This window comes from Fringilla coelebs, assembly GCF_963513975.1.
Source record: "Fringilla coelebs genome assembly, chromosome: 5".
Classification (NCBI taxonomy): domain Eukaryota; kingdom Metazoa; phylum Chordata; class Aves; order Passeriformes; family Fringillidae; genus Fringilla; species Fringilla coelebs.
In genome coordinates this window covers 13,614,393-13,748,466 of record NC_140033.1, presented here as the reverse complement: position 1 = coordinate 13,748,466, position 134,074 = coordinate 13,614,393, and the positions used below count along the sequence as shown (strand labels likewise).

Here is a 134,074-nt window from a genome sequence, read left to right as displayed (position 1 = left end):
TGAAGCATTATGGAGAGAATCTAGTATGTTTTAAATCTGGAAATACCATGCTGCTTTCACCACTCTGGCAACAAGGTGCTCTCTTCACTCACCAGAATCAAATACTCATGGTTTTTTACCCAAACCAGGAACTAGAAGTTTTCTTGGTTTTCTGACTCCCAGAGAATCACTCAGAACACACATACTACATACTTGGAGGTGAGGCATGTGTACATGATGAAGCTTTGCTCTAGCTGACTCAGGAACACCATGGAGGACCCCTGCAGAAGTGCACTGGTTCCCTTAGATTAGGCATTTAACTTGCTAGCTCACAACACAACCAACTTTTTTTTTTTTTTAACTAAGGACAGTCCTAGTGCTATTTCATGGAGCATAGGAGAGGAGTGACATGAATACTGGAATTGGATGCAATATAGGTGCATTAGAATTGACTCACAGAATAATTTAGCCTGGAAGGGACCTCTGGAGGTCACCCAGTCAAATATCCTGCTCAAAGCAGGCTTTATTAAATCAGGTTGCTCAGGGATTCATCTAGTTGATTCTCAACACCTCTGCACAAACTTAGCAGCTCTGCTAAGAGGAAGAATTTTGAGATTCAGGGTTAACACAGCTATGGAGCATCCTGACTGAATTGTGATCTAAGCTGGCATCTCTAGATGTTTCTGCACAACCCTCTGTGGTTGTCCCACTGAAAGCTGACAGTAGTTCAGAAAGTTCTGTCCCTTGCTTTTGTGTTTTGTGTAGCATGAGCATGTTCATTGAACATGCTGAGCATGAGCAGCCAGTTTAACACCAGGGCAGGCACTGCCTATGCCTGCTGCATTCACACCTCAGGCTATGGTACCTACGTGGCCTGGAGAATTCTGCTGACACAATGGACCTGGAAAAGATGCATCAGTAAAGCCTACTGATTGGAACAGAACCACACCTACATATCAGATACTGATTTGAGGAATCACAAGAAATACTCAGTTTATGGCCAATCTATTTTAAAGTGCTTCTAGGACCTTGTAATGGTTTAAAGTGGATGTGGCCACACAGTACCATTTGGGAGCACAACCTGTAGTACCAAGGAAGCTGATATTCCTTTGTCCCAGAAAATGTGTGCCTAGACTTCACATTAGTAAAAAAAGTGTATGGAAAATCTCATTCTCAAATGACCTAGTTATGCTGATAATAATGTAAATATATTTATATTGTCAAAAAATTCTATCTTGTCCCTTTACCTACCAGCTCTTTGCCTATCCCTTCATATGCATTTCCTGAGTTCACAAAGAAGCTTTTGATGTGACTGGACACCTCACAAAGATGAGGTCTGTGTGCACAGGCAGAAATCAGGCTTGTACAATGTGATGTCTTGTACAGTGATCTTCTACTGATTACCAGAACACTGTAAAACTGCTGCTAGCTTTATTCCCTCCTTTTAGTTGTAATGTGTAACTTACCCTATTATAACTCTGTTTCTTTAAGTCTTGAAAAAACTATAGAAACATCTGAGACAAGCTTCAAAGTCTTTCAGATACATTTCTAAATTTGTTTAGTATCTACTTTGAGGGATAGGACTGATGCCATCCTATGCTCTTGATAGACAAGCCTTCTCCAGAACCCATAGGTCACAATTTTATCCCTTATTTTCTTTCTTTTCTTCTTAGGCTGGGTTTTGGTGGGGAAAGGGGGGGGATTTGGTTTTGGTGTTGCTTGAGGTGTTTTTTGTTCCTATAAATATATTTCTCAGCTTCTTTGTTTTGATCCTCTTTCTGACAATGTACACAGATCTAATTTAAGCAAGGATTCAAAGTCCATAAACATAAACCAGACATTATTTATGATGTAAACACTATAGAGAGCTACAGGGGACACGTATGGGAAAGGCATCAGGAATGCACACCTGCTTGCAATGCTATCCTATCCCCAACTTCACTGGAAATGCAATGGGTAATTGTTTCAGGTACTAAGTGAGTACTCATGGAGTAGTTCATTTCTGCTTTCCCTCTAAATATGTCTCCAGGGCTTTCAAGCAGTTCCTGTTAAGTCTCATGGCTCAAGCCTGTTGTGAGGAGACTGTAAAGGTGACCATGGAGACGAGGGGAGAGGCAAGCAAGCATGAAGGTAGGGGAGTGTGGAGAGCAGCTCATATGGGTGGAGTAAGGCTGAGCAGAAAGGGCTCTGGCTCTTTCTTCTTCCTTGAGTCACTTCCAGTAAGTCTCATTACTTTCCTTAGAGCCCCCATTTCTTATATTCCTCCAAGTGGATTTCTGTTGTTCTCTGATTCCACCTGCCAGGATGTGAGGCATGAAGTGAAAGGGCAGCCAGAATTAAAAGAGAGCCTAGAAGAAGTTGAAAATCAAGTAGAGAAAAGCATACAAGCTGGTTAGGAACAGGTGAATTAGGAAAAGGTGAGCAAGGCAGAAATTCACTGGCCAGTCTAGCAACAGAAGCACTTACACTGCAATGAGGTCAGGAATGAGCTTCCTGGGAATATAAAGCAACTAGATGAAGAGAGGTCAAGGCAACACAAGCAAGAAAACAACTAGGGAGTTTTCAGGCAAAATAGAGGGAAGATTCATTTTGGAACAAATGAAGAGGACAAAAAAAAAAAGGTTTTGTAATTCTCTGGTTTTCAAGATGATTTGCAACTTTATTTGGGTGCCTTGGAGCAAAATAAAATGCACTTCTGAAAAAAAAGTCTTCTGGATAATCAGGTACAGTGGAGAATATGAGGAAGATGCAACATCTTTCAAGAGATTAAAGAATCCTGGTTCCAAGGAAAACATCAACAGATGGGAATATGACAGAATGCACTGGTCTGTGCTGAAAACAAGTCCTCCCATTACTCCAGCAGTTCTACACCCAAGAGATGAAAGCATTTGCCAGAGAAGAAGGAATCCTGAGAGTCTGTCTTTTGCAACAAAGAATCTGAGCATTTCTTTTAAGACCACTGGGAATATAAAAGGCATTAAGGTAGCAGAGATTGTTCTGATCCGTCCCATTCCCTCTCCTTCATCTAGACAAGTGTGGTCTGAGGCAGACAGAGGATTACAAGGACATGAATTCAAGAAAGCTCCAGAAGTACTTGAATGCTCCCAATGTAAAGATCAAGTGACAACAGCAAAGCCACACAGAAACTCCAGAACTGACAGAAGTTTTAGTCCAACTCCAAACCTCAATCATGACAAGACACCATGACTGCAAAAAACAGATTGTTGTTAAATATTTTGCTCTTTAAGAAGTTCTTGTGCTGCTTAAAAATATTACATTTTCTTCTGCCTTAAGAAAACATGGAAGTTAGTGATAACAAGTTTTAATATTCATTCACCCAAGCAAAATAGATGTTAGCAGCAAGTATTCTGTGTTTTGTGATTTGAGATGAATAATGTGTTGTGAATATTTGATGCCTGCAAGAAATTTTGTCACTTGTCCATACCAAATATGTTTAACACTTGAATTTTAATCATATCTTCCAAACTAAGTTCTAGTGCCATTAAAGATACAGTGAAAAATGTGCTGAGGCCAATGAAGTCTTCTTTCTGCATTTACTGGTTATTGGATGAGGGCCTGAACCCATGCAGCAATACTTTGTACCTCCTGATACAGCATTTACTGCCTATTACACATTTGTTATTGTAATTGCTGGGCCACCTGAGCTGTTTGGTAAATATACAAACTGGGCTGTGAATAGCAAAAGATGCAAGTGCAACAAGAAAGAATGCTCTGGGAAAATATGGGTACACAAACTCTAAGGTTTCTATGTACACAGTGTGATGCACTTCAGTTAGTCAAGTATTTTATTATATCATCAAGAATTACTTAAATGGGCCTTTGCATCATGAAACATGAAATATCTTCCCTGTTTTATCAGCAAAAGGCTTTTGATGATTTTTGCAAAAGCAACCTTCCATTTTAGCACACATTAAATAATTTCTATTGACTTTGAAGAAACGCCCCACAGAAGAGTGTGCAGCTAACAGAAGAGGCCATGGCTGGGCACAGGGCTCAGGTGGGGGACATTCACATGGAGATAGATGGGTTTTTACACATAAGTTCCTCCATCCTTTGAACAAAAGCAGTGAGAATAATTCACTACTTCCTAACAGTGTGAAATTTTGTTTGTTCTTTGGTTTCAAGAACTTTGAGATCTTCGGCTGGGCTCTGTGGCTCTCCAGGGGACCAGAACAGGGTCATGGTATGTAAGGAGTGTTTCACTCTCCACTTTTGTTTCAGAGTACTTAATCATTGGAAAATCATTATAATGATTGTGGTCTCTCAAAAATCAATGACAAGGCTCGTTTTGAAAGGAGCAATTTCAGTAGATCTGGACCTTGATAAAGTGGCACAAAGGCAAAAAAATCCTCATCACCCAAAGGAGATAGTCAATATTCATTGCTGGCCCTTTTCCTTGTTGTTCTCTGCTGACTAGAAAAAACCTTTAGAAATATCACACAGGGATAGGGTTAAATTCATCTGGGTACAGACACAGAATTACTATTTTACAGTTGCTGAGTTTAGATTATGCTGATTTTATACGAGAACAAACATGAGTGGAAAAAATAATCCACTTACAACTGACATGAGGCAACATTATATCTGAGTAATGACTTGACTGAATCTGCCACCACATTAATACACAAAAGGCAGCAGGAAACCAGTGCAATATTCCAGATGTATATATTTCTTGCCTGTGGACTTGAGCATCGACATCATGGAACAGCCTGAGACCATAAGAGCTTTCTTAATGAAACAGAAGATCCCACACAGTAAACCTAGTGTCCAATAAATGTTTTGACAGAGAGCTATGAAGCTGTAAAGGTAGGTGGATGAATGCACAGAGATTTTAAAAAGCCCTGCAGCCCAGATTGAGTTTAGTCACATAAAACCTGGCTGTTATAATATGAGCTACATGGGTGATAACAAGGAAACAAGGTCAGGATGTGTCCCTTTGCTGTGTGTGGCTCCCCTGACCATTGCAGGAGCTGAGGGAATATTGCCATCTAGTGCCACACAGAAATCCAGCTGTCTAAACAGAAAAGAGCCATTTAATTCATGCATGCAACAGTTACAAAGCATCCTAAAAGGATATGGGATACACATGCCCAGGACACCATTTTGGTCAGTGTCTTTGCCAGGTTTGTTATTAGAAATGGTACATTTTCTCCTTTAAAAAAAATGACTGTGTTGTGGGAGCTGAGTCACAACACTTTGGAGGAAAGATCCTGTTTAGTTGTTTCGAGGTTGTGAAAAAAGTGCAAAATATTCTCATAGCAGTTTAGCAAGTAGCTGTCAGAATTATGGAATGTTGTTGAGAATGGGATTTTTCTTGCCTGCCTTAAATTTGAGATTTTTCTTGCCTGCCTAAAACACAGAGCTGTATATGTTATTGCTTTATGGTCACCTTAGGCTTGTTTTGGAAACAAGGAGGCACTACTAGGGCACAACTGGTGGGACCAGCTTTAGCAGCTGCATTTAGGATGGGAAGTGATGTACTTTTGAAACATCTGTTTCTCTGTAGAGACAACAAGGGGGGGTTTGGGAATGATGGTTCTGATGTTCAGAGCCTTTGAACCTTCAGTGCCTGACTCTCTGGACCGTTTTTTAACCAGATAGGCAATAATTTTGAGGACCTGTTGGTGGAAAAATAAACACCACTTTTAGACTTCTAAAGCCCATGCTCTCAGTAGTGTGATTCTCATTCAGGTTGTGAGGACACATGTGCTCCACAGAAGCTCCTGCTGGCCTGTTCCAGGGTGCACTTGCTGCTGGGCAGGCACAATGGGACACAATTCCCATTCTCCTCTGTGTGCAGCAGCTTTATGAAGTTGCTCCTGTTGTCGTGCCAGAAAGGGCCCATAGGGGTGACAGAGCAGTTCAGCTCCCTTCAGCCAAAACCCTGCTGTGCCTGAGATGAGGGGTTTTTAATCAGCACATATGCTTGAGATACTTTTAATGAGGCCATCCACTCCTTTATCTATGCTACCAAATACATGCCAGTTATAACAATTTTCAGTCATTGCCCATCTGGAGCAGATTCAAACCAGTGGTTGATTTTCAAAAGCGATTTGAAAATCAAAATCAGTTAAGTACTCAAATCTTCCAAAGCTGCAAATAATGTCCAGATCTTCAAGCCAGCTATATCATGTTTGTAAATGTTGACTTAAAATTACTTAAATGTCCCACCAGTACCTCTGAGTTAATTGCCATGTTATTGCTTGTGGCTGTGGCTTTCCCACTATTTCTGCCCCCTAGCCATGTAAAGGAAAGGATTAAATTACAAAGAGAATCAGAGTCAATAATATAAAAGAATATTGTTTTTCAACCTAAGAAAGTTTTAGACACCCACTACTCCTTTTCTTTTAAATAACATGAGTGCCAATTAAGCAAAAGGCTGCTAAGTTAATTTTATATATATAAGTATATATGCTTATATTTTAAAAATCTGTTATTTCAAATCATCAGATATAAAAACCTACATCAAATATATATTTCTACACTGATTTTAAATACACTGCAAAAAATGTGTATCTGAAATTCCTCCAAATGAGGAATTGTTTAGATAATAAAATGTCCCACAATAATAGTACTGTATAAAGTTACTGATGTCAAACTCTGCCAGGATTTTTAGGGTTATTTTCTCTGCTTTTGTTCATTTGGCAAAGTCTTTAAACTGGGTATTAGAAAAGAAATAAAATATGTGCACTCTCCTGAGTGTCCATAATGTCAATTAAAATTCCATCTAAAAAGGAACCTGAAAAGCAGGGTTGTAGATTTATAAACACATGTTAAAGCACCTAGAATTATGACTTTCCAAAGCCCTCACTCTTATCCTCTCATTTCCCCATAACTAAGTTTGGCTAAAAATCTAAGCTAACACCTTCCAGAAATAAATAGCAAGAAACTGGCAGAAAATTCTGGAACTCTCCCATACCTCTTAGTCCTTGGGGACACAGACTGACCTTTCAGATGCAACACAAACCCAGCTGATTTCCTCAGGCTTTTGCCTGACTCAGACATTTGGGTGTTGTAGGCAGGCAGGAAAGGATTACTGACATTCGCTATATCCTAACTGCTGTACTTAAGAGGCTGCATAGTGCTGGATCCAGCACAGAGAGAAAGCTCTCACGGACTTCACTGGGATCTGGATCAGTTTTTTAAAGTTTGAAAGAGCTGGGGAAGAGTCAGGAAAGAAGAATGGCAGATTTTACCTGCTGGTACAAGCTGCCAGAACTATACTGACATTTGCACCAGCTGAGCCTTTACACCAGGACATGCAGTGTTACACATCTGTAATATAAAATAGAGTCACAAATTGTTTTCCTGTGCTAAGGAGCAGCAGTGGGATGACTTGCCAAATCTAAGAATCAAGAGGTGAACACCCCAAAATGTCCACACACCCAGCAGTCCAGTTGGATGAAGCCTTAACAGAGAGAAGGTGATGACCATTTAAGCTGAACATCAGCACCTATGGATCTTTAGTTTCAATCAGCATTAAAGGCAAGTGGCAGGGCTTGCCTTTTCTGCTTTGCTGATATTTGCAAACATCTGAGACTGTTTCCTTGCACAAAACATTTTTCTGGGCATGGACATTTTTCTTGATGAAACCAGACTAAGCTGCACTGTCCACTCAGTTGTGTCACATCAACCTGGGCTATCTCAGGCTAGTGCACCTGCACAAGTGCTGGCGTTGATGCACAGGGAACTGGATCCATGAATTGAGGCTGGCTAAGAACTGAGCAAGTGGATGATATGTACAGGAAAAAATGGCCAGGAAAGAGGGGTCTGGGCAAAAAAATTCCTGTGGAATACAGCCTGAAACACACCCTTTGTTTATGTCCAGAGATGTGCAGTAATGATGCTACAGTTTGTGGGAAACACCAAGAATGGGTTTTTTAAGGGCCTCGAAGCCCCTAATGTTGTTGTTGCTGTTTGTGACTACAGAAATTTAGCCTTGTTTCTATTAAAAAAAAAGTGCTAAACGTGATACTGTTAGCTTTTTTCTGTTGAATTAAATTCTCTGTGAAATAGCAGAGGGACAGTCACCATGTCCCAGCTAAATGGTTTGTTTGTAGCAAATTATTTTCTATTCTTAAGGAAAAAGAATTTAATCAAGTGTCAGAAACAAACTACATCTTGACAGATTAACAGGATTGCTGCTGTTAAAATAAATTTGTTGCCAGATTTGTTTACAAAACTTATTTTTTCAGGGATGGGTGAACTTCCTGCCATTTGCCAATCTTTTGAATAAATATTGTGGAGGATTTGTAAAATGAGAATTAATTAAAACTTTTCCTGTGAGTGCAAACCAGACATTTTGCTCAGTGTAAATAAATTGCTTGAAAGCTAAAGGGAACACTTTGAAGGAGGTGGGTGGAGAGGCAAGGAAATTTGAGCACTGTCTTTCCTTTTCCAAACAAATTATGGGGTGTAACAAATATGACTAATACAGGAATTGTAATTTATATATCAGATCTGATATATACATTTTAAACTTTCTTTGCAGTTCTGAATTGACCTCAAGACATTTCACTTCAGCTTTCAAGCTCCTCAGAGATTTGTTTATTTTTCTACAAATCTTTTTGGTTTGGCTGCTTCTATATGAGACGTGGCAGAGCTACTCATTTCTGGATGTGGAGCTTTTAGATACTGGCTCCTATATATGATTTGTGTTGCTCTAAGAAGGCCTTTCAATGTTAGCCTGGGTGGTATCACCCAATCAGACAAAGAGACAAGCTTACTGTCATCATCCATTCATTTTGCTGGGAAAGAAATCAGATCATGAAATGCATATCCTAGCCAGGGAGAAAACAAGGACAAGTATTTGCATTCCACTTTTTCATTCAGTGCAAGTTGGCTTTATTGGTGGGATTTTGGGTGTTTTACTGTTTTTATCAGTGATCATGACAAAAATATTCTTCATCTATGAAACAGCAGACAGCACTTGTCCTCTTTCATGGATGATGTCATGGAAGTGTCACTAAAGATCCTTAGAATGATTTTTCAGTGACTCCTTTGGAAAGGAAATCCAAAGATAGATTTCAAACAAAAGACAAATATTCCTCCCATTTAGACTAAGATTTTTCACTTTTTATTTTTCCCCCCTGGCCCTAATGTCCCTAACCTGAGAAATTAGTCCTGGACAAAAGCCTTCAGTGCAACAATTTGGAATACATTGTTTCTGACAAAGCCAGGGGCAGATGTCAGCCTGGCAAAGGATAGTCTGCAAACGGCAGCACCAGCTCGAGGGACACCAGCACTATCCAGGTTAATTAAGTACACAGGCCATCAGTAAGTCCTACAAATAAATTACAAAACAGTTCATGGATTTCACAGAAGACACAAGATTTTACACCATGCAGTATTCAGGCAAACAGTCAATCTTTGATTCTTGAGGGGTCAAATCAGAAGGATTGATTCTTCCCAGTTACTTTTCCCTAAGATTTCCAGCTTTTAAAATTATCATGCCTGGTGTTAAAGGTTTGATTGGTTAGAACTACCACACACTGCTGCTGTACTAATTAAATTAAACTCCACTGGGTCCATCCTTCCAAAGCCTTGTGCATTTGAGCAGTGTTTCCCACGGTCATATGTAGGAAGCTGCATGTTGGCAGGAGGGATAAGCATCTCTGCTTTAGAGACAGCCTCAAGCTTTTGCTTAAAGAGGCTAACACTGCCACTAACAACTAGGAAATCCTGGCAGATAGTCCACATGAATATCTCTTTCTATATTTGCACAGTGTCAAGCACACTATCAGCCCTGAATAAATAATAATCATAGAAACCTGGAGTCAGCCAGGAAATAGCTGTGAATGAGACATTCATATTTTAAAACCTGAAATGGCAATATTATCTTGTTATGACTCTGGGAAAACTATTCTTTTCCTTTTCCCCTCTTGTTGTTTTGCTTTCTTTTTCCTAAAAAAGAAGAAATACTAATACTACTGCTAAAGATACTAAAAAAATTTTATTTGGCCTGTATTACAGAATGAAACATCTGAAGTGTTCTGCCTGATAAATACATAAAATCCCTTTAAAGAGCAACATGGAGAACAGTGCTGATTTTAATTCCAAAGAATTTATTTCTAAGTGAAAAAAAGAATTAGAGATGGAATACAACTGCAACTACAAACTGGGATACAACAATGATTACATGGGAGAAAAAGGAAGAGTCGCTGAAAAACAGTTTCACAAGGCAATATTGCTTTTGATAATATCTTGGCAAAGTAGAAATTTTTTCTAAATTTAATTGAAGGTCCCTGTTTAAAAGCATTTCTATTAGTCATAAATCTTTAAAACAATGAGCAAAATTCACGAGGAATTCAGTCTCCATCTCTATAGAAATAATAATGAAGGGCAACTCCCTGTAGTAAAACTAGTTGAAAGTGGTAATTCTTATTTAACTCAGAATCTCGACAAACATTCAGAGTTACTCCTTCACAAAAGAATCATTTCTTTCTCCTTTTCTGTTCAGATGTAGGACTCCTATGCAGATTAAGCATGTTTCAAGACTGTATTTTTATGGTTACAGATGAGAAGAACAGATTCTTACTTTAAAATGTGGTGTTATAATTGATGATGGGGATACACGCACAAATTCTTTTTCATATATTGGTCACCTCTAACAGAAATCCAAAAAGATCTGAGATCTGAGGGCTGTCTCAGTATAATCAAATTGCAATTAAGTTAGTCCAGAAGCATTTGTCAGAAGATATAATGGCAAGGACTATAAAGGAGAAGAATAAACTGAAAACACAGAATGCCAAAAATCACCATCTGCTGAGATGATGGGAGCATCATGCTCAAAGCTGTTAAGGTGTTACTAGAGCTGTTGTCTGTTACAACATTAAACAGTTAATTGCAGTTCATGGGTTTTAAGTAAAAGGACTGGGGACTGCTTTTTACCATAGCAACCACAAAAAAGAAATCTCTTCCAGCATGTGTGCAACAAACGCCAACATAAAAGCAAAGAAAATAAATATATTTGGAATTCAGCATTTAAACTACAATTATTTGGAGAAATTCCTCTTTCCAAATTTACATTCAGAACATCCTGGAGAGAATTAGATGCTCATTCCAAATTTACCAAATGGCTTTCCTGAGGGACAAGAAGATGTATTACATTCTGTATCTTTTCCCACTAACAACTGTTAGGATGACTCCTGCTAGTTAGGTAAACAGAGTAGGGAAGTGAAAGAATGCAAAAGAAAGGAAAACTTTATCATCTCATTAATGTGTGACCACATGTGCTGCAGGCAGGGCATGGGTACAAATGCATAGGTCAAGATCAGATCACTTACCTTCTGCCACTCCATCCTTTTCTGCTCTGTCCTGAGGTCAGCCTACTTGTGATCTTCGGGCATGAGAAACATGTTATGGTGACAACACTTCTGATTGTTTAATCCCAGGTCAGGTCAGGCCAAGTTTGAGAGAAGGACAGGAGAAAAGGAAAGTGACAGTCACATCATTATCATGTCTTAAATGCTAATACATAGTATTAGCATTTGGAATACACAGTATTAGCAATGGAACTTCTTACCATGGATCTTTTCAAAATAAAAAGCCAATGAGTTCAACCATCTTTCCAGACATGGTTTCATTTGGATAGAATACTTATTTTGAGGCATGATTTTTCTGAAGCCTTTGCAAAATCCAGACAGCTGTAGAAGAAAGGCAGCCCAGCAAATTACCTGGAGCAGTGACCTAAAAGGTGAGCCAGGCAGGTGAAAAGCAGCTAGAAAGAGAGAGGTCCTGCTGGTTGCTATCCCTAGAGGATGTCCTGAGGGCAGAAGACAATAAGAAAAATTGTATTTCACTAGCCCTGAACTAACTAAAGGTTTGAATATGGAAATGTTTTTAAAACATCTATTGTAGCTACTGAAAACAATTATGTCTGTGGCATCTGCCAATTCTCATAATTATCTGCTGTTGTTTCAAAAACGTGTATGGGAAATTTTGCAAAATCTAGGACCAATAATCCCATAGCTGACACATCATGCTCTTAGACTCTTACACCACAAATGTAGTGTGAGATCAGAACAGAACAGTTGGCTACATTAAGATCAGATTGACAAAGACAGACTGAGGGGGTTTTGTCAGCTGATGTAAAAATTTCCATAGGCAAAATCATAAAGCCCTGAATAAATGGAGGAATTCACCCACATATGGGCACTTTCAGAACCCAGAGATGTCCTTCAAGTTTTCCCTCTACAAATCCAGAAGACACAGGTTCATGACTCTATGCACCTGTAAGTTCTCCCTACAAGACCAATTCTAACCCCTCCAATGCAGACTTGTCTCTCAATATCAATCCCTATTGTACTGCTATTATACATTGTGCTTATCAAGGCACTCAAGTTGTTAGGTCTTGTCACCACTAAAACTCACTCTGTTTCCATGCAACCTCTAACACTATTTTTTTGTAAGAGCATGAAGCAAGTTTTGCTCCGCTGGTTACAAAAAAACTTTAGAAATATTCAGAAGTGCCCAACTCTACTGTGACATGAACACATAATTCAATAAAATGCCACTGCTTATGCTACTAATAGATTTCAGTGAGTTGTATTAATTGTGCTAATTATGATGATGTATGAGGGCACAGAAAAAGGGCTCCACTTCTCCTGTAAACAGAAGAGTAGACACCTCTTCTTATAGAGAAATGACAGTCAATATATGCTTAGACAAATATTCTACTGCTAAATTTTTCAGCCTATTATACATAAAGCATTCTCATTTTGCCAGTTTTCCTGTTACCACAGGCCACAACTATAATATTTTGAAGTCACCAGTAGCTGCAGTGCCAATACTCCCCTTAGTGCAGAAGATAAACCAGGCATTGCATTATCAGATTAGTACAGAATCCTTGAATGTCAATATGAATGCAAGTAAAATTTTAAGGGCTCAGATTTAGTATACACAGAAAAATATTCCAATTCCATAGAGGGAGGAAGAGGAGCTCGTGCTTAATGGTTTGTATTTCGGCATTTTCAAATAATCTGTTATGGTGGTTATATATGATTTGGCAGAATTAAACACAGACAGGGAATCCACAGATGCCTGCTGTATCCTAAAGAAAAAGCACTTTTTTATCTGTCAATTAAAAGATTTGGGAAACAACAGCCAGTTCTGTTAATCTTGGATCAAATGAGTATCTGAAGTTGAATTACAAGATTCTCAAATGCTAATTTTGTAATTATTTTCAGTTAATTTTTTCCCTAAACCTCTACTGTTCACTTTTCATGAGTCTTGTAACTTTTGCATATACCAGATGTCACATGCTGAGTATCTACAAAACAAGATTTGATTAAATGCACAGATCTGTGCCACTGGATGTTATTAGCCAGTTAAAATGTTTGATGGCCATAGATGTACAAAGATTCTCTTAATCTGAGCCTGCCAAGTTGCAGTCCTAGCTCATAGGCATTTCAGAAGTATGCACCCTTCATAAGTAACATGGGATATTTTTAATGATGTCTGAACTTTTGTCTTTACCAGTATGGTTTCCATTTAAACCCAAAGTATTATTAGTGGCATGCTTGTACTTTGATGCCTTAAAGGAAACAGCGCCTCAGGAACACTCATCAAACCACAGATTTCCAAAAAATAGAAAAGGACAACATATTTTTATCATTAAGAGAAGGATTTAATTAAAAATTCACTCGATCTGTGAGACCATAACTGAGATCCATCCATATCAGGTCTTTGCAACCACATTGCCTTTGTAAAATGTCAGGTGAAGTCTGATGACAGAAGTTCAGGGTGGCCCATGAGAGGTTTACACCTGTAAGTCAATGCTTAAACATCACACATAATTTTTACTTTGGGTGCATTTTGTTGTCAAGCACATCACTAACTACACCCCAGTCCTGCTAAGGCCTTTGAGATGCATTTTGACTGAGCACGGAACTTGCAGCGCGTATCAGCAGATACTACATTTGACTCTTCCTGGTTGTAATGGGAATCTTATTAGGACAAATCTCCTTGCAAAATTAGCACAACAATGGAAAGAGCTACAAGAGAATTCCCTCTATAATAGATGAGACACAATTGATTTCTGGCACTCCACTTCCAGCCTCAGCCAGAAATACAAGATGAACAGGCTTGCTTTCTTCTGTGATTTCAACACGTCTGCTTCCTGTACGAGCTGGAAGTAGGACATACCATAACAACTGTCAAAACATTTCAGAACCTCGAGCAAGGTGTGATTGGAGCCAGCTTCTAGAAGCAGAGAGGACTTGGGGAGCCATGTGAGTAGGCTGGACCCTCTGCTCTCCACTGATCCAAGGACCAAATGTGACCTTACCAAAGGTGCAGCAGTGTGACTCTCACTCAAACCTCTTTTCTGGCTGGTCTCAAACTTTCACAGCCAGGCTGAAGGACACTCGAGTGACTCCCAAACACTGAGGGCCATCCCTCCCAGGCTGAAATCTTCTGGCAGCCCGTGGGTCCTCCCCTCAGCCCACTCACACACGGTGCCTGGCCCTGCCAGAGCTGAGTCCCTGTTTACAGCGGGGATCAGTGAGCTGCTGAGAGAGGGGGACACACAGGGCACCAGCACTTGTGGAAAATGATGGGAGGAGAGGCAGATCCCTGCACTGAGGCCAAGGGGCTCCAGCCAGGGCCAGGGGAAGGCTGGGAAGGACTGCTGGCCTTCCAGGGAGAGGCAGAGAAGAGCTGGCTGCTGAGAGGAGGGGAGAAGGACAGGGGACATGCCCCAAGACAGGAGGAATTGCTTAGAGAGTAAAAGAAGTCGACTCCAAACAGCTTTGTGATGGAAGAGGCAGCTCACTGGTGGGAGGAGGAGAGGTGACTCAGGACTGGTGACTTGTGAGACGTGTCCTCCACTGAGGGAGACATGGGAAAGGAGAGGAAAGTCTCCTAACTGCAAAGTAGGGGATAAAATCAAGGCACTGTATATTAAAAGACATGGTCGCCTCTGGTGAGGCAGCAGGCTCCAAGTGGGAGGGTGGTGAGAGATGAGCTGAGAGTGAAAAACAGGTCCCAAACTGGGGTATCAGTGCAGGAGATGCAAACACACCATGCAGGGTTAGGGTAAAGTGACAGAAAAGTGGGAACAAAACTCAGAAAAGGGAAGTGTTTGGGAGAAGGAAGGATACAAACAGGACAAATATGGCATCTGTGTTGAGAAGGAACAGGAGAAAATTGGCTACAATGCAATGAGGGAAAGGAAGGAAGCTGCTGTTGTGTGGTGCCAACACACACAAATGTAGCTAGTGAATGGAAAGTTATAATATACATTATTCATCAGGGCAAACTTAATTTTTAATGAAAGAATATTTCTAGGCCTAGCTCACAAGAAATGTGTGAAGATCTTTGGGGACTCATGTTTTGTGGTTCTGGTTATTCACACGGGCATTGTGGGAGAGCAAAGTACAGGAAAGCAGCACGCTATTCGAAAGCAGACTTCATACTGAGGCAAGGTAACTTTCTCCACCCCCAAGAGGTTTTATATCTCAAAATTGAAAGAATCTTTCAAAAATGCAGGGAATTCCTACAAATTTCTTCCTTTCTATCCCAACTGGACAGTTAAGAGCCTTCCTCTAAAATCTGGATATGACCTTTGAGAATATTATTGTTACTATTATTTACCAAAAAATCTCTTTTAATTAAAAAAAAAAAGTAATAACAAACAAAACTGATGAATATTTATAAGTATAATACAAGTGATTTGCTGCACCAGTGCTAGATATGCTTAATAATTTTAAGAAGCAGTACAAGACATGCAGTGACGATGTTTTCAAACAATTTGTCTGTGATCTTTCCTGAGTATCTGTCAATACAAGCAAACTGAATTTTAGCCTGCCAAGTACTCTTTGACCTGTCATTCATGTCTTCCAATTTCCAAAACATTTGCATTAGTTGTCACTCTTCTTCAGTGAATGCAGTCCTCTGACCTCGTCTAACCCTGTTTCTTGCCACAAGAGCAGCTGAAGTGTTAGACCAGGGACTCTGGGCAATGTGTTTTAAGAAGGGAGTTTGAGATCCATGTTTCATACAGGTTATACTACAGCACTGAGAGAGGATGTTCAGGTGTTTGGTAGAGGTCAGGACACTGGAAGTATTTTCCAGAGAGAAAATCCTGGCAAGCGACATGGGTCAGAAACTGAATTCTTAGAGGCTCCTGGCTGAAACCTGAAACAGTTGCAGAAAAAAAAAGAAATTGTTTTGCTTCTCTGAAGCAATTGGCAAATCCTTGTGTTCATTGAGGATACATGCCTGCACTGCACAAAGGGTACCACTGCCAGCTTTGGTATCAGAAACACTCCAGCAACAGTAATAAAGTAGAGAAGAAAACTAATCCTCTGGAAAAAGACAGTACAGTAATAGGTTAGTGCATTTAGATGACAACCAACACACGAGAAAAATTGTTTAGGCACTGGAGCAAAAGGAAGTGCAATTTTTTTCACAGTGCTTGCATAACTCTCTTGGGTTTGAAATGTGCAGCAACTGTTGATTTCCATTGCTAGTTCATAGCCTTATTTTTAGTGTAATTTCTTCTTTAAACTTTCTAGAGTTCAATGTAGAAAGTTACCTAATTGCGTATTACCTGTTCATAAACCTGTGTGGTGCACCTCTCTTTAGATTTCCCATTTCATCTGATTAGAGCTGCTGTAGTGTTTCAAGCATTGCTTTGTTTTGTGTGAAGCAATTTGCAATCCTTTTTTGAGAAACATGTTTTTGTTGGGATACAAGAGTATCTAACTTTGAATTTCTTTTTCAGTTCTCCATTTTTTCTGTTTCTTTTTTAAGTGCTAGTTTCTTTGGCTAAGATGGAACTGAAAGCATAATTCAGGCTTTTTTTCTTGTGTTATTTCAAAGGACATTAAAAATAGATTTTTCTGCTATAAATGTCTATTTAATACAGTTTTCTAGCTGAAGTCTGCTATGGTGGTACTCACATAGTGTTTGAGACACCTTCTGAAATTACAAAGAGATCAGAAATAGTACAGGGACCACATTTTTGGCCAGAGTGGCTCTAGGGAGACTGGCTCATAGTGGCGTCTACATTTGGCTTGCTAACTCCTGAGTTGTTTTAATGGGCATCCTGTACACACCTTTTTGCAGAAACCTGGATATAGGACTTTTTTTAAAGTATCCAATTTATTTAATGAATTCAGCAACTCTAATTATCACATAGCATACTACAATGTTACATTGTATTAAAAAAAAGTTTCAGAATCCGTTTTAATGGAGAAATGCAGGACTATCCATTTGGTGGATTTTGTACCTTCGCAATACAAACTTCTCTGCTAACCTGAGGTGTTGCTGTAGCATTAAATAGAAACTTCATTTATCCACTGTGGAAAGAGAGACTGCAAATAGATGACAGCAAATAGATAATCTGAAGGTTTATAATTAGCATGAGTGTAAAAGTCCACCACAGAAATAGCTTGCACACAAGTAAACATACAAGCTAGTTTGGCACTCCTCAAAATGCTGAAGGATTACAATTTCTGCACCGCTGTGACTGACAGCCAGCTACTTTGCTGGTGCTTTTCTTATGCAAACTCCATCACTGACTATCTGTAAGAAAATCTTGTGATTCATTTACTGCTCCATTTCCACCAAAGTAGATACCTGGGTTCATAAAACTGTCTGCTATGTAATAATTTCTGCAATATAAGACAAAACCACCATTGTGGTAAATCCATTGCACAACAGGATCCTGGGAAGTATTTATGAATCTCCTGCCAAACTGCTTAAATCATGACTTTGTTACAAGCATCAGATGTTTATAATCTTGCTATGATATTGAGGCCTTATACAGCTGGTTTTTTATAACACTTTTGCAGCCAGTTTAAAGCCATCTGCTGCATGTATTGCCAGGTACACCTGATTTTGTTGTTGCTGTTGTGACTACACATGCACCCTCAGCACTCTCATGGTATTTTCTCAGTGTGTGACAGTACAGTTGAAGTTAAATCGTGTCATTGTTTATTTGTACATGGTAACTACATATGATGCTCCTGATAGCAACATGTGAGAATTGCTGTTTTAGTCTGTCATGTCTTCACATTCAGATCCTGAAAATTATATCAAAATGTTGGATTGGTCTCCAAATAAGCCAAAGATCTGATATACAGCTGATATAATCTGATATGCAGCTTTGGATCTCTTCTAATGTCATAACTTTTACTGTGCTTTTATAAAGCCCAAGTCTTTAAATATAATTAAAAGAAGTAGGTATAGGAACATATGATTTTTATCTTTTGGTTACTTGGAAAAAGCTTGCATTTAGAGATCATCTTATTAAAAGACCAATGATAAATGTATTAAAAAGATTAGAGTTGAGGTTTTATCTGTATTTTGTCATTTATTAATTAAAGGCCATAATTTGCATATCGTTTACTTTTTTAATACCATGTTATGATTGGATCACTCTAGTATTTAGAAACTGCAACCAAAATCAAGGCTGCATTACCTTGAATTCTGAAAAATCACAAAGAAAAAGGAAGCTTCTGCTTGGCAATTGAAATTAAAGAATCCTCAGGGACCAGGGAGGGAAAGAAGGACCTTTCCTGACTGACTTAATTATTTTTCTGTGGCAGAGTGAGTTGTTCAAGGTCATAGAAGAATTAAATTTCTGTACTGGTGAGCAGGTGGGAAAAAAAACAGAGGCTGTTTAATCTGCACTTTCATGTGCAGGTTTTTCCACTAATTTCCTAAGGAACAAAGTCTTCTGGTACCATGTTTGTGACTTTCCCTCACTTTTGTCCCTCTCCATCCATAAATTTTGGCCCAATTGATTAATAAAAACAAATCTGAAAGAGGAATGAAAGTCTTAAATACGTTTGTCTTTCTATGAATTTGTGGAAGCAGATGCCAGGAGAAGGGAAGAAGAAACCATTTGCATGGTCTGTCTACAGTAAAGCTGCAGCTCGAGCTCACATTCACAAGACAGCACTACATATATTCCTAACAATGGGAAAACTCATAGGATGTCAGATCAGCTCTCTTCTTATTTTGCTATAAGGCTCTGGAGCACAATCATAGCTGTCCATGCAACATACACTGGTTTATTAGACACCAATGTGGAGTGAAATAGGAGGTGTTCTTGGGGAGAAGTCCCGGTGCAGAAGTGAGGATACTTTTCTGCAGCTTCAGGACTTGTGCCCTACAAGACAAGGATGACAAACCGAAGGCTGGTTTGCTCAGGGATGGTGTTATTTCTTGGTGCAGATCATAGAGGCAGCATAGATGTAATCAACGCAGAACTCACACTCTTTAAACAAAAGATGCTGATCACAGGAAAGCTGGGTATATGTGTAGATGTGTCATTTAGGGACACGTTTCAGTGATGGAATTAGGGTTAATGGTTGGACTCAATCCTAAAGGTCTTTTCCAACCTAAATGATCCTATGATTCTGATTGTGGAATCATTTGTTTGATGATGACGTTGTCCTTGAATACAGGAGGGAGGAGAAATTCCTTGGGGATGGCTTTGGAAACCTTTCTCTTAAACTGTAAGCCGCTGGATTGTTTCTTTTTAGGAAGGAATTGGTACATTACGCTAATTCTCCTTCATATGGTCTGTTTCTGTTAAGAACCTAGACTGTCTGTAGTGTGTCATGGTAAGCAGCATGTAGATCAGTGCCATGTGTTAAAGCTGGAAAGTTTCTTCACTTTTTTTTTTCCTTGGTTTGAGGCAGCTTGTATTAAATACTTTACCCCTCCCCTTTTTACTCAGTTGTATGATTAGGAATTGCTTTACTACTTGTGCATCCCATGGTAGTGTTTAATATTAGTTGGACACTTGGCCATCCATATTTCCCTGAAATCTAAGGCTGGTTTTCATCTATGGGGATTTCCTGGGTGCTCACATGCTTTTCTTTTGCGCCTTCTCTCCAGATCCACATCTAGGGTAATCACACCACTGTTATGGTATAAGCTGTGCAGTTTAACTTCTCTAATTATGAGACTATTTGGCCACTGTCAAGACATTTGCTCAATTATCTTGCAGTGGATTTGAACACAAGTGTCAAACATGGTTGACTATTAAGTTCAAATCATTTATCATTCCTTCTGAGGAATTCCATTTTGCTATTCCTGACCAAAGAGTTTCTCAGTACAGTGGGCAGTTTTCAACCTCAACATAAGCAATTTATTTCTATTCTTTTTTCCTTCCTCATTGATGTGGAAGGAATTATGTGCCCTTATAATTAAAATAATCAAACATATTCACTACCAGCTGAATTTTGTTAGACTAAGTAAAACTCTCCTCAAATGATAGAATCTTAATTCCTCTGATCTTGTAACCATAACCATGTCCACACTTTTTTTTTTTTTTTTTGGTAGGAAGATTAATTTAAACTGGTGGATAGAACTGCACATAATATTCCTAAATATATCTTGCCAGGGTTTTGTATGACATCACACTACAGGTATTACATCACAACTACCCTTCCTGCTTCTGGCAATTCCCCATGTAGTCTATGAAAGGCCATGCATCCTATGTCTGCTTCATGATGGTTGCTAACAAGCCTGCTGTGATTGCCTGGTTTTATTTGAAGGTTATTTTGGTGAGCTTTCTGCTTCTTTGATAATGTTACTCAAGTTTCTTGTAGCTAATGTTTACTTGACTGGAGGCACACTGGCTAGGCCATACAGAATGAAAGCTTTCAGTTTCACCTCTGGGCATTAGGGATGGGAGTTGTATATTCCAGCTGCTTTTGGAAGAGGTGGAGTGTGTTGACAGTGTACATAAGGCAAAGAGTGTCTGTCCTTTGCCCCAAATGTTTATCCATTTTAGCACAATAAAGAGCTTAGTCTTAATGAAGTTGTGGGAAATTTATTTAAATCCATTCTAGACTGCAGCACCATATACCTTCAGCAACTCCTGTCCTGCCCCTCTGGCCACAGCTCCAACTTTTGAGCAGGCCTGAAATGTTTTGGTGGGTTTCATGTTTGTTTGGTTTTGGTTTTGTTTTGGTTTTTTGCCGTTTGTTTGTTGGTTTCGTGTCTTTTTCGAGTCCACATTAACTCCATGTCCTGCTTCAGTCTTGCCTCACAATGGTTTGAACTAGCAAAAAATGAACCAGTGTCTGGGAAAACACGCAGGACAAGGATGGGATCATGCAAATGTCACATCACCACTGTGATAAGCGTCTGTTGAACCATTAACTTCAGTCATCACCACTCCTAAGGGCGCTGCAAAGCTCTATGAAAGCCACTACGTGAGGGATACGTGAGGCCGCTTAAATAAAACCAAGTCCTTCACTAGGAGCGTTTATATTTGGCTGAAGAGGTATAAACTGAAGCAACAGGCTTATGCTGAAACTCCTAATCCAGAGAAGGTATACTGACTATAAAAATGTTCACGGATATTTTCTAGTCTTACCTCAATGGTGAAATAAGCAAAAATGACACTATCCTAAATGAAAAGCATTTACGTTCCCATAGGTTACGTAGAGCGAGATGAAAACCTCGGTATTGTTTGAGAGTAACCGGACCTGCGAGTTCAGAGCTGCCGTACCGTAGCCTAGAACACCAAGACGAGAAAAATCCCATTTGCAAACAGACGAAGCCTACTAGAGATCAGGCAGTATTTGGATAACAAAATGGCTGTGGTTGCGGCGATAGGTGATCCACAGGAGCGCGGCTGGAAGCAGGGCAGCGAGGGAGCCCCAGCGCCGCACTCCGGGTCCGGTCCGCGGCCGCGCTGGAGCGCGGAGGGGCCGTGCCGCAGCTACCGAGAGCCCGTCCCAGGGACTTACTGCGGCCGCTGCGAGACGCGGGGCGCGCGGCCCCGAGGCGCACACGGCCGGCGGCTGCGCCCTCCCGGCGGGGCTGCTGGGCCGCCGGCCGCGCTCCGCTCCGCCGGGCCGGGCCGGTGCCGGAGGGGCAGCGCGGGGGCCGCGCGGGTCCGGCGCCCCTCGGGGCGGGCGCGGGCCCGGTGCCGGCGGCGCGGGGCGCAGGCGCGGGGGACGCGGGCATGCGCGCTGTGCGGCGGGGAGCCCGATCTGATAGGGAGCAGGGGCTGACACTACCCCCGTGTGGGCGGCGGAACGTCCCGAGGATGACGTGCGGCGTTCTCGAATCCCGTGTCTCGCTCGCTCGCTCGCCGCCGCCGCCGCCGAAGGAAACGGGAAAAGCAACAAGGAGGCAGGAGCAGGCGCGGCGCCATGGCGGCCCTGGAGCGGCCCGTGCCCAGTCCCGAGGCGTTCCTGGGCCAGCCCTGGGCCGCCTGGGTGCGGGAGGCCGCCCCCCCGCACGCGCACGGCGCCGCCCCCCCGCACAGTAAGGGCAGGGACCGGCCGCGGTCCGGCTCCGCACGCCGCTCCCCCCGGAGCGGGGCCGGGGTCCGGCCGGGCCGCCCCCCCTCCCCTCCCCTCCCTCCTCCCGCCGGGGCCGGGAGGTGCCGCCCCCCCGGGCGCTCAGCTGACGCTCGGCCGAGCCCCCGTGCCATGTGTGCGGGAGGCGCACGCCGCGCCGCGCCTGCCGTGCCGCTGCCCCGCGGCGCTGGGCCGGCGCCGCGGTGGGGGAAGGGGGCGAGGGGGAGGATGCGCGGAGGGGCCGGAGGATGCCGCGGGCGGGGAGGGGGGGGCGAGGGTGCTGCCGCGGGGGGCCCGGCGGTTCCGCTCCCTGGCAGATGCTCCGACCATTGTGCTTTTGCTGTTGCAAATAGAAACACTGCTCACCTCCTCACCTCTCCTCCTCCCCTCGCCAAACAATAAATGCACACCTCAGGGCCCTCGGCGCTTCCTGACTCTGCTTCTCTTCTGCAGGTGTAGATCTGGAAGAGACTGGAAAGGAGGGTGGAAAAAGCAGGGAGGTTATGAGGCTTAATAAAGAAGGTAAGTGGATAGTGCCGGCACACCTCTCTACCTGTCTGTGTATTGGTGGTTGTGAATGACTGTGGTTTGGCCTTGACAGGGTGGTCTGATAGCATATGGATTTCTCTGCCGTGAAGAACGTTTCAGGGTTGGATACATGCAGATGACTGTCACTGTGTCAACTTCTTTTGAAGTAAGGGTATAACAGGTGTATACACGCAACTGACAGACGTGGTAAAAGATAAGACAGTTTTGAGGCAAAAGACAGCTACACATCAGTGGCCATATTGGATTTTTTTGTGGACCCTGTCCCTTGGTGCAACATTCCAGTTGCTCATGTGAAGATAAGCATATAAACTTTAAACATTATATTATTATTAGCAACTTAGTGGAGATGTTTTCCCTTGCAGCGAGAAAGGGTTTGTTGCCATCTTTGAGTTCTTTCACTTTAGCTCAAATCACATTTTATTCTTCGTTTGCACTGCTGAGTGTGACCTACAGTCAACTGAGCAGCCAGCATCAAATATTATCTTAGGTTACACTAACCCATGCATATTATGCAAAACCAAATAAAATTAGTCATTTGGGCCATAACTTCTTCTGGTACCGTCAGTGTGAACAGGCAGACTCCAGGTTACTGGTATTTGCCAGTACGCCAGGCCTGTCACAGCTCTGTCAGCTGTGAGAGAAGAAACATTTTGTTTGCGATGTGTGTCATTAGCATCATGTTGAGGCAACACCTAATGCAACTAGTGAAATAGTTCAGGATGCTTTTTCAAGTAGCTTTGGTTTTGTTTCTGTTTCGTTAAGAAAGCACTTTACGTACACAACCTCTCTGTCTTGGGAAATACTTCTTGGGAAGTCAGTTCATAATGAACGATCCCATCATAGTGAAACTTTGGTGTGACTTACTCATGCTGAGAGAAATCTCACTATTACCTGTAATGTCATAAAATATATTCTGAAATGATGTTAAGTTTCTCATTACATTACAGTTGTCATTACATGTGCGTTCGATTTTGAGCATCTTGGCAGCTCAGAGGAATCTTATGTTTTCTAAACAAGCTCTTGAAAAAAGAATGAATTAATGAGTAATGTAGATTTGTGCAATAAACTATAAAATTGCATGGAGTATGCATTAAAGTTATTTAAAATGCCATAAAACTTCCTTTTTGAAAGACCTTTACAGAGATACAGAGATGCCAAGCTTGATTGTGTTCCTATCTTGGTTCTTACGTGCCTGAACCTCTCTATTTTGTTTGCCCAAAGATAAGTTAGCAGCAGAACTGGGATTTTCATGTAGTTATTTATAGGTAAAAGGTTCAAGGCTCTGTACATATATCAGTAATGTTGATTCAAAAATAATTGAACAAAAATTTTGCTACTTCAGCTGTGCCTTCATAAGCAGCTTAATTTGTTGAGACAAAATGTTTTGTGCACAGAAGTCCTTGAACACAAATTCCTGTTATAAGCATGGGATATAAAGATTGGAGCATCTCTACTCCTTAGTTATACATAATATGCAAATTGTTTCCTAGAAAGATTCAGTGTAAATTATCAGTTCTAGTCTTGTTTGGTTTTTGGCGGGGGGGGGGGGGGGGGGGGGGTCAGAGACTCCATCAAAGGAACTCTATTTAAACTCACTAACCAGAAAAATTACTTTCAAACAAAGCGTAATGTCATTGCTGACATTATGATCATGACAGGTGTGAAGCACTTACTGGCTTTTATAGTACTTATGTCATAATACCGTGCAAAAAAACCCCAAAATTGACTGTTATATTTAGAAAATAAAAAGCCTTAGGGATGTTATTGCTTTCAAGTAGTAACTTGTGTTAGATCACTTAGAACTTCCATGAAGTTTGAATAAATTAGTATGTATCGAAATATTTCTACTGTATTCACTTAGGCTGTTAATACAGGTGTTTTCACCACACCCATCTGTGTGCCTGAACACCCACTGTAAATCTTACTTGGGCCTCACAGTCTTTATTAGTAAAGATGGGGGAAGATGTCAAGAGTTAGATTGGTCTGCAAGAAACATTTCTCATGTATTTTCAGAAATGCTTGTGCTTTTACTCTGACCTTGCTTGTGTGTTGTGTGACATGTTGAATTTTTTGCCTGCTTCGTTCATAGATGAGGGTTGTGGTTATGATAGTTCTGAAAACAAAACCCTACTCCTTTTTTTTTTTTACAATCTTATCAACCTTTTTAATGGCATTTGTGGTGCCAGGAGATTGTAAGTGGTGTCTTAGAAAAATCAAATGCTACTTGTAACCTACTTGTATCAAGTAACCAGGGGCAACAGATGGACAGGATTTTAAGTATCAAAAATTACTGTCCTGTTTGATAAAGATAGTGTAAAACCTGATGTCTCTGCACTTATTATTTGTCTGGACTTCCTCATCTTTAGTTGATGTGACCAGGTTTATGCAGCCATTTGTAAGCAGTTTAGCAAGAAGGCTTTTCAGATGAGTGAAACTGTGTGCAGAGCATGGTGGAAGCTAAAGAGCGGGAATATGTTGGTTTTCAGACCATGACAAGGTGTTTCACTTTGGTTTTGTAGAAAAACAATGGTGTCAGGTGGCAAAAAGTGCTTCCAGTTAGCTTGATCCCTGCTTCGTGCCTCCTTTCTGGTTGTGTACCATGTGTGTTTAGAGTGGTGGGCTGCTCTTCTTCCTTGCTTTGGCTCAGGAGGGGACGTGGGAGGCAGCATTTCCTGGAGGTGAGGGGTGGGAATACTGCCTGCCAAGTCTCTGCCTGCCCAAGGGGTTGCTACTTGCATTCCTGGGCAGAGGGCTCACAGTCTGACTGTGCTGTTCATTTCTGTAATGCAAGAGATGCACCGAGGCCATGTGCCCCCTGTGCCCTGTCTTGGGGGTGAAAGTAAAGACACAGAAGTATTGCCCACTGCTTTCCTTTATTCTGCAGTGTTTATGTAGGCAGCATAGAGGGAGAGAAATTTCCTGAAGGTTTGTTCAGTTTTCTAGACAGAATTGCTTTTTGCATGCTGACACTTACTCTGAGTTTTCCTATAGCAAATGCATTCTGTCCATGGCTGACTTTTACTGGCATGTAGATTTGTAGAGAGAGGATTATGAAGTTCCAAGTGTTAACAGAAAATGAGCAATTTTTAATATAAATGTTTGTGCCAGAAAAGAAACCCCAAAACTTATCTGCTTATCTAATCAGGAAACAGAAACAGTATTGTGTAACTTATCTGACAAATCACTACCAAGCAACCAGCTTAGCTAAAAGAGGGGTTATCAGAATTAGAGCAGCACTTAGAATTTATGTTGAATTTTAAAAGGTTGAATGGCATATTTGAAGAATTGAAGATTTTCTTGCAGATAGCAGGCATAGTAAAAGAAGTCTGTATTTGAGAGTTTGTGTTCTGTAAAACATCACAGTTCTGTGTGCCTGAGGCAGGTAAAGTATTCTGTTATTATGAGCCATAACCTGTAGATGATTAGAGATTAATTTTGGAGGCTTGTGTTTTACTTTATACAATATCTGAGAAAATAATGGAAGAATGGGATTTTTTTGGTTTCATGTACAGAACTTGTATTAATAATTGGTTTAGTAATGTGCAGGCATTGATTGCTATGAGTGTTTGTAGATAGACACAGGCTGTAAAGGAGCAAAAGATATCCTTTGAATCTTTGTGAATTACAACAGAGTTAAATATGCCCTATGGCTTTTAGGTCTGTGTCTGGGTACTTGGTGTCATAGTCAACTTCAGTTTCCCAGTTCAGTGGGTTTGTATTATTGAAGTTTCAATCTGATGATGTGTGTGTTTTGTCTTAGACAATCTTTTCACTAATCATAGTGATTCATTATTGTTTGACGTTAAGAATGTTACGTAAAAAATTCTAATTTTTTTTTCTGATTTTATGTTATGAGATTTTTATTGTTCCACCCCAAACTTGACCATCTTACTTTATGGTTGCACATGCAAACTGGAGTTTTAAATCCATTGGATAATTGTTTACAGTATATTTTTTCCTATTTTGACTTTCCCCACAAATATCTGACAGAAAAGTTTTTTGATAAATCCTTTAGTAACACAAGAACAAAATTAAAGGGATACTGATTAGTCTTGCTTTCAGTATCTTTTTAATTCTTCATAAAAATATCTTGATGATTTTATTGTCTTCTTGGAAAAATAAGGAGGTTAGGTGGTGGTAAGGAACACTTCTATAGGGGGAAAAAGGATGTGACATACAACATTCTACTTTATGAAAAGCAAGAGGAAGAGAGCTAAAATTATTATAGGGAGATTGTGAAAGAAGAGAAGACAAAACCAGCTGGTTAATGTAAGCATAGGGATTGGACTTAACTTTTATTTAATTATTATTTATTTTTTTTTATTAGTGGTTTTCCTGTGCTGCTGTTTGTCTCCTTTATAAAAAATACTAAACAAAAGAGAATAAAAACATTCTCCTTTTACTTACTGCCTTCATCTTCCACCTTTTTGTGGTCGTAGGGAAGGTTAGAAAGGTCTGAGAGGGAAAGAAAATTATAACAAGGTTGTAAACATATACTCCAAAAGAAAGAAGTGAGGTTCTTGAATTTAGACCATAGTTGGTGATTTGGGGTTGGTTTTGGCTTTGCAGTGGGCAAAAGAGAGGGTTCCATGTTGTATAATTTTCTGTCTCTTCTTTGTAAGCTAAAATAATCTTCCAGAGATACTGAATCTTAAACAAATGTAATATTCCATGGTGCTTGATGAATGAAAGAACTGAGAATTGGCAGGGCACAAAACTGTGGCCTGCCAATGGTAAGAAACTTTTTCTTGCCATTCTTTATACTGGGAATAAGAACAGTAAGCAGAGGTCCCCATGGGGTCTTTGTTTAGGGTGAGAAATGACAGTGGAATTGAATTCTGGTGTGCATTCTGGTATATAAGTGACTGATCAGTTCTATATATGATATCTGGCTCTGATATTTTTATTTTTTCTTATATGGACTGCTTCTGCAAGGGGGTGGCATGTCTCCTGGTTATGGCTGTCACCTCATTTAATGTGTTTCAAGGAATGATGACAGAAGAAGAATGAAACATTATGTATGACAGCGCCCAGAAAATTTAGTCAGAATTGTAGTTTATCTTCATAGTTACATAGTTATTTTCTGAAACCTGTCCTTTAGTTCTTCAACCCACACACTGGATAAAAGGAGTGGAGTAATGGTAAGGCTCTCTGATCAGACATTCTGTGTTTTGAATCAAGATTGTGATGTTTTTGAATATGTATCTAAAACTGTTGTACTGTAAATGAATTCATTAAAAAATCTGATTTTGCTAGGTGCACATATCTTGATAAAATGCATTATTTGTGCAACAGTTGTTCTGAAGAGGTTTGATCTCCTGTTGTTTAAGGTACCTTTTTTTGATTATGTGTGGGGAAACCATGTGTGATTCCCTGTCAAGTGACAGCACTGTCACTAAGGATCTGTCTCTGACATTCCTTCTACTAGTTGTAATTTATAACCAGACTTGAGAAAGAGGGAAATTTGTGTTTACTAGAGGGTATCCCAAGCCCTCCTGTCACTACAGAAAGTAAATGACTTTGTGTATCTAATTTTGATTTAGATATAAAAACACGTGTATGTCTTCTTGTTGATCTGCCTCTGTATGTAGTTAATAGATGAAATATAGATTTGTGTGTTAAAAAGAGACTACACAAGAGCTGAACCATTTCCACTGTGAAAGGGAGTAATTTATTTGAAATAGGCCTTTTTTTCTAGTTAATTAAAAATAGGGACATTATCAGGTTCTGTTTTACCTTTAGGCAAAAAAAAATACTAGCCATTTAACCAAGGCTGAGGTGTATGAATGAAATGAAAGCAGTGGAAAATCCTATGGAACATTTCAAATTACATTTGAAGTTGTGAATCACAGGAGTCCTGTAGGCAGAAAGCATAAGTTTCTGATAGTCAAAGTGGAAGGTAGCCACTGCATGCATTACTAAGAAAGATCACCTTCAGTAAAAATAGTATTGTTGCTATGAGTGTTTCTTGAAGAGTTACCTCCAATATAAGTTTATCTGAATCCCATGACTATTCATTATTAAGAGTGATTTTGGAATAACTAGCAAGAAAGCTTTTTGGTTTGTATGGGCATGGATTAAACTACTGGATCTTTCTGTCTTCCAAGTTCAGCTTGATGCAGAAGTTCTTCATCTTGTCTTTGAAAAAGCTGATTGTGGAGTTAATCGTGCAGGATGCCAGGTGAAGTTAGTATCTTTAAGTAATTAATATATAAAAACACCCCTTGGCAAATTCTGTTGTGACATAGTAAGGGTGTTTGACAGAGGTCTATTAGCAAGTCTATAGCAAGAAATCTTTGGTTCTCTTGCTGGATGAGAAGTGTAGATGCCATGAGTAAAATGGCCCAGTTTTTTATTGCAGTGCTATGCAGCTGACTAAGCTGACTCAAATTGAACGAAGAATTCAGCACAGCTACTTGAAACTGATATGGAACAGAGGAAAACCAACTGTAGCATGAATAATTTCTCTCCTTTTCTCTTCTGTGTCCCGTTCTATTGTCGATTTTAAGGGACTGGTTTTGTCATAACTTTTTGTATGGCTTATTAAAAGTCCTGCCTGAAAGCCACTGATGTTGCTGGGGAAGTGAGCTTTCTGATTGCTCTTGGTCTTGTACTTATAGAAATGTCTCCCTTATTTCTGAAATGTTTTACTTATTATTCAGTAATTTCATTTGGTATTTTACTGAGTTGTATTAATAATACAGTTCTCAAGCCCAACACTATTCCTGTCTCTCTGTTTTCTTGACAGTAATTAGAATTTACAATTATTTGGTCTTCCAGCTTCTGGATTTCTGTCTTCGTATATTTACAAAGTGTGTGCTGTTTGACAAAAAAAAAAGAAGGGGAGTTTTCCCAGATCAGAAAGAGCATCAGCCAGAAGTAGCAAAGAACTTGCTGACAGAAGTTCCAGGTTCTGCAGAACTGCTGGTTCCAGTATCTGTCTAGGGCAGTTTCACTTAGTCCACTGGCCCCTCCTGAATCATCTGTAAAACGGAAGCAGTTGTATTGTGACAGAGCTGTGCATGGTACACAGGGGGTTAGGCTGGCTTCCCTTTCCGTTCCCTGGGAGCAGGTGTTCAGCAGAACAGACAGAAGAGTGACTGATGTAGTAGTATCAAGACATAAGAATGATTGGCAAAGGGCAAGAGTTCTTGGGCTTTGATTCTGTGTGATCTTCTTTATGTTCTTTATTTTGTTTATATTTGTTTCTATTGTACAGTATTTTATGTTTTCTGTCCAGTCATTCTTTCTCTTCCTTTTCCTACTGCAGGGGACTAGACATAAGGGATAGGCACAGTCTAGGAATTTGCAGTTATATTTGGATTGAACACTGCTAATGTCATGTTAGTAGTTGTTGAGAAGTTTGCTGGATCAAAATTCTCTTCTCTAGCAAGACAAGGATGGGACTGGATGTCTCCAGTATCAGAATAAGGTGACCTGAGCTTGTCATCATTTTGAGCTGAAATGATCAGAATGGAAGCTGAGTTTTAAAGAAATGTAAATCATTCTGTGTGTTCGCTTTTTAATCTCTGATAGGTATCCTGTCCTCAGGTGGTTTACGGGCTGGCCACTTGTGATTGTGCAGATAAGGTAGATTATGATGTGATAGCATAGTCAGTTGTCTTTTAAGCTGCTCTTAGTTGTGTCTTACTGAGACAGGATGATATGATGATTTACATCTGAAAAGTTTGTTGGACCCATGCCACCACAGCAAACACTGACAGAGCCAAACCTTATTTGTTTGGGTCTGATAATGGAGATAGTCAGTGGACAATGATCTGGAAGAATACAAGTAATTGATCTGTTACTGCTATGACTAGGGAGGCAGTATTATTATTTGCATGATCCTAATGCTTAGCAGCCCCATCAGGCACTAGATGCTACTCTGCAGGGTACCAGCAAAGGGAGGAAGGGTGTGTGCTTGTGTTGTGCAATTGTGCTGCAGAGAACTAATTTTTGAATGTATGACAAAGCAGGAGTTTTAATATTGACAAACAAAAGCACTTAGTTGCTCAATGTGATAGATGGTTTACTTTAGCCTAGACTAAAGTGACTTTCTTAGAACCATAGCTTCCTTTCCAAGCAAGGAAAGCTTTAAGGTGATATTTGGATGGCAATGAAGTAATTTTGCAAGAGCTTAGGAGGTATCCTTACTCAGGTGTGGAAATTGGCCTGAATGAAAATACAGGCTGGTTGTTGAAAGCTTTGTAAATGGATACTGACGATGTGAACCAACTAGAAATGAGAGCAAATGGTGTGACAGCAAGCGGACAGTTTAGTGTATTTAAGACAGAGGAGCCTGGAAAGCAAAGATGAGTTGTTCCCAATATTTAAATTTGGAATGGAGGATTGTGCATAGAAGAATGCAGAGAGTAAAGCAGTATGTCAATATAAAAGAAGGAACTTTTGGAACAGTGTGAACAAGCAGGATAATGTTTGTCAACATGAAAAATAAGAAAATACAACTAATGTGAGGTGAAGCCCCAGACAAACCTTTAGTTCTGAAGATGTTTACAGCAGATCTTGTCCTAGGGATGCCCAGGAGGAATCATTCAAATGTGGATGTAACCTGAATGAACAGTTTAAGAGAGAAGCTACTGGCAAAGATTACATAGTAGTTTATCATAGTATTTTATATCTGAATGATGGACAAGTTGATTATGCTGTCCAGGGTGATCAAGAGAGGAGATAGAGAAAAGAGAATAGGAGTGGTGGCATCTTAATTCTGTTCTGGCTGTATCGAGCTGAAGCTAACAGCTACTCAGTGGCAAGAGGTGTCAGATAGAATGAGGTTTTTTGTTTAGATGTAAATCTACTATATTTGAGACTGTTCTCAGGAACTGAAATAAAGTTCTCAGACATAAGAGTAGCAGCAAAAAAGATACAGCTCAGTGGAGACCTGCTAGAAGACAAAGGAAGAATAAAGAGCCTGCCAGTACTCTGTGAAGGGATTGGTACAGGAAGGATGGGCAGTAGGAGAGGGGAGAGTAATGGAAGTCAGAAACAGAGCTTCAAAAGGAGAAAGGCATCTAATTTTTATGAAGAACACACAAGGAGTATGGGTGATGGAAATTATTAATTTGTGATGTTGCAATAGTAAAAGGTTTTTAGACATCTTAGTGAGTATAGTTTCACGGTATTGCAAGAGCCAGATGAAGGAAACTCACGCTGAAGTTAGAGACAAAAGTGTAATTTGTTATTAAACAGAGCATAATAAGCTTAGATGTGAAAGAAGGACAGGAAGAGTAATGTGGTTAGAGAATCAAGGAGTCAGAAGCAGATTTCCAAACACAGGAAAGACTGATTGACTGTTCTGCTGTACTGTCAGAGCGGGAGGAGAAAGGAGATGTGAGGTATGGGCTGATGAGAGTGAGCCAAGGAGAGAGTGGAACAGATGTGTTTTACATCTATTGTACAAGGAAGAAGGGAGAGCTATAAGGGAGAGAAAGAGAGTGGGAAGGGAGAATGTGAAATGGTTATTATGTTTTCTCGCTTTCTCTTGGAATAAATATTTGCATTCTATTGCCGAGAAAGAAATAGATACAAAAGAAAAGGTTTGAGGAGTGAGTCAAAAGTAGGAAGAAAAAAGGCTGAAATTGCAGGTGTGGGTTCAGCTCAACTGGAGGAATGGCACAGATTAGTAAGCAGCAGGAGAGAGAGAGAGAAAATGTGCGATAACCTCATTTTCAGACTGGTTCTCTTTTCCACTGCAAATTCTAGGACAGGCGAGACTATAACAAAGAAAATGGATGTTTAAGACAAGAGTGAGTTCAGGATTGGTGGAGTTGGACCTAGTATTAGCAAGCAGAGCAAAAACCATCACAGAAAAAAAAAAAAGAGAGAAGAGTGTGCGGTCATATCTATCACATAACATGATGGACATGAAAGTAGTAGTTCTGTTCCTTCCTGCAGTGCATCATAAGTAGTCTTATGTCTACATGTTCTGTCACATACTGAAACTGACTTGTGCTTCCTGCTTCCAGAGCTGAGACAAGGCCACGGGATTGCATTATCGTGGACTGGGCCCCGGGTAATGTCGTACTGCTCAGGGTGTATCGTGAGAGCTTGGGCGCGGTGCTGCGGTATCCATGGTTGTATGGCTTTTGCTTGTCTTGCAGGGCAAAGCAGCTTGTTCCTGTCTACATGCTACAGGCAGGCATGCTTTATGATACAGCACTTTTTTTTTTTCTCTGAGAAAGCAGGACAGTAATTTAAGAGGGGTTAGAGGGAATGGCTGTCATTCATGTCATTCAGTGTCTAAGAAGTTAATCTCAGGTTTTCACATCTCTTTAGTAGATCTAAACAACTGTTTAAAGAAGAGGAAAATGCTGTGGGAGAGATTAGTTCCTTCACGCACAGAGCATTGAGCTGATTCTTTGACTTGGAAGGCTTTATTCATTACCTTGCCTGCCTTTCCCAAGCAACTTTCTGCATGTCCCTGTATGTTATCAATGTTCAGTCATCCCAGCAGCTTATACACGTCACCATGCAGAGGTGCTGAGAAAACAGGGAAAGAAAAAAGTCTTCAGATTTTCTCTTCAGGGTCTCCCAGGTGGTTTTTTTTTTTGTGCATTATCATGAAGTTTTGTGGTTCTGATTGTATTCATGCTTTTGCTATATTTTTGGCTTTTTAGAAGACTTGGAGAACCTTGGGCAAATATATTAAGAAACTGGATGCATGGCAATGGAAAAACATGAGGAGAAATGGGAGAAAAAATGTTTCAGCTCTTGAAATTATGGTGAGCTGTGTGTATAGTGCTTTTAATAGAGTCTTCAAACATTCTGTGCTTGGTGTAAGTTTTCTTCAGCTTCTCTCATAACTCACAACACACTGGGTGTGAACATTACCAAGCCTTTTAGGTATTTAAATTTTGAAAGAGGTAATGCAGCTTTACATATTTTTGGGTTTCTTGGTCATCAAGAAAAATTATTCTTGACTGCATTGTTCAAGGAGGGAATGCTACGAATTTTATTTTGTGGCATTTATTATTCTTTCCAGCTTTTCAAGATACCTGTCACTATTCTGACTGTTTGTTTTCCAAGCTCCTTGGCAAATCAAAGGTATTGTAAACTTTTATCACTTTCCTGGAAGGTAAGAGTGTATCCTCTGTGGGAGTTCTTGTAGGCTTTTCATTTGTTTTGAGTTTTTTTTAATTCCTTGTAATTAAGCGTGTATTTGGAAAAGTTCTAAAGAGATGTGTCATATATGTGTTCAAATGATATGATCTGTATTTCTGAGAGCTTCCAATACATTTCAGACAAAACCATAAGTAGTGTATGTTGTGAAGACAAAAATCAGTCTATGAATGTTGAAAAATTTCATGCAGTAAGCTATTTTAAGGAGGAATTTGAAGGAGGTAGAGAATAATTAGTTGATGTGGAGGAAGGAGGCATCAAAGCTGATAGTATAGCACACAGGAAAGTAGCATACAGAACAGATTTCTAGTGAAAGCAGTTCATTTGTAAAAATAAACTCTCCCTGTTTTACTAATATTGTCTTACTGTCTCGGAGCTGGAAAGCAAAACTGATTGTAATTGCCAGACTGCAAAAATAACATAAATATTGAAAGATAAATCTTAATCTTTCTAAACTCTGTTCCCTAAACATGACCTCTGTTCTCCAAATACTTAAACATTGCCTTTATTATTAGGCTTCAGCCTCATCTGTTCTCTTGAATAGTGCCCTAGTTTTGCTACTAGGCAAAAAGTGAAGAGAAACTAACACATTGTGTATGCATCAACATTTGTTATTCTTTTACACTCTTTCTTCTGTATTAGTTCCTTTCTGCCTGTTTGTTTGTATATTACAGGCTTGGAGGGTAAGTGACATGCAAAATTCTAAACAGTTTTGACTCTTGTTCTCAGCTATCAACCTTAGAATGAGCCTTTTGTGTCCAAATTTCTCTGAAGTTAAGATTTTTTTTTTTTAGGAGAACCCCTTTGAATGTGGGCTTTCCATGGCAGATTTCTGACATACCATGTGCAAGCATAGTGTGCTATGAAAACAGTACACAGAGCAAGTGCTTTTAAGAGCTTGCTCATTTTAGTACTGTGAGGTTATGAGAGAGACTTTCTCTGTGTTCAAAATCATTCTATGGAAGCTGCTTTGAGTCCTAATCAGGCCAATGTGTATATATCCAGAGGAAGGGTATGAAATAGCGTTCAGGTCAATGTGAGGAAAGGCAGAGGGAGTGAATGGGTGGGAAGAAGTCACAAGAAACAAGCTGATTACTGATGTTTATAGATCACCTCTCTTTGTAAAGAGGCCCAAGGTGTCCTGCCACCTATATGTAGAAATTTTTTGTCACTGAAAGAGGATGGGCAAACATGGCTGCTGCTGCTGAAAGACTAATCATACCTGCACTGGAATTAACTGAAAGAACACTGAAAGCCTACTCTGTACTGATAGGGTGTTAATCCAGTCCTCACTGAAGAATGTTATTGCATAGCAATTTCAAAAGGAGAGGGGAAATGCCTTATTTCTAGATTACAAAGACAATACAGGCACATAGAATATATTTATTTATGGGGGGAAGAAGAAAAAGCAAAATACCAATTACCTTTCCCTATGACAGATTGTGGCAGGCTTTATTGACTAGTACTCTGTTTATTGTTTCTCAAAGGTTGATGCTGCCATTGGCACCAGATTTTGCTTACATTACTTTACATACAATACACCAAATTTTACTTACATTACATTTACTTACATTAAAGTAAGGACTGACATACTTCAAAATACATTGCTGGGGAGTATCTTTCTCTCAAAGAACAGTTACCCAAGCCACACTTAAAAGAATAGGCCAGCTCTTATTACAGCAAAAACCTGCAGTAATTTCACTATATTTTAGCAAGTCACCACATATTCTAGTATAGTGCCTTTCAATAATTTTTAAATTACTTAAAGGCAGAATTTGATGTTACTGCTCCAAAAGCTAGCTTGCTTGCTCCTTTGCTGTGCAAACATTACCATCACCTTTTCTGCACCCACACTACCAGTGAAGACCATGGACTTTATAGGATCATATGCTGTCATATCTGGTGATCTCTAATTGAATTTTTGGGGCAGTTTTCTTTTTGTTGTGTTGTGAAAATGGTCATCCTAGATATTTCATGATTTGACTCGGGTTTCTTTTTCATCCAGGATAGAAAGGGGAACTAGCTGGTGATACAGTAATAATTGAAGATTATAGCTGGCAAGTAATTTTCACTACATGGATAGATTTATAACATTAGCAAATCCTCCATGACTAGCCTGCAGCTCTGCCTTTTGTCTGGAAGAACACTGGCTTTAGCCTGAAGCAATTTTTCGTTGTGCCCACCAGATTTTGCTGAGAGTAAAACCTGCTGTGACCACCCAGCACCTCAAGAGGTGAATATATAAGTGAGCATCAGAATGCCATAGTGCAAAATAGGCTGGAAATGTTCAGTTTATTGAATTAAATAGTAGTTCAAAGAGGGAGCTTTAGATTGGGTAACTATTACATGATTGCAGTGTAATCTTTCTCTCTGCAGTTTTTCTCTTGTAAAATACAGGCACTGAATTTATACGTTTCATCATTCTTGCAGCTTTGGCAATTTGGGTTAAAAATACTTTTTTTTTTCTTTACAATAAACATGTAAACTTGGTCATGGTCCATTCTGATTTTTTAGTTTTTGGAAGAACTAGGTAGAATGTAAGCAGAAATGGAAGAATTGCTTTTGAGGGTTGATTAATTCAAGTGTTACTCCTTTTGCAAAGCGGTCTTGAAGCAGGCTGGAAGTGCATGACTGGGAGAGTAGGGGGAGAGTAGAGCAGGTGAATACTGCTGCATTTTATACTGCTTTACTGAAGTGTTGTATCCCAGTTCTCATGTCCACATCTGGTGTTGGAAAAACTGGAAGGAGTTCAGAAAAAAGATACATTAATTTAAGGCCTGGATAATCAGCTTTAGAATGGAAGATTTAAGAAGCTCAATCTATTTAGTTTATCAACAGACAGTAGAGGCTACCTGATAAGTCTGTAAGTACTTAGGGCAAAGGTATCTGACAGTTAGATGGTTCTTTGTCAGGTAGATTAAAGGGATTCTCATGGCTGAAAGCTGAAGCTAGATCAGTTCAGACTAGAAATAAGATGCAGTTTTCTAATGATACAATTAAATAGGAACAGCTTATCAAGGGGTGTAGTAGACTCTGTTGCACAAGATACTTGCATAAGGCCCTGGTCATTTTCCTGGAAGCACACAGGGCTTTAGCCATCCAGAAGGCTTGGGTTTGAGGCTGAAATAGTATGGTTAAATTCTGTGGCCTGTTTTATCATAGAAAGTCAGTTTGTATCATAAGGAAGATTTTTGTTCTAACTCCCTAAAATTTCATACGTTGATACTGCTGCTTTTGTTAACAAAATAAGTTAATGTGAAAGATGTGGTGATAAAGGCAAAAAAAAGCTTTCTAATGTGGTGAGTGAGAAGGGACTGTCCTTTAACAGCAGGTAAAAGAGGAAGTAATGCTTTTCAATCTCACTTTGTATTTCTCTGGTAGTCAAAACCACTGATATCCCTCCAGTCATTAATTCTAAGCATAACTTAATCATTTACCAATGTAATTGTTGGCCTTTTCATAAGCATTGCAGGTAGTTTGTGCCTTCTCATTGTAAGGTCAGGGAGCTGACAGCTGGACCCAAATGCCTTCTTCAACTTTGTTTACAAAGCAAAACAATCTTTGTCAGCAGGCTTTCCCTGGTGCTGCCTTCTTGGCCATGGGTTTATGAGAATATAGGAGGTCAGTCTTTGTGGTAGAGTGAAAGGCTCTGTTATTTCTAATGAATTGTATCAGAATTCATTTTATCCTAGTTTTGCAAAAGAGACAGTAGGAGTTGTTTGAAGAATACCAGTATTTGTATCATTTAGTTTGCTTCTTTTTTGTGAAATCATCACCAGTATGAGAGGAAGTGTCACGTTTTTTCTTGGTTATGCTGACTGCAAGGCAAATCAGTGTTGATATAAGGTAGATTGAACTTAGATGGGCAATGTTGTGTCTGTGGGGTTAAAGGAAGCATCTAACCTGCTTTTAGAGGTTTTCCCAACGTCAGTGGTCCTATAACTCTTGTAAACACTGTATACAAAGTAAGTGAAGAGCAAATGTGCTGCATCTTAAGTTTATAACTTTTTCACCCTCATCCCCTTACCAGTATTGCTGCCTCCAAAAACTGTAAAAAAAGAAAGCGTGAATTGTTGTTCTAAAAAAGAAAACAGGCAATATTGAATTTTATCAGGGTTTGGGGCTTACACACCCAACAAAAACTAAAGAATTTCAGTACTGTGGAACAGACTGTTGTTGGTTTTGCTGCAGTTGGAAGGGCTAAAACAAACTGTGAATTGGACGATGAGGTTTGCTCCAAGTACGTGTCAGTGTGTGTTCTATTGTAGAGCCATGTGAACTTTGAAGTTCATGTGGGCTTTTTCTGGTTGGTAGTGTACAGGGTCACACATATCCTGTGCTACCTTGTGGTGATGCAAGGTTCAGGAAATCTGGGTCTTCCTCAGTTCCTAGTTGTTGCATGTGACAGTGTTGCACAGCTTGATGGATAGCTAATCCATCAGTTTTTGGCTGAGTAATTACAAAATATTTAGATGTTTACATTGGAGTCACCTTTAATATTTCTTGTATTGTGAGCTGGACTGAATGCTTGGACCTTGTCATGGTCTCCTCAATAGGTGTATCCTGTTACCCAGCAAATGTTGGATTAGGTCAGGATCTGTTGCAAGGCTATGGAATACTAACAGCCATGCTAAGATCAATCAGATGATTGGTCTGCTTAACCTTCCCAGCATCATTTAATCCATACCTGCGTTCAGGTAAATTTTATTTGAGACTGTGGCAAATATGACAACAAAAGATGATATTTGCTTTGACATAAGGCACTAAAAAGGGTAATTTCTGATATGAAAGCAAGAATTCAAGAAGGAGACTTGACACCCTTCAGGAAGGAGAGATTTCATTAAAAATTGGAGGAAATAGTCAGATAAAGTTACTCTGCTGGCAGGGTGTGTCCAGCCAAGGCAGTGGTTTGCTGGGCTGTGTATTAGGCAGATGTGTATCACTGTTGCTGTTGGATAGAGATCTTTAAAATGTATTGAACCCCGGTGGTACTGTAGAAAGCTCAAGGCTTCACCTTCATGTGAGGTACTTTTCATCATGGCTGTTACTCAAGCTGGAAGTTAAGGACACCAAAGTTCTTACTTCTCATTTGCTTTCTACAGGAACAAAGTACTTGTTGAAAAAAATCATGCTCTAACATTGTCATGCCACAGTCTCAAAGTTTAAATGGATTAGGACTGTCATCTTACTGAAGTTGTGCTTGCTTCAGAAGAAGTAAAATGCAGAGCTTCAGAACATCATATAGCACATGACAACACCAAACTATTCAGGGCATTTTCTTGGCTTTTTTTATCAGTGTCCTACCTATAAAAGGGCAAGGCATCTTGAGCCATGTGTTTCCATCTGATGTCTATTGATTGCAAAAAAACCCTTCCTCTCTTCCCCACTCCCCTTGCCAAAATGTCACTGCTTGCTTCTGCAAGAGACAAATGGCAGCAGCCATACCAGAAGAGTTCCTGTCCTGAAATGGTGCAGAAGCCTGCTAACTTGCTAAACACTATATTCTTGATATGGCTCATAGGTCCGGTGCTGGCTCCAGAAGAGATGTCCATCTCTGTGCATCTGATGGAACTGAAGCACTGCTTTCTTACTGCCAGTCAGCCAGCAGCTGAGAGAGACCCACGGTGACCTGTCAGGAGGGAAAAAAATGTTTTCTTTGCTGTAGTGACTCCTCAGGATGCTACAGACAGGATAGGTTCTGCAGTGTGGATATGGAAGTGTGTGATTTAAATACTTTGAGCTGATGTGGGAGCTTAAGGATGCAGAGAGCTGGTGCAGAATCCTGACAGTTGCATCTGGCCATCTTTTAAATTGTGTGCTGGATACACTAGCTGCAAAGTGCAGTAAAATACACATTTGCAGTCTGAGAAAGACAAAACACACAACAAAGCTGAATTAGGTGAGGGATGGCTCTGGAATGTTGGCTCTGGAGTGCTGAAAATCTGCAGGCAGATTTCCTAAAAATATATGCACATGTGTACACATACATTCATATATCTAGAAAATTGTCTGAAATCATCATTGCTCTTGGGTTTCAAGATTTTTGTCAAGTATCTGGTGATTCAAAATGACCTCTTTCAAGGTATCACTTACGTTCCTTGATCTAATATTATAACTGTTTTACAGTGTGCTGGGGCTCTTTTGCCTAAATGAAAACTGGTTTTAATCTGTGATACATTTGAGATTGTCTTATTTTGCTAGTCATATTTTAATTATTTTTTTTTAAATTACAAGAGATCATACTGTTATTTATTTGTTTCTCTTTTGAGTTTCTTATTTTTTTCCAGCTGCCTCTTTAACTGGTTTTTGCTATAAAAGTATATATTATAAACCCTTAAGTGGAACTAGTGTTTGGGAGTTGGTAGCTATATATCTGTATTTTTATATAGCTGGTATTTTAAGACAATCTTTGTCCATTGTTAATATTTTAGGAGAGCTGTTTTGCTTGCCAGAAACAGCTTCCTGAGAATTCTTTCAGTGATATTGCAGTAAAAACAACAATTGAAAAAGAGCAAAAGCCTATACCTGGGGTTTGTATAGATATGAAACTTTCACATGAGATAGTGGTTTGAGAGATGTCTAGGGTTTAAATATGTTTATGTCAGTATCTAGTATATTGTCCTGCAGGTGTTGGGAACATGTGGCCCTTGTCTTTATTAGCATCTGAACTGTTTCCTGCCCTGAGCAGGCAACCTGTAGTTGGCATCTGCTGTCAGTTAAACATTGTTGATTCCTTAGTAGAGATCTTTCCCTGTGGCCTCTGGACAGTGAGTCTGGCTGGGCACGTGTCACTTTGATTTGGCATTACTGGTTTGCTTCTCTCTGCTTATCACCTCCTTTGGGAGTGTAACAGTAAATGGACAGAAAGGGGGTTCAGAAGAAAATCTGATCTCCTGGTGTCCTAATGTAATAAAATACCTAAAGTCTGGAGGCTATTTTCTATAAAGGCAAATAGGATACTTCTGCATTTTTAAAGTGCAGCCACCTTTTAGGGATATTGTTGGTTACATTTCAGTTTGGTTAACGATTTACTCTTTCAGAACCAACAAACAGTTTTAATGCTTTAGTAACATACTTCTCTAAAGCACTTGGCAGGCTGCATAATAAATTAAGCCTCTCAAGCTTTCTGTGAAGCATCACAGATGGAGAAACAGAGAAACATGGAGAGGCCAAGTGACTAGCTCCAGACATATAAGATAAATCTCTAGTTGTGTTGGAGTGCTATGGTTAAATGCACCTGCATATGGAGATTGTGTGAAGCTGAGGTGAATAAAAATAAATAAATTGCTGCATATAATTGCAATGCACATGTTTTCAACAATATTCACCTTAGACATAGATCTTGTTATTTACACAACATAGCTAGTTGTATCTGCATGGGAGCTGTGTCCTCCTTACCACTGATATTTTTATGAAAGGTGATGGAGGACCAGGTATGTATGCGGGAACTTGGAGACTGACCAGCCACAGCTTTACATTGGTGCTGTCAAGTTAAGTTTTAATTTTCCTTTATCTGAGGAGAGAAAACTGCTTTTCAGTCTCTCCAGAAAGTCCCTCTCTTAAGGACACTGTCTTACAGAAGAGGTTTTGTCATCGGAATATTGTGAAATAATATTTCTTATTGTTCTTATTTTGTTTAATTGTTTTTAAAATTTGCTGTTTCTTGCAGTCAGTGAAATATAGACACTTAGCAAAATCCAGGTCTCATGTCAGACAGCACAGGCAAAACTTGCCTCAGAGTAACAGTGTATACAGGAATATCTGTGTACTGCACTCCAGTAACCTGTGTACTGAAACCTCTGATAACTTTGAAACCTGGGGTTCTTTTTCTTCAGAATTTGTGTTTAGGTCAAAGGAGTTGGCAGAGTAGCAATTTGATGCTATTAAGTGTTCCATAGCTTGAAGGAGGCTTTCCTTCCCTTTAACAGGTATCAGTTAATTATTTTATTTTTAAGAAAGCAAATTGACTCAGAGTGTTCCTATGGAGTTGGTTCATTCAGAGAGACATGTTGCAGCAAGGAACTTGCTTGTTGTATTGTATGTAGTATCTTCTTTTACATAGTTTTGAGTTGCTCCTGGCTTTTTTTTTTTTTTTTTTTGTTCATAGCTTTGTTTTAGTTAGAGGGGTTTGGGCAGGTGAAAGATTGGAAATTACCATAGAGTAGGTGAGTGGAAATTACCATGGAGTAGGATGGGTAGGAGGAGGCAGGGGAGTTGGTGCCGTGGCAGGGTGTGGGAATGTATCATCTGAAGTTTCAGGGGATGTGTCCTGCCTAGTGCTGTGACCTCTTGCCTAATTTGCTTTGTGTAAGTGCTTCAGATATGCCTAATGTGAAGACGATGGGAGCTTGCAAATCACCAGAATCTGTTTGAAGGACTCAAGAAGTGTGGTAAATGATTAAGGTTTTGTTTGCTTAAAGTGTTCTGAGTTTTGGTGTGTCTGGGCTACTGACTGCTTACAGTTCCTTTGGTATGTGTGTTCAGCACTCTGCACAGGCAGATAAAGGGCAAAGTTTTCATTAACAGCAGCATAGCTCCCATCATTAATGATCTCGCTCACCTTACGTGTCCCAAATCTTTCTTAAAATTTCAGAATATTGACTTTTTTGGAAATGGGAACATTCCTTTTTTGTGTAAGTCTGGAGTTTGTAAAATCTTGAAGTCTTCTGAATGTAACTGAGAGCCATGCAGTCAAATCCATGCATGTGACCTGAGGAGATCCTTATATTCTTGTATGCAGATGTCATGGTGATAACACAGTAATCCAGTCATTGAAATGTACTTTGTTCTGTAACTTTTAATAAAGTGAAATGCAATTCAAGTGTGTGAAGTAACAGTTGACAATAGAACTGGGAAAAATAAATGCTGTATTATGTGAAATTTTTTCTCTGTTTTCTTTTTTTTTTTGCAACACAAAAATATTCACCTGGAAGGAATGCTTTAGTTTTTTGTTGATTTTTTTTTTTAATAGCATATCATTTTGGTGAAATTTTAGTAGAGATGATTTTATTCACAATTTCATCAGCAGTTTTGCAGCAAGCTTGATGTTTTGAAATGCTCTGTTTGCACAGAGGAATAAGTCCTTGTAAGATTATTGAAACATGCAGTTGTAAAGCACTTGGAATGTAAACACTGATTGTGAGCTAGCTGTCAGTATGTTATTTTAATAAGAATTGGGGCATGTTTTGATAATTAACTGTGCATGAATGATTACTAGTGATTTTTATGGTATTACAATTTCTTTTTCATGATTGCTCTCTCTTTTTTTTTTTTTTCTCCTTTCTTTGACAAGAGGAGTCATCAGTTAATTGCTGGTAGCTACCCTGTTGATACTTAATCAAAATAAGTTAATTGTGAATGGCCAAGTGGTCAGCATCTAAACTGTAAGTGGTAAATAGTTGCAATATTCTCCTTGCTGTAAAATGTAATTCTGAGATAAAACTTAGTATCCCCACTTTAAGTATGGGGAGATATAGACAAAAATTTTGAATGCAGGGTCAAATCTTAGTTATGCCTGTGTTTTCTACTGAAAGCATTTGTGTTTTCCTCTTGAATTTAATAGGTGATGACTTTGCTAGTGTTAGCTGTAAAATTCAGCTGGTGCATGAAAAAGAAACTGCTTTCACTTAAATGATGAAAGAATAGCAAAGTAAAAATTAGCAAGTTTTAGTTTGTGTTTATGGAGAGTTTAGGATGGTACAATCAGAAAGAAAAAAAACAACTCTCTTTTTCACTAACATGAAAACATGTTGAAAAAAGGTAATATAAGATTTTTAGTAGTTTGCAAAATGCTGTTGCAAGTATCCTTCGAGTATTGAAAATATAGGTAGGAAAAATAAAGCTATAAAATAATTTTTCAGATACTAAATCAGTAAAGAAATGTATAGGTAAGGTGTCCAAACTGCCTTAATTCCGTTGTATCATCAGGTAACTATGCAGTAACTATGTATCCTAGTAACTTATTCTGAGGATGTGCTTCTCCTTTTTCACAGTTCTTGCAGGCTGTTTGCATTGCAGAAACATGTTATAATCAAAATAAAAAGAGTCCAGTTTTATAAACTTCAAGGATTCTTTACTCTTTAATGCTTGCAATTGAGAGACAAGTTTTAAACAGAGTCAAATGAACACATTTTAGATATCAAATAATGTACTGCACTTGAACATGGACACTTAACAAATGTGGTATGAAACTAATTTAAGAAGCTTTGAAGGTGCTTTGTATTTTAACACTCTGGAAGAAAGTGTATTTGGGACTTAAGAGTTCTCTTTAGGCAGAGGCTTTCTATGATGAAAAAGTATTTATGATCATCTTAGATGGTATTTAATTGCAGAGTAGTTGGATAGATCATTCACAGAAGCTTCATTAACAGGGAGTTTACATTAACAAGTTGTGTCTGCCATTCAGATACACAGTTCAACAAAGCTCACATGTCTATCCAGGACAAGATTGTTGAATTGCACATCACTAACATGGAGGTTCTGTGAGTGATACTCCAAAAATGCACTTTAGAGATGTATATGCTCATTCTATGTGCTGTTCTGGGTGGAGTGTTAGTGCTAGTTGGTGTTAGCTTTTTCTATACTCCTTATAGGTATTTAGACTCCTTAACAAAGAATTTCACAGACACTTTTGACTAGAATAATGATTCTGTCTGGTGTTGTATTACCCTTCATTACCTTTCATTAAATCCATGCACCACATTAATCTCTCACCAACCTGCTGGCAAGATTCCTGAGGCTAGTACCTTCTACAGCTCTGGTGCTGCAATAGCATACACAGTGCAGTGCTGTGCTGAGATGTGTTGCATCCCTCAAGATGTGTATGTACCTCTTCACACTGAAGCAGTTTCAGCTCATGCAAGCAGCCCCAGAGTTTGTTTCTGGTCTGCAACTTGGAGAACATGCAAATAATTTTTAGTGGACAGATGTCGACTCACATGGCTGCTGTACCATATTCAGGCTACTTTCTGTTGAGATTTTTTTTTTTTTTTCCCAGAAGCTGGATTTTGTTGAATTCAATTGTTTGGAAAAGTAGTAATACCAGTGGTTTTTTTTCCAGATGAAATGCTGTGATAGGAATTAGCTGTCACTTATGCCATTGTAATTATCACATAAAGTTGCAGATGAGTTGTTAGCATTTATTCAAATGTGCATAATAATGGATATACTTCTTTTCTTGTGTGATGCTTTTCGTTCGTAAATTTGGAAGTGTTTAATTATAAGTTACAAATGTACATAATTCCTCTTGATGTACAGGGAAAGACACTAAGAATTCAAGAAATTTGTCTAAAAGCTTTCCCCTTAGAGGATGAAGGAATGCAAGGCTTGACTCCTCCTTTGTCCGCTGTCCTGTCTGTTGGATTATGCAGTAATTAGTAACAGCCCTCCAAGGACCTTTACTGTTAAAGTAAATGGGGGTAAGGTTTGTTCCTTATGATAATGTGGAAGATATTTTTGTTAAATGGGATTGGTGAAAAAGTCTCCAAAGTGTTCTCTGTCCATACATCTTGATGAATTTTTATTGCTTTATGATGCTGGAGTGTACTTGAAATCCATGAGACAATGCAGTGTATTTTTGCTCCTCTATCTCCTTTTTTTCCTGTCAATTCAATGCACTGCTGACTCCAGACATGTGCCAGAGAATAGAGTGTCTCTGAAAAGCTGTGTCTTGAACTTTATCTAGGAAACCTCTTGTTCCAGTGACCCTACAATTAGATAAATCATGGAGTGCTAGGGGGCACAGCAGACTTGAAGAAAAAAATGTGGATTCTAAACACATGAAGAATCAGTCTTTAAACAGAACTAGTTGATTAATATTTTTTTAGTTGTTGAAGAGCTAGCACAACACTCTCAATACTGGATGAAATAAATTAGCAACTGCTTCCATGCACCCCAATCCTCAGAAATAAACGAACAATTGCTTTTCTACACCCAAATCCTCAGTAAAGGATAATGCTGGAAGGGAGATTGCTTCTAAGCAAAGTTGACAGGCATCAGACTGCAGAGTAAGAAGTGTTAAGTGGTCTGCTCATGTCAGTGAGCTGTTAGGTGGGTGAGATTGATGCGGGAAGCTGGGTGGAGGTGAAAGCATCGCTCTGGGGCCAGCTCCTGTCAGCGGAGGTTGTTGCCGACCTCTTACATGTTTGTGCCAAGAGACAGTCACTGAGCAGAGCCGTTTTCAGCAACTTGCTTTAATTTTGGTGAAGTTTTCTTTGTGTTCTTAGGATGTTCGTAGCAGCCCAGTAAAAATGTCTGAGCCTTTCATATCCTAATTTCAGTCAGGTATCAACAGTAATGAACCTGCAGTGTACCTGCTGCAAGGAGTGGCAACTTGGGGACTGCGCTGAGAAGGAGACTCACTACCTTCTTGGTCAAATAGATCTGAAACATTTTTATTTTTACCTCAGTGTAGCGCATCTCAACTCAGCCTGCTGATACTTGATCATCAGTGGTCTTCCTTTAAAGAGAAAGGCTTCTGGAGTCTTGGAAATGCTACTTTGTGGTATTTGAAGAAGAAATGCTACTGAGTGGTACTTTTCCCCTTGAAGTACCAATCAAGTGTGAGCTAGTAAGTCATTGCTGCTGCCAAGTAGTGGAAGGTGATCTACTGTTGTAAAGAGCAGTGAGCTGGAAAGATCATTGTAGTAATGTATTTGAGATTAAAATTAGGAAAAACTGTTATCTTTCCATATTTTGAGTAGTTTATTTCACAAAAGCCACCTTTTTCTTCTGTCCAGGAAACAAACAAAAGAGCTCCAGAGACATCTGAAGTTTTCCCAAGTCTCTGTTTGAGAACAAAAAACAAAATTGTGGCTTTTTTTTTTTTTGTTAGATAGTGAGTATTACATATGTGCAGATGAGAATATGACTTGTGCAGTATTCAGTCTAGCAGAAATTGAAACACAACAATAATGTGATTGAGCTAATAAACTGCTTCTTTCTTTCATTAAAAGGAAAGAGCCCCCACTAATAGCTTCTATTATATTAGCATGTATGCCTTTGAGTGACAATATTAAACCAATGATTTGTCTCAGGAGTAGGTACTGTGCAACATAACAAGTTGATGACAGATACTAGTAGTAAGTGTGTCTTCCATTGCTTTTCATTTCTTTCTTTTGCTTCTTCAGTACTACTAGATGAGAAGGTTATTTTAGACTTGCCCTGTAAATTATTTTAAGGTCTTCAGAACTGAAATATCTTGATATTTCAGAAGAAAACATGTAGAGTTTCTTCTGCTTATTCTTTAGTTGATAAAATCTCCACGAGTTTCTTAAGGCCTTTTTTTTGCCTGATGTAGGAACAAAAAACTTGGTTTTACTCTCATTTAATGGCAGCAAATTTCATGAGCTCGTCTTGCTAGGGGAGTTTGCTCCTTTATAGGGTGGTCACTTTAACTGCAAAGCTTTATTTTGTGGCTTTAAATTGTGGTTGATCCTGTACCTTTGAGAAAGTGTTAGTAGCACTCCTGGAGGAAGGAGGGAGGTGGAGGGAACAGAATACCTCTGAATGCAGCATATATATATTCTTTAATATGTTCACACTGAAGATTTGAGGGGCACTTTCGTGGTACACAGCCTTGTGTTGACCTGGGCCCTTCATGACCATGTTCTTTAGGGGTTGTGTCTGTTAGAGGTAAGAACACTCCCTGAGGTATGCAGCAGGCTCTTGTTGTGGACTCAGTTAGTCCAGCAAAACTGTGCTTTCACCTCCTGCAGTAAGGATGACACTGCTGTGCCAGCACAGAGTGCTGCATTGCCTGACTTGTTTGTCTTTAGGCAACATGTTGAACCAGCAGGAGCATATTCCTATCCTGGGAACTGTTTGTGGTGTGCATGAAAGTGTACTATAGAAATCTCAGTGTAAGAGATTTGTATGTATGCTTTTTCAGACAGTGCAAGTCTGATTTGACTGATTGCACTTGCAGAGATAATTTTTCCCTTGAGACCAGAATTCTTAGAATGAGAGCTGTTGTCTGGAGTTGTATGATAGTGGAACTATAGACTGCTCTTCAATTTGTAGGAATTTTTTTACAGTTTTATCTAAGTGGCCTTGGGGTAGATATTTTGTATGTTTGAACTTTGGTTAGGAAGTTTCTCATTCATCTTTCCACCTCCTGTTATTCATTAATATTTTTTCTCATGTATTTTTCCTTGGCATAAAGTCCTCTAACTGAAAAAACCCCACAGCTGAACACTTTAAGCAGTAGCTTGATCTGTATGCCTACGAGAAAGAGAATAAATCTATTTCATTCGAAACTGTGTGAAGGAAAAAGATGATGTTATTGAAAGTCTATCTGAAAGTAACTTTCTTCAGAGAGTTGAGTTACATGAGAGGCAATATTCCTGAAAAGAGGTGCAACATACAGGTGTAGGAGGCAATACAGAAAAAGCTCAGAGTTGGCATAAGAATTATGTGTGTCCTTTTAGACAGTATGTTTAAACAATACATTTCCATTTAATATCCAGCTGTTGATTAGGAATGAGCAGACACTTTCTGTCTTGGGTGAGAAGAGAGTTAAATTAAAAGATATTCTTGGCCTTGGCTCTCTTTGTAGGGAGAAGTGAAGATCAATGAAATACTTAATATTTTGTAAAATAACATAGGTGAGATTAAAGATTTTATTTTTCTCAATGTTTATTTGCTCATTTACTCATCATTTTCCCTAATATAAAAATTGGTCTTTTTCTGAGAGATATTTTTCTGATAATTCTATTTTATTTTCAATAATAATAATGTTACTAAAGAGGTGGCCTTGAAAGGTGTGAAAAATTCATTTTTATAAGACTTTCTTTAATCCTTAATAACTTATATCCTTAATCAAAAACCCAGAATTTCTGTCAAGATTGTCACATAGTGCTTGTAAAACACATGCAAGTTATCTTATTAGTTGCTTGTTCTATTGTCATAGTGAGGTCCCAGCCAAAATGAAGGGCCCCATTGTGGTCCCAGTGTATGGACAAATAGTAAGAGAATACTGAAAGGCTGCAATCTAAACAGGCAGGGCAGACAAAGAGCATATTATCCTGATTTTAGAGATGGGATACTGAGGCACAGAAAAATCTAATCAGGGTCATGCAAGAATGTTGTTTGGGAGCCAGGAATTAAGCCAGCTCTCTCCTTCAGTCCAGTTGTACTGCCTTAAACCAGAGTCACTCTTGTGCAGAAGATAATACAGCTTTGCAGGCGAGTGTGTGAGTGCCAGTTGTGTCTTGCTGAGTATTTATGAAGGAAACACCAGTTGGAGGATTAAAGTCTGTTTCATGGCAGTCTGCACAGAAGAAATTGGAATGAAAGTTTTTGTGGCCATGGGATTTTTCTCCATAGGACTGTTTTACTGCATAAATAACTTTTTCTTAGTGTGTGTTGAAGAAAATGAAAGAAGAAAACCTACTATCCTTGTTGTATTTCATTATTAGCAATCCAAAAGTTGGAATTAGTGAAAGTATTCCAAACTAATTGGATTTAAAACATTTCTTTTTGCTCCAAATTCAGTAATCCATAATATGACATATTCAACATTTCCTTAAAAACAAAAACCAAAAGAAATTATCAGTACATGTCAAAGAAGTTATTTTTCTTTTAAACTTTATTTTTTAGTTCACTAATATTTGTTCCCTTAATATAAGATCATTGAAGCTATGAGAAAAATGGGGGAAAATAAGGAAAAACCACTTTAGTACTCACTCTGACTCACTCTAAAGATGATGTGTAGTACAAAGGTACTGTTGTGAAGTTTACAGATGGGTTGTTAAATTATTTTGATTCTTTGTCAAGCAGCATTTGGTATCTCCAGAGCTTCATCTTACTGTTTCTGCAGGACCAGTATGTTCATGGTGTTTCCAAACCTGTTTAGTTTATTTGGCTATGTATCAGAAAGCTTAATCATCTTCATGCAGAAAAATCAAAAGCTGAAGCACTGTGTATTTCTGTGAGTTGTTGTAGTTAATTTGCAGATGATCTCTTCCTGTGTCAAGGTGTGTTTTCCCAGCATAGAAGTTGTCAGAGTCCACCTGCTGCAGAAAGTATGGACATGGTGCAACCCTCTAACTGCTGCTGAAGGTCAAATGTCTGATTCCAGAGAGTTATCCATCAATCTGAGCTGAAATTTAGTGCCATCATCCATGAAGGGTACTGCTTGTGATAAGTCTGATTTGCAGTGAGACTTCTCTTGATACATATTTGAGAAAGAAAGAATTGTTCTGTTGCTCTGTGGTGGTTTGTGGAGACTGCCTAGTGAGGGTGCATGAGGTTTGCTTTGAATTATGAGAGAAATGAAGATGATTTCCAGCTGTTCCTCCCTTATGTCTGCCTGAGGGATGTTAAGAAATCAGAATTCTAATTTAGAGATTGATGATTTTCCTGCACATTCCCTATCCCTTGTATTCACACCTGTGTGCAGCCATGCTCACTCTCTGAGGTTTTGATAGTGATAGATATGAGATCTAGGAGAAATCCACTGTATCTGCAGGGTTAGAAATCTCTGATCAGCTCTTTGCCATGCTTTCCATACTCAGGAGTCTGGGGACAGTTATGCTGTATGTTACATAGATGGAATGTCACCTCTTCTGGATATGGAGTACTTGGTTGGATCCTTATAAATATTGTGCCTTTTTTTCCTTGCCCTCAGTAATTTAATTTTCGCTGTCATTTGATAATACTATTGCTGTCCTGAAGATTTCCAGACATAAGCAAGATGAAATTTGTAGCTGGAGGTGAAATCTTTGATTAGACTAAGTGTATCTGGTTGGGAAAATAGAGATATTTGGTGGCACACATCTCCTTAAATCCCAAAAGCCAAATCTAAATGTAAACCTGTTGTTTGAAAATACTGTTTACATTTACATTACCCTTCTAGCTTGCTTTTGAACACATTAAAAGCCTTTTCTTCCTTGTATTTTGCTCACCTAGATTTTTGAGGGATATTTGGTAACTGATTTGTGGAAAATTTGATTTTGTTTTGGGATTTTTGTTTGGGTTTTTTTTTTTTTTCTGTTTGTTTATGTCTTTGGATCTTAAGATGTTTAACTGGTATCTGTTTTACAATATAGCAGAATTTTCTTCTGGGTATTGACTGTACAGTTTTATAATACAAAGTTCATAAGCGCTTGCTATAGTTCCTGAAATATGTTGTATGTAAAATAGAAGGCAGTTCAAAATCCAGGTTCCTGAGGAAGAAACTCCTTTAGATAATTTCCCATAAGTACAATCTAATAATTAAGGAAAAATGTAAGAACAGTTAATGATTTTGTAGCTGTTACTGGAGTTGTTACAATTGCCTTGTGTTCTTATGTTACAATTACACTTACCTTGCTGAAAACTAGATGCTGTGTAATTGAGTGATGTTCATTTCAATTCCAAACATTGTTTTTATTGTCCTTACCCTGCTAAACTGACGTGAAAAACTGAGATGTTTTAGTGTCACAGGTATGGAGCATACTTTTTGACGTGTGGGTTTTGTGTTTTCCAGTATTCTTGTGATCTGTTAATCTGCTAGCCCAGGCAATTCTGGTCCCCTATTGCCAAGTTACCTTAGACTGAGATGGCAGATAGCCTACATAAATTACAAAAAAGCCTTCAGAATTATGGAAGAGCAACATTGTTGCATTTTCCTGTGCTTATGTCATTCTTCTTTATTGGTATGTAGTGTCTTATGCAAAACAGTAATGTCAGTGTTGCATATTGTACTTTATAATCTCTTCCAAACGAAGGTTGTTACAAAAGATATGCAGATATGGTTAATCCACAATATTTGTTTAGATCACTGGTTCCCAGTTATGAACTTTTGTTTTTTATTTTATTATGGGTCTTTGGGAATAGAAGGCACCGTTTCCATCTTCGGTACCATTTCTTAACGCCTCAATGAGGCCGTGGAGTACAAAGTCTTTCTGCGTCATTGGGGCTGGTATTTATTGTTTACACTATAATTAATGAACTATTCCCAGCATTCTTTAGGATTGCCACTGTCCTCATGATTGCTCTAACCTGGCAGGCAGCATACCATTCAACCATACTGGACTGGTTTAAAGGTGTCATGACCTTGACTCTTTACCACACTGACACTTAAGTCTATTTGCTGCTTTTTCCCTACTTTTTTTTTTCCTTTATGACAATCATGTTTCATTTATTATTGCTGCTCCTGAGAGGGCCAGTATTCCTGTTTTCTTCGCATTGATTTTCCTTCTCACTTGACTTTTTACATGCAGAAGCTTAAGTTCCTTGTATTAGCACCTGAACAGCATCAGTCAGGACTTATGACAGCTGTACTTGGTCCTGTGTTAGTTCTGTCATGTATATTTTAATTTTATTTTGTCCTCAACTTCATGATTACTTGCATGACCTGCATTTTTCCATCAGAAAATGATCTCGAGCATTACTTCGTGGCTCTGACCCTGAAGTTAGCCACAATTTCAGCAGGATTTTGGAGTAAATGACATCCAGCGATCTCTTTCAGTTTAAATCATTCTGTGATTAATTTGCAACTGTGACTGACATTTTCAGAGGTAAAATGCAATTTATTCTAGCGAACTAATTACTGAAGTGACTTACTAGTTTTTGTGTAAGAAAGGAAAACTGCACTCGGGGGAGAATAAGCTCATGTTAAATGGAAAGAGTGTGACATTTATTTCTATGATAAGACCAACCTGTCTATGCAAGTGTGTTTAACTACTGTCTGAATAATGCCCTGAAGATTGTCTTTTTATTGTTTCAGTTTCAAGTTTCAATTCACCATTCAAATTACTTAGTTTTTTAAGTAATCTCAAATGTAGAAGTAATCTACTGCACTGAAAAATTTTGTACTTTACTCCAGTTCTTGAATGATCTACAGATTTGTTGCTTCTGTGGAACAAGAGGGAAATACTGGGCACAATTCTAGACATAGGGTTTAAAAATGTGTAGCTCCAGGAGCTGGAAGAATCACATATATTTGGTTTTGTCCAAATTTTTGCCATTGCTTTTTTTTTTTAGCTTTTCTTTTTTAATATTAAACCAGTGTGCAGTGTGTCTTGAATAGTCTTTCTCTTCCCCTCCTCACTCCCCTTTTGTCTCTTGGCACATAAACATCACTAATATTTTTCAAAGCAGGCTTTGTAGTTATATTTAGTGGAGCAACAGATATATAAGTGAACATTTAAAGTGTGTATAATTTATAGCAAAAGATCATCATTAAAACTTGATTTCCCACGCAAAACTGTGAGGTCTTACTGTTTGACAACCTTAATTTTGCAGTGGAAGAATGTTTTAGATTATTTCTAGCTTGTGTTTTATTATACAGTGGGATGTACATGATTATGAATTATATAATAATAGAGAAGGAACTTCATGTAAGTCATCTGCCTTGGATTGTTACTAAAAATAATTCCTTTCTGTGTGTTGTTCGAGAAGATAAAAAGTCACATCTGACACCTGCATTTTTGTGTTTGTGCCACAATTTGCAGAAGCAACATTTTCTATTTTTTCTATGATATTTGTGTTCTGAATGCACATTTCACTAAATTGATGTCTTACAAAACTATGTCATATGGCTGCAGCTCTCTTTTTATTTGCAAATGTTAGTAATATAACACCTACAGGCAAAAGTTTATTCAATTTTCAAGTGCCATAGCAAAGTATACACAAAGTAATAATGTAACATTTTAATCTATGAAAGTAGTTTTGAACAGGCAGCATTTGCTGTCTCACACTTCCACCTGTATAGAATATCTTTGCCATGATATGGGTCCTTTTGCATCCTGCTAGTTCAGTAGCTCCTTTTGTCACTGTGTAGTATCAAGGGGCACGGCTGTGTCAGTTGTAGTTCATTTTGAGGGGATGACGGTTCAGCACTGCAAGGAGTATGAGGTATGTGTGGATGGCCTTTTGGAAAGTGTGTGGGTACTGAAAAGTAAGTTACCACTTCTTTTTGCCATCAAGAGTCTACTTTGAATCTGCTGGAAGTATCTTCCAGTAAAATGAGGCAACTGTGATGGGGGCTGTGGAGTGCTTTTACCTTGTGGGAGGGCTGGGCCAGGGTGTGGTGAGTCATGCTGTGGTCACTTTTTTTCACTTTTAAGGGGTAGGCAATTTTTGGTAGAAAATAAATAGTCTTTACAGTTGCTTTTCTCTCCTTCCTTTTATACCTTGATAATTATTTCAGTAGCATTTGATAGTCTCTCACCTTATTCAATAATTATTGCCTTTTTCAGTGGTCTTGCCTCTTTCCATGACAAAGTCTTTCCTGAGCTGATTTCAGAGACATGTTTTCTTCCCCAAAAGTAATCTTTTCTGAAAAGCTTATCACAATTTTTTCTGACTAAGCAGGCAGGGAGATGTGATTATTGCCTTTAGAAGACAGTTTTTTGTGTGGAGAGGCCATTGTCTTTTTTTTGTTGCACACAGAAGGTCTAAATTGTCAAATGGCTGCAATCTGATCTAAGAAAGATACCAGTGTCTAAAATAATCTTTCAGTCTTGGTTATTTTGAGAAGGACATGGTAGCTTTGAACTGTTCTTACTAAAAACAGAAAAACTTGTATGAAAAGATATATAGCTGTTGATCTTTTCTACTTTATTTTAAATTTCAAATGTTCCTTGCTTTTTTCATTTTACATTCTCTGATCTGGATTGCATTTGTAGTATTATTGTATCTAATAAAGTGTATCCCCAGTTGGACTTTGGAGTGAGATGATATTAATATGTTATGCAGTTTCAACTGAGAAGTAATTTATATCATTACAAATCATGAATTTAATCATGAAAATAGATTTGTGCCAATCTGGTTAACATGAATAAACTGAGAGAGGTAGTTGAACCTGCTTGGACTTAAAGAATTTTCTTTTCTTAAAAATTCCTGCATAGTGAGAGTTTTAAGGAATCTTAAAAACCTGAAAGATGGTGTTTAAGTTTTTATCTATTCTGATTCAATAATAACAGTATATTTGTGTGCTGTGATTCTTATTTTCAATCTGCAGTCTTGTGTCCTTGAGATTCTTGGATTGTTTTAAGTGGGCTTTTGAGAGGGAGCTAATAACCTCATACAGGAGACTCACATTTACAATGGACTACTTCTAGGCACCTGCAAAATGAAAAATCTTCCAAAATGTTGCTTCAGGATGTCGCTTGCTCTGCATCTGTGCATCCTTTTGATGCTGTGTGTCTTACAGCAGCATTTTGGTGTGTTTTCCTACATGTCTGTGCAGTTTCTTTGTATATTAACCCATATGGAGTATGAAAAAAAAAATCTCGAATGGTGCAATTCACCTGCTACGTGCAGTGGTGTTTGCCAGGGTAGTGGAGCAAGCTCACAGGACTTTTCCTTCATTGCTCTGGTTCCTTGGCAGTGCCTGATGAAAAGATAGATGGTTTTGTGATCCTGTGAACTAACCTGCTTCCTTTTCCCACCTATGTCCTTGAATGGTTTTTGCCAGTATTAATACCTTATGTTTTTTATAAGTTACTCCCTGCAGCCAGAAATCATAAAAACTCAGGCTCAGACCCAGCCAAACTTTAGATACCTCAGAGTTGGACATGTTTTAAAGGTTAATATACAGACCTGTGAAGGTTAAATGAACTTAAGGAATTTAAACTGGAAACAGTTGTAACTTTTCTGCTTGTGAAGGGCAAAGTCTCTGTGTTTTTGTAAGAAGATTGTCACCGTACCTTTCAAACAACAGAAAAAAATATTTTGAGATGTTTTAATCATTTAAAAAATATTTCATAACTGTAATTAAATGCATGTTTTTGAGCTGAGACTTTGTGTAAAATCATATCCAGAAGAATTACTCCTTTCTGTGCAATTTACAGTGCTGTTATTGGAAATCTGTAGGTTGTGATCAAAACTATCCAGTTAAGAACTTCCATTGTAAAATAATTTTTAAGGTCACTTAATTATCATATTAAAATAATAAATAGAATAAAAAGGCCTGTTTTAGTGTCTGCTTAGGGATTTATCTGTTTTACCAGTAAGGAAGATTTGATTGAACCTAACTTTGCACTTCTGGCTTCACCAGAAGTACCAGAAGACCTCACCACTGGCATTCTTTTAAATTTAGGCTGACAATGTGTCATATCTGGTTAACCTTTCAACTGGATTTCATAGCCTGGTACAAGCAGAAACAGAAAGAAAGGGTTTTGGTTTTCAGAGGATAAAGGAACAATGCACATCATATCATACTATGAAATACCTGCAGGTTGGTGGGGCTGGTTTGTGCCCAAGAATTCTTGAATGAGCCCCTTTGGATCTACCAGTGGTACTGCCTGTGTTACCATGAGTGTGATGCCCCGTTCCTCTGGGCTTTTTGGGAGCTGAAGACATTTTGCGCTTCATCGTGCCAAGCACTGCCGTCATAAGCAGTGATGTTACCTACAATGCCAGAGGCCAGGGCAGAATTACTTATGAAAGTAGTTCTAGGGCCAAAATAATTACCTTAGTAAAGAACTAGTTAACTAAGGTACTTGCTTGAGTCAGTTTTTGGAAGAAATCACTATTTTTTAGAAGTACGTGACTTACTGGAGAAGTAGGATTTAGTTGTTGATGTTTATCAATCACAGCTGCTGTTTTACATGTTTGTTCTCTCAATTTTCCTCCTGTTTAAAAAGCACCAGATTAATATTTCAGTCTCCATTTGTAAATTCTGTAGCAGATTTCAGATGCTTCTGAATAACACTGAAATTTGCAACATTTTTATTTTTATAATGTGAGAGGTAGTGTGATCTGTGGGGCTACTACTTGGCGTGGGGTTACTGGTGCAGCTGCACATTCATTAGCAAAACTGGGTATGGTGACATGATCCCACTGAAATGCATAAAAGTGACTGGACTTTCTGTCCTCCAAGCTGTGGTGGATGAGTGCGTGTGCTTTTTCTTAAGTTATAGCAATGAAGAGAAGAACAGCTTACCTCAATTGTAATGTTAGAGTTCTGAGGACTTCAGTTAGTAATTTAAGCCCATTTTACTCTGTTTGTAATGGCTTAAGAATGCATGTATTGCATTATGTGTTTCATCTGAGAGGCAGAAGTGTCTGTAATCATCTGACTGTACCTGTCTTTGGATTTCATTAAATTCCTCATACCATCACCAAGAAATACCTTATTAACCAACTTTGTCTCTTCCCACAGTATTTGTTGGGGACAAACAGCAGGGTGTCAGAACTAGGGAAGGGGATTTGCACAGAATCAGAAATTTCATATGGTATGGGATTCCTGGCTGTATTTGAAGCTGTAGAATCCTTGACCTTGATTACTATAACTAGTTTTTAAACAGGAGCTTTTCACAAGCAACTTATAGCCAAGCTGAGAATATTGTAACATAGAACATAACCTATGCAACATGTTTTCTGTAAGGATCTTTAGGCAGAAATTTTAAAAAATATATTCCTTTACTGTTTCAACATTTGACCAGTTCAGAAATGCTTATTCCACTTCTTGGCAGTAAGTGTTAAGAAAAGGTGTTGCAGTCTGTGTTCTGACTCAGACTGGAGGGAAGAGACTGCCACATTAGTACAGGACCTTCAAACCCAAAAGTGGGAAAAAAATCTCTTTAACATAGTAAGAAGCTCTTATGGAGCAATGTATACATTTGCTTTGTGTAAATTAATATAACAGTAATGGCCCTACAGTATTTTCAATTTTTTTTTTTCTTAATAGATATTTAAAGCATAACTTCTAATTCTTGTATATATTTTTAACTTTCCCACAGATATGCACTTATTTGGCCATTATCCAGCTCATGATGATTTCTATCTTGTAGTGTGCAATATCTGCAATCAGGTAGTCAAGCCACAGGTTTTCCAGTCACACTGCGGTAAGTGCATGTTTTCTTTCCTGAATTACAGTGCCAAACTGGCGTATGGCTCTCGTAAGAATCATTGCATACAGTCATAACAGAGGCATTGCAAAGAGACTTTTCTGGTTATCTTGTGTTCTTTCCACAGAAAATACCAGCAATGCCTTCAAATAAGCATATTTCCTGTAGAGGAAGTTAAATTACAAGTTGTTCTGGAAGCTGAGCTTTTAAAGTTGAACTTGTTACACTAAATTAACGTGTTACAACAAATAAATCCTGTTAGTTAGAGACTAGCTAGGCTGAAACTATTATGCCCTAGCATTGGATTGTCTTTTATCAAAGCTGCAGATTGAGGTCTATGATACTGATCTTCATTAACTACAAGTTGGATGTTATGGATTGTTTTCTGATGGGATTCATATATAGGGTATATTTTTATATTTATCCTAAAGTTTAAATTTTGTACAAAATTTGCATTTTGAAACAGATTTCTTAAATAAACATTTTTCTAGAGAGCCTTGAGAAGCACATGCATATATTAATTTCTCAGTTAGTATGACAACAAGGTGACGATTTTTATGTTGACTATTTGAAAGCAGAATTACTTCTGTTAGAATTTTTTGGTATTGATTAACAAACTACTTTCAAATATTTCTGAAAAACTTCATCCCAAGGTCTGGTTTATTTATTACTTATCTAGTGGTTTATTTGTTATTTGTCCAGTGATTTGTTTCTGTGGTGATTTTTTTGTTGTTTTACTATTTTTTTTAAGGTGTGCCAAGAGTGACTAGACTAGCCTTGTATGAAGTTTAATAAAATTTAGTTTAATCAAAATAATTTGAAGGTGGTTGCATAATAATGAAAGGCAGCTGCTACTGAGGATGGAATCAATTAAATATATTAAGAAAAAGAATAGCCCAGCAAATTTTTACTTGTCTAAGTACAAGTAAACTTCATAAATCCCATACCTCTTTTAGTCTTTTTGGCAACAAAGCAACTCAGTAATGGAAAAATATAAGTGGGATGGACAGAAAAATAGTTTATTTACTTTTAAAGACATATTACCTAAATATTGGCTTGTGTTTGTATGGATTGACTGCTAACAACAAACCAGAAGTAACTGCATTCACCTTGGGAGGCAGTTCTAAGACTTGCCACCAGCTTTGACCTAGATCAAAATAACAGTGAAAAAATGGTTATAGTGAAATACAGCTTTCTATCCAGTGAATGAGAAAAGATCTAGAAGTATTTTCTAGGGCGAAAAAAGCTTGTTAATTTAATGGTAGGAGCACGTGTTGATTTTAGTGTGTTAACAAGCCATCACGCTATTTTTTTTCACAATGTGCTTATTGCCCTCAGTCTTGTTTGGTTCCTTTCTGCCCAGCTTCATGTATCTTATGATTCTTTCAGTAACAGAAAAGCTTCTCTGCATGTGGCTGTAGGTACAGTAAACATGGAACATAAACATGGATAAAATGTGCTTCAGGACAGAAGGAGGTGTGGGAGGCCTTGCTGTGGCCTTCCAGAGCTGTGCTCTTTCCTAGGCATTAACCTGGTTTGGTGAGCAGTGTGAAAGCTGGTCCTGTGTTCATGTAGTAGGCACATAGAATAATGTTCCTGCCAGATGAGAGTAAATTCCTCTGTGTTAGAAAGGATTTTTGAGCTCTTTGTAAGTCATGTATTGCCATCAGTGTTGGTGTAATGCATGTAAACTACAAAGATCCCATGAGTTACTCTCTGCTTTTATCCATTGTTCCAAATTTTACTATTCCCTTTATTTCATCTTCATTATAGCAATTCTTTTACACTGGGTGATTGAATGTTAAGTTATGAATGGCTTGATTTAAGAGCCTAAGGTGAATAAAGACTTGGAAAAAAACTGTACTGTGTTAAAAAACCCCCAGAGAATACGGAGAATAATTGACCAGAGGTCTGGAAGATTATACTTAATCTTGTCAGACTTGTTTCAGGAAAGGTATACTGGAGTATTATTTTAAGGGCTGTGAAAGGGCTTTAAATAGATAAATAAATTAATTTTTTTAAAGGAGAAACAGTAAAGGCAATGTACTAAAATTTAAAAGAAGTTTTAGAAGATAGGTCTCTTCAAAGTCTCATGAGTTGTTGTAAAATAACTAATAATTTCTTTTTAAAAAATTATTCTGTTAAAAATACTCCATATTATATATGTGAAATGCATCTACTAATTTATCATTTTCTTTAGAAATGAGTAAGATTAAAGAAGGCCTACACAGAGATATTATTAATTGGTTTGTAGTTGCATTGTCTGGTTAGGAAATGATAGAAATCTCCTGGTAGAAAACACATTAACCATTAACTGCTTGTGGTTGAATAATTTTCTGCTGGATGTGTTATGGTTCCAGTAGTCCCATGAGAAAGGCCTGGACAAGACATTTAAGACGTTGATTCTGGCTGCACAGAGCTCTTCTGTGAAGCAGGAATATTTAATTTTCAGTTCTATTTAGAGTTTTATCACCTTCAGACACATTCATTTTGGTGGATCAGACTTTCTTTAATTAGAGGATGCAGAAGAATGCTTTTAAATTCAGTGATGCCAGGCATGTCTGTCAGTAGACTTGGAGGTGTTTTAGACTATCATATTTACCACAAAATGCATTATTACACAGGTATTGAATTGCTGCTTCAAAGCTGTAATACGGACAATGGAATGAGAAAGCATTAGAAGGCACTGCTGGGTTTTTGGCTCTTGGAGGTTGTGTCATGGGGAGTCTTTATTGCTGTTGACAAGGGCTTGTAGAGATCTATCCCAGAATCTCCCACAAAGTGTGGTTTGTTGCTAATATCCCTGGTAAGATCCAATCCATGTCCTCTCAGTAAGAAATTAGGTCCATGCCAGGCACATGCTTTATGTTTCTAGGTTCCCTGCATTGTAACTTGAAGGTCTTGGCTTCGGAGCAGCGCTGGAATGCTTTAGTTTAGCAAAGGTTTTTGTAACACTTCTCTTGAGCCCTTGCTGGCATCTGCCTTTCTCCAGAGTGTAAGAAGACCCACTGTTTCATTTGCCTCTGATTTCAGACATGTGGCAGCCTTGTTGATGGCTCTGTGAGGTTGTGAATATTATAGAAGCAGATGTTGTTTTAGGGATTTGATTCCTGGACTATCAAGCAGAAAAAAATAAAAATCTGGTTGTGGTTCAAGCTATTTTTAATGGCAGGCAGTGCATCGTAGAACCTTAGGCAGTAGAAATCAGGAAGGTAAAAGAAGAGATCTGGCTAATTAGAGGACTGACTTGCTGAGCTTGAGAGCATATGTAATGAGCACAACATAAAGCTTGGTGTTGCAAAGTAACAGATCTGTTGTAGCCTGTAAGTCAGAGAAATACTGAGCTGTTTTTAAGAGCAGTTTCACATCCTTGCATCTGCAGGATAAACAATATCCATTTGTAAGTATTAAACCATTCATTTATATATGATGTAAGCCTACCTGGAAGAGACTTGCTGTTACAGGCTTCTGGATAAACCATGTAAATCAAATAAGTTCTTGAGGTTGTTTGGTATTATTGTGCACTTAGAAAATAGCGTATCATAGTGTCATCAGCAATAGAGTAGAAATAGTGGTGTTTGCTTCTGAAGCCATTTCGTTTGAGTAACTTATCTTGGATTTACTTTTTTTTTAATATATGAACATATAGTTGTATTTATTCCTCCACAAAGTAGTTGGAAATAAGAAGTCAGTCTGGTTATGCAGCTTGTAGCATTCCTAAGTGTACTTGGCACGTAAGGAATTGTAGTTTTGATTTTCAGAAAATTTTAATTTGTTCTCAAATGCCAACCTCAATGAAGATCACTTCTTGGAACATCAAAATATTGTGCCGTAGTACAATCCTGAAGTATGATAATGTTTTTACTGTTTGTTCAGGTTTTTTTTTGTCCATCTGTTTTCTAGGAGACTTTTAGGCTGGCATTCTATGCTTAACTCTGTCCCTTTGACTTCTGGTAACTCTGATTGTGTGTTATTGTTAAATGCTGGTGAAGGTGGCACCCTGCACCACTTCTCAGGAGACATTTCCATTTTTCTTTGGCACCAAGAAGATTAAAGCTTGATATTTTTATACTGCATTGTCCTTTGCTAGACTACAGAGCATCAGATACAGTTCTGGTTATTATTTTTATGTTTTGTACATTAATAGTCTTGTTAACTTTGGTCTTTCCCAGTTAAAAGGAAAACCTCTCATAAAATGTAGTTCTGGCACAGTGAGGATCAAGCAGTGTGCTTTTAGAGAGCTTGTCAAGACATCTTGAGTTTTACTGTGAGGAAGCTAATTAATGATGGGAAAGTGTTAAAAAAAAGAATAAGTTGGGGGGGATGAGGTGGGGGAAGAGGTGAATTAGCCAAGCTAAATAATGCAACTTGGTTAAACAACAGCAGCAGTATAACCATCAAAGAGAACTTCCACACATGCTCTGGAACAGTTTCCAAAGCTGTGGATGGTATCTTAATGAATTGAATTAAGATCCCCATTTGTTGAAGTTGTAGCATAGAGAGGAAACCAATTTTGCTTCATCAAGGAGAAATGACCTCTTTTTTTTTTTTTTTTTTTGCTCATTTCTTTACTGTAGCTCATTGATATCTATCCTACCTGCCTATAAGGTTCTTTCAACAGGCTTCAAATTAAGGAGTAGAAATTCTTGTTCCTTAAAAAAAGAAAAAAACCTACACTTTGTTTTCATTACTTCTGAGTTATATATCCTTGGGTTGGTATCTTCATGTCCTCATGAAAGTTGCAAAAGGATATTTCCTTTTTATTCTTCTGCTTGGCTGTGTAAGTGTCATTTAAAAGAAAAGCAAACTAAAAAGTAATGGAGCACTGAAGAATATAAATAAATTATTTTGCCTTCCATATCATAAGTATTTTCCTGAGAGGGGTTATATATTTTGAATCACTCAAGCTAGCTATTTTACATTGTGCCTGTAGTACACTACAATTTAATGAACAGTGATTACAGACAAGAAGGCTGAACTTAAAGTATTAATAAGAATGATTGGCTTTTTTAACACTAGCTTGAGCATTACTAGTTGGCACCTTTCTTACATAGGGATTTTGATCCAGGTGTGAGTGTCACATTTGACAGATTATTCTGTTTATATATTTTCAATTATTCAGTACCTTGTTTTTTATTAAATACAACTGTTTGGGGACTTGTAATTGTTAATACTTTATCCCCTGCATTTGACCTTTTATCAGAGACACTTTTGTGCCCTTGAAGGGCAATGACATTTTGAGTTATTTTCCCATTACTGTGATTTTCTTTATTCATAGCCATGTCAAAACTTGTTCTATGATATTATTATTAATTAAATAACTTTCTACTTGTCACATGTTTAGTTTTCACTGCATAAACGAATTAAAATAATTAAAATTGGTGTCCTTCCTATGTTTTTTTTTTTCAAACTGGAATCAGTAGCAGCTAGACTGACAGGATTCAGTTTTTTCCTTTGGTAGGGGTAGGGACAGAAGGAGGATGATTTTGAATGTTTTATGTACCTTATATGTATGTTTTTATTTATGTGACTGCCTGGGATACACCAATTTTGTCTGACACTCTCTGACACTCTAATTTCCATTGCTCTAAATTGGAAACCCCTTGTTTCCAAAAGAAGTTTTGGTAGCTTTACAATCTTTCTATCAGAAATTTTATTCTCAAGACAAAAGTACAGCCAGTAGCATAAACCTCTGTCTTCTGTCTGTAATGAAAATCTCTGCTGTAGTTCCTGCAGTGGTACATGTGGGTCTGTCATGTCCATGTCCTTATAAGATTTCCAAGCCCAGCATAATGGCAGACACTGTGAAACTGGGGTCACCAGCCATCTTTTGCACCATTCTTGGAGTAGTTAAATACATATCCAGGTCAAGCATGTATTGCCCTTGAAGAGGCAAAACTAAACCAGCACTTCTTTGAATTCATCTTTTTCCTTATATATTTTTGGAGTGACATCTTTTAGGTTGTCAGCAATTCTTGAGGCTCTGAACAGGTACAAAAATGCAAATTTCTGGCTTTGTTTATTCTGTTACAAAATCTTACTTTGTTTATATTCTAACTGCTGATAGAGTCTGGCCAGAAAAGCACTTAGCTGCATAAAAGGCAATCAATACTTGGTTCAAATGATAAAATGAAGAAAAATCCCTCACAGCTGCTGGTGTGTGTGAGAGTGTTGGTCACTTCCGTATTGGTTAGTGTGCTCATTCAGGACTGCAAACAGTCCTGGGCTTTTTTTATAATTTCACTGAAAGATATATTGACAAGACCATGGCATTCAAGAAAAATTACAACAAAATCCTTTCTTCTCTGTACTTACTTGCCCAGGAAGCAAGAGATTTGGATTTAGTAACCTTACCACCTAGGAGCTATTCTCTCACCTTCCACCCCTGAGAGAGGAAAACACACCCGGGATAACCCAGGCTAAAGCAAGGCAACACATGCTTTTTGCAGCAGAGATGTATCAGACAAAGTGAACTGAATGTAGAAACTAACACCCAGATCAAAGGGAAGGACTGTGATGGGACTGAAAAATGTGCATTTGATGTTCAGAACAACAGCAACATAATGTGTCTTTACCTGGCAGGTTGCTGAGACCTGCTCAAGGTTTGAAGGAGTTTGTTGTGCTTTCCTTACTTAGTCTAGCATGTGGATTAAAAGTGGAGCTGTGTTCAGACCTGCTGACCTGTTTCTTTAGAAGCAAGTAGCATAATATTGGATAGGGTTGGCTTTTTTGTTGTATTTTTTACTATAATCTTTTGCTCAAATTGTTTTCTTTCTTGTTACTAATTCATCATCAGTGACAGAGCCTAAAACAGGGAAGTTCAGATATAGAAATAGATATGATACAAGAAATAGATAATGATACATTACAAGGTCAATGAGTAGTGTAAGTAGGAAGCTGACAACTTCCCACAGATAATTTGGCCTTAGGTGGATGTGTCAGTAATTGAAAATGTCTTCATTCAAAAGATTCTTTGAATGAGAAAGCAAGAACACTTTTGAATCTCAAAGGACTGTGCATTGGAGAGCAGTAGGTATTCAACAGGAAAAAACATTCAGCAGTGAACAGAATGCCACACATGTATGCAGCTGCTATTCAGCATACTAACCTACACACCCTCCCCATATTTCTGGTCCTGTGCACGAAATTGAAGTCTTGAAGTGAAACAGCAGTTAATTGTCTTTTCCCTTGATGTTTTCTATTAAGTTCTTTACAGTGCCTTGACTGTGCTGTAATTTTACAATGCTGATCTTAAATAAATCCACATAGGAAGGAGATTGAAAGAATAATAATGGCACTGGGCTTTTCAGTGCAACTGACGTCTTACTAGTCTAGTTTACACATAATCCCTACCATTATATATTAACTCATCTCTTTCACATTGTGTAGTCATTGATAGTATTTGATTAGTGAACCCTTTTGTATTTTTTTACTTTGGATAATTGTGGTAAATGATGCATGCATACTTGAGCTGGGTGGTGTTGTCATGGCAGTGATGGGCAATATGTATCACATGTAATTTCTTTCAGTCAAGGTTTTAATAGAGTTGTAGTTTTAAATAGTAACCAATAAGGATTTCTTTTAAGGAGTGTCCATTAATAGAACTCAGCTGTTGAAGGTTGACTGTAGCATTAGGCTTAAGTTTAATCTCCTACATACTATTATTTACAGGGCTGTGTTTAGTGCATCAGTCTTTCACCTGCTTCATTGGTGGAGGGGGGGGGGGTTGTCATAGTGGGAGAGAGAAGTTAGTGAAAATTTTCTGTCATTTTCTGTAAAAACCTGACAAAATCAAAATTTGGAGTATTTGGCTTGAAGTCTTGCAAAGCATGTCTTGCTGAGTAAGGTGTATGCTTTCCATCTTAGAGAAGGAATATTTTTAAAAATAATTTTATGAAGACTTTATGGTCCTATTCCTAGACAAAGTCCAAAGCAGAATTAAGAGTTTTTTAAAGTCACTGTTTGGAAGTGTTTTGGTAAGTAAAAGATAAGCAAGATCAAATTCCTTCTTATATCAAATTGTGGTGTAGTCTAAAAAGAGAAAATTTGACGTGGAACCTGAATTTGCCAGATACCCAAATAAGAAGTCAGTGCTTCTCCACTGCATTCAGAAGTACCGAAGTGTTAAGAGCAAGTCTTGTCTCTCTGTTATCTCTTTGTACTTCCTGCTTGTCACAAGACAAAGATATGGTGGAGTTTTTTAGTGTGAGGTGTAGGATTTTTTGGTAATAGTGTTTCACTTTACATACACAATAGTGTTTACTTTGCAGAAGGTAATTGACATTTGAATTAGCTACTATCAAATTTTGCAAGTTCCATTTCAAGTCTGTGTAAGTCATATCTGCATATGGCCCTCCCCATGGACCATGACTTCTAGTAGTTGTCTGAATATTTTGGGTTTAGTTAATTTTCTGAATGTAGTAATTTCTACTGTGTTATCATTTAGCATTTCAAAGCAAGAAAAGTCTGGTAATTTCTTACTGTCCTCATATTAACTTTTTCTGTAAGCTGGCTCATGAAGTTGATTCCTGTCTCTTAATTATTGGGCTTTTCCTTGCACAAGCAGTAGCACTTTTTTGGAGTGGTGTCTTCTCTGGCAGCTGAACATCTCCTGTGCCATGAGTTGTGGCTGCTGAGCCTGCAAGTGAGGTGGCAGGTGGGGCTGGAGTTGCAACTTGGCTTGGGCATTCAAGGGCTTCCTTCAGAGCTGGAGAGGCCTGGGAGGAGGCTGGATGACCCCAGAATACAGAATACAGCTGTGGCACTCACAGCTGCCTTGTTATGGATACTGGTGAGTGGACAGAAAACTGGAATGGCAGTTTATTAGGTTTTGGAAGTACTGCTTCTGAGAGGCTGAGGTGCTTCTTTCCAGCAATGTTTGTATTGCCTTTCTAACATCTACAGGCCACTTGGGGTGTAGTGAGGAATACAAAAATTCCATTGGCATGCAGGCAGATGACAGGGTAGTCTTATGTCCTTGTTCATAGATGTGCAATGGAGAGCAATTAAATGAAATATTGGGCTGTATTTCAAGAGCCTTATTTTTTTTGTCAAGCTGGAAGTAGTTACATTAAATGCCTTTCATGAAGAAATATTTTTTTATTTGGTGTTTTAAAAAAAACTTCTTATTTTTGGTAGAGGGAAATCTCAGCTGTGATAAACTCACTACTACAAGGCTTGCAAATTACTTCTCCCACATTTTTCAGTAGTAACATTTATCCTAGAATTTGTGTACCTGTTATTTAAAAAAAATATTTCTTCTTATTTTAATACTATTTTTTCATCTAGCATGCAAACACATTTGTCACATCCCCATGTTTGAAACTATTGAGTTCTGTTTATTTCATTGTAATAATAGGACACAACCTCTTGGTACCTGACTAGTGTCAAATCTATTCAAAACATTTTATTTGTGGGCATACAATACTGTATTTAAAGTTCTCATAATTTCAAATATATCTGAAGCTCCTTGTGTTTCCCATTTCATACCCCTTTAGTGATTCATATAATTATCTTAATGGCTTGTTACTATTATCTTTAACCGGTGATATTAATGTAATAATTGTCACATTAAAATGTAAAATATTGAATTAGACCTTGTTCTATTACTGCAGGTAGGTTAGACACACTGTAGGCTTCTGTTTTCATAATACATTTTTTTGTATTCATTTAGCAAGATTAAAAAACTATATTACTCATGATGCAGTAAGAAAGAAATGTTTAAAATGTTACACAAATGATGATGGACTATTGGTTCACTTTAATGTGTGCATATTTTCATTATGATCAATTTTCAAATATTTGGTTTAGCTTTCTGCACTGATACCTACCTATTGTTAAGGTGGCTAAATAAAATTTAGAAAACTTGCCTCATTAACTATTTATGTTTGTGAGATTAGTGATGCTGTTAACTAGGAACATTTTCTTTGACTAGTGTTCTGGGAAATAACATATTTTTCCAGTCGCTTTTCTGGGCAGACTTCTTGTTTCTGTGAAATCGTGCCTAGCATCTCCTCTGCAACTAGTGAAGTATAGCTAATAGCATATTTATATAAAATATCAAGCATTGCACGTGAGAAATGTATTTAAGGCAAGCATTAATGTATCATCATTTGATACACATCCTTTCAGTTTGTTCCCTCTGTGTTATAAGGTATTCTTTTCATGAGTATGTCATTGGTGTTGTGCTTTCCTAATTGGGTGACTAAATAAGTTTGATTTTTAAATTTTTTTTTTTTATGAAGTGTAGTTTCATGTTTTAGATTTGAGATTGGTAATTTCACTTTTTAATTCAGTTGGCTAGCATTGACAGGGAGGAGTCTGTTTTCAGAGCCACTTCTACCCAAAAATACTGAAGCAGGAGTACATGTGTATGAGCTGACACTTGGTCCAGTAACTGGCCAACAATACTGTAAAAGTCTACATTGATTTTAAATATTTCAGATTGATTTAGTTTGTACATGATGGTGACAGGACTGCAGGAACTGTGGAGGCCAGTGCATCCTGTGTCTGTTCATTTGGCTTTCTCTCTGGAAGTATCTTGTGTAAGTATTGTGCTTGTCCTAATGAGTCTGAAAGCAAGTGTTTCTCATGCTGTGATTCTAGATAGATGAAGAGTGTAAAATGTGAGTGGAAGTAATGCTTTTGATTCTGGTTAGGACAACAAAGGATTTGTTTGCAGTTTAAATAAATCTTTATATCACTGTCTAATACCAGATGTATGTAACAAGAATGCTGAAACAAGCAGTAAAAGTTTCAGCATTTTTGCATGGGCAGGAAGGGAATAGTCAAGACCAGACAGACAAGTCTGTGAAGAAGGGCACAGTGCAGAACTGCATGTTTAGTTAAATGAGTGTAGAAATGGTGCAGTAAAAAAGGAAACCTTAGAAAGAAAAATCTGGTATTTGTCACTGTGCTGCTAAACAACTCTGTTGACACAGTGGGTTTTTTGAAGTTAATAGAAACTTGAGAGCTATGTGGTCCCTTGGAAAGGATTCTTAAAACTTAGCTGGACGCTCTGTGGAGAAATACCTTGCTTTTTGGTTTGTTTTTCAACCAGCAACAAATTATCGTTTCCTGTCCATGTTCATAATAAATGTACACCATAACCCTCTGTCATCACTCATCCAGTTTGACAAGTCCAAATTGGTCTAATTGTCACTTGTGGAAACTCCCTGTGTCTTTCCTATGTGTTTTTATATCTTGCCTAACTCTTCTAACCAATTTTTGAAGGGATGGAAGCAGTGGTGAGATGTGCTGGATTCCTTACCTAACATTTGTTTTGCTTTTGTGACCACCACAAATCATTGGGATAATTTTATAGAACTGTTACAATACCAGTGTTTCATTACAGTGTAATTATAATTGAAAGACCATCATTTTATATATAAAGTGAAGATACTTTTCTTCTTCCATGTCTGTCACTTTACATTTCTCTACATTGAATTTCATTTACTGTTTTATTACACTGGTCAGTATTAGGTCTTTCTGCAATCTGTTGATGTTCATCTTTAGTACTCTAAATGATTATATACCAAAGATTATATTCTCTCACTAACCACCACCTTTTTTCAATAAGTGCTGGATATGCTGAATAGTTCAGGCACTAATACAGGCTCTTGCTGCATGCCATTGCTAAATTCTTTCATTGAGGACTGTTTTTACCCTCTTTTCCTTGGCCTGTTCTATAGCCTTTTGGTGAGGGTTGCAACAACATTCTCCCTCAACAGCAGGTATCTTTACTTTAAGAAATGTGTATACATGGTCTCGTTTCACTCACATGTTTGAGTAGACTGTGTCACTTGGATTTCCCTTGTGTGAGCTGGAGATGGGTTTTCTAAATCCCTTGGGGCATCTAGACCATGAGGATAATTTTTGTCATGACTATAAGCAAAGCAAAGTTTTATTTGTGAATAAGTGTCTATATGTATGCATTTCTCTGTGCATTCACATACATTGCACCCCGACCTGTCCATTGCACCCCTGACCTGTCCATTGCACCCCAAATGCAGTTGTAGCCATAATTCTGTAATAACTGCTAGGGAGTGGCTTATTGCCACTTCCTGAGTAGATACAATTGGTAAAAGAATAGGATATTTTTCCTGTAGCATGCTGAAGAATAAAACACAGAGGTTTTTCACATTAAAAAATGGCTTGAGTGTAACAGATCTTTCTCTCATTTTCTTACCAAAATAATTTCTGTGCCCATAGAGGTGAAGTGTTGCACTTGGCCTGAGGTAAAATCTCTTTTAAGACACTGGGGAAAAAAAAAAACAACAGAGGAAATTAAATTCTAAGTCTGCAAAATTATTTCTGTTCTTTTAGCCACTAGTGTGGTGATTAGAACAATTAATGTGCAGTGTGGGACATTCTCTTTACACTTTTCTTCCCAAATCTGAGGGGAGTTGAATTGAGCCTCAAGCAGGCTACCTGGCGTTGATAGGTGTTTTTTCTCCTTTCCATAAAGAAATGCTAATGACAATTGGGGTGTCTCATCTGCCAGGGTGTGGTGGAACAATTCTGCTTGTGAGGCTTTGCCTGCTTCTCCTGTTGAGTGTTTTGTATGGAAAAGGAATGCAAATGATTGAGAGGAACAGAATTACCTGCAGATTGAGGACTTCTGCTATTGGAAAACACAAGTTCCAGTCCACACTGATTTCTTCTTTCCTTTCGGTGTTTTTATTTTGCATAAGATAACAGCAGCTGAACAGAGTAAGAGAGGGACTTCATCCCTAACTTTGACAAGTAAGATACTTGGCATCCATTCTGTGGTTCAGGAAGTGTGTTTATGAAAGGCTGAAATAATTTCAGCAGGATGGAGAGAGAACAGCTCCTTAACACTCTTCGCAAGGCTTTGTCCTTGTTGGAGATCTTTTATGAAGAGGCGAAGATTTGGGTTCAGGTTCAGACAGATTGCAAGAAGGTGAGTGCTTTAATCAGGGAAGTAGTCATCTCCCTTTCACCAGCTTTGTCTTGTTTAAAGACCTAGCACTAAATGGTTTTCTAATAAGAAAATATATTTAGAAATACTTACTATTCTCTCAGAATTTTAGATATGAATCCGCTCTCTGAACCAAGCCAAAGTAGCTGATTGTAAAGTAGAAACAAAGGCAGTTACAAAATTGTCAGAGGATTGTATATTGATATTTGAGGGGGAAAAGCCATATTATAGCAGCTGCTGTGTTTACTGGTCTAGTGATAATTACTGATGAGTTGTGAATATAAAATAATTTTGGGGACAGGCCAAAGGCTCAGGTAGCAGTTATCAGGAGTGAGTTGGTTGACAAAACCTGAGGGTTCCCTTACAATTCCATGACATCATTCGTGTCCAGTTGGTCCAGTGGAGAGCTATGGGCTATACATACACTGAGTTCAATATTCCCTAACATATGGCTTGATAATACTACAGGTGCCCTTTAACTCTTGCCATGTTGAGGTCAGAGTCTTTTTCTTGCATGAGTGGAAGGGCTGGGAAGGTGGGTAAAAAACAAACAACAACAAAAAACTAAAAACCCTTTATATTGTCTCCCAAAAGCAGAAGGATGAGGTACCTAAGGTTGTTAACACACAATCCTAGTATCAAAGTTCACATGTTCTAGCTTGGAATCCTGGGAGTCATGAAAACTTCAACGAGTGTTTGTTAGACGGCCATGGGAAGAACTGGAGTATTTTGGCCTTTTTTTTCTTCTATGTCCCAGATCCCTACTGCTCCATAAACATTATCTGACAGACTGGAAATAAACTAAATCAAAATTAGCCTGTCTTTGCATTTGGAAAGGGACAAGAATGAAAGGTCAATGGCAATCCTGCAGCAGGGTTTGGGGGTTTATTGTTGGAACTAGGAAGAGGGACAGGTCAGGATATTTGCATATGCAGTCCACGTTACCTTTGCAGCTTTCACTGTAGTTTATTTTCATAAATTAGAGAAACAAAACCACATAGACTGAACTACCACGTCTCACAGACATTAGTAGTAGATCAGTATGATGCTTATTTAGCCATCCTCCAATTCAGGTGTTCTTAGAAACAGACAATTGAAAAGATTTTATCTTATGGTTAGCTGTGGGTCAAGTGAAAATACTTGCCTATGCAGGCTCTGAGGTTGTTCTCCTTCAACACTTCACACCAGTGTTTATCCATGTGCTTTCCTGCCTTCTCATGGTGATTTTCTTAGCACTCAAGAGTGAGTAGCTGGAGGGAGGCAAAAAGGAACAAAGCTGAATTTTTGCTTCTGCCCTAATATGAGGATGTCCAGTCATCTTGAACTTGTGAGTGGCCTGTTCATGCTCTGTGTGATGAAAAGTCAAAATACAAAGGTAAATTTTGGAAATGCAGGCAGGAAGGAGTGGATTGTCTTTCTTCTTTGCATGTTCATATCTGTGTCAGTGAAATGTGGTGAAGTTGACTTCAGCCTCTGCTTTGCTTTCATCTGCAAATGGATCCAAGGTACTCAGGATCCCTAGGACAGTTTTATTTCCAGTTCCTTATCATGCAATCCAGTCATATGAAGGAATTATGAAGTTGTTGCAAGCATTTGTACCAGAACCACTCTGGAAGAAAATAACTCATGTTTAATTTTGTATTTTAACTTATATTTGAAAGTGACAGTTTTAGCAAGATGGTATCCTGAGGTGAAACAAAGTTCAAATAAATGATACATAGAGCTTCAAGTAACACACTTTAAAAATGAAAGTTGTAGAAACAAATTCATTCCACTGAACACTTGAATCCCGCTAAGTTAATGCAAGACTTTGTTTTAACTATTTATATTTCATTGATGTTTTGCTCCATAGTTGCATTTTATAAAAGAGAAATATTTTCAATTTTTAAACTTAGTTTAATGTCATTTTAGAATTGCCTAATGTCTTGATTTTGTTGTTTTAGACTTTAATATTTAGTTTAAGGTTAGACTGACCATTTTTTTCTTCCCCAAAACATATATATAATACAAAAAAGAAAATACAATGAAATTATTTTCTTTAACACTTAGAATTACCTGCTGGAAAACTCTGACTAATGGGCAGAGGAAATACAAATGCCAGCTGACTCTGCAGGCAGAGTTGCATAATATCAACTGTTAAACAGGTAAAACAAGTGGGGTTTTTATGTGTGTATGATCTAACACAACTGTCTCCTCTGCTGCAGCAGCACATCATACCTTCACTTTGCAGCCTTTTCTTCTTTAGCTGTGACAGATTGTAAACTGTGCTTCACTCAGATCTGTCCAGACAGGATTTTGAGGGGTCCACTGCTACTTTCATTTTTTGAAAAAGTATTACAAGTGTCATAGCTTCAATTAAAATATTCATCTGAAACTTGTGTGTGTCTGTGTAAGAGTCAGCTAACTGCAGATCTAACCTGGGCATTTTATGTCTATGTAGGGAATTAATGCATAAAATGTAGCTTAACTCAGCATTATAAGGTGTACTATGGAGTTCCATGAGTTGCCAAGGTACCATTTTCTCCATGATCTTCATGTGTTTTTCTTGTAAATTTTGTAGCAGTCATTTTGTGTTCTTATAGGTTGTTACAGAATCTGCTTTAAAAAGTGAAGTTAATATTTATTTATGAGGTCTAAGTTATGAGCTATTTCATCACAAGTAATGTTATGGAGCAGTTTAGGCAACAAAGATCTGAAGATGCTTGTTCAAATACATCTTCTATCTCTTCTAAAACTGGATGGAATACAATATGGTGTCTTTTTTGGTACACACATGTCTGTAAGGCTGATAGAATTGATGGGTTTTTTTGCTGCCAGTAGAAAACATAATAAGTGTGGGGACTTGTGACACAGGAAGAGGTCAGACCCTTGCTTCATTCAAAGAGGAAGCTGCTTGCTCCTCAGTATTTGTGTTGCAAATTGTTCCAGGCTTTTAAAGGCTCTATTTCACCCTGTCTGACCCTTCTTTTTTTTTTTTTTCCTTTCTTTCCCTTTCAAGTAGGATTCTTTTTTTAGTGCAATTCGCATAAGACATTTACACTGGAAAACTGGAAACAGCATCATTGTTGACCTAAGCTGGTTTTACTTCTAAGGCTTTGCTTTTCCATTTTTCTGATATGTTTCATTTTAAAGCTCAGCTTCAGCTCAACCACACAGATCAGTCCCAACTTGTGTTTTAAAATATGTCAGTTTATTCCTAAATAATTGAGCCATCCAAGTGGAAGCAAAACCATGGTTATAGCACAGGCATGTTATACTGTGCAGGTATAGCTGACTTCTTTGAGATCTCCTTGGTTAGCATCCCCTTGGATTTGTACTGATCTTATTTGGGAGAAATGGCTTGGGGGGGGATTCCAAGTCTGCAAAGTTTCTGCCAAGAACCTCCATGTAACTTCTCTAAAATTTGAGAGGATAAAGTGTGGTCAACATAACATTAGCTAATTCAACTTCTTATGCAATTAGAAACAGCAGTGGGGGTGTATTGTGTCTCATTCAGATCACCTGAAGATATTCTTGGAAGTTTTGAAACATTGTCTCTTTTATTGTCATTTTTTTAACAGTGTACCTATTTAAAAGAACTTAAATTCTGTTTTTTTAACTAAGAACAAGAATTTTCTTTACATCATCTAGAAATATTAATGAGAAGTGTTGCTGGGTAAAGCTGTAATAATTAATAACTTGTTTGAATTGAAGAATGACAGCTATGATAACTATTGTATAGGAAGCTGTACTGTGGCCTAAAATGTTTCATTTTCATGTAAAAAGGAAGAATGATGAAAGTTTGAGAATCAATATTATTACAAAATTTAAGATTTTATCTTATGGGCTTTGCACATTTTATCATGTGTAATGGATATGGAGACCTGGACTTAATTTTCTTCAGGTGGATACAGTACATCTATGTATAAGAAACCCATTCAATATTAGCTTGACATATGGAAATAAAGGGAATTTTTTTAAGATTACACTAAAATTTAGCAGTTTATTTTAATTATATTTTTAAAATACTACAGGAGGAAAGGCTGAGCAGCCTTATTTGTCTTAGTGCCCCGTTTATCTCCCTGCAATACAAGAGTGTCTGCTTCACATTCCCTGCAAGCAAGCGTTCCCTGGTATGCAGTGCCTCCCCCACACTGTGCGACTGAGCTGGCCGAGCAGCGCCTCTCCCCATTAGTCATCACTGCCTGATGCTGTGTGCAGGAAAGTAATTCTTTAAAGCAGTTGCTCCTGGTTCATTTTTTTTCAAGGATTATTTCATAATACATCATTGCAGTAGTATCTTCTTGTAAGTATGGACCAAATCTTGGTCACTGAGCACAAGCGTTTTTATGTGGAATGAAAAGATACACTGCAAATAAATCACTACTTATTTCCTTTAATCTGGTTTCCAAATTGTTTGACTTCTGCCATTCAAACACAGCTTCCATTCACGTGTTTGGGAAGCTTTTGAAAGCATATGAATGGTAATTTTCCCAGTTTTTCTGGAACTTTAGTTCCAGCAATGTCTGCAGCTGGCTGCCTAATAAAAATGACTTGCATTCCTAGAAACATTGGATTGTGCTGATGGCTAAAATGACTAAACTGTTTTAAAATATAACCCATGCTGTTACATTAAAATATGTTTTGGCTCAGGTGATATTAATCTAAAGTGAATTGTTACCTGCAGTGCCCGTTTAGTAGTGGTTTTATTAATGTGGATTAGCCACTTACAGAAAAGGTCTCATCTTGTAGCAGTTTGGTTTTTTAACATTGTAATCCATTTGTTCTTACATTATTGAAAGTCTTCCTTGTGTCTCTTGCTCTTGTGATTTTTCTTTTCCTGATGTGTGAAATATTCATATAGTGTCGCAAGAAATGCAATAGTCACTTTGATTGTGCTGCATATGAACATTATTAACAGTTTTACACCATCTTGCACCCTGGTTTTTCTTTTGATGGGCAACCTATGTTTTATTTATTCCAGGTCATCAATTTTGTAATAGTGAAACTTCATTTAAATGTAGAACTTAATTTTAATGTAGTGAGATTATTTTTCTTAACTCTTTTATTTTAAGAATTGTTTTAACTAAAAAAAACGTGGCTTAAGTAACTAAGAGAATAAATAGTACAACAGTCATATTTCTAGTTCATATTTTATTTGAAAACTTTGGGGCAAATGAAATATGCAAAATGCTTTTATTTTAATAAACTGTATTAGTCTCTCAAGGAAGGTACTAATATTATAATAGTGTTGAGTCCCAAATCATGGAGGACTGTTACGACAAATTCTTCATACTCTGTATTAATTCTCTAATAGGCATTTCTGTGGTATGCAGAAGTCACTGATGAAGTAGGTCTGCAGTGTTCAGTAGGCTCAGCAGGTCTGTTTTTCTAGTATTTTGTTCTTGAAAATAAGGTTTGCTTTTTCTTCATGATACACAAACATAGTGAGTGAAGTTTCTCTCATTTTTTTATCCAGTTCTCTACAGAACCCTTATTATGTTTCTCAGATTATTAGTTACTCATTCTTACTGTATTTGTCATGTCCTCTCTGCTGCCATAACTGAAGGCAGTTAGGTTAACTAAGACCAGTCACTGTGGTACAAGTATCACACAGTTGATTCCAGCCTACCACACTTGCTATTGTTTCCCAGAATAACATTGTTTGAAATATGACAGTGGTCAGTGATGTTTTGTGAGGATAAACTCTTAAACCTGGATTGGTGAAGACTAGAGGAAGAGAAGATGGGTTGAAGACTCAGCTGTGAGAGTAGCTACAGGTCACAAGGTGCAGCAAGTGCTCTTTTACAGCAAGGACTGATAATCAAGTGGCAACCATGGTCCTTTTAAAATAAGCAAGAGCTTCTTTCAACAGCAGCAAAACCTCCAGTAGCTTTGAAACATGATCATCTCTGGGGTGTTGTCTCTGTTGGTGACATCAGTGCCCTTTCTGCAGCTCTGTTGACTATCACTGTGGCAGGGGGTTCCCCGTGGATCTGAAGGCACCCTGCTACAGAGGGCAGAGCACGTTCTTCACACCCCACCCTTCCTACCCAGCCCAGGGACCCTCTTCCTTCCCTGCTGCTCATCTCACCCTGTAGTGACACTCTTCAACTTATTATCGAATAGTAGGAGAAAGCTATTCACTTTGATTTATTTGTGGTTTAGCAACTTTCCCCCCTTTCTTTGGTTAGTTTTCTGCTTAGCAAGCTAAGCTCACCCATCAGGGCAGCAGGTGAATGCCAGAGATGGTGCAAGGCAAAAGCATGGTTCAGAATGCATGGTTCAGAGTGGCACGTGCACAGGGAACAGCAGCCACAATTAATTATTCATTCAGCTCTGCCTGTCTTCTCTAAACTACTATCTTAAAAGCATGTATTTTGAAAAGGACACCTGACCTTGAAGATGAAAGATTTACCATTTGAATCTATCTTAAGGTGGTCTTCTCCTGGGCTGTGTCTGTTCAGATTTGAGGGTTGTTTATTTTTTTAAAGGGTGTACCTAGTGGCTGTTGACATAACTAGATTGATATGTTGTGAACCATATCCTTGGCAGCATTAAAACAGCATGGGCAGCAGGTTGAGGAAGGTGCTTCTTCCCCCCTATTCCACTCTCAGGAGACCCTCCTGGAGTACTGCATCCAGATCTGAGGCCCTCAGTATCATAAGGACATGGACCTGTTGGGGCAAATCCAGAGGAGGGCCACAAAGAGTGATCAGAAGGCTGAGGCACCTCTGCTGTGTAGACAGACTGAGAAAGCTGGGGTTGTTCAGCCTGGAGAACAGAAGGTTCTGGCAACACCTTGGAGCACCTTCCAGTACCAAGGGGGGCTCCAGGAAAGCTGGAGAGAGGCTTTTTACAAGATCATGTAGTGACAGAACAGGGGGAATGGCTTCAAATTAAAAGAGGGCTGGTTAAGATTAGCTTTCAGAAGCAATTCTATACAGTGAGACGCTGGCACAGGTTGTCCAGAGAAGCTGTGGCTGCCCCATCCCTGGAAGTGTTCAAGGTCAGGTTGGGTGGGCTTTGAGCAATCTGGTCTAGTGGAAGGTGTCACTGCCTATGGCAAGTGAGTTGGAACTGGATGACTTTTAAGGTCCTTCCAACCCAAACCATTCTGTGATTCTATGATCTAAGAATTGGTGGTAACATGCCTTTCTCTTTTTTATTTTCCTTTTTTTTTTTTTATTCTTTTTTCCTTTTTTTTCTTTTTTTTTTAATTTTTTTTCTTGTTCTTTTTTTTTCTTTCTTTTTTCTTTTTTTTTCTTTTTATTTCTTCTCCCAAAAGTGCTCTTCTCTAGCAGGAATTCACAGCCCTATAGAGGGATGTGGTGAAGAGTAAATGTGTGAAGTAAGCCTGTTAAAATTACCAAAAGACATAGAAAGTCTAGGAGACAACTCTAAAACTTTACTGACTCATTAGGATTAAAGTAAAAATTGTAAACTAGAGAAGATGAGATTTAAGTGGGGGAAAAGTGGTGAGGACTGCTGGACTACATGTCCAGAATATTGCTTTCTGCAGCACCAAATTCAGGAGAGAAGAAATGACAGATTGCATAAAGTTTCTGCAAAAACTTAGTGAACTTAACACATTGCTTATGAATTGCTTTTCTTGTACATTATCTGAGCAAATGTATTTAATAAGACTGCAGAGAATTTGCAGATTTTCAAAGGCTGGGGATCAGAACTAAAGAAGTAAGGAAATTTTTATATTTAAAACTTTTTAAATATTTGTTTAATTTTGGAAGTATTATTTTATAATATGCATTATATAGAAAAAAGAATTCTTGAAGTCTGAGGCTGAGACTACATTTGCATGTAGTCATACAGCAAATCACAGGCAAAAAAAAGCTGTGTTGTTTGATTCAGGAATTAAAAAATAGCAATAAAACCTGTATTTCTTCGATGCATGGAGATGTCATGAAAATGTGTTTTCTGCATGTGCTTTTGTATGTTCAGATAAATCCACTCTGGACTATTTTTGAGGTACATGTCAGCAAGCAATTAAATACTGGTTTGACGGTTTCAATCAACTTCTATGCAACTTGCAGCACATTTTTGCAGTACTGTCAAAACATGCATACCCACGGGACGTGAAAATTATGTGAATTTAATTTAAATCTAAATCACTGATTCTAATGTGAGACTAATTGAAATAAACCCTTTATTATCAGTTGAATTAAGTCAGTAAGAGATACCAACTAGTACCTGCGATTGTGGAATTTCAGAGCTAAGAAGTATAATGTTAGAGTACTTATGAAGGCCTGAGCAGCATTGCATGCATCAAGCAACAGATTTGTTCTTGTTTGCTATGGGAAGTTAAAGGATACATCTGAGGCCCTGTAACACCTTAAGGGAGCAGTGTGTATATGAGGACCAAAGTAATAAACTTCAGAAACCACTTCAGGGTACAACAGCATTACTCCTTTTAGAAATACAACTTTTGAGTATTTTACCTGTGAATTCATTAATTCTTTGTGTATCATTTAGCATTATTAAATTAGTAAATATTATTCTAAAATACTCAAAAACTTTTAGAGACATAGAGCAGTGGAAAAAATTGTATGACAGAAGTACTGAGGATGTGTTGTGTCCATGAGCTCACTTGATGAATTGAGGTTTAAGTGTAGGAGGAGGGATGTATGTTCCTTGCTGGGTTAGTTTCACTGGTTACCCTAGAAGTACCTAAGCATGATGTGTACCTAAGCAAAGTACCTGAGCCACCTGCAGTGGTACTGCTGAACCCATGGCACTGGTGAGGTGCCCAAGTGTTTGAAGTCATTTATATCTCAGTTTGGAGCAACTGAGAACAAAGACTGGGTTTTACACAATTGCACAATATTAACTCTAGCTATTTTGGAAAGACAGTGGGATCACTTCTTGGTACTTCAACTTGCCTAGATGAGGTTTGAAGGTTTACAGCATGAAAGCTGTGTCCAGATCAAAATGGAAACAGAACTTATTCTTAATTTTGTTGTTATGATAGTTCATCTTTAGTAAGACAAACTGATCTTTAGGAACCCCTAGGGGGTCTGACCAAGAAACAAGAAATCCTAGGCTAGGCATTAAATAAACACTTTATGAAAAGATGGTGCTTTCCTGAGAAAGGAGAGGGTAGGTTGTCTTTTATTATGCTGTTAGAAGCTGATTTTAAAATGGGATTTGCATACATTTTGACATGGAAATGGACAACACCTTCTTAGCTGGATAGGGCATGAAAAAGGAGAACCCTGTTTGTCATTAATTCCTCTATGAGTAGAATGGAGCAAACTGCATGCATGTCTGACTGAAATCAAGTGAAAGGGAGTGGAGTTCTCTGCCTCAAATATGGACAAATTCTGATTCATGGAGATGATTAGCAGAAAAAATAAGGCACTATCTCTGAGAATATGTATATATGTCAGTCCTTCTAGGATTTCCCAAAAATAACAGTCTAATTTATAGGTTTAGGAGTGGATTGTGCAGGACTAAGGTGCTCCAAGTAAACCAGTGTTCCTCATTTTTCCAAGAGATTAAACAAGACTCCAGAATCCTGTGGGGTTTCTGGAGGAGCTGCTGTGAAAAGTTGGGATTGCTGAGGCAATGGTGTCATCTGTAAGGTAATGTAAGCATAACTGAGTGTTTGTCAAGTGCCACTTGTTAGAGCTTTGTTCTCTTCCTCAGTACAACAGTTTGATTTGTTTATGAAGGTCTGTAATGTTTTAAGAGTCAAAGGATTGTCTTACAGGCCACAAACACAGCTTTGTAGAGTGTGGCTCTGAAAATGGATCAGGTGCTTGATTTGTTGGAGGAGTTGAGTCAGGATAATTGGAATTCGTAGAGATCTGGGTCCTCAGTCTTCTTTTCTGCTAAATGTGGTTAAGATAAGATGTCTGCAGAAATTATCAGCTAGAGGTTCAGAGATTCTTCTGAAATAATCTCCGTATGCAAAATCAGTACAATTCTGGCTTCCTCAAGCACTCTGACTTGCATTTCTCTAATACCCCTCTCCTGTCTTTTGGTGCTGAAATATCCATGGTACTGAAACATAAGAAACCTGATTTCGGTTCAGAGTGAGATTAGCATACAGATACAGAAAAACCCAAAATGCTTCATACAGCTGCTGCTCAAATATACATGCTAGTGTTTTACTGGGTTAAAGTTTTTTGCCTGAAGTCTCTTCTGGTTTTGCTGGTGCTGAATTGCCGAAGCTGTAGCCTTGTTTCTAGGTGGAAAAGAAATCCTGCATCTTGACCTACCTAGCAGTACAAGGAAACAAAATTAATTTTAGCACTGTTTTAGGCCCGCACAGCTTTAGCAAGAAAAATGTGCACTCCCAACAGATTGGACTCTTGTTTCTGGATTTTAAAGTTTTAGTCCCGATACACATTCCAGATTAGGCAGTCTTCATGTGCTGGGTACTAAGAAATGTTCCTGGGTTCAAGTAGCTTAAATGTGCCAGCTGTCTGATAATGCCAGTGGCCATCAGGAAAGCACTTAATAATTAAATTTTGGGCCTCATGTTGAAAATTCTATGGGAGTATTCTGATGCACAGCATAAAAGAGTCACCATAAAGTGCTACAGGCATATCACTATTTTTCTTCAATAGACACAAACCCAATTTCATCAGTCCAAATCTAAGTACAGAGATTAGATGTGTGCTTTTCAAGATAAGCTTAAATAGACCCTGATATCCTAACTTCATGCTCACATCAGACAAGTTTATGTCTATATCTAGGCTTTGGTAAGTAGGCAGTTTTATCAATGGTTTTATATGTAGTATTACAATAACACTATAGTATTACTATATTATATGTAGTATTACTATTACTTATAAGAAATACATTTATAGCCTGAAAATAGGTTACAAAAGAATCATTCTTAGCTACTTCTTATTTCATAGCCACTTAATTAAACCTTGCAAGATGAGCAAAGGAAGTGATCCCTCACAAAAAAAAAATCCTTTCCCCCGTATTACCTACAATGAATAGTTCTTTTAACTATTGAGTAGTTTTGTTCTTAGCCTTTCTGCAGATTGTGGGTTCTGTGCTGAAATTTCTGTATTAAGATTCTAGAGTTAGAAAATAATTATTTCCTGTGCACTATTTTCTCAATATGATTAAATGTAGAACTTGTCTGTCAATTAGCACAAATTGTCTCTGTTAGTATGACATTGCATAAAGATAATTATTTACAGAAGTTAATCTATAAGATGAATGTCTGTGGTCTTCAGCGCAACTGTAGAAGTCCTTTCCTATTTAAATATGTCTTAATATTGCTGATAAATTTCCCATTTTAGATTAAAAACTAAAGCATTGATTGTCACTTCCTGAAACATTTGGTTTAGCTGATTTATTGCTGGATCACTTGAGATGCCCAATATTAAGGTACAGAAAACCATCAAGATCCTGATTTTATTTTAAACAAAAGCTAACATCAGCCTTGGTTCCAGAAGATGTATTTTTATTTTCAGATAGTGAAAGCATTGCTTTGAATTTACTTCTGCTAGATTGTTTGCATGGTTACTATGCATATTCTCCACCCACCCCCTCCAAATTCTGATGCATTGTTTTGTTTCTTTATATAAGTTAACTCTCCCTTAACATGTGTTATATTTTAAATCTTCATGATCAGTCAATGCCTTACTGGCCATTGAAGACCTCTGATATGACCTTTATCACAAGCTGACATGGGGCAGCAATCACCATTCACTTTGCAGCAGCCTTGCAGCCCTGTGGATCCCCAGGATTATGTGTTAGGACAGGCTTTGACAGCTGCTCCACAGGCATGAATCTGAGATATAAAATAGGTACTAGCAGTGTGTAATGTCCTGGCCATAAAGTGATGGAGGTATACCACACAACCACTAGTTCCTTTCAACCTTCTATTTCTCAGCTTAGCTGGAACTTTTTACTAGCATACATTTTTGCTGGCTTTTTTTCACCGTCAGTTTTAAACATTGTACCTGTTTGTCTTATTTATTTTGTGTGTTAACATTACTTGCCTAATATTACTTACCTATTATTGTTTCTTCTGCTTATTTATACTTCCATATTTTATTGTGTCTTATTATTCCCTGGCTTCAGTGATTGCCTCTTCTGTGAAGCATGTACACCTGCAGTGAATGACTTCCTAAACAGGAATCCCAGAAGCATTCAGGGCTGTTTTGTTTAGCTAGGCTTTTGCCTCAAAAATATAGTGGTTTATTTTTTACAAAAGTCCCATGTTCAAATTAAATAAAAACAAACCAACCAAACAAAGCCACAAAACAACTGGTTATGCACCTTCAAAGATCTGTTGACTAAATTTCTGGGTTCCATCTTTGGGTCCAGTCAGTCAGGATATTTTGAATCCAGTTCTCTCTTCTGTCCAGTTGAAATCACTGCCAGGAGAACCCACACTGCCCTCTGAAGAGCTTACTTACTGTCAGTAATCTTTGAGAGTTGTGGTTCTGTTTTCACACTCCCCATCTTCTTCCAAGGCCTCAGGCAGAAGATTCTGTGATTAAGATAGAAACCTGAATAAACTGGGGCCATTCCTGCTCCTGCCCCACTGGGATTCCTGCATAGTCAGGAGGGTGCACAGCCAGGGAACGCAGCACTCCAGTTAACAACTTCTAGCTTAATTTCCTGGGGAACACCACTGCATATATGTGCTCAAATATATGGAATTTAATCCTGAAACATTGAAAAATACCTTGCAGTGTGAGCTAACATTTGTCAGTATGTTTCATGTTGGACACAGCTGTGAAATAAATTTGCATTTAAACTGAGGTCCCGTGCTGGTCTGCTGCAAATTGCTGGGTTTGGCTGGGTTTAGTGGACAAGCCAGCAACTCGTGGCTGCAAGAGGAGTTGCATGTATGTGAGAATAGCTGAATGGCTGCCCATTTAAATATAGCTGAAACAAATTACTTGTAATGGTATCATTTAACATTAAACATACTGCCATTCCAAATCTTGAGAGTTATGCCAAAGGAAGTATTTCTGGTTAATGGGAAACCCACCATTTCCAGCAGCAGTCAGCTGGCTGAGGGTTTGGCACAGGGATTCTTTAACATGCAGAGCTGTGCCACAGCAAAGCTCAGCTTGTTGACTGAACTTTTTATTTTGGGTGGTGACGCCATAGCTCTTATATCTGCATACTTGTGAGTATGGAGTATTTGTAAGAAGAAAAATAGGTGATAAAGACTTCTGTGTTTATCCAGCAGCTGACTGTAACAGGATCTTAATCTGCTTGGTCCGCTTGTACTCCAATGTGTAAAAATTAAAGATAATCAGACCCTCAGAAGCTTAATTTTTTATTACCAGTTACCATACATTATTGTGAGGAGTTCAGAACCTGAATTTGGAGTTAATGTGGACAGTGTGTATATCCTTGCCAGCAGTGGCTGCAGCTGCAGCACTGTTGATCGAAGGACTGACTTTCCCTAAGCCTTCCAAAACTAAATTAGAAGTTTGATGAGTTTCGAGAAGAAAAATCGTGTGATAAGTGAAACGAGTTTTGCATTTAACTCTGCTGATCCTGACCTTTCGCTGTTGAGGCTTTCCCTGCTCGTCGCGTGAGTAGGGACGGTACGGAGCAGAGAGACGGATGGCGGCAGCGACGGCGGGTCCGGGAGGGGGAGCTCCGGGCCCGCCGCTCTCCCCCTCCCGGCTCGCTGCTCGCCTCCTCCCGGCCCTCCGCTCCCGGCAGCCTCCCGGCCGCTGACGGCGCCTGCGGCCCGGCGGCCCCCGCCGAAGGACGGCCCGAGCCCTGCCGGCGAAGCTGTCAGCGCGCCAGGGGAAGGTGCCGCTGGTGGGTTTTGCAGCGGCGGGCTGAATGTGAGTGAGGGTCGCTACAGAGGCTGCCTTGCTTTGTTGCCGCTGTGCTCGTGCGGCGTGAGAAACCCGGTGTAGGAGCCGCACGAGGTTGTAGGACCCAGCTATCGCTGGAGAAAAACACCCACAGCCTTACGTACCTGCCCGGTGCGGGGGAGGCGACACGTGTGGAAGGGCTGCCGGCAGCACCTGCGGTGTCCGGAGTAGCTGAGGCGGTGCAGAGTGCGAGGATGGCATCCAGCTCCCGCCCCGCTCCGCCGGGAGGGGCTCGGGAAGCCTGAGCGCAGCCCTGGCCTGCGGGACTGAGTGTGGCAGTGCCTCTTGTGCAGCGAGGACCTTTTAAAACTGGCCTAATGGTTCACAGTAATGTAAGTGAGCAAATCAGGTGTAGATATATGGAGGAGAGGAGAGAATAGCAGTTCATTACTTTAGCAAAGAAGGAGAAAATAGATTTAATTATGAGTATTTTAGACTCAGAACAGGAAGTGCCAATACTGAAACTTCATGCATAACCAGAACTTTGACCCTTGGTTATCTGTACTGTGATTATTTTTACTTTTTTTCCCAACTATATCAGCATGCTGTTGTGCAGATATGATAGCTCGTGTTGCTTACAATCCTGGAATCTAATACAGTCTGTGATTTTTATTTTTATCTGCACAAATCTACACAAATTATTGCTAAGATTTTTAGCTTGAGAGTAGACACTAAGCTCCATTTGCTGCAGCCTCAGAAAGATTAAAGAGAAATGCATGCAGGTAACTAGAAACTTAGCAAGACCCATATTTTCAAGAAGTCACCTTGATTTCTCCCTTAAATATGTGTTTGTATGTTCTGTATTTTGTTTTGCCTTTTTGGGGTATATTTCACATGTAGCAATGTGGTTAAAAAATAATGCAAACTATGATTACATTGGTAATGGGTAGTATTTTAGAAATATATGAAGAGTTTTTTTTTTTTAAATTTGGTTAATAACATGACAGTGGTACCAAAGTAGTTTAAACAAAATATGCCAGCGGGGAACTGCTGACTCTTGAATTGGCAGCTGTCAACTTTTTAATGCTATGTTTTATATGTATTCTATAGAGCTTTTTAAATAAAGAACAAGTCAGTTCCTGAGTGTTTGCTTTTGGAAGCCTCGATATGGCTCTAGATGTCTAAGCTCAATTTAAATAATTTCATTTGAAAAAATTAAATTTCACCTAAAACTTTCATGATACTGAATTATTCTTTAAATATATCTGATTTCTCTCAATGTGCAGTTCTTGGAAAGAGAGGGACTACCTGCAAGCTTTAAGGGCTAAATAGTATCAGGTTTAATGTTGGCATTACCGCTTTACCTCTGCTATGCTGTGGTATGAATTACAGCTGGATTACTTGCTGTGTGCATGGATTACATTCTCCCTCTATTTGTTCTAATGAACTTAAAAGGAGAAAACCAGAAAGTTCTATATTTCTGTTACATTTTTCTAAATGACACTAGAAAACTTTATTAGACTTTTCAGGGAAAAAAATAAAACCTACTTGTTTACTTGAAACCAGTGTTATCTGATACAGGTGTCTGTCTAAGTCTGTGAAATACTATGGCTGTTAAATGAGCTCTGATTTCTGTAAAGTGAGAAATGTCCTGAGGTATCTAACCAGTGTTGCTTTATATTTAATTAAAATGCAAAATGCAGTCTATGTACCAGATTTTTACAGGTAATTATAAAGAGAAAGGCAGAAGTCCTACAAAAGTAGTCCGTGTAACTCTGATGTTTAATAATTTTATAATTAGCCAGGAAGGGGTGGGAGAGTATGTAATAATTGCAACTCCTAAACTGGCATAAAATTACTAACAAGAGAGAGGTCCCTGATAAAGGATGAATCAAGATTGCTTGTGAACGAGAGCTCCGCAGACCTTTTTCAGTATATTGACTCTATGAGGCTACATCTGGAGACAGCAATACACACTGTACTTGCAAGGTGAGAGCAGTCTATTGTAGGAAGCAAATGCTAAAAGACTCAAGGTTGTGTTAAAAAATGTGCTTAGTCTCCATCCCTACACTGTAATTCAACCATGGATTAATATCAGATTGAAGCCAAAGTTGTGCCAAGAATGTTTTGCAAGGGAAGAAGAGCAGAAAGATAAATTGCATCTCTTTTTGATGCATGGTACAACTGCAGTTGTAACAGGCAATGCCTGATGCCGGCTGCCACACTTTGCTCTGGAGCCTTCAGGCCATAAAAGTTCACTGTCCTTTTGTAAGTGCCACCTCTGATGTTCTCTGAAAGTGTTTCATAGTCTGTTGCTAATCAAGTTCTTGGCTAGAATTGATATCTTGGAGTGGGAGGAGCAGTAAGGGAGCAGAAAGTTTATGTAAGTGTGGTTCGCATGTATGTGCTTGACAGATATGCAGCTGATTAGCTGGAGGTTACAGGCTGACTTTTACTGTGGCAGTAGCCCCAGATACTTTGGTATCTTTCCATACTTTGAGCAGGGCAGTGAGTTTTTTCAGTGAATGAGTGAGTTACTGCAGTGGTTTTGTTTTTATGGTCTTCCCTAGTTTGATGAGGCTAAGAGGCAGAGGGAAGCCTTGACCTAATCTTGTTACAGTAAACAAGAGGTAAAGACTTCTAAACCTTCTGTTGATGTGATTGTTGAATGTTTAACAGTCTTTTGTTCCCAGTTGTTTACAGTAATTGAGTCTTTTCCCTTGTAGTGCTTGTGCTGCTGTCCTCATTAGTGTGTATTCCAAGATAAATACCATACAGGAGACTTGCAAATACTGTACAGCAGATGATCTGTTCTCTGGTTTTGTTTGCTGAATGTTACACCTTCCAAAATATGTTAGTTCCTAATACTGAGAATAGACCTCATGTCCTTAGGCAAAACAGCAAAGACAGACAGCAGACCTTTTGTAACTGCCACTGCTATCACTTTTTATGCAGTAGGCATTTAGGCATCTGAAATGTAAGGAGAAATAAGAACAAATAAAACTGCCAGAATTCTCTCATAAGTAAGATCTATCATAGTGAATGTGCTTTTGAACTGCTTTTCTCCTTGAATTACTTTTTTCGTACCTTTAGCAACTTAGAAAGTCAAGGAATTTGGGACTAGGGAGGAGGAAAGGAAGGGGGGTAAATTTAGGATCTGCAGATTTCCTCAAGTGTTACAATGATCTTCTGGTGGGATAGATAGCCCTCTTCTTCTATGTCATCCTGCACTCAGTGATCCTCTGTTTCTGGATATCATTTGAAACTACTTGAGCACTTCAGTGTAAATAAACCTTTTTCTCTCAGTACTTAGATACAGTAGGCAAATCCCAGGGGTGGTAGCTCAGGCATGGTTAATTTTGGTTCACTTGTTAGCCATTGCTGGTTAAATCTTCTGTACTGTCTAGCTAACAATTGTCAGACTCAGCAAAAAGCTTTAGAAAAGGCTTGCTCTGTGATCCATTTGCCAAATACAGAGTTTAGTTCCTCCTCTGTAATCAAGCTGGAGTCAGTTGATTATAGCTGAGATTTATCATGCCAGTATCGTGCTTGTTGTCCTTTCCCTGTCTCTTTGGTTAAGTGATTCCCATTGCTGGAAAAAAACAACTTGAATCTCAAATTCTTCCAATTTAGAAGTATCTTCTATTATCTCTAAACAGTAGGATTTCTTTCAACTGTAGAACATGACTTTGATGAGAAGGGACAACTTCCAGAAGATTGTAATCTCTTCTGGAGTTTGCTGTCTCCTGACAGATGGAGAAAGGTTTCAGTCCTTGAGCAAGAACACAGATAGTCTGATTCAGAGGAAGCAATTGGTAGGTAAGAAATGTCATGTTGGATTTTTTCCATTTCCTTCCCTTTTTTAAATCTACCTTTGTATTTCACTGTCAATTACATTTTTGGCATTGTGGCCAGGAAAACAGCTTCAAGCTGGATTGATATTGCTGTGGCTGTGTTTTTCTTAAAGTTAGAAATTACTTCTTTTAATATTTCCCTCATTTAGAATATCTGGTTTAAATGACTTAAATTTAAATTGTAATCTCAAGGGATCTCACAGCTCAGTCCCTCTGCACAGAGGCCACCCCAGCTGTATTTGAGGTGCCTGCTGTTTGCTATGCTGGCTGGTGCCTGGCTCCTGCTTTGTCACAAGTATCTGGTGCTTGTCTGCACCCAGCTCCCTGCCGGAGGCCGCAGCCCTGACACAGAGTGCAGGAATGCACACAGCCAGCTCGGGCTTGACGCTGTGCCTGAGTTCATAAAGTTTCTTGGGACCCAGAGCACGGGGGTAACACTGCCAGGCAGTGGCTTTGTCTGAAGTCTTTGCCGTTTTCCCCAGTGCTCTTGCCTTTGGAAGTGCTATACAGAAACATCCGAAGTGACTCACTTTAGATTGAAAAAAGGACTTCAGTCTTATGCTGAAAAAGATGTGGGGTAATTTTTAAACCCACAGTGTCCCTAGAAGTGTGGGGACATTTGCACTGAGCTGCACCTCTGCTAATGGGCCCAGCTGGAGCTGATTTGTTTCTGCATCTATGGTACAGATAATCTGACCATGGATAATTGAGTGTTGACTCTATAAATAACCCACTTTGAAATCCTTGTCTTAAAATTGTTTTCTCTTCTTCCTGTTAGCTTCCAAGCTTACTCTCTGTAGTCATTTCTTGGCTGACCAAGGGTTACTCTCATGTCTTGGCAAACATATGTCCTATTCATATCTTCCCACCTGAAGTGAAATGTTACAGCAATCATGGTGAAACCAGGTTCTAGCTCTACAAAAAGCCAGCTAAGTCCTAGTAGGAAGTAATCATCCTAATGTTTTATTACATATGCTCCAATTGACTCTTGGGGTTTAAACCAAAAATGACTGACACACATGAAACATTTGATACCTTGGAAAGATTATTTATTGCATGCTTCTTCTCAGAGACATCCTTTTACTTATGTAATAGTTAAATGTCTTTAGGTAAAACTGGTTCATTTGTATAGACTTGCTTCGAGTTGGACTTCTAATTGTCTTGGTTTGTTTGCTTACTGTCCATGTTAAAATTCACAAGAATTGTTCTGAGTTGAGCTATGCCTTGCTTTAATAAGATTGTTTTTCTATTAGCTTATAGAAAGTAATTAGAATGCCTCCTAGGAAAAATATCTGTGTCTTCAGCTGGTGAGCACATACTTTTTCTTTTTTTTTCCCAAAAGTTTTTCTAAAATATGGTACATATGTGCTTCTGAGCAGATCCATGGAAAGTTAGAGCCATCCACACTGGATGACAGTTTATTCAGGGCATTGGAAGTGGGAGAAAGGAAAACAGAATTGCACAGCTGTGCTGTCACAGCAGTTCTTGCACCTTGGTAGATAGTTGCACTGGTATTCACCTTTCTCTTCTCCCTGTGTCATTCCTGCCATATTATTCTAAAACAGAGGCAACATCAGTGGGTGAATAAACTTTGAATGCTTTAAATTAATGCACTCTAATGGCTGTGTGGCCTTGGAAAATGCCTTTCTTCACACAGCATCTGAAACACTGATCAGGCTTCAACAAACTTTGGAAAACTCAACTTGAAAAAAACTGAGCAAATACCTATCTGAGAAAGAAAATCTTATATATCTGTATCTATATAGGTATAGCGGACATTTAATATTGTGGACATAAAAAACTCTCATCACAAGCAATGAAGGGAAATTTGTTAAATTATGAATGGAGAAATAGTTTATCCAGAAGAAGTAATTTGTATTATGTGAAGTTCATTGCAGTGTTGAATGGTCAAGGGGTGCATGAAGAGACAGAATATGAAGTAGTTGTCACTTGGACTCTCAGAGGTTAATTTGCATTTATTTCATTCATGTGCAGTTAGGTCTGAGTTTCTTTAGTTTGCACAGTTAGAAGTCATAAATTATGTAAGTTAAAGTGAAAGCCAACTTTAGAATTAAGAATCTGTATGTAAATACAAAACTAAAGAGTTTTTTAAAGGGAGAAGAACAGATTAAAAATGCCCTACAAACCCACTTTTGTATTTGGATATGTTTTTCAGTGCTGTCTCTTGAGTTTTTTTTCTGTAGAAGGTTAAGAGTTTGGTTTCTTGTTTGTAAGAGCTATTGTATGTAATGAGGGAAATGTGAACAAGTGACCTCTTCAGGAATTGTTTTTCCACATTCATTTTGGAGGCTGTGTATTAAGGGGTTATCACTTGTGGTTATTCATGCAGCATTCTAAATAATAGATTTTCTTACCTCTGGCAAATAACGTGCTTGAAAGATGAGTGAACTGATTTATCTAAAATGTCTGGAATGAGGAAATACTCTGAACTGACAGCTATGCTGCTTTTGTAGCAGGTTTTGATAAAGCCAATTGAAACTTAAATGTAGGCTCATTCAATTTTCAAAACAAAACAAGTGTCCCTAGCTGGGCAGATCTGTATCGTTACCTGGATTTTGAAATGATGTCAGAATATTCCAAGGGAATTAATTTGATGCCTTGGAATACCCATGAGGAGTGGCAAACACAGAAAACCAAGTAAAAAAATCATATATAGATTTTAGCTTGGATTTCCTAAAATATTATAATTATTGTAATAATGCTACTAGTAATAAAAATAGTAATAGCAATAGACCTTATGTGATTGTATCTATTTTCTGTTTTGTCTGAGAATTTTTAGCTCTTTGCTGGTTTGGTTCAAAAATCTGAAGTTTCAGCAGTCTTGTGAAAATCAGCAAGTGTGAGGAGATAGCTTAAATAACGTGGCCCAGAGAACAGTATTCCATGTGCTAGCAGCACATTTGCAGCTTGTACTGACAGCTGGCACGCGTCTACCTGCAGACCAAACAGAACTTATCCCTTGGGGAGAGGGACAAAGACTGTGGATACAGGATGAAATTATGAGGCTGCTGGGGGACAGAGAAGCCTATGGTAACAGAGATGGAGCAATTTACCATTCAAACCTACGAATTTATAGAAAAAAATTTCCGTTTTTTCTGTGCTTAAGAAAAAGCTTGGTAAGAAATACATTGACTCACCAGGTGCTGGGTTTGGATCCCAAGTAAAAGAAAAAGCCAGAAGGTTTAAACAACAGCTTATATGCAAGTCCTGCAAAGATGTTATTTTGGGCTAATTTCAGTGAAGTTACTATTTCTCTAGAAGTTATTTGTATGGAATGATAAAATCAGATAATGATATGAGATCTTGATATTGAATAGAATCTGGTGTCATGTTTTTCACAGAGCCAGGTGAAGAGTATGTCACCTAAAAATGATAGCCTTTTTTCTCAGAATCATAATAGAGCACTGTTTTTTTTCCAAACCACCTCAGTAGTCCCATCTCACTCTGCAATCTTTTCCTAACAGTAAAAAGGAATGACATTATATATTTTTGGATTAAGTAAAGCATTAAAGAAACATTAAACATTTCTGGTTTATGATAAATGTGGGGAAACATTTAATTTGTTCTTAAAGCAATAATGTACATTAATTACTTTATTTTGTTATTGTTATGTAAATATAGTTAAGGAAAATAAGTAAAGAGGGAAATAGAGATACAGTGAAATATTTTACCTCATAACTATAAATGAATAAAAATATGTGTCATTAGACGACCTTGAATGTGAAAGTTCTGCCTGAGGGAAAAGGTCTATTATATGGTACAAAGCATGAGAGGATGACAATACTAGATTTTCCTCTATTTTGCAACAATCTGGAGTGTAATTATTTAAGTCGGGTGTTTGAATAAATAAATAGATGATTTGTTTATAAATTTGTACATTTAGCCAAATAAAAGATTTCTCTTCACATATAAAATCACCCACAATATTCTGATTTGTTGGCAGTATTTACCTTTGAGAGTACTGTGGCTTGATTGCTAGAAATATTTTAGCATTTCACCTGATATGTCTGTCCTAAGTTTAGGGCTGATAATGCATTTCCATCCTCCAAGTACAAAAATAGTGGGAATGTGGGTCAGCAGGTAGTAAGATACGAGTGCAATGGTGAGGGCTGTCCTTGTGGTGCTGGACACAAGGTTTGAGGTGGTATTTAGCTCAGACTCTCATTTCATGTTGGACTTAACTGTGCATCTCCTCCAGCAGAATGTGAAATTTCTGTGCATAAGCTTTCCTTGCTTTTCTTTGGTAGGCTGTCACTCACAAAAGTGTGTACCCAAGATTCGCTTGCTCTGTTACTTCTTTTTTGCCTGGGGATTTTTGGCCTTGGTGAGCTGAGAAATATAGAGTTGAAAATTGTCATTTTTTTCTGCAGTAGCAATGTGTCAGGTGGCAAATACTGGTTACACGTGTAGAATTGTGTCATTACAGGAGTGATAAATTCCTACTTAAGTCTTCAATTCCTTTTTAAATCAAGTTAATACTCTAAATCATTAATATCCCCTTTTATAGCTGTAGAAACAGCTATACAGTTAAATCTAGGTCTTCCTGCTCAAGGATGTGAAGACTGACATTGTCACCAGGGCAGGGTATTCACACTTCTGTTGTTTTCCTGTCTGTCTGATACTTCTGTGATACCTTGGAACTTCATATTTATATCTCAGAATCCTTATAAAAGAAGTAGGCAAATACCCAGAAGCTTCAGTTTACATTTATGATAATTAATTGCAGTATTTGAAGCATCTTTGGAATTCCATTTGACCCTTCTTTCTTTTCATGCTTTTTACTCATAAGGAATAATAGTGTTCTGGGAAGTGCTGTGTGTGGATCTTTATGGAATTTTGCCATTTTTATGATATTTGGCCACGTAAATGTAAAACAGTGAGAGTCTAGAGACTATTTCTCATGCGTTTTATAATTATCCTGACAAATGCCAGGTTATCCCATAAATAAAAAAAAGAATTTCCAGGAAAACATCATGTTCATCCTACTGTGTTGTAGGATGAACATGATGTTTTCCTGGATCAAGGAAGTAAAAATTCAGTGTCCTCTTCTAAATATACACTTGTGGGTTTTGCTGCTTTTAATTTTGCACTCTGGTTCATTTCTGCAGTTACTTGAGTTGTATCAACAATTATTTAAAAAAAAAAGAAAAAGAAAAAAAAAAAAAACCCTGCAGCCGTTTTCAGCTCGTGTTGTTCTTGGCATGGGTTCAGTTCTGGTGTCCAACTGGTAGGACCGAAACTTGGTGCTTAACAAGTGCCTGTAGTCAAAACAGTTGGTGTGTGCGAGCAGAGATGTGGCGTTTGCTGCGGCAGGTCATCTGCCGGATTTTCCCCCGTGTGCAGAATACCTAATCACGTTGCTGTGTTTCTCTGACGGCATCTGTGGCAATGTGAATCGCTTCACGTTCCAAAAGTACATGTTTACAGTCGTCGTAGAATCAGATTAAGTTGGCAGCCTGCTCCTCTCTGTAAGTGGCTCAGTTTACATTTCTTCTTCTAGCAGGATGTTTTGCATAATTTTGCTGATCCTACTCACTTGTAGACTTTGTGAAATGGAGAATCGTTTTTGTGGGTTTCTGTCAGAAAGCAAAGCTTGTGTTTATTGTAAATAAACACCAGCAGAACAGTGGTTATTTTAGCACTTGATAATTTCCCAATTATGTCATTTGACCTGGAATGAAGCTTGTGATTGTTGAGCAGTGTTTTATGCAGCAGATCAGTCCGGGGGTTGGAGCTGGCAGTTTATTTCCTTTGTCAGTTTACAAGAAGTATCAAAATGAAACCGACTGTGCTGTTTCCTTTCCAGTGCGCAGTGCAAGAAGGGTGGAACGGTTTGCGGATATTATTTCCAAACTTTTTCAGCTGGACTTGGAATAGTGTTTTGTCAAAAAAGCTGGTAAAGTTATCCTTCAATCTTGCAACATTATGCTGTTGTTTGCTAACATCAAATACAATTTTATTTTTGTTTAACCTCACGTACCGGGTTTTGCTAGTGTTTTTTCAGACTGTGGCTGCAAAATGAAAGTGCTTATAAGGTGTTTATGAATTCTTGTTATGAACCAGCTGCCAGTTCCTGCAAGATGACACATTTCTGCTAGAGTCTAGGTTGTTCATTTTCTGGTTGCTGGCTGTTGCTTTTCGGGCATGTGTGGGTTTTTTTCTGTTTTGGTTTTATTAGGGTTAATGCCAAGTACATTTGCAAACTTTGAACTGAGATCAGTACAAAGTGGTAGGTTTCATTTACGGTTTATTGAAATTGTAAGTGTACATTGCTCAACTTTGCACAGTGAAAGGCTGTGCAACAAAGCACCTCAGGATATAATGTAAATAGAAAAACTGTAATTCGTGCTTAGGCGGTGTATGAGTTACCATGAGTAACATCTTCATCAACAAGACTATGAGATACTAAATTTCATTACCATCTGCTTAAATATTGTAAATGGGGAGTAACAGTATTCATATTGTGTTGAGCAGTTGGATTTTATGCTATTCCAAGTAAAAGGACCATGAACTCACGTGTTGTGATGAATACAAACATAAAAAGGAGTTTTATTATTCTATAAATTTTTACTAGCAGTAAATAACTTACTTACCTTTCAGAGTTTTAGCAATTAAATTTTGTTTGTTTTTACCAAGTGTAATACCAAGCTATAATCCAAAACACTGGGTCTCTCAGTTATTCATGGATCAACCTAAAATTGATTTTTACTTTAGGCCTCTTGTACACAGGAAGTCAGATCATGCTGTACAAGAGTAGTGTTTCAAAATGACTCGTGCTGACAAAGTTTTAGTGTCTGTCTTCTGACAACATGAAGGGGTTTTTTTCCTTTTTTGTTTAAAGTATCTGAAAAAAAACCCACTGAAAGATGAAAGACATCTTTCTCTATGCTCAAATTATATCCTTACATTTTTCCTCCATGATTGTCTATCATATTGATGGAGAAGGCACTAACTGAGCAAAAACTTTTCACTTGATTTGATCAATTTTGAGTAGCATATGTTGGGTGACAATGTAAATGCAGGTGGGATATACTAAGAAATGGGTTTTTGTTTCTACTCTAGATAAGAGATAATCTGCAGTTTCAGGATCACATAAAGATCTTTTTTTGGTAGGAAACTGCAATGTTTGACATGTTTTATGGGCATCATATTTGCTGTAGTGTCATTATAAGGTTTGCTGTGAGCTGAGTGCTTGATCTTGCGTATAAGAGTCAAGGCAAAAATTTGAAAAGAGACTTTCTACTCAGAATGTGGTTTTACCTCATTTTCCCACACACTGTGCTTGTGGCTCTGGAGCTTGTGTTGCCCCTCTATTGCTTTGCTTTTTTTGCTTATGATTAGAAGATGTGGCGTTTCCTGCAAAACAGCTGCTAGTATTCCCTGGTGACCCATCAGAGAGGATCCAGTGGAATTACAGATTTAAAGGCAGACCTAGAGGACTTTGGCAGCTGCAGCAGAGATTTGGGGAAAGGCAGGGCGTTGCATTGTACAGGAGGCAGGAAGGAGGATTAAAAATGGAGTATAAGGGCATAGGAGAGAAGCTCTGGAGATTCAGGGACTGTTAGGTCTCCAACAACATAAGGACTTCACATCTACAAACAATTCAGATTTGGCTGAGAAAGTTGGACTATATCCATGTTTCCATAGGACATGGAGATTCTCCTGGAATGGTTTAAGATCATTTGCAATGCTACTGATGCAGAGTTTGCAATGTGCCTTAAAACTACATGGAGCGCTGGGCTTTCGGACACTTGCCACTGAATAGAAAAAGATATTGATCTGAAATTTTTTCTATAGACAGTGAGGTAATTCAGTGAGAGTGTTAAACTTTCCTCTGACATTAATGCCATTAATACGTTAACTGTTTGACAGAAGTCACATGTTGCTTGTCACTTGCTTGCAGCGGCCATGCTGAGACAGCTGAGAGGTTGCAGAAAGATTAATGTGGTAAAGAGGATTGTAACTTTGATTGTGCTCTTGTGCTCTTGGATTTGACAGCACCTGGTATTTAGAAACAAGACAGAATATGTGTTGTTATTTATGGGGAATGTAAGCATTCATTTGGAAGTATTTAAATTAATCAGAAAAATTATCTTTTAAACTGGAGCCTCTATTCCTAGCATTGCTGAAAAGTGTACAGAATTTAGGTTAGTATCTTATCAGTGATGATAACTGGTTTTCTAGTTGCCTTGCTGCATTTAATCATTTCTAGGGGCAAAAACTTTCATTCTTCTTTATTTTCATCAATGTCCACTGGCTGTATCACTGGTGTATGTGAATAGGGACAGCAATGTCCACAGCTGTGTGAATACAAGTTCACCTGCTTTACTAGATCTAATCTGTCTGCATATGAACTGCAAATGAGCGTAGAAAGTGTTACACAGATAGCTGATTGTCTCCTGAATATGCTAGTATGTGAATATTTAATTTTATCACAACTATTTGATGTGCAAATGTCTTTTATTCACACATTAATTTATTGCATAGGCTGTATAATAGTAGATTGGACATTGTGTGTCATTCCTTTTACATATGTAAAATAGGAACAGACAAATTATTAAAAAATGTTTAAAACAGATTTGACCACAAAAGTCAATTTGACAGAGGAGGCCACCACCACCCTGGTTTAAGCAGCTCATCTGACAGCTGACGACCTTTTTTTGTCATATATTCCCATTATTTCTCTGAAACCTATTACCAGTGTCTAAGAGTGATTGACTACCACATACATTGTAAGGAATGAAGAATCAAGAGGGAACTTGATAGTTCTTGAGAAGGAATGTACACCAATATTTAGTTATAATTTATGCCCTCACCATTGAGATTTGTCTGAGAATTCACACCATTGTCAAATACAGCCTTTTGCAAGAAGCATGCTTGCCCAGCTCAGGACTTTATGCCCCTTTGGAGGGAATTGCTCTTCCAGCTCTCCACTGTGCCATATTTGCAAGGTGTTGTTGCCATCTTTTGCTGCTGACATTGAAGTAACATTAACTTTTGTGAGGAAATGCACAGATTTTACCCATCCAAGCAGTGTCTCAGAACACCTCTAGTTGTGTGGCACTGGCTATTCACATTCTTTCTCCTGTAGGACTTTACAGAGGTGACAGTTTCCATTTCCATTCTAAGAAATTTGAAGAAAATCTGGGTAACGCTGATCATACTCAAATGTGTATTGGAGTCTGTCTAAAAGGTGGAAGACTTTCTGTAGCCATGTTTTGGGGGAAAAGGGGAGTTTGAGAGATTAAAAGGAAATGCTAATTATAGCAGTCAGTTCCGATCACAAAAATGATCACCAATCAGTATCTTGAACATTTGTCTTTCCAGAAGATGAATTTTAATAAAAATAATATATTTCATTTCCAAACATATCACAGGGCTCATATTGATGACACAGTTTGCTAGAAAGCAAAGAAAAGAAAACCAGTAGCTGTGTTGAAAATTGGAGTAATTAATCCTAAGTTTATATAGTATGTGTGTGGAAAACGTTTTCTCCCAAGTTTTACTTTATATACAGCTTGATTTTGTTGGTAGCATAGCATTGCCTTTTCATCAGTCCTCCATTAATTAATGGGAAAGTTGCAAATTTTGATTAGCCTACTTAAATTGATTAAATAGATGCTGAGAAGATTGTTAAATCTTGAAACATTAACTATTATTTAATAAAAGAAATAGTTTGTGAATGGAAGTGTTTCAGAATCAGATGTGTAGTTTACACAAGTGTTACCACAAATATGTGGTGAAATGAATGTAAATCCACTGCATCCTGCAAAGGAGTTTTAAAGGAAAAGGCTGCACACTGAAGTGTGTGGTAGGGTGAAAACTGGCAGATGATAGGGGACATTTTGGGAGTAAGGATAGATACTTTTGTGTTTGGGAAAAAAATTAAGACTGTTTTGCTCTTCAATTGCTGGAGAATCTGGAGGAAATTCCAGCATTTGTAATTAAAGCTTTGAATGTGAAGATATGGAAATGCTTGATCTGAAATTAAAAATGTCTTTATTCAATCATTTGAGATCTAACAGAAATATTTTGGAATTTTTTTTAAGCATTTCTCTTTGTTCTTGAGGTGTTTGCGTATTGCAAGTTAATCATGGATGAATCCTTCTGCTACTGGCAAGTTTTTACTTGTGAGGATGCCAGACAAATTGTCATGTTTTGATTCTCTGTGGGAAAATTTTTCTTAGGTGTCCTTGAAATATCAAACTAGCAAGTGCAGGGTTCATGATGCAAACACAAAACCTTCCCGTGTAGTAGCAGGTCACTGGTGCTTTCTTAACCTGCTCTTGGTTGACTGTGTGATGGTGGTCAAGCTCAAAGAGTAGCACCCACTTGGATTCTTCAAGTTAAGTGCTGAAGGCTTTAGACAAAGAAAAATTGCTGCATGTTGAATGAGAAACTCCAGCTTGTCTGAAGTACTCAGCCTATGCTTACATTCTGCTTGCTACATTTGATTACTGTGTTGGTTGTGGGGGTACCTTTCTGATCCCTTCTGTGATCAGGCTCTTGGTGTTTGGGCACCAGCAGGCTGCAGTCAGTGCCAACGAGCCAGGCCCTGCTGACCGGAAAATTCCTCTTCCCCCAGCCCGTCCGTGCCACCCGCTGCTGCCTTTGGCTAGGGAGCACCGGGGCTGGGGAAAGGGTGCTTCACAAATGGGGCCAACAGGACTGTTCAAGGTTTACAGCACCCCTGAAAAATCTTAGCGCACAGATCAGCTCCTGTCTCTTGTAGGATTTTGTAGCTGTGCTGAAGTTCACAGCACAAGCCTGTTGTTTGCTGCACACTGATGCGGCCGGCTGGCCAAGCACTGGCACTTCTACCCTGGAGAAAGATATCATTAGTAAAGAATGGCCAAAACAGTCTTTTTACTTAACAATAGGAGGGATAGGACATTTATATTTTAAAAGATACTAATAATGATCCAATCAAAACAATTTCACTGAAGTCTGATTGTCTTGTGCAGGATCAGTCAGGCCTTGCTTTTTTGCAGTGCTTGAGAGGCCTCTGGTGTGAGCATGAGCAGTGCTGACCTCCACATGCCACATTTGTTACTGAGACATAAACTTCCTGGGTTTTTTGCACATGTCATTTTCTCTGTTTGGAAACACCCCCAAACTTTTGAATGGTCCTTGGAGATAACCAAGTGAACCAGGCAGAGCCTGCCTCTCTGTGGCAGGGCTGGGGGCAGTAGACCTTTTGCTACTTTCCAGTCTTCCTGTTGTTTTCCTACAATTTCTCATTAAAATTGAAACAAGATAGTCATAAAGTAAACTGCCCAACAACCAGGTCAGATGAATCCATCATAAGCCATTTTAAGAGCAATTGCATATCTGTCACAGAGCATTTTACTGAGTCATGTTAGCTGTTACATACTCTCTTTTCTTCTTGGCATGAAAGACTTGGGACACCAAATACAAATTTTCTGATAGATTATTGCCATTTATTTTACTATTTTTTACCTTTTTTTCAGAGCACTTTATGAAGCTGATTTTGTCTAATTATCATTTGGCTTGATAACATTCACAATAGTAATGAACTGGTATTCTTTGGAGTGAAGAAAATCATTGTATCTGGCATAGAGAAGAACAATTTCCTCTTTCCCAACTTGTATTTTTAATTTTAGCCCATGACATACTGTAAAATTCATTCCTTTTCTGTTACAGAACGAAGACACAGTTCAATGTGTAAACCTTCCCCTTCTCCAGCTTCTCCAGCCTGTAATTCCAGGACATCCCTAGTACAGATGAAACCGAAATCCTGTATCAGCGGCCATAACCCTGTCAGCAGCAACTCAAAGCCATTCAAAACGCCCAAAGACAATCTACTTACCTCCAGTAGCAAACAGCACACAGTCTTTCCTTCAAAAGTGTCACGGGATAAACCATGGTAAGTACCAAAATAATAGTTACCAAAGATGTTGGTGTTCACAACATCTCTCTATATATATGCAATCATTAAAAAAATCCAAATTCTCATTTTACCTAAGTTTACAATTTAAGCCTCTGTATTTCTAAGGGAGGAAACTGGGATATTTTTTAATGAAGAAAAAAAAATTATATATAGGAAGTGCAAGAAGGACTGAATTACTTTTTCAGTGTTCTATCAGATGTGTTTTTTGAAGATGCCTGTAGCAAGTGAGGTTTTGACACAGTTTGCTATCTTTAAAGTCCATCTTCCATTACACTATCAGCCCTTAGAACTGATGCTTTTAAACAGGATATTTTTTGCCGAGTTCTTAATATTGGCTTAACTGATGTTTGTGAAAACTTACTGGTTATAGTCAATTATCTTCAATAGCAGCTGCTTTTGGAGTTCATTCTGTGTTTTGATAATGTTTGATGCCTTATAAGATAACAAGAAAATTCTGGCTGCAAAAATCACTATTTTGGGGTGTCTTACATCATGTACTGTGATATATGTACACATACAGACTTTGAGACTGCTGTGCCCATCCTCCCGTGACTGTGACGATAGCCGCAGAGCTGCAAAAATATAAATGGCAGCAGAACTGGGTCAATATTTTATCCCTTAAAAAACTGTTTTGTCTTCATTATCTACAGGAAAGATGCTCTGTGATTAGGCCATTAGGTTGGTGACTTGAGATCTGGGTTCAGTTTCTGGTTCTGTTATGCCTTGGTCTCTTCAGCTTCAGTTCTCTGTCTGTAAATTTGAGATAGTGAGACTTCCTTTTTCTTAAGATTTATCTACTTACTTTATAGATCCTTCCCTTTTATATGTAATACCTATCACAAGAAGGTCATGATTTTAAGTAGGGCTTCTGGACACAACTTCCTTGAAACAGTAAATCATTTAATGCAAACCATTCACTCATGAGACAAAGAATAAGCTCAGATTATTTTAAAGGCATAGCTCATGTTTCTCCCTGAAATGTGCACAAGTTGGCATGATTTCAAAGACAGCAGCTTCTGCCTAGCTGTAGAATTTACCTTGCCCTGGAAAAATACATTCTTCCTATAAATCTGGACCTACCATCTTTTCAAGCATAATGAGTATTGTGAGCAATTATGGTATAAAATTCTGAAAATGGGAAATCTGATGGTCAGACTTTACACTCACACATTAACTAGAATAGCAGAATAGCCTCTGTCTCAGCTACGTCTAAGTACCTGATTTACTACTTGAAATGAAATATTATTGACTGAATGGTGACTTTTTCTTCTGAATTTGGAGGGGAATTTTATACAAGAGAGGATTCTTTTATAAGTATAATTAAAAGAAATTCAGAAAGGACTTCAGAGTCTTAACCCTATTGACTATAAACCTATTTTTCATTGTGTTACAGACAGCAACTTACATATCCACATTTCAGCAGACTCACTGAATTTATAAACAATATCTTCCGTTCTGGCAACAGATGTCGTTCTGGCAGTCAGTAAAAGCTGGAAGGGAACAAAATAACTGAGCATTTCCACCAATCCCTTTTCCCTTTATTGGTAACATCCTAAATATTTACTGATGATTATTAACAAGGTAGATTTAACCATTTTAAAGTGTTGTACTGCTCTGTTGATTGTTTGGCAATGAATATGACAGTAGTTGTACCAAGAACTACTAATTCTTGCAGCCGTGCTGGGAGATCATACTGCAGTTTTGTTTTGTTTTGGGGAAGAATGAGCCATATAGTAGTTAAAGATACGGTAATTACCACATAGCAAATCACAAACAGTCTGAAGTGAAGATCAATAAAATTCTTTTGCAAAATATAATGTTAAGTGCCTTAGATTACATGACTTGTTAAAGAATAAAATCTGTCTGCTAATCATCACAGGTTATAGAGAGCTGACAGCTGAGAGCTGACAAGTGTTTGTTCCTATTCCATTAGAGGATTATCATATTTATTTAGAATACTAGAAAATATTCAGCAAATCTGACTTAAGGTGAAATTATTAATAAAATTTATTGGTTTTTAAGATTCTGTCTTCCATTCAGCTGCTGCACAAGCCGTAGAATTTTCTTGTCTTAGCTTTTAGAAAGATATACTCAACTGACACAGAAACATTTGCCTCAAAAATGCAAATAGGATTCATGGTGCATCCAAGTGTGTTGTGGTTTGTCATCCTCAGAAGCTTCCAGGTCTTCAATGCTTTTGTCTGTTACATTGTATTCTCATACCAAACATTTATTTGACCTAAGTTCTTCCAGACAGTTGTCAAATCAGCTTATTTCAGAAATTATATCACTTTAGTGATTGCTTTTCAGACCTGGAACAACCTTTGTTGGGCTTGCCTGATTGTTTTGTACAGCATCCCCTTTAAATTTTAGTTGTTACAATTAGAATTTTGGGAATGGCCTCTGCAACAGTATAGCCCAGTAGATCTGTTGCTGTGCCTGCCTTCATGTAGGTCCACCTTCTCTTGTTAAATTTGTAATAGTTTTTGTTGAGGCATCATCTTACCCATTGACCAAGTAGCTCTTTCTCTTGTTCATGTCCTGTGTTGTTCTGAGATGTGCTCCAGAAGTTCTGGTTGCTCCATGGCTAACGCTTTAAAAAGTCATGATTGGAATGATCAGATAAAAGAGATCTGGAACTGTTTAATTTTTTAGCTGCTGTTTTAATATCTCCCTTCTTGTAGTTGGAATATAAAGTATTATTGTGAATACATCATCCAGAAATATCTGTCAGTTCTGATTTTTTCCCCCCTGTATCTCTACCATCGTTGCTATTAATACAGCAGTGCTTAGGGATGGAGCAGAGCTGGAGCACCACTGCACTGTGCACAAGATAAATGCAAGCCATCATTTTCTGCAGCTTGCAGTCAGGGTGGTAAGAGGTATAGCAGAATGGTAGAAACTGGGGAGAAAAGGGCAAGGAATTGGTAGAAATAACAATAATAATGAACAAGTGATCATAATTAGTAAGCATAGCTCAGATGCTTACCCTTTATAAAAGGAATTCCTGCAGCCAGGAGCTCTCTTCCTCATTGCTGACCTGGCCAAATGAAGGGAGCTCTCTTCCTCATTGCTGACCTTCCCAAAGGATGCTGCTTCACTTGCTGTGCCCCAGCACAGCTTCTGGGTGCTGGTGGTGGATTTAGATGCTGTGATGCTACAGAGTGTTCCGTTCCACCTATCCATGATCCTAGGGCAGCATTGAATTGGGGTAGAGTGTTGAAGTAACCTAGTGCTGAGAAACCAGTGGAAGCAGATTTCCTTGGCCTCCCACCACAAAGTTTAGCCTGCCAGAAGTTCTGAAAATGAAAAAAATGAGATGGAAATGATGTGATTTTCATCAACACAGAGAAAAACAGCTCTTTCTGTAAACAGAAAAAGGATCCCAAAGGTATACCCCTGGGCAATCCTTTAAAATTTATAATGTCACTTTTCAAAGTATTTTTTAATCATCTCTTGGGCTTTATTTCTATAATGAGATATCATTGTTCATACTAAGGCTTAGAAAGTGAAGATAGTTATGATTTAAGGATATTCCTATTGTAGCACGGAAGCAAAACTCAGCCGGGTTAACTTGGACCATATAATCTAACATTAAATCACAAACATTTTGTACATTGTAGAGGCAATTCCAGCAATGTAGAATAGAGCAATGTTTTATGTTTTTAAATATTTATGAGTTTCTTTTCTCACAAATTTGAAGAGTTGGATGAGTGGCTGAGCTTTTAGAATTAATATAGTTACAAATGACCAAAACATAAGCCCAGCAAAATTACATAATGAGAAGGAGAAATAATTTTTAAAAGCCAAGAGAAAGGAAAACAGAAGTAAGAGGAGCTACAGGTATGAAAAGTATTGTGACATACTACAGTTATTTTTCTTGCATGCTGGAAGGGACCTACAATGGTCATCTAGTCCAACTGCCCAACAAAGCATGAGAAAACAGAAGGAAATGTTACCTTATTTGAAAAGAGCTTCTAAAGCCTGTCATGACTACGCACTTTTTGTAGTCCTCATTTTTGAACCTTTACTGGTTCCTTTCTAATTCATCAACACTGGTATTTTCCCACTGGTCAGCAACACTAGAAGCCATATTCCAGTATCAGTTTAACCAGAGACATGTGAAAACTGCTTCTTACTTGCCATATCCCATTGTTGATATAAGCACAACAGTACAATAAAGCCCCATATTGCTTATTCATTGTGACCACTAAATATTTGTGTAACTGTTTTCCAGTGTGTTGTTTCCCTGTATTGCACTGCAGACTGAACAGCTTGTTATTTTATGTGTAACTTTACATTCATTTGTATTAAAATGTCTCTGAGTGAATGAACTTTACCAGACACTCCATACTGCTTTTTATAACTTCGTCTCTTTATTATTTAGTTCCTGTCAATCCTGATTCCATCAGCCACATTATCACCAGCAATCTTATCTTTATTTCTCAAGTCCATTGAAGATTTTGTTCATGTTAGACTTGGTAATGATGGCTAAAAATGCCCCAGCAACACACCCCTAATGAATCATAAATCTTGGAAAAACTAGATTTGAATTTCATATTGTTTAACATTTGCTTTTAAATCATCCTTATTTGTGTTTTATAATGCCTTTCAAAAACTGGAACATTTTCATGGTTGTCTTTGTCAGCTTAACTGGTAACTTCATCAAAAAGTGAAACCATATTTGTTTGCCAGAATCTGATCCTCAGCAAAACCATGTCAGCTTATTGTTTATCAGTTTATTTTTATTAGCTTTTCGAATATTTTTTCCAAGACACTTTGGTTTGGGTTTTCAGCACGGATAAAAGAGCAGTGCTCAGCTAGCTTCTCTAAGATTCCAAGATTCAATTAAAAATTAATATGCTGAGACCCAATATTGCTCAAACTCTTTTGGAACCCATTGTCACATTATGCAGATTCCCTTATGTAAAAAGAAAAAAATCAATCATTATTTTTCAGAGGGCACTTTGCACTTACTGAAGGAATCAGAAAGCATTTTTATCTGACTGGAGAGAGTTATCCTATTTCCTTCTTAGTGCAGAAGAAATAATGAATATTTCTGATGTGTTTGCTTTGGTAGTAATTTTTATTGCCTATTAGGTAGATACTGCTATTCTTACTAGAGTTTCTTTTGTCAAAAAAAGTCTTTACTGAATAGATTTTTTTTCCTCACTTTTTATGTTTGTTGCATGTTGCTTTTCTAATTGTCCCTTTCAACAGCTGTCTTTAAAAAAATCTAACAAGCTTATTGTTAAAAACTCCTTTTAAAATACAGTAAATAAGACTAAAAACCTGGGTTTTCTTTTTCTAACAAACTTTTGAAATAAATCCTCAATTTTTTACTCAAAAAACTCTGGGAAGAAAATTCTTTCTAACTACCAAATAAAAATATGAACATTTGTGATTTATTTACTTTGTAAGACCTTAGTAGTTTACTCCAGTCACTGGTCCTGTGGACCTTCCAATTAGCTATTTGGTAATAAATTACTCTTTGTTTGTTATGCTGAGGCTAACATACTGTTCAATGCAGTAAAAGAGAGAGAGAAGTTATAATCTGTAGCTTCTGAAATCATAAATAATTCCTATAGAGTACCAGAAATCCTATAGAATGTGTATACCCACAGGTACTGGCGTGGTGCCTGAAGAGGCTAGGCAGAGTTAAAGGAATAAAGTAGGGATTTATTGAAAGGCCTTCAGGGGATCCACCTTGGGCAGTGCAAGAGCCTGGCCCTGGCTCTGCCCAAGATGGACTCGTGATGGACAGCTGGTCACAGTTTTCACACTTAGAGCTTTTGGTCCAGTTACATGTTGGGGTTAATTGTCCAATTACAGCTTCAGGTTATGAAGTCCCATCCTCCCAGATTGCTCTCCTCACTTTGCTGTTGTTTATACTTTCTGGGCCTGAAGCTGCAACGGTGTCCTTGGTTCTCAGGCTGGAAAAGGATTGTTTTGTCTGACTGAACTGTGAGGAGAACTTGCTATTGCTTAATATGAAGTTCAGAGTCACACATTAAGGCAGTACAGAATCTAAAAAATATGAAAGCTAAAACTAAGGCGCATCAGGAGTATTTTTATTTTTTCTCCTACACTACAATGAAATGTATAATGAAGGTTGACTTGTTGATCTGTAACAAAATGAAGGCAAAATATTCCCTCCCCTGGGCATTTTTCATTATCACAGTGATCCAGCCATATGTGCCCTAGGATCTGAGATTCTGAACACTGCAAAACAGAGAAACCCTGTCCATTTTTATTAACAATATTTCACTACTAAACCAGATCATGCGCTTGATTTTTTCACTGAATATCAGTATTTTGAATTAAGATAGTTCTTAGACACTGGGCATGAAGATTTGCTCATATGTTTTTATATAGTGTATGTGTAGTAGAACTACTTAATGTAAAATTCTCCTATTTTCAGAAAATGTAATTGCCATCTGTTTTAAAGACAAAAACAAAATAATTCTTATGCTGAGGTGTTACAATTTTTGCTTGCCATTTAATAAATTCAGAGCAGTTTAAAAAAGGAGAGGATCAAATCCTCCCTTTCATAGCTACGTGTTTGCATTCATTTCTGATTTTGTGAATAAGGTACATTTTTACTCAATTACTAGCCAGTGCTCTACACATTACTGCAGTTCCCACTGTATTCTGACTAACGGCTATGGTTATAGTACCACAGGAGACAGGAGTTTTATATAATTTAATTTCAGCTCCAGAAGATGTCTTGGTGTCTAAATCTTCTCATAGTTCTGTATACTTATTGTTTATATCAATGCTTGTACATTTTCCTATGTTAAAAATACCCTTAGAGTGAGGTTTATCATCTTCAGCAGCTACAGAGAAACAGAGGTTTGTAGAAGCCCAGGAAAGTCAAGAGTTGAATTATTTTGAACCCTGCTTTGATGTTTCCAAAGTGTGTCCCATGGAGAATGCCATCTCAAAGTCATCTTTTCCTGATTGTGAAAGCTCCACACCTGTAAACATTCCTTCTGTAGAAAGGTGCAGCAAAGGTGCCATTTTTCAGACACAAAAGACTGAAATTTTGTGAGTTGTGAATGGGGGGATTTCCTTAACCATACATGCATTATGTTATATTTTTCATTTGGGTTTGTTTCAGTAGGGAGGGGTGTATAATTTATATATTAACTGGTAGTCACAAGATTTCCAGTTTGGGAGTTGTTGAGTAGATAAAAAGCTATCACTGGATATTTCCTCATGGAGATAGAAATGTTAAAATACTGTTGCAATGAAAATAATTTGTCTCAATCTGTTTTGCTGCCAAATTGAGAAGGTAGCATTTATTAGTGTCACAAATATGCAATGGTGGTAGTTAAGTTAGAGTAAGCTAGTTACTGCAAACTTTACTCTGAAAAGGGCCAACTAAGTTAGTAACTGTATTGAGAATTTTTATTTTTAAGTCCCTAAGATTTTATTAAAATACATTGTAGTAATGCTCAAGTCATCAAGGATTTTAATACTTTTAAAGGGACAGCTGTTAAGATTTCTATGCTTAAAATCTCTTTTCTCCTTGTTTCCAGAACTTGTATGTCATTTAGACACATCTGAGCAAATGAATTATTTTTGTATTTGTTTAAAAATATTAATATTATTAGCAAACTGCTTCGTTATCATGGTGAGTTTAGTACAGCATACACATATCTGGTATGTGCTTGTGTTAAAGGCATGAGACCGTATTTGTAAGGAGTATGTTTTGCTTGGTACCAAATACTGATTTTGCTTATGAATAGTAGGGGATTGGATCTTAAAAAAAATACAAAAGTTCATTTTCATAATTCTCTTCATTGCCAGGCTTTACAGATGTCTGGCTTTGTAAATGCTTGATTGAACAAAAACAGTCAATACTGGTACCAAGTATTACATTTTAGTCTGGTCTTAAGATGCTGTGTCACTTGCATTGAAATTTTTGTATCTGTGGAAAGGGATTAAGTAACTGTAAATATTTGGTGGAGAAAATACCACATGAATATTTTCCTTTGATCTTGCAGTGTTCCTGTTCCAGTAGTCAGTCTAGAGAAAATTCCTAACCTAGTGAAGGCAGATGGTGCCAATGTTAAAATGAATTCTGCAACCACTACCACCATCACTTCCTCCTCAACTTCTTCATCCACCATACCTGCTCCAACTTTGGTTAAATCTGGTGTAACGTCTAAGTCAGTGCCACCATCACCAGAAAAGATTCTGAACGGCAAAGGAATTGTAGCTCCATCAATAGACAAGAAACACCAAAATGGCACTAAAAGCAGTAACAAGCCTTACAAAAGACTTTCAGGTATGTGATGTTGTCATTCACCTTTTGTGGCAGTCTGTTTTTCTTTGTTCATGCTTCTATAGCTCATAATGCAGCTAATAAAATGCTGGGTTTGGTTTGATTTTTTTGCTGTAAGATGCTGGGTTGCATGTATGAAAATGAAGGCTTTCACACTCTTAGCATGTGTAAAGTATTTTTAAAGTACACATTCTGTTTAGCTTGAAATTACTGGTCAACAGGCCAAATAAATTTTTAAGGAAGTAAACTCATTAAAAGAGAAAGGCAGAAAACTTCTTTAAGCCACTATGGGATTTGAGTCTGTTTACAACAAAGGAAAATGTGCCTTGGTTGGGTGACTTTAGTTCAGTCATGATCAAGTTGAACAGGTTTAAGGCATTGGTTTATCCTCCAAAGTCATGATTTTTTAAAAAACTCTTTTTTTTTTTAGTTTTAGATATAAAAAATTCTTAAGGAGATACAGGAAATGCTGGTGAATTGTTAAAAGCCATAATTTCCTTTCACCCCTCTCCCCCTGCAATTCCCCTATGAGTTGCAATGTTTCTAGCATGAGGATCTTTATTTTACTCAGGAAGACAGGAGAGTGGAGTTGAGAAAATGACATTAAATGGGAAATGCCCTGGATGGCCTTAGGCAGGGTAGTTTTGAGGATGTGGGTCCCTGTTCGAACCTGCCACCGAAGCACAGAACACCACATTGTGGGAGGGCAGAGGCTCTGCTCTGTTAGAAACATTGTTGTCCGCTGGGAGGAAGAATTATTTTTGGTAGAGTTCCCTAGAGGTGACCCATGTCAGCTGCTTGGGCAGCGAGGAGAGAATTCACCCCTGAAAGCAGAAAACAGATTTTTACTCTGAATGAAGGGAAAAAGTGTTTTGAGGGTTTTTATTTTTTGTTTTTTTAAAGCAAAAGTAACTGACTCAAATTTACAGCTGAAGAAGCTGTGCAGGGTCTATTCATCAGCTGGCAGTACTTTGTGACTCGGGCAGGAACTTCTTGTGTGTACTGAAAGGCTAATTTTGCTAATGGCAGCATGATCCGCATTAGATCGTCACTTTGGCACAAAGTTAGTTCACGTGATTTCTAAATGTGCACTAGTTATGAACCGGTATAAGTTGTACAAGAGAAATGCTTTCATTTCCAGTTCATGTGTGTCCTATTTTTTTGCCTGAATATCAGGTTTATTTTTTTCATTTTCTCAGATTTGGCAGTTAGTCTATGGTACTGCTGCCTTGGCTGGATTTCAGACCAGTGTGAGGTGTTTGCTAGGGCTGTGTGGGGCATGGAACAATGCCATTGCCTGAAAGGATTCAGTACACTGATTGCTTTCTTAACTAGTTAAAGGTGGCATATAAGAAGACACAACCATTGTTCATTTATAGCTTTTCACAACATGAAAAAATGTTACAAGAGAGTAGCTTAAGATTATGCTTTAAGCCTTACATTTCACTTTTTAAGATCCAATATATTATTCTAATAAAAACTCTATATTTTACGGTTAATTTAGAATATTGCTTCCTTTTAACCTATTATTTCCCATAATGGGTTAGATGCTAAATTTAACTAATTAATCAATTCAAAATTCCTTCTTGAGCAATTTAAAAAATTTTCCTCACGTCACCACTTACCGCTGCAGGGCTGCAGATGATACTTGTACATTTTGTGCAAGTGCTTGCAGAAATGTGTTCATAAAGGAGAATCAGTTCTGTAGGGCCTTCCTGCAGCTTTACTGTGGAGGCTTTACTGTGGAGGTGGCTCTGGCACTGTTCTTTCTCTAAGCTCTGATTTGCAGTGTCTTCTGGGCTAGGGAACACGGTGGAAATTTCTGCACAAGACTGACTGAGCACCTGGATAGGCATGTGTTTACTTTTTTATGGTTAACAAATACACAGAACTGAGACTTTTTTTTACAGCTTCTCTGTCATGATCAGATTTGTGATCTGTTCGGTCTTACTTCTATTGCCTTGAGTATTGATGCAGCAATGCAATAATTTAGGGATTATTCAAATCGTAGAACTCCTGAGAGCACTGGAGATGAATTGCCTGTAGATTGTGTGTCACTATGATGTATTTCTCTCCATTATTATACAGGACTGTGCAAAGGCTGATAAAAAGATCTTGGAAGGTCAATGAGATGATTATTTGGGTTATCCCATAATTTCATTCATTTCACATGTAAAGGATGAAACTGCAGGCCAAGGGATTTAGGTTTCCCTTAGTCCACTGCCCTAGAGCTGTACAGACATTAATTTTTGAAGGTCCCTAATAAGTTTGGCCAGTTTGCATCTGTTTCCTTCCCTTTTTAGCAACTTCTACTGTCTCTCACACCATTTCCCTGACTGTGATAGAAGTTGGTTTTTTTCTTTGCTGAGAGCTGGTGGTTGTTTGTGTGATGAATGAACCTGCCCTCTTTTCAGGAGCACTGTCCTTGTTGAGAGAGAGGAAACAGCTTGTGGAACCACAAAAGACAGTCTGTAGCTGCCCAGCATAAGTGGATCAGTGTTTCCTAGTAGCAACTGCAAAAAAAAATTTTTTTTTCCTAAATCTTCCTTAGTTCTTGTTCTCTTTGGGGTGATGTTAAAGAATGCAGATCCCCAGCGTATGCCAAGAAAAACTGTTCTGTTGCAAACAGAAGTTTCTGACAGTTCAGTCTTGGCCATTGCTCTTTTTTTTGGTGAGGTTATAACAAATATTCTTTACTTTGTCCACTGAATGTGAAGAAGTGGAAGCCATTCCAGAAAAACAGCTTTCTCAAGCTATGCCTGTGCTTGGGCTCCGGGCCTTGCCACACTCCACATTTCCTAACACAGTAGGCAGAAGCTGCATTTTGTTATTGATAAGAAGGTGGTAAGTTTCATGCAGTGTGTTGCCCAAACCAGGCATGCCTGTAGCTGGCAATTAGATGCTCATTATTTCTCTGGTGCAGCCATAAATGCTTCAGCCAGGAGAAGTAGTTTCCTGTTTGTTCAGTATTTTCTGTTTCTCAGGGAAACAATATTATTTTGTTGTTCAGTCAATGGCAGAGACTTCCACTCTTTCCTCTTATAACTCCTTATCTTGATTTTATCTGTATATGTTTTTCTTATACCTGGCTTTGCTATAATCAGTCCTACAAGTCTTAGTCAGTTAGGCCACTTACTGACAAGTACCAATTGCCACATTTTTTAAGTGTTCCCCTGTTGGTCCAAAACAGTCCTTGCTTGGTAACTTTCAGAACACATTCCATAGCCTTATCATTGCCTTCAGGACTTTTCATTTGAAGGCATATTTATTAGTCCATATTGTCTCCTTAGTTTGTTTTTTTCAATTTGCATTGAAGGTTTTAGGTGGGTCATTCAGGATACTGTAATAGGAACATCTTACACTCAAACCCCAGGAGCAGCTAACTCCTTTAGTTCATGAACATGTGTTTTCATCTATTCAGTAGAAAAAAATAGTTATTATGTTGAGTCACACACTGCTACTTTTGTGTTTCTGTTGTGTTGTAAATGCCAAAGGAACTACAACTGCCTATAACATAGTTCAGTTCCTTTCTAGATTTCATAAATAAAAAACTATGCCAGCTGGTTTTTCCAAGCGCCCTATTTTGTATGGCTCTGCTAATAGGTTAATAATATAACCATTTAATGTTTGCATAAGCATTTTTAAGTCTAGATAGCAGAATACATAAAACTGCTAGAAATTGTGATATCTGGAGGCTAGTTGCTGTCCAACATAAGCTACTTCTCCTTACTTTTCTTATTCCAGCTGTTCTCCTTGCTGTGATGCTGTCATAGCATTGTAACACAGCTGTGAATCACTGTCTTCCTCTTAGCTCCCATTTGTTTGCTTAAAAGAATTTTTAAATCCTCTGATTAAATGTTGTATTTGAGTACAGGATGTTTATTGTGTCTGAATGTAACACCACTGTATAGTTAAAATAGAATTTGGCAAATAGTTTATATTCCCCTACCAAACAAAAGTAAACCTGTCTGCCAGTCTGCCAATTACACCATAATCTGTCCATGTCTGTGAAGGTTATGGTAAAGGGTTTTGATGGCATAAACTAAAAAGTGTGTATCCATAGTTTTGTTACAATTCTTAAGGCAAACCCTAAAATTATATTAACATAATCTAAGGGAGGTGATGCTATCTGTGGTATAGAAATAGTAAAATATTAATGAAATTAAATATACAGATACAGCATATTAAATATTAATGCCTTTTTAATGTTAATCATGAGTAGAACTCATGTAAATGCCTTTTCTCATAATCTCTGCAAACTTTAAATTCCATCCCTCCCTTCACATAAGGAAATAAAAACTAACATACATGTTATTTTTTAAAGATTTAGTGGACAGATTTAGATACATTTTATTTTTAAAATGCCACCAGTAATCAACCATGGGTTGTTTTCTAGAGTTTCTAAGTATGTCAGAGAAATGTTGTTTAAAGCACTTGTGATACCATTTGTGTCTTAGCCCAGCTCTGGAGCCAGAGCTGCAAGTGCTATGTTTTATGGCCTCAGAGGCAGGCAGAGTCAGAGAGGGAACTGAAGTCACAGGGAATTGGCTTGGTCCTTTGTTTGGGCCACTCCACTGTAGGCAGACTTATTTCCATGAAGTCTTTGGCTGAAATCCTGCTCTAAATGGTTTTAAACATGCAAGGGCAAAAAAATACACAACCATATGAGTGATGCACATAGCACTGTTACGGGATGCTGGGGTTGGGCTCAGTGGTTCAGGATGAGCCTGATTAAACCAAATTCTAACAGGCAAAAATTATAAGTTACTCTGGTTAAAACTTCTATAATAATCTTTTTTTTTTTCTCATTTCCCATTCTCCCACTAAACAGAAAGAGAATTTGACCCAAATAAGCACTGTGGAGTACTGGATCCTGAAACAAAGAAACCTTGCACAAGATCACTCACCTGCAAGGTATTTTTCTTAGAAGATAAAATATCAGATGCTTTGTTATAGTTTAAATCCTACCACAGTAGTTTGAGAGGTCATACCTGCTCCTGTCTTACAGACAATGGGTATGGTATTCAGGCGCTGTCTTCAGGTAATTCTTTTGTGTAATTCTGTTTCTTTGAATCAGAGCATCTGCATTATTCCACTGATATTTCTAAAAAGATTTTTTTCATGTCATTTTATTATGCAAAAAGCATTAACGTTTCATGTAGAAGCCCAAGTGTTATTTTAAATGCTTCTTTTTCGGTTCATGTGTGCAACAATGTTAAAGTATAGTCAGTTTTTAGTAAAAAAAATTACCATATTTTTGTATAATAAATTACTTGGAGGCTGCCCTTGTGATAGTAATAGCTCCTGCATCAAAAAGTAGCTGCAATGTGAGACATTTCTAATGAACATTTGTATGTGTATGTGCTGCCTGTCAGTAGAGATCATCAGCTAAATTTGCTTTAAAATCTATTCATGTTTTTCAATCCAATGAAATCAGTTTTTCATTGTAAGTTAAAAGCTACAATGATTTTCTTAATATCTTTAAATTACTGCAATTCTATTTTCCATCTTGAAAAAGGTAAGTCAATAGTCTCTATTATATAAAAATTGTTCAAAAAGTAATTTTAGCCTTGATGTTGGCATTTCTTAAGAATGACTTTATAAGTTATCAAAGATAATGTGGAATAGCAGCTTTATTTCCATAACTGTGGCTAAAGTTGTTTGAAGTAGATTTTATCTTTTAGAGTAGTGGTGTATCAGAAGTGTAGAGGACTCATAAACAATGTCATGCACACACAAATGCTTTTTAACCACCCTATTTTTAGACTCATTCACTTAATCATCGACGAGCAGTTCCAGGCCGTAAAAAACAGTTTGACATCCTTCTAGCTGAACACAAAGCTCGATCCAGGGAAAAAGAAGTTGCAAAAGACAAAGAGCATCCACCATCTGCAAGGGAAAGCTATCAGAGCCAGCCCACACCAGCACAAGACTCTCTGTCAGGATCCTCAGTGAACTCTGGGCAAGAATCTAAAGTAACATCTCCTGCAAAATCTAGACCACCAAATTCTGTACTTCCAAGGTAAGCAGTTCTCCAGTGTGGAATGTTGCATTTTGAAGGTGCTGTAAGAAATTTCTTAGACATTCATACAGCTCATTTTATAAGTATTTAATACTTCTTTAGGCTATTACACAATAAAACATACTAATATAAGAATTTCTGCTAGCTTATATTAACTGAACTCTGTCCATGGTAGCCTGTGATCTAATTAGGAATGAGGAAAGGAATAGTGTCCACCCTTGGCTCAGAATCTCAGACTAACTGCATTTTTTTACTAAAATGGTAGTTATAATTAGGAAAGATTATATTCAAGTCATTTGGTCACCATTGAGAAGAAAAGTCTGAATCAGTGTAGGTATTAGTGATAAAATTCTGTACATTTATATAGAATTTTTCTCCAGAAATACTTTTCCAATTATGGTGTAATTTAGTGTTGATTTAAAACTATTGATATGAAACTATCCATAGTATGTCTTCCCTTGTTTTGAAGATTTTTCTTAGAAAGGACAAAAACATTCTTCAGAAGGACAATGAAAACTTCTGAAGGCATCCTTTTGCAAAAAACAGTGTGAGGTATTTGATCTACTGAATTCTAATTATCCTCTGGAAAACTTCCCGTGTATTTTGTTTATTTGTGAGATTTTTTTGGTACTAATTTTGGCTGGAGTGCATAGAGCTAAATTAGTTGGCTTTTTTCATCTTTATATTTTTGCATCATTCATTTCTTTGCAGAAACCTTGGTCAGGACTGGGTGCTCATTTTGGGACTGTCCTACTACCATAGTCCCTATTTCCTACTGCAATAGTACTTATGAAGTATCAAAGAGATACTTCTTGCATTTGCTATCTCAGACAGCTGTGTCCAATGTTTTCTGTGTGGCCACCAAGCCTGAATGAAGTTTCATTCCTGCGGTGGCAGAGATGGGCCTTGCAGGGTTTGAGTGAAAAAACAATGAAAGAATACCCACAGGTGGATTGGTGCTTCTCTGCCTAATCTTGTAAAAGCAGTGACCTTACGCAGAGAGCAGCACAGACAGGCAGAAATGGGGTTTAGTAGGTGTTACAGTCAAAGCAGCAAAACTGGAGTGCAATTCCACGAGAGTCAGCTGCAGACAGAACTTGCAGAGGTAGCAGTACTCGAGGAGGAGGATTTTAGCAGTCAGACGCTGTGTTTGTAGTCCGCATTTCTGTTTCTGCTGCAGTGTCTCTGTTGGGTTGTCCTGCCTGTTTCAGAGCAGCCCCGGAAGCCTTGTGGCTTCTCCGTGTTGGCCGGCAAGCCTGGGGCGCTGCTGCTGCCGCCGGTAGCGCTGCCCGCCAGGTCAGCCGAGCGCTCCGGGTCAGCCGAGCGCTCCGGGGCTGCGGAGCTCCCGCGCGGCCCCGCCCGGCGGCAGCGGCCGCGGCGCTCGCCCTGCGCTGATGCCGTGGGTCAGCGACCCCTGCGCGGGTCGGGAGAGGGCTCCGCTCCGCGGGCTCGGGGACTGCTCTGTCCTGAGAGCATCAATTCGTGAGGCTGAAGAAGATCATCTACAGATTTTGCCCCGTGTGGACATCTCTTCCAGCCTCAGAGCTCTCAATACATACATACTTCGTTGTACAGACTGTAATTGAGGAGCTTTTCCACCCCCACTTCTAGTCTAATCTGTTTTCAAACTACTTTTGAAAGGCAAGGCACCATCATACCCTGTGGTGCAAAGACATTCCTACTTTGTTTCATTGCATTTTAGACGAAGTTAAAGAAAACCTGCATGCTGTGAGGAGCTCTCCCAGTTACTGCTCTCACTAATCTACCTGTAGAGGGGGTCAGCTAAACACTCGTATTTAGTACACTAATTTTAGTAGGATTTTTGTAATTGGACCCTTGGGATTAATCAAGTGGCAGAATAATGGTTCGGTGTGAAAAGATTTTTTTATACCTGATTTTTATTTGTGCTTTAAATATACTTTGTCTCTCTCAAGATCTGAAATCCAACTTCATGACAAATTTAAAATTTCAGCCAATAGAAGGGTGGTTCTGTTTACATGAACTTGATGACGACCCCACAGTGTATTTCTGACAAGATGAAATGTCAGCTATTCAGTGTCTTTTACTGTCCTTGTTTACATTGATCATTTCTGGCATCATTTGCTTTGATGCTTGATGCCAGCAGGTAGGTTTATAGAGCCTTTGAACACTGATGATTTAAATGTGTATTCTCCTTCTAGACCTTCATCTGCAAATAGCATAAACAGCACCAGTTCTTCAAACCACAGTGGGTACGTACCAGAACTGCCACTGCCTTCCATGGGAGGAGATATCACAAGCAGATTGTCCAGTGATGAAGGAGAAGCGGATGGAGCTGAAGAATCTGAGAAATTAGACTGTCACTTTTCTGGACACCATCCCAGACCTCTTGGGGTATGTGTCAGTCTCTGGCATGCCTTGCCATTGTTCTTGCATAATTAGGGAGAGGAGAACAAATAAGTAATTTAATAAGAAGGTAAGGAATGAAGACGTTACTTTCTGAAAACTGTTCTAAAGAGAAAAAATACATTTAATAGAAAAGGGTAAGGATGTGATAAGGTAGGAGGAGACCACTGGTCAGTACACATGATGCATTGATGTAGGACAAGATGGGCAGCAGAAAATCAGAAGTTCTATTTTTAGATTGTCCCCTCAGTAGACCTCAAATTGGGTGCAGTTCTGCTACACTGAGGAAAGTTGAATTGCTTTAAATGTGACATGAGCAGATATTCTCTTGGTTGCAGGTCCTACAAAACTGTATCTTGCAGTTGGAGGCAGAAGGCTAGTACAGTGCTCCATTGATTTCTGTAGTCTGGTTTAAAGCAGTAATTAAATGTAATTTATGTGAGTGTATGTGGACTTAGAAACTATTGCTTCATTTATCTCAAAATGGAAAGGCTCTGGTGGTGGCTCAAGTATGTGTTTGAGCAGCTGGTTTTGTCTTTCTCCTCTCTTAGATGGAAAATTCATTGTAGTAGTAAAAGCTGCTTTGTGATACTATCTCTGCAGTGTGAATTTGTTTACTGTTCAAACCAAGAAGCAGTGGGAGAACTCTTGAAATTCTTAGGAGTTGTTTCTCATAAAAATTGAGCCAAGGAATACACTTATGTGTTTTCCATATGATATGCAGAATAAAACAAACATTGTGGTAACTGGTAGCATTGTTTGTATTCCCTAGAGCAAAGGAGAACTTGTTACTGTCACACACCAGAAAAAAGCATGACCCAAACATTAAATGACTGTCAGATGAAATCCTGTATTTGGTTCTTACAGAGAAAATGTGAATTACTGTAGTCCACATAATGCTATGATATGCAGAAACCTCCTGTTTCCTTGGCACTTCTGTGTGCTACTTTGGTATTGCTGACTGCTTCTCTATGAATTAAAAACTAAAGGTTCACTGCATGGGTGCCCACACAATTCAAAAAATAATCTAAGTGCAGCCAGTTCTTGTGCATGCCTCAGCAGTGAGGCGTGGCTGTCAATAGCCATTTTGGTTTAGGATCCTAGTTCTGTTTCAAGGCAAACCCACTGACTCATCTGTTCTCTGAAATCTTAGCATCTCTCAACTAAAGCAGTTACTGGTAGTTAAGCCAGTTCTTGGTGTGTATCAATGTGAAGTCAGAAAAGATAATGTAAATCACCTCCGGATCAAGATAAATTGCTGAATTTTGTATTAAAAAAGACTGTTTTCCTTACTAAGTCCCTCTCCTGGCCAGGTGGTAATAATTAAACAGGGGGAAAGTCAGTAGCTACTTAAATTGCCTCTTACTGGTACTTGATGTTACTGGTAGTTCACTAGGAAATGAGGCTAGTTTGTCAACTTAGGTGGTGGTTTTAATTAACCTGTTTAACCTTGTCATGAAACAGACTTAAAATGAACAGTTGCAGTCTCCACTTGCTGTCCATTAAGCTGACAAGTACTTTGAATGGATGCTCTTCTACCACATCAGTGCTTCTGCTGTCAGCCAGAATTGCTGTGACTGGGTCCTTTGTATGATGGAGAGTTGTCTTGTTTTTTGAGGATGGTTTGTAACAGGTTTCTCTCCTACAAACAGGCACTGCATCATTTAGATCAGTAAGACTGAGCTGAAACAAGAGCAGATTCCTGATTGTAACATTTGAGTGTAATAGGACTTTTCAGGAAGTTCTCCAGAGGAAGGGGTGCAAGTACTCCTGAGCTCTGCAGAATTCTCTAAATACTACTCCTCCAGTTGATTTTCATGCACTGTGAAGAGTGTATCCCATGTTCTGTTGTAGCACAGATGCCATGGATGATAATTTACTTTTTTACTGAAATGTCAGGGGTTTGTTTATGAAGTAGATACTAAAGATGTTCCCATTGCACTTTTTTCCCTCTTCAGTTATATTTTTATTGCTGTCATGCAATTATGAGATTTAAGACACCCAGAACAGTGTAACTTGTCTTTCTGAGGCAGTAAGATTTCTCTAAAAGTACCTGAACAGTTACATTCTTTCTCTGGCACTGATTCATTAATGAAGTCTGAAATATACTTCACACTAACCTGAAATACCATGCCCATATTTCATAATTCTTAAAAAAACTACGCTGTAGATAATGAAAAACCCGTTTTAAAAGAAGTTTCATACAAATTACAACATTGTTCCTTGATCAGTCAATAAATATTTCATAATGTAGAAGTACATTTTTATAAGCAACATGGAAATACCTTTTCTTTCAGTTCTGTTCATATGGCAGTCGCTTAATGGGAAGAGGGTACTATGTCTTTGACAGAAGATGGGACCATTTTCGATTCGCACTGAACTCCATGGTAGAAAAACACTTGAACTCACAGATGTGGAAGTAAGTGGGATTTTTATGCTTGGTGGGTAATTTACATTTTTCATTCTGTAAAACTTCTAAATTAAGCACTCCATGGCCAGCATTTGTAAAATTACCTCTTAATTAATTACCTCTATTAAGGTATAGCAGTAATCTGTGTACAAATCTTCTCTTATCTCTTATATACAGCCCAACAGAACAATCTCCTAGTCCAATGTAAGTTTCTGCCAGATTCAGGACTCTTTCTAGTCCCTAAGAATGCAGATTTTTGCTTAGAATTTTATGCCTTTATCATGCCCCTGTATCACCCATTCAGGCTTTGCTGTGCAAGACTCATAAATTGTAAGATAAGGAACTTGGTGCACATCTGTCTGTGTGCAAGATGGAATATGATAGGTTTTTAATTCATAGTGCCCTTACTGCCTTTGGGATCTTAAAATTCTGATTATTACTCACTATTGAAGCACCTCTCTTTCACATATGCAGGTTCCAAGCACTATAGGCTTTGACTACACAGAGTCATTGAAATAGACTGCACTTCTAAAATAAATGTTGCTTCTTTAAAAAAAATGTAATTTAAAGTTCATAGAATCTACAGATAGGATTGATTTTTGGGGGTATTCTGCTACAGAATATGCACTTCTTCCAGTATAATGATGCTAAAGTGCAGTGTTTCATGTCACTGTTTATTATCAGGACTGTGTTATATTCTTTGGATGCCAGCCATTAGATAAGCAAGGTTTGATTTTTATTTAAATATATATTTTTAAGCACTAAATTTGGCTTGTCTGACTAACCTGGTAACTTAATGATAACAGTGCCATTGTGCTAGGAGTTTGAAAATGGTTGGTTCTGCCATAAAAGGGCCAGTTTCATGTCTGTTCAGAGGCTGATCATGCTCAATCTGCTTTGGAAATTGTAAACTAGTGTCTGTCACCTTCCACAAATAAAAATATTTTAGTTTCCTTTTATAGGAAGATTAAAATTTGTTACCTATTGGCTTTGTTTGTCAGGAAAAAAGATGCTTGAGCATCTGGAAAAACATATACCACCACTAGTACAAACTAGTACAGAAAACAAAACCTCTATAGTAGTTCTTCAAAACCAGAAGTAAGCAGGCCTTATCCTGCTCCCCCTAAATCTGATTTTAAAAGTTTTCCCAAATTTTAGCTATTTACGTAATCTCTAATACTTTCATGAGCTCCAGCCATACTCTCTTGTCTGTGTAACACAGGAAGCTGACAGTGCCTAACCCCTGTTTTATTCCTCTGCTGTCCTCAACCCTACTCTGGGCTGACCTTTCCCTGTGCTCACCAAGCAGAGCTGGGTGTGAGGCTGCTGTTCTGTAGCTCTGCAGCTGTGGCCAGAGGTGCAGGGATGCAGGGCCATGTTCTCAGAACTGTAACATTAACAAAGTACTTTTATCCCTAGTTCTCAAAGTACTTTGCGAAGGTGGGTAGGAATTGTTGGCCCTTCTTTCAAAGGAACCTGAAGGACAGCTCTGATAAGCAGCTGTGTTTGCATTGCAAGTGGCAGGCAGTAGGACTTCCTCACTTCTGACAGCATGGACTGTGTGTAATCCCTTATGTAACTGTGCCATAAACAGTGTTCTGTCCATCAGTCTCCATGGGAGGAATACTTGGAGAGAACACTTGTAATTAGGATTTGATTTATGATAAAACAGCACACCCAGGGCTGCTCTTTTATCGTACTTCTGTGAGGGCAAGAGTAAGCCTTTAAAAATGGGAAAGGTGTCAGTAGTGAGGATAACAAGGGCAGAGTTATAGGGCTGTACAGCTTCTTAGAAAAGAGAAATAGGATTAAACTGTGAATTAAATATAAGTCTAAATAATGGGAAAAGATCACATAATAGTTTTCCTAGAGACATTATGAAGGTCTGGTTCTTCAATAATGCCACATTAGATAAAATAATAGTTGATGGCTGAATGAAAAGGAATTTGAATGCATCCTACTAATTTCACAGATAATATTATTATACTTTCTTCTCAAAAGAGTGTTCAACTGTTTATAAAGCTTATCAAGCTCTGTTGAATATTTTGTCAATTTTTCAATTTTAGTGAAAATTAATCAATAATTTGCATGTTTAATCCCACCTAACCAGCTCTCAAATGAGCTGTTGGGAATAGCACAGCATTTAGAAAGGGGTGATCTTTCCTCTTTGTGCTCAATGATTAAGTGCTTCACAGCCCCCCAGACTGGCTCATTTACTACCTTAATGAAATCTAACCTATGAGTTTAGGTCGATATTGAAACTGTTCCACAATCTGAACTTTGAAGCAAAATATATGTAATTAATGAAACATAGTGACTAGGATATGAATAGGTGCCACCGTCGGGCATTTTATTTGCATTTTTTAACTGTTTGGTAAAATAAGAGAAGGAAAAAGGAAATTAAATTTGTAATACGGTGTTTAAATTGCAATACTATGCACTTAATTGCTGTATGTGATTAATAGAATAGAATAGAATAGGAATCAAAATTATAATGAACTAGGTTTGCCTTTTTGAATAAGTTAATGGAAGTTATTTCCTATCTGCATTTTTTGGATGGAATTTTTAATGTATCTCCTTTTTTTTTTCCTTTCCTTTTCTGTTTAGGAAAATCCCTCCTGCAGCAGACAGTCCCATGCCTTCTCCAGCAGCACATGTCTCCACTCCTTTTCCAGCATCAGTCTTACAGCCCTTCAGCAACCCCAGTGCAGTGTATATTCCTTCAACACCTATCAGTTCAAGGATCACTTCTTCTTACATAATGACATCAGCCATGTTATCAAATGCAGCCTTTGTGACAACGGCAGAGACGAATTCCATTATGTCACACACCACAGCTTTTCCTCACGTGGCTGCAAGCCTAAGTATCATGGACTCAACTTTTAAGGCGCCATCAGCTGTGTCACCAGTGCCAGCAGTCATCCCTTCCCCATCCCACAAGCCATCCAAAACAAAAACCAGCAAATCCTCAAAAGTGAAAGACCTGTCATCTCGGAGTGATGAGTCTTCAAGTAACAAAAAGAAAAAGCCGCAGTCGTCGTCTTCATCGTCGTCATCATCCTCATTATCTTTGCAGACATCTTCCTCATCTTCATTTTCAGGGTCCCACAAAAAGAACTGTGTCCTGAACCCCAGTTCAACGTTGAACTCCTATCAGGCGACATCCTCCTATAACAGTGTGTCTGTGCACAATACCAATAATGGAACAAGCCCACTCAGTGCCAAATCGGAGCCCTCAGGACGGACTTCATTGTCAAGTAGTTCAACAGACTCAGTGAAACACATGAGCATGGTAGTGAGCAGTATTGATGCTTCTAATCTGTCTGTATCTTCTCTCGTGCACCACTCAGGGGACCACTCCCTGGGAGCACATAATGCAGTGTCTTCTCTACCCCTTTCTTTTGACAAATCAGAAGGAAAAAAACGTAAAAACTCTAGTTCTAGTAGCAAAGCCTGTAAAATCACTAAAATGCCTGGTATGAATAGTGTTCATAGAAAGAGCACTGCCAACCTTATTTCTGCGGTGCCAGATCCTACAAGCAGCTCCATCTCTCGGCAGGTAAGGGACTCTTCCAGTTATTTTTTTGCAGATCATGTCTGACTTCCTTGAAATATTTCATCCATTCTGAAAAGAAAATACCACATTTGCTTCAGATGGGTTTTCATCACACAACTTACTTTCTAGGTTAATACAGAAACATATTTGTATTTGTTTTGTACCAGTCATAGAAAGATGTTTTGAGAGTTTAAAAATTTCATATATATATATATACAGACATATGTGTATGTGTGTATATATATATATATATATATATATATATATGTAGATATATATACTTTCTCAAAATATTTTTATGAGATTTTTTATTCAATTATTAAAGTAGCTATTTGTATCTCTGAAAGTAAAATTGAATGTCCAGAATTGATAAATAATTTTTAGAAAATTTTTTTTTTCTTAATTCTCATCTCTCTGAAATAAATTGTGTAACTGAAACAGGAAGATGAGAGTCAGAATTTCTGTTTATTTCTTTTCCCAAACTTGTTGCTGGTTCATTTCCTAATGCTATGCTAGTCTCTTCATATCTCTTCTGTAAAACACATCTACCTTTCTCTGGGAGAGTCTGAGGTGCCTGACCACAGATGTTGTTCCCGTTTGAAACTGGAAAAATTAAGAAATTAAGTTCTTAACTGGATGGCTGACCTTCAGGGGATATTTGGTGACCTTTTTCAGTGTACCTGTGTTCACAGAATATTGCAGTCAGTGCAGCAGATAAGGTTACACACGCTTCCTTCATTGATAGCAGCAGAGCTTTGGCTCCTCTTTCAGTGGTGCTGTACAAGAACAAAAGTATATGTGAAGTAAGATCTGGTGGGAAAGCTGCCAATATGATCTTTATAATGATCTACTGTTTCATTCTGCTACTGTGTCCCGTGCTGTGCAGTGCACACAAAACAACGCTTGGCCCTGGCATCTGGAAGACAAAGCCATAGAAAATAGGATACCTCAGAGAATCCAGAGAAGGTAGCTTAGGAAATTTTGGTTTGGTTTGTGTTTTTTTGTTTGTGAAACTCTCATTTCGTAAGGATATTGCACATTAAAAAAAATGGAATTTTGAAAAGAAGATGGTAAGGGCAAAGCAATCCATAAGTAATATGGCAGAAATGGGAGAGGAAAAAGGGAACAAATGAACCCTAAAGCTGCTGTAGGAGACAGAGTAAATGTCTCAAAGAATGGCCTAGCAGGTATATTTTCTCTTTCCTACTTCCAGCAGAGGCGCAACAGAGATTACTTGTTTGGCTTTTTAAAATGGGAAGTGGCATTGTCTTTCTATTGTAAGCCTCTTTAATGTGTCCTGCAGTCAGAAGTGATCTACAAGTAACTGAAGTCAGGAGAGGTTGCTGTAAATTCTTCCATCTTTCACACAATCTGAATTTTGAAACGTGTGTGCCCAAAAAGATTAAATTGCCCTGAGGTTTAAGGTGTAAATGGAAAGAAAAAGTAAGTACAGACTGGTACTTTGGTAGAAACATGGGTAATAGGAAATGGACTGTATCCTCTTTTCCCAGGACACAGACTATGTCTGAGCTAGCACAGTGTGAGGAAATCTTACGGAGGAGCTTCTGAGTTCAAATCCTGAGCTCCCTCGGGATCAAATCTGTTCCTGTGTGTCATTCCTCTTTCAGTTTGTCATGTGTTTCATCGTGTTGCACAGCAATAGAAGTAAATAAACCACAAGAAATCAATCAGAGGTCTTTGCTGAATATTTGTAAAAATGTCATTCTGACTAGTATTTTTTTCTTAAGTAAGAGGTTAAGTATTTGTAATGAGTGTCACAATATACAGATATTTAAACATGTTAAAACATTATATTAAATATTATACGTATATTAAAACATGTTACCTCCACAAAAATAGGAGGTGAAATGGAGTTAATTGTATTTCAGAAGTCTAGCTGGCAGCTAATTGTCTTTGTGACAAGGATACTCTATGCAATACAAAATAAATTGAATTTGTACCCATTTAAGCATATGGGTCAAATAATATTACATACTCTATATGTGTATAGTGAAGCTCTGGAGAATACAATACTTAAGTTCTTAAGTTCCCTTTTAAGCTGTGCTGTTTGACTTGATGTATTCTAGAAATACAATTACATTAAAAATCCCACCCTAAAAAAATGGTGTGGCTTAAAATCTTGCTCCTGTTCCTTCATGTAATAGGGGAAATTGAAGAGACTAAGAACACAGCAACAGGTGATAGGCTCAGGTATAGTTTTCTTATTTAATTCAACTCTGGACTGGATAGGTAGTAACTGGAAGTGTAAATCATTGGGGTTTTTTAAGTACACTTTATTTTTAAAGGAAACTGGGAAAATAAAAAGGATTTGAGTTTTGGCCTCCCACTAATACTTTTGAAATGGTGTTTCCCATCATTAAAGACCAAGACATCTGGGAAACTTTCTTTCCTTCCAGAGTGCTGTACCTGTTCAGCCTGTGTGGCTATTTCTCCATTTAAAAGGAGGACACGTATTTATTATGAAGGGGTTTATGAATGCTGTAATGGTGTATGTAGAGAAGAAAGATTTCCAGATGTGTCCCAGTGTTCTGAATGACCAGGAAAGATAAAAGGTTGTGTATCTTTAGTCAAGATTTGTAGCTGAAGAATGTTATCCTCTAGAGAACAGCTGACACAGGCAAAACAAGCTGAAGGGAGCAGGACAGGCAAAGACCCATCCTTTTGATCTTCATGCACCATGGGAGCACCTTCAAAAGTAGCTGTAAATAAAAACTTTAAACATTTATTCTGGGCAGAATGTGAACAGAGAACACTGTTTTAAACAATCACTGTGTGAGAAAGGGCAGGTCTGGAGAGGAGGAGAGAGGCTACCTTTCACTCTGTACCTGAAAAGGCAGAAGAACAAACAGTGCTGCAGAAGGGAAGGAGAAAGCTGCCCTTGTGCAGGCCCTGCCAGCCCATGCCACAGCCCCAACAAGTCAGTCAGAAACTGGCTGCTGCATTTCTCACTGTTAAGGAGACTGGTCCTTGCTAACTCTCCATCAAAGGATTAAAATGATGTTACTTGAAGTCAGTGACTTTGTAAACAACTATTCACACTGCAGTCATCTGCCATTTACAGACAGGTGTCCGTGGTTAAGTTTTATCAGTCTTGTAACTCCTGAAGAGCTACTCCTGTGACCCAACAGCTGTGTCCCTTCTTGTATCACAACAGAAATATCTACACCATGTTTACAGGTCATTGTAGAAAAACCTATGACAGGCTGCTCTTGCAGAATGCTGTAAACTCACAAACATTGAAACCATCAGATGGAATATTTGCAGTATTATAACGAAGTACTTTGAAAATGTATGTATGTGTACTACAATTTACACTCATTCCCAAAGAAATTCTTTGATGCAGTAAATGGATACAAATGCAAATTTGAACCTCTGGAGTTTCATTCTTGTGATTAATATTTGCTTTATTGAGTTATGATATATGGGGAAAAAATGGAATAATTTAGGGCATGCTCTGGTGCTTGGCCACTTGGTTTGAGCTCCCCAGCAGTGGGGAAGGTCCCCTGGGGAGGATCCCATGACTTGGAGTACTCTGCTCTCTGAATAGCTGCCCTAAGTGACTCCACTTACTAGAGAAACCAGTATTTCAGTCTAGAGAGGTGGGGGGGTTATTCCTTCAGCAACTGCTTTGTATGTTATTTTCTGACCTGTAACAGTATTTATGTGCCTTTTAAGACTATTTAAATTATACAGGCTCTGAGAGATAATGATGATTCTATCTGAAGTGTATCTTTTGCAATAGCAAAATACCTGTGTTCCAAATGCAACAGTATTAGTATCACATTACACAGGGAAGGGAAGGCCATCACCAGCATCTGAATTCAACTGACAAATATGCCTCTCAATACTGCTCAATTAATGTTTTTCAGATTGGAAAAAATAGCAGTGTAGCTTTGTCACAATCCAGTCCTTCGAGTACATCAAACCCAGTACACAACAGACAAGTAAGTTGCTTTTAAAAAAGTGTACTTAAGTAGTCTGTAAGCAGTTTTGAAACATTTTATGCTATAAAACCTTTAAATACAATTTCTTTATGAATCCAGTTCTTTATAGAAGCTGCCTTTTGGTGAGCTAATACTAGATTTCGTCTCTCATATAATTTTTTTCCAGCTATTTTTCCGTCCAAGAATTATGAATTAGACATTTTTGGTTGTTTTTCACCGCCTGTATTACAGCTCAGGTTGGCTCATGTGCTGCTCACTGGCTGTTGCTTTGGTGATAGAGGCTCAGCAGCAGCAGATCTCTTCTTTTTTCTATCTTTTCCTGCTGAGCAGGATGGCACAGCAGAGTCCCCAGACTGGCACAGGAGGGACAGCATTTAAAAATAGGCCAGAAGTGAAGCAGCAAAGGGAGAGCAGAAACAGGACAGAGAAGATGAGGCACTTGACTATTCAGAGAAACTAATCTGAAAGCATAACTAACCCATGTGTAATGTGAGTTCTTCTTAAACAGTCTCTGAGTTAGATAATGATAATAAATGCTGTAACTCAGCTTTTTTGATCCAGCTCTCATCTGTCTGGAGGACTGCTACACTGGTTTATTTTAATATGGCCCCTACTATTTGATTCTCCAAGTTGAGTACTTTATCAAGAATATAATATCAAGTTCTTCGGTGTGAAAAAGTTTCCCACCTCAGCAAGGAATAGTCACAAGTAATCCAGAGGGTTTTTCTGTACAGCCAGTGTCTTAGAATTCTGTTATGTATTCTGGCTAAATTATGCATGAATAGCTATTCCAAATGGTTGTGCTGTTAGTTTCTGCTGTGTAGACACAGGAAAAGAACAGTAATGATAACCCACACCCACACTTTATGCCTATTCAAAATGCTCTGAATCTCTCATATTTTGAGATGAACTGCCAAACAGATTTTTTTTTTCTCTGTCACTGCTGAATGCAAAGCAATATAGGTATGGAAGAACTACTCTGAAGGGAAAAAGTGGAAAGTTTCTTGATACTTCTAAGGGGTGACATTCCTGCGTGACACTGTCATCCAGCTGCCAGTGACAAACTGTTCTGAAGTGCAAAACTGTTTTTGTTTTAACATCTTGCTCCTGTGTTAGTATAACATACACACTACCCGAGGAGCAGAACTTATTGGGATCTGTTGCCTAGATCCCATGGGGAAAACCTCAGAGTACAAAACATTAATTTTGTGTCCGCTCTATGTAAACTGAGATTATTGCAGAGCTTTTCAGCTGCCTGTTTTCGTAACTTTATCAAAAATAGAAGTGTTTGCTTGTTTTAAGCCCCACAAACTCTTTCTTTTTAAAAATATGTTTGTCAGTTTGGTAGTTGAATGTGAAGCTCAAAGTATAAATACAAAAAAAATAAAGTACTAAGTTTCATTAAACTTTTTTTTTTTAACTTACACAGGATTTTAGTATTTGGAATCATGAATAATGATTCCCTATTTAATAAATGCTTGTCACTGTCAAATCTGAGCTGCTTTGTTGGTAGGTTTTATCTCCAAGCTAGCAATTGAATAGTCCCTAAATAAAATTTCTGTCTTAAACTATGCTGTAATATTTCATTATAAAGGTGTTAATAACTTGGTAACAATAAGTGGATCTACAAGTATATGCTGTGTCAGTAAAGCTATTACAGTGGAAGCTGAGCTCTCTTGTTTTGAATGTAACTATAACCATGATAATCAGGGAGTCCAAGTGAAGCAAGGTCCGTAGGCAGAGACAATCTCTGCTATACACCAGGGTTTATAGTTGGAAAAATCTGGCAAGTTTTCATGAATACATCACAACAACAGACTTGTAACAATGCAGTTGGAAGCAGAGTTGCAGCTGCTGAGCTAAATGTGCATATGGAGCAGTTCCTCTGGACTGCCTCCGCTGTGTTCCCTGGCCAGGCAACCTGGTGGAGCTGTCTGCTGGTGCAGCAAGGGAGCCAAAGGGAGAAGATTGTTGTTCTCAAGAGAAGGGAGAGGGGGCCATTACTCACCACAGGGCTGAGTGGCTGGGTGAGAATGTGGCTTTTGGAAAATTGTGTTGGGCTGTAAACCCAACCCACACCCCAGTCTCATTTGCACCTGTGGCTGCCCAGGTGCAGTTCGGCTGGGAGAGCTTCCAGTGGCCTTCCCAAAGCAGCCAGTCGGAGTGAGAGACACATGGCAGTGCTGTGAAAGTCACCTGCCACCCATAACCGAGTGTTTCTCATTGTTGAGTTGGGAGCTGAAGGTGGCCTGTAGTTGTTCTGATGTCACAGGAGCAGCTGCTTTTGATCATTTGCTCCATGGGTTGAAGTTCACTCAGGTACTCCCGTGGGACTGGTGGATGATGAGAATTGTTGTGGGCCTATCAGTTCCATCCCATTGCATTAAACTCCATCAGGCTGAACTCAAACAGATTCTTCTCAATTAATGTTTAATATGAATATTGCTGCCCCTCCCCTCTTTGAGACCTGAATTAGGGATTGTATACATAAAAGCATGCCTGTTTTTCCAACTATTATTGTTGCTTTAGTAAAAGAAATACTACTTTTCCCTACAAAAACTACTTGATCTTTAACAAAAATTAATGGAATGGTTGTTTTACAGTCAAATTATTTGTGCCTGTATGTATTAAAAGTTTGTTTTCTCCAGATTTTATTCTTGTTCTAGGTTTTTAACTAATCAAGTGTTTTTGTCTTCATAGTGCTTTTAGGTGCCTGAAAGTGTTAACACTTCAAGACCTCAGTATGCGGTGGTTTTTAAATACTGAATAACTAGATCATTTTATTAAGGGAAGGTGACAACGTGTATGCTGTGTGATGATTCCTTGTGCATGAAAACATGCTGTGTAGAGGAAAAGATTCTCCAGAGTTGTCGTCTAATTGCTGCTCTTTATTTGTAATGATAACCAAGTTAATGAACATGAAATGCACCAAAGCTTACTAAAATCAGACCGTCCCAAAAGGAAATGTGCCATTTTATTCAAAGCAGTTCCTTTTCTTAAAGGTCTAATGTAATCAGTAAACAGGGAGGAAATTTAGTTCAGGGACTTGAAATAAATTCCTGCTTTGAGTACTGTCAGCCACAGACATTATTGAAGTGTTTTATACCAAAAGACATTGTGTGATTTTGAACCTGGCTCTGGTTTCTCTTTTAGAAGACATCAAACCGGACTGGTAGAATAAGGACTCTTCCATAACAAGGAAAAGGAACCAGCCTATAATCTCTAGCTCTCAGCAGCCCTACTCCACAGGGTTTTTCTTTTCTATGTCCTGCAGATGGATTTAATCTTTTATGAATTTGTGGTTTTAATGAGAATTAAATTTACAGAAAACTGTAATAGTGATTTGTTTAGTTTTTCCACTTGTATTTGCCACTGATCTGTGCGTTCTGCTTGGTTATGTTTCATGCCTTTTAAAGCTGTTAGCGTTGCAATGCTCCCTTTGTTTCCTAACCAGAACACAATGGACATTCCAAAAAAATAATATCCAGACCATGATTTGAATTTATTTAAAGGATCTCCAAATTTTTTCATTAAATAAAAATTACAGTAATTCTGTATTTAAGCTTGTCCTATGGATAAAAATTGAGTGCATTTCTTAGTAATTTGCAAACAGCTGGGGCACTGCAACTTTAGGGACTAATCCTGATTGGTGCTCTGTACCTACAGCATATAATAATTTCAGTGGGAACTCTGAGTGTTCAGCCTCTTCCAGAATCAGGCTCTTAAGGAATCTGTACTTCAATCAATGCATAGCAGAATTTTGCACCAAACTGTAATTACTGTTATCAGGGGCCCAATGTGTAAAATCCCCATATCTTGGGGGATTTCCAGACCCTTAAGAACACAGCGCTCGATAACTTCAAGTGAGCAGTTTGGGTTTGCGAGGACAGGAGTTGAGCAGATTGGCTTGCATTAACAGAATTGCACTGACAGTGTTTCTTATAGGATTACTGAATAATTTTTTAATAAAATATAGATTTTATAATCAGGAAGCCAATACTAGGTACTGGAACAATAGTACAGAGGAGTTAATTTTTATTTCTACAGTGTTAAAAGTGCACTTATATGCTGGTTTATTTACATCTTGGGGAAAGGCGAGAGACTGCAAATAGGGAGATTATTACTACTTTCTTTTTTAAAAAAAGAAGGGTTAAGGCAAATTTTAAGACTAAAAATGTTTAAGCAATTATAAACAAGGCTAGACCCTTTGAAAAAAAGTTTAGAAATATTCTTAAAATAAATTTTTATAGTGTTAATTTTGTAATAATTTATGTTTTGCTATACTTCAGAGCTAACTGACCGGTATAGTTTCAGAAACAGTATGAAACTTAGGAAAGTTTAAGCAATGTTTATATTTTTAAAATGTTCTTTGAATTATGTTTTTATTGTACATTTCTTCAGACTGAAAAATGTGTACATATCTTTGTTATTTTTGCACAATTTTTGTCTTGTTCAGTTTTAGGAGCAGTACTATGTTGATTTTTTTTTTTTAATTTATTTTGAGTTATAAAACTGCAGGATTTAAAAAATCTCAGTAACAAAGTCATCCTCTGTAATCAATGAACTGCTATTTCTAGTTGTTGAGGGAAAACAGTGGTTGTGAGATTCAGTGGTTGCTTCTGAGAAATAATGCTAATCAGTGACTGAAGGAGCAATTTTGTAGTTTTAGGAAGCTTTAGCTGTTTCCATGCATCTTTTAATTGGAAAGCTGAATTATGGAGCCTGTCCTTTGAATGCTGCTTAAATTTTATTTTCAACTGGCTTACACCTGACAGCATTTCAGGAAAGTTAAGCACGAAGTAAAATCCCATGGTGTTCTTTCATCATCAAAGAATCATTATTTAATTAAATGTATCGGAAATTTTAGCCTGCAAAATGAAATGGAAGTAAACTTTTGGAAAAAAAGCAGATACAAACTGGACCAGCCTATAATGCATTCTTAGTGTAGCATTCACTCGTAGTTCTTTTTCTTCCCATTTGCCTGAAAACCTTGTGATTTGTTTCCAGCAATAGAGGCTCAGAAGCTTTGGTTGTTCCACATACGCAATGCATAGGCCCGTCAGCCATAAAAAGCGACTTGGATAACTTGTATGCCTTCTTTTGTATCGATGTAACAATTGTAAATAGTGCTGATCGACCTTTGTAGAGAATAGTTTATACAGCATATTCTATTATTGCTGATTCTCAGTGAACTATTGTTTTAAAAAAAAAGAAGAAAAAAAGAAATTTTTCTATTTACACCTTATATTTTGTTATGCTGTTGACCCATGGCACTTTAACAAAACTCTGTGGGTTTTGCATAGCTGGTCAGTCATGGGATATATTAAATAACTGTTGTTGCACAGAAATGAATTTGCACCTGCTATATTGTGCTTTCCTACTACAGATTTTAGAACCTTTTCCAGAAGACTTTTGAAGAAAGCATGTCCAATCATTCTAAGAAAAAAAAATGCCATACTTGTACAGCCAATTTCTTTTCTACAATCCATATTTTGTAACACTAAGTATTTTCATTCTTTGTCCTGCACCTTTATGTATTAGCAGTATCAAATAGAATTCATTCCATGCTTGTGATAATTGTAAGCAGAATAAATGTCTAAAGTAGGTGTAAATAGTAAATTCTATGGCTTACAGTTTAAAAAAGGAAAACCAGAACAAACATGTATCTGATTGATACTGCCATGGTTCAACACCGGGCCTGGAGATATTCTCTAGTGAGCGATTGTATTTTTTGTTTTTTGCTTTATTATTATTTTTTTTTGTAACATGGCTTTGTAAATAAAATAATTTATATGTTTGTAAGAAACGGATGGGGTTTGTCATTATTTCTCTTTGCAAAGCAAAAATGGTGTGTATTGCTTTCTCTTCCCAGAGGCTGAAATACACTTTGCAGATGCCCTGCACTGAGAATTCCACGGTAGTTCAAAGATCTGCCCAGCTTTCTGTACAGGGCTGAATTGCCCTGGGATTATTTTTGGCACTCATGTCTAAAATATTTCTGTATTTACGTGTCAAGACACGTGCAGCGATCAGCTACTGAGGTTTTTTGTGCTGATAAACCATTTTTAAATTCCTTTGCTTAGCTGAATGCATTTTCTCATTCCTTATCAGTGTAAGAATTAACTTTGTTACAGCTGCAAGATTTAGGAATTCTCACTTCAATGGGCAGTACAAATTTATAACCAGTCTTTTTATCATCATTAATACTAAACCCGCAGCTCCTATCCAGGCGTTAAGATTCTTGTTCTGTGCAAAGCCTGTTCCAATTACAGATCAAATGAGACTTAAATTGTTCCTTGGCCTGACAGCTCTGCAGAGAGGATTGCAGCTTTTTCTCTCGCAGCCACCCTCTTCTGCAAATCTGGGGAAGATGGACGTTTTCATGCTCCTTTTATGAAGTATCTGGAAACTGGAGTCTTGGAGATACTGTAGGGAAGATGCTCACAATACAGTACCTTTTTTAAAAGCAAGCAATTTGGATTGCAAACCGCATTTTGTGTGCACACACTCAAAACTGGCAGAGGAGATAGGAAGCTGGGCTGCCTTGCAGGAAAAGGGAATTGAAAGAGGGAAATTTTACCTTCTAGGTAAACAGCTTTTTGTGTAATGTCTTGTACTTTCTGATTCCTGTCACAAAAGCTAATTCTGAATTTCCTCTTTATTGTCCAGTTAATGCCTTGATCTGAGATACTGAGCTACTTGTATTTTGAAAGCTTTTTTTTTTATCTTTAGATTATCTTTTCCTCTACAGAAAAAATTAATATCATTAAATAATAGTAGATGTTGAAGTTTCATCTGATAAAAGTGGTCTCCATGTATGGCTAAAGAGTAACTCTGTGTTTATAAGATGCTTTGCTATTTCTAGCAGCCATTAGAAATTAAAACTACAGCCAAGAAAACAGAATATGGCTGATACATTAATTGGTTGCCATCACTGCCTGTGGCCAACAAAGGCTGAAGACCACTGACTTCCCAAAAATAAATCTGTAGTTTTTTAGCTCCTTTGGGTTTGTTGGAATGATCTATAAGCTGTTCTCATATTTGGAGTTGGGTTCCCCCTCCTTTTTTTGGTTATGCACAAGTGTTCTGCTTGTAGCACTCCTCTCCTGCTCGTATTCTCTAACGTGCTCTAAATACCACCCATTTTAGAGAGAAGCAAATCACACTGTAACTTCTTTATTCATTGCACTCTCATTTCTATGCTTCTGTTTTTACCATGGAACT

The 134,074-nt window shown here is 38.2% G+C and overlaps 1 protein-coding gene across 6 annotated transcripts; it reads left to right on the top strand.

Moving 5' to 3' along the window:
* Positions 1 to 22,035: 22,035 nt before the first annotated feature.
* Positions 22,036 to 132,748, top strand: ATXN7L1 (ataxin 7 like 1). Of its 6 annotated transcripts, none has more exons than XM_084206820.1 (12): positions 22,036 to 22,242; positions 22,731 to 22,799; positions 57,635 to 57,739; positions 99,976 to 100,198; positions 108,232 to 108,515; positions 113,344 to 113,426; positions 114,278 to 114,534; positions 116,715 to 116,907; positions 119,217 to 119,338; positions 121,937 to 122,888; positions 126,776 to 126,850; positions 130,004 to 132,748. In XM_084206820.1, exons 1-12 carry the CDS (start codon positions 22,128 to 22,130, stop codon positions 130,043 to 130,045), a joined length of 2,520 nt encoding a protein of 839 aa, XP_084062946.1. In that variant the 5' UTR covers positions 22,036 to 22,127; the 3' UTR covers positions 130,046 to 132,748. The 6 variants fall into 6 exon arrangements, with proteins under 6 accessions (XP_084062946.1, XP_084062947.1, XP_084062948.1 ...); XM_084206821.1 differs by having other exon boundaries at positions 129,551 to 132,748; XM_084206822.1 differs by lacking the exons at positions 22,036 to 22,242; positions 22,731 to 22,799 and adding an exon at positions 33,846 to 33,887.
* Positions 132,749 to 134,074: the final 1,326 nt, after the last annotated feature.

What these genes read in the sequence shown, in the direction of transcription:
- ATXN7L1 (XM_084206820.1), top strand. Translation starts at nt 22,128, where the DNA reads ATGGCGGCCCTGGAGCGGCCCGTGCCCAGTCCCGAGGCGTTCCTGGGC. An exon ending in CAAGATCACTCACCTGCAAG is followed by an intron (nt 113,427 to 114,277) that starts GTATTTTTCTTA and finishes CCCTATTTTTAG; the next exon opens with ACTCATTCACTTAATCATCG. An exon ending in CCAAATTCTGTACTTCCAAG is followed by an intron (nt 114,535 to 116,714) that starts GTAAGCAGTTCT and finishes TTCTCCTTCTAG; the next exon opens with ACCTTCATCTGCAAATAGCA.